Source organism: Rhinolophus ferrumequinum, chromosome 21 (genome assembly GCF_004115265.2).
Source record: "Rhinolophus ferrumequinum isolate MPI-CBG mRhiFer1 chromosome 21, mRhiFer1_v1.p, whole genome shotgun sequence".
NCBI classification, from domain to species: domain Eukaryota; kingdom Metazoa; phylum Chordata; class Mammalia; order Chiroptera; family Rhinolophidae; genus Rhinolophus; species Rhinolophus ferrumequinum.
Window position 1 is genome coordinate 29632228 of NC_046304.1, and position 144179 is coordinate 29776406.

Consider the following 144179-nt stretch of genomic DNA (forward strand, 5'->3'; position numbering starts at 1 on the left):
CTCATTCTCTCTCCTACTTGCACTTGCAGTCAGAAGTCGTTAACTCGAAATAGACCAGCCAGGCGGAAGGAGGCCTTGGGAAAATCTGCTTTAGAGCCTTACCTTATGTCCTAGGAGAGGTCTCAGGTCCTCGTGCCGTGTGTGCCAGGCCAAATGAGTACACCCGATCAAATGTGTCAGCCCCTGTGAAAGTCAGGAAGATTTGTTGATTTCAAGGACCTAGATCTTTTAAAATCACGAGTGTTTTCTGAATCCCATTTGGGGGCTGTGTGTTGAGTACGTGTGGCATCAGTCAGCCTGTGACAGAAGGGCAGGATGAGCTTAGGCGAGTTACTTATCACCTTTGAGCCTCAGTTTCTATCTGCAAAAGGGGTATAGCACCTCCCTCATAGTGCAGCCATAAGGTTTAAATAATATACCAGAAGTGCCTGGCTTATGCATTTCTGGCACACGATTGGCACTAGATAAATGTTAGCTTCTTTCCCATATGTCCAAGCTCTTAAAATGGTGGTTATAGCCCACCTGCAGAAAATGCTCATACAGAAGCAACCTGAAGGAACAGTGTAGGAGCACGCTTAAAAATATATCTTGGGCATTTTACAGCTTTTAAAAATGGTCCTGGATCAAACTATGGCCAAGGTTAAACTGAGGCATGTGGTCACCCCAGGTTTCCCAATGATTTTTTGTCTTTTGTAACAAATGCTCTTTAAATAATCAGTATTTCCTGAGACAGAGGCTGAGCCCTACATGGAGAAAAGGTGGAAAAGGAGGAAGCTGGGCAGTTGTCCTTTTGGGCCCAGGTGGGAACCTGCACATTCCACTTAGTTAACTGGACACCTTTAGTTAACTGGACCCACTCTGGACAGCAATTTGGTCACCATCTGTCGTTACATGAGCATGTCTCTTGGGAGACTCACCCACCAGACCAACGCTTAGTGGCTTATTGGGGTCCCCTCATCACACATTCATTCAGCAAATGTTTATTAGGTATCAGGTATGTCCCAGGGACTGTTCTAGGCACTGGGGATGCTATAATGAAAAAAAGGAAAAACCTGCCTGTTGCTCAGGCCAGGTAATTCCCGCTACATGCCCTTCATCTGGATTTGAGGCCTCGGTGAGTTTCTGCTGCTCTGTGGTGGGCACCACCCAGAGGCCTGTGGCCAGTGAACGTGACGATGTGTGCAGACACATAGGAAGCGATGGTGATGTAGCTTGCTTTTCACCGGGGGTGCCTTACTTCATGCAATAGATTTGCATCTGCGGGGCTGGGTTCCTATTCCCTGTCTGAAATCAGCTTTTGCTTCAGAGAGCCCTGAAGAAGCTCATTGTGTAAAGGAACTTTGTGTTGAGCTCTGCCCTCCAATGTGTAATCCTCTAGAAGGAATGATACACCCTCTCCTTCAGCAGCACATCTGTCAAGTGTGTCAGGTTCCTTTGAAGCAGGATTTTCTGAGCCTGCCAGGCAAGGGAAGATGAATAAGAGACACCTGTGTAGGCTGAGGTGCTGTCCTTGTTGGCAGTGTGTGGGCTACCTACAGCCCCTCCATCACTCACACCAATCTTGGGGTGTGCCATACACATGTTACTGGCTGGGGGTACAATACTGAATAAGTGAGTCTCTGCCTTCCAGGCTCCTATAGTCTCTTGGGGAGAAGGACTTGGGAACAAATTAGCAATTTTACAATGCAACATAACCTCTGTGTTTGTATTGGATTGTGTTATTGAAGGAGGGAATGATTAACTCTGCCCAGGGGAGTCAGAGGCCTTCCCTGCAGAGGTAATTTCAGTTGATCCTTCAAGGGTAAGTGAGGAATTACTAGGGAGACAGGAAGTGAGGGGGCAGAGGGTAAGAGACAGGGTAGGGGAAAGAGCATTCCAGGCACAGGAAACTGCCCAGGCCCTTGCATGTGACAGGAGAAAGCGTGGCAGGTTTCAGGAGCACTACGGGTACACTTGGGAAAATGTCTGGAAGGGGAGATAACAGTCACAGCTAACATCGGCTGAGTGCCTGCTAAGGACCTGTTATACACAATATATGTGTATCAACAACTCATTAATTATCTGGGGGAGCAAGGCAGGTGATCTTGTATGCGTGTGAATTTCTCCGCAGCAAACTCGGAATCCTAGATGGGCTTCTTTGTCCCAGTATTTCTGGGCTTCCTTTTCCTTTCTTTCTACCCCTCATAATGACACGACACCATAGAACTCTCATGGAAGGCACATATTTCATGGCTCATCGGAGCTAATTCCTAGGATACCGTATTAAAATTGAAAGAATGAATGATCAAGTACATTCTAAATGGTGTTGGATTGATCATCCATCAGAGGGAGTTATTACCCTTGGCTTTTATCATAGCTTATCAAGATGTGAGGATTTATAGAGACCCTCATCCAGGTGTCCCATTCATTTGACAAACAACGAGCCCCTCCTACATGCCAGATGCTGTTCCAGGTGTCGGGAACAAAACAGATGCAAGTCCCTGCCTCGTGGGACTGACATTCTCCTTGCGGGGGAAACAGACTAAACAACATGTGTAAGTGAAACATATAGTATGTTAGTTGGTGATAAGTGCTACAGAGGAAAATCCATCGGGAAAGAAGCAGGGGGAGAGAGTGGATATGCCCTCAAAAATAGGCCACTTGGGGAAGGCCTTGTAGAGAAGGGGAAGTTGAGTCAAGACCTGAGAAGAGGCCCTGATACCTGCTGGGAAAGGCATTCCAGAAGACTGACAGTAAGTGCAAAGGCCTGGGAGCGAGTGGGAGCGTGCCCAGTGCAGGAGCGGGCTGTGGCTGGAGTATTAGCAGCAAGCAGAGAGCAGTCTTGGCCACAAGTACTGAGACTCTCTCCTTTGACCATACTTGAGTCAGGTTCCAGAGTTTTCTTTCCGACTTATCTCTGACGTTGGGCTCTGTCCTTGGCCTGTTTCGTCCAGGTTTAGCAAAAATCCCACTGAGTCAGCTTAGCAAAAATCCCCGACCCTTGATAGCTAATGAAATTCCTCATTCCCACTGGTGACATCATCTCTCCCTGGCCTGGCTTCGGGAAGAATACCCCAGCCCTGATGTTTCCTCTTGGTATTTTTCCATCCACTGCCTCCTCTCTGCTCCTTGGCTAGGAATCCCCGTTTGTCCTTGTTGTATTCAGAGTGGGGTTCCATCTCTTCCCCCTACTCCCAAACCCCAATGCAGTCGCTCCCCTGAATCAAGTCTGCCAAGTCTGTCACGAATAATTTTCTCTTTAACAGGAATACACAGGGCCTTGCAAGCCACTGTGAGTCCACAGGCACGTGGGTGGGGTTGTTACTAGTGATGAAATTCCTAGTGGAATCGCCCATCCCTGGGTTTTAGAAAGATCCCTGCCTCTGGATTCTGAGCACCTAGGGTAGTCCATTTCTGGCTCCTACATACCTGTAAGGACACGGGCACGTCCCTGCGTCTCAGTTTGTTTATTCTTTAAAATGCAGATGACAGTAATAGAGCCATCAGCCTCAGAGGGCAGTGAAACACTGTAAAAACTGTTACCTTAATAATGAGCACCAATCTTAAAGGTAAAAAGTGGGCCTGTGTTTCCCCAAGCAGCTTGTGTGATCTAATTGTTCCGGGGTGGCGAGACCTGCAGCTCAGGAACTGGGAAGGAGCTGAAGTCACTCTGGTTGGCCTTCTTCCCCTGCCCATCCCAGCTCTGCCCCTCCCTGCATGTCCTTTGCCCCTTTAAATGAAAACTTCTTTGTTCAGTGCCGTCTCTCTCTTCTGCCCACTGATTTAACGTGTTCATGGGGAGGCCTCGGTAGTAGAAATAGTATCCTATATCTGGCCCAGATAAACCCCATCTTTTTCACTTACTACCTTTAGGAGCTTGAGCCAGTGAAGAGATAAAAGGTGAGCTCTTCACAGATCTGTTTTGGGGGTGATGACCTGGCAACTCGTGGAGAGGAGCCAGGGACTTGGCTGTGCAGAGGCTTGATTTCCTCCTTTTGAGAGAGGATTATGATGCCTGCCTCCAGGGTCCACAGTGAGATTATTTGCATAAAGTGTCCAGCACAGAAACTGAAAATCAGTAGGTGCTGAATTCCACTCCCAACTATTCTTCTTCATCTGAAGAATGTGAAATAGACTTGGGTAGAAATTAGGGCAAAGGGATACAGGCAGATTGCCTTTTCATTTAGCTCCTCTCGTCCCCTGTGAGTGACAGGTGGCCGTGTTCCTATCTGAGGCTCTTCCTCAAGCCCATGGGCCTTGCCCTACCACCTATGCCTCCCCCTGGCCTTCATCATACTCATCTTCCCTGGGGAACTTGAAAGCCTTGTCTACTCACCCCCTGAAATCTCCTCGCATCCCTGGCCTGTCTGACATCGCTGCCTCCTGGTTTCTTTCACGCATGTCTGGACTCTCTGCCTTCTTTCCTGGCATCTTGGGAATGAAAATAAAAGGGTTCCATGGAAAGTAACTTCACGGGGGATCTTATCATAAATTCCTAACTGGGTAGGTCATGGGGGGTAGTCACGCCCCGGCCTATAACTTCTTTAGTGAAAGGTTTTAAGCCAGCCCTGTTCATTGTTTCAGTGCCTCTAGGTTAACACACTTTTGAAATCAGCGTAACTGCCCACAAGAGAGCACAGAATCTTGTTACCTATCCTGCAGTCCAGTTCCCGCTTTGCTTTCTCCAGTCTTCCTTATGTCCCCTCCTTAATATCAGAAGCATAAAATAAACTGCAAAGCTAGTATTCTCTGGAGCATTTGAGCTCTTGCTCCCCAGCATAGGTTATCGATTTGGCTGAAATAAACTCATAAAAATTCTCTATAGGTTTGGATGTTTCTTATGTCAACAACCTCCTGCTCTCATCCTTAAAGTTGGTTTTCCGGCATCCTCCTCAGCCCTGTTACTTTCGCTCTCTCTCTGCACTCATCCTTGGTCGTCTCACTGACGCCCATCGTGAGGGTCTCAAGCCCCAAACTCTCTCCTGTCTTCTAAATCTTTAAACCTATTTTCCTACTGACTATTTCCACATAAATTCCCATACTCATCTCAAAGTCAGTATTTTCAAAGCTAAAATAAATCATCTTTCCTCCCAAGCCTGATTCTCCTATATTTCCCGTGTAAGCCAAAACTATGATTATCCACACAATCACCTAAGCCAGAAACCTGGGAGTCATTCCAGACTCCTCCCTCCCTCACATCTGTCCCCCACATTCCGTCAGTCCCCAAGTCTCATACTCTCGGCTCTGCTCTCTCCAACTCCTCACCTTCTCCATAGGTAGGCACTGTCTTAGCTGGGGACCTTATCCAGTCTCAGTTAGTTTCCTGTGGCAGCTCCCAACAGGGCTCTCTGCCACCTGTACCCCTCCTTCAGTTTCATGCATCTTTAATAGTGGGGAAGGAAAAAACTTGACCCTCAGGGGTTTTACTGCTGGTCTAGTAATCACAGACATGAGACAGACTCGCCAGAGAAAACAACCAAAAATAATACATGCAAAAATAATACAGGGAATGTGATGGAGGAGCCCTTTCTCAACCCTGCATACACGAGAGAGTCGGAGACCCCACATGTGCAAGAGGTTCCGAGACAGAAAGACATCCTGAGCTAGGGATGTGGTCAGGTGCCTTGGGGGCTTCAAAGTGTCATCATGACAGGATGATAAGAAGAGCACGTGTTTAGTAAATGGAAGTTTGCCCTGCCCTACAGATACGTCAAAAGAGGTTATCTCTGAGAATCTCTTATTATGGACAAGGTCCCTAATTCAAGTGACTCCAAGAAGTTAAGGGAGGGTCAGAGATTTCTCTTGAGCCCAGAGCTAACGTTGCCTTTAGCTCAGAACAATCCTCATACCACAGAGGCACATCTTGGCGGAACTTTTTCTGAAAACCACCCCCCCCCCCACACACACACACACAAAATCTAATCTCTATTTCTACCAGAGTGCTCTTTCTAAAATGAGAATCTGATCTGATTCTCTGAAGTAGTTTGCCTTCTCCTTCAGGATAAGTCCAGTACTGGATGTGGCACCTACTTACCTTGATTCATCTCCTGCCACTCCATACGCACCCTCCAGAAAATAAAAATGCTTGCCACTGCTTGCCTTTGCACATCCCATACCCTCTTCCTAGAATGCCGTCCTTTCCCCCACCCTCACCTTTATCATCCACATTGAAAGCTCCTATCCTTTAAGTCCAAGTTCAAGCACTACCTTCCCCTGAAAGTCTTTTCTGACCCCACAGGGTTTAGAAAGGGCGCCTCCATCACATGCTCCAAAGGCATTCCACGATGATAGTCATTAATCGCACTGTACTGTACTCATCTGTTTCATACAACACACCTCACAGTAAAGGAAGTTTCTAATCTTTGTACTCCTAACCCTGAAGAAATTCTTGACACACAGGAGCTACTTGAAACATGCTATTGAATAAGTGAATGAATGAACGACTAAATGGTCAATGGCATTGAAGGGAGCATTTGTTGAAAGAACATCAGTGGTACTGAGAAGACAAGAAACTGGGAGGCCAGGCTGTAGGATGAGCCGTCAGCATCGTACTGAAGTCTTCGACAATAACAGCAAAGAGAGGCAAAGTCTTAAGCCAGGCTTAACCCCAGACGACTCTCCATTTGCCACCCCAAATCTATCGGGGCCACCTCTCCCTTTCATCTGGCAAAGCTCAGCCTGAGCAAAACAAAATAAGGAAGGTTAAAAAAAAAATTTAAATTAGTGCAATGCTGAATTGAAACGATTGACACTTCTACAGTCCTTTAGATTATCTGCTCTTTGAGGTTCTGCATTGCCCCTCAGCATGGATAATCAAGGACTGACCCCATCTCTTCCAGAGGACACTGTTTTCTGAAGCATCAGAGAAAATTGATAACAGCTTATGGGGTGAAAGCTGCGTCAAACCAACTAAATCAAACAGAAGGCATCCTGGAGGATCAGAAAGACCACCAACTTCAGAAGGTCTAAGGTCCCAGCCAGCTAGGTGGGTCACTACGCTCCTTTCAGCTTTAATTGAAGGGCAGCAGAGGGCCCTGGACCGTAGGGACCCACAGACTCAGGAATTCTGACAACGTTCTAATAACATCTCCCAGCTTAAGACATTCTGCTTTGGAAATTTTCCAAGTGCCTTCATGGCTCGCAGCCTGCCTTCTTTTTCAGTTTTCGTAGGAGGTCATTTGGTGGTAAATGTTCTAATTCCTATGTTACAGTTGGAGAAAGTGAACCTCCTAGAAGGTAAATAATAACCCCAAATCGCACAGTGAATTGGAGGTCAAGCCAGGACCTGTACCCGGGCAAAGATAACTTCTGAAAGGCCACTTCACTAAGTCTTCTATAAAGCATCATCTGCTCTTTATTTAAGTCTGGGGGAAAATTAAATTTGGAAAAAAAGAATACAAGTGTAATTAAAGGATCTGGCAAGAGAATATAAAACCCGGAGGGAACAACTCATTCCTTTGTGCCTTTTTTTCTTTTTTTTTTTTAGCTGCTTGAACACACACATGATTTTTCTTATTTCTTATTCCCAAATGTTCTTTTCTTTTTAAAGTCAAATCTTAAAGTGCTGAAGCCCAAACCCTTCATCCCCTGACTTCTTTGGGGCCTGACCTTCCCTTGATTTACTCTGCCAGGGCTGACCAAGCAACTCAACCTTATTCTTTTAATTTTGTAAAACTTTTTGTCGTGGAAAATTTCATACGTATACGAAAGTCCACAGTAACTCAACTCTAAATCAAATAATGCAAAACAAAAAACCTAGGCCTAAGGGGCTTAAACATATTTCCGTCCCAGGAAATCACTGGCCTGGTCTTCTTTAACTGAACTGAAGTAGGATGAACTCAAGGCTCACGGAAAATATCTGCATCCAGCTTTTCGTCCTAACTGTGGGGCTTTTGGAAAGTCACTCTGAGGAGTGGTTTCTTCACTAGTAAAGTAGGAATAATCAAACCGACCCCACAGAATGGCCATGGCAGTGTAATGAGCAAATGCCTGGAAATATGCTGTGTAAGTTCTCAAATGCTCTTACCACGTGAAGAACTATTAATACTGTCTCACAAGGCCCTGGGAGCATCGCCACGCACACGTGGTTGACGTGCTCAGGAATGCAGACAGAGGGCGCTCTGCCCTTCCCAACCCTCCGTTCAGACCTGTTCCTGACCTGTTCCCCTCACACCGTTTTGCTTTCACACTCTAGACGACCGACCTTGTTTGCTCCTTTTCCTCCTTACTTCAAGGACACCTTGTCTATCCCTCTTGTCTTCCCATCTTTACCTGGGCTCCTCCAGTCCTGTGTTCCACCCAGGCTACCCCAAAGCAGGCCGTCTTTGTTTAGAAAGGCGCTCCTCCAAGTGGTACCTGAGATCCTGTTATTCCAGCAAAATCTTAATTGGCAGCACCGCCACCGCCCTGTCAGGACGAAGGCGGGAAGCAGCGTAGGCTTAGGAAAGAGGACAGGGCAAGAAGACCCCTCCCAACAGACTCAGCTTCTCTCGTATGGATCAAGGAGGCACCCGCTCTTTTTAGAAGGTGGGGGAACAAGAGGAAATCCATGACCGCCCTCACGGAGCTTATATTCCAGAGGGAAAGCTAACTATATACGAGTAGATGTACAAATAATAAGGAAAATAGATGATATTTCAAATTGTGAAGGAAATAATGCAGAGTTAGGAATTAGCAAGAGACTGGAGGAAGTGGTGGCTAATTAAGACAGGGCGCTCAAGGTCACGAGTTGTGCCCCCACGATCGCCACCGCATGGTGAACAAGGAAGCTAAGAGCCCCCCACTTGCCACTGGCAGCCACCCCATACCCTGAGGGCAGCTAGTCATAGGATGAAGCCATCACTGTAGATAACAGACCAGAAAAAGGAAAATAAAATGGAGTCCTTGGTGCTGGGCTTAGGCCACTGTATCATTGAATCCCGAAGTCCACTAACTCCGGACCTTCTAGTTAGCAGAGACAATAACTTGTTCAGGCCATTTTGACTTGCGTTTTCAATGCCCAGCAACCAAAGGCATCGTAACTGACACATGCTTCCTGTGGGTTATAATCCCCACCCCAGGCAGCTTATCCACCCAGCCACACACAAGTCCTCCCATGAGGATTCTGACAAACCTAAGTTGCTCCATCTTACATTTCCAGGGATGCCATTCTCCCGATGAGGCACTTCTTAATGTGCCTGACATATGAATGATACTTGACAAATGTCTGTTGAACTGCACTGAGTGAAGAAGCAGAGCACTGCTTAAAAGGAGAAAAGATGCAGCAAGCCCTGCTCTCCCAAAAGGACCAGGACATTCCAAAATAAAACTTCGCAGCCCTTTCTAGGTCACGGAAAGCTTTCACATACCTTATACCATTTAACTTTGTACTACCTCAGGGACCATCATTATCTTCATTTTATGGATGAAGAAATAGAGAATGAGAAAGGTCAAGTCAGGGGCACAGGAATTAGGTGATACGCAAAGGAATGCAATGGAAAAGAGGGGACTCCACCCAGGTGTGCCAGGAGAACATTATTTCCAACTCCGCTCGTTTCAGAGTAAGTTCACAGACCTCTCAGGTGGGCTTAGGATGTGCAAACCCTGGGCTTGGGAGAAGCTGGGATGCATAAGACACAAACCATGCCATCAAGGAATTTGCAATCTACCAGGGACCCAGGCATAAAAACAACTATCCACAGAGGATGTGATTTCTCTTTTGGGTTCCAGAAAGGCATCCTTGTTTTGTTATTTTTCTGTAACTTGACTTACTCTCTATAAAATTCTCCATTCCCCACCACCTCCCACTGAATTCTTAGTCAAACCAATTCCAGGTTGTCTCGGTCAATTCCGTGTTTTCTTCTTTTCCTTCTCGGGCCTTCCTAGGACCTGTATCTGACTTGTAAGCATCATGCGCAGAGTGGGCATTAGAGGTGGGGGAGGCACTGAACACCCACCCGGGTGTTGCCCATCACCATTGTGCTGGCCTCTGCCTGACCCTCCAGGTTGTGGTTACCTGTCCATCTGCTTTATCGTGATGCAGACACAGTCAGGATCCCCTGCTGGCTGACTCATGGTCCTTCGTGGGGACAAGGGAGAAGTTTGGAGTTCTCCCACACTGCTTCGGAGCCTAGGAAACTGCGAGTGGCTGCTTCAGACCCTCTCTGCTCTCAGCCTCTCGTGTAACAACCTCTACCTTCTGCTCTCCGGCCACAGGGATATAAGGAACACCTGCAGGCTGCATGGGTCCCAGACGAGATTCAGGATAGGGTTCCTCTACTCTTGGCTATTCGTGCTCATCTGGGGGCACCATCATCCCACCCCCTTTAAAGCTGACTCTGGGGAGGAGGGCCCCTTCTCGCTATACTCACCATCGGCTTTCTTGCTTTCACGCCAACCCTCTAATGTTTTTCTTCTTGGGAGACGGAAGTGGGCAGAGGGGAGCCTAGCTCAGCAAGCATTTTGTTAAATCTTTACAGCTTACACCTGGACTAGGATGTTGCTTTTTAAGACCCAATAATTTGGCAATGGTGTTCTTGTTTTGTAAGTCCCACGTGGACTTCAGACCTTTTATCTAGCGGCCTGTATGCAGCAAGGTCTCAAAAGGATAAAAGAAGATTTGGAAGGAAAACAGCCCGATGTAGTGTTTGGATGACACACCAGAACCAATGAGAGTATAAAGCAGCATCTTCTCCCTCTAGGAACGTAACGTGATGCAGAAAGCAGGACAGGGTCAGCCTATCCGCATCATCAGGGACCTCATCACACACTTAGTTCACGCTTCAGATGACTCTGTGGGTGGTGTAGACTCTTGCACAGGAGAGGCGATCTCTCTCTTCTAGTGTTTGGTACCTTCTGAGATTAAATGATAATAGGACCTTAGGTTTGCCTAACTTGTTGCAGTTTACTAAACATGCTACATCCCGTAGTACATTGCGTCATCACATCTCCCTGAGGAGGGCAGGTATTATCATCCCCATTTTACAAATGAGGAAATCAAAGTTCAGAGTGGTTCAGACTTGGCCCAAGGAAACGAGACAATGACAACAATCTCCAGAATTTACAGTCTTTTTTTTCCCCAAATTCTTTGTGAGGGGGTATACTCAAAGGTGTAGGGTAGAGACATGGTCAGATTTGCATTGAGAAGAAACATTCTGGTAAGAAAGGGGAGGATAGATTGGAGGGACGTGAGGCTGGAGAAAGATACACTGGTTAGGAAATGATTGCAATCGTTCAGGTGTGAGATGATGAGGGCCTACCTTTAAATTGGAGCTTCAGGAATGTAGTAATCAGAGAGAGATTACAGAAGGTCTGTTTACAGCATGCGTCTGAACCACCTGGAGAGCTTGTTAAAACACAGATTGCTGGGTCCTACCCCCAAAGATGCTGATTCTGGACAACTGGGGTGGGCTTTGAGTGTTGTGTTTTTTTATTTCTAATTGGTTTCCAGCTGTTGCTGCTGGTGGTAGTGACCTGGAGACCTTACTCTGAGAACCGCCCCTCCGCAGGACTTGGCCAATAGGATAGAGGAAGACAGCGAAGTTTATGGACTTTATGCAGGTTCCTGCTATGGCTGTCAGGGTACACCTGGACATAAAAGAGGCTTGGTAGGGACAAAATGGGGTGGATTCAGTTTGGGATGTATTGAGTTTGAGGTCCCTTGGGAGCCCCCAAGAGGAGGTATCTCATGGGTAGTTGGATACATATATAAATCTGGCACTCTGGAAGGAGATTGAACTATAATTCGGGATTTGGACGTCATCAGAATAGAGTTGGAAGTGTAAGCCCTAGGCGTCAGTAAGATTGCCCAGAGAGACGATGGGGAAAGACAAGGGCAGGTTCCTGTAGCTGAAGTTATATTTTGATCCAAATCGTCAGTGCTCAAGAAAAATAGATTGGCATGAATTTTCACTTGTCCTTTTTCAACGGGATGCTTTTTGTTTGGTCACAGTGGCCCAGGCTTAGGTCACAGTTTCGTAGGGCTTTAAAAATCCTCCTGAAGATTCTAATCAAAGGTTACCTTTGCTTCATCACTGACAGGACAGATATTAAAGAAAACCTTTTATTTTATGAATTTGACCGTTAATAAAATAGTTTTGGCCAAGCAGCAGAACCCGCATAAGCTTCAGCCTCTTCAAATAGGAAACTGGGACACTCATACCTCTCGCAGAGTTTCTGGGAAACTGGGGATAATGTACGTTAGGTGAAGCCCCTGGCTGACACAGAGGAGCATCTCAATAAGGGTGATTATTGCTGTGAGACCACCTTCCAGGTCAGGTGGCTTCACTAACTAAACCTACCCGATAGGGGCCAAGAGAAGATTCACTTTACATGGAATTCCACCCAACGCAGACCGTGACTTAGTGAACAACAGAAATAATCATATCAGTATTACAGCAATTTTAGGATTCAGAGGGGAAAAAACAATGCTGTAGAGCAATGTGTTGTCCATCGTTTCAATGTATTTTCATCACCATTGAAGGGGAAGGAAAGTAGCCTTCCTATGTCCTAGGCAGGCTGGATATATTATTTCACTTAATTATCTTTAGATAAGGCCCCGGTGAATGGCTCTAAGTATTTCTTAGCAAGAGGAAGAGTTGCTGGGTCCCTGCGGTCCCAACAAATGCCACGGCTGAGGCAATCAAAAGCGGGGTCATTGCAGGTGGTTTCTTGTCATGTATTCAGAGCGGCAGATGGCTGGACGCGACTGACGGGCAGCCAGGCTTATGTGGACAAGCACAGCTTTTCTTCTCGTCATTTAAACCATTCTCTCTATCACCCTCTCCCGTTCTCGTTTTTCACTGGGAGCCCCAGCACTTCCTTTGATTTGCCCGCTGTTTTCCCCAGTCAAAACGCTTCTGCACCTGAGAGAGTCGTCCTCACATTACCTTTAATCTGAAAATCAATTTCAGCATCTAAACCAGAGCGCCTTATCTAGTCCAGCTGCTTTGATTCGATGTGGTCTGGAAAGAAGTAAAATTGAATTTGTGGGGCTTGGCTGACATCTCTCCTAAGTCCTCCTGTGCTCTTCTTTCCAGAGAATTCTCACCTCTCCAAGGTCCTGGTGTGCTAATGAAACAGATACTCTTTTTTGTTGTTGTTGTTTCTGCTGGGCACAGAATGAGGCCAAATGCATTTCCTAATGGTTTGTTTTCCAGCTGGGCTGAACAGAATCGAAGCCACAAACCACCAACGAGGGCCCAAGCCATCTAAAAGAACAGAAGAAGCCATTGCAAATGCCAGAGAAATAGAGTAAAAGAAAATTGGAGGCCAGCGGGATTCTCTGTAGTTATTTTATTAAGGGGTAGGAGATCATTTTTATATACATGTAAATGTACATCATTAACAAACTATGTTATAGTAAGTTATTTAACAACTAGCAATGCTAATGATGATTTGTTAACAAAATAAAAGCATATATATATATCTCCCCTCATCTAACCAATCCCTTACTCCTTCCCTCCTTCCTAACCCCTATCACTCTGCCACCAAGAACTTCTACTCAGGGATTAGCAAACTCATTGATATCCTCAAACACTTTTCTGAGTACTTCCTACACCTCCCTGCCTTAGTTGAAACCCAAGGTAACCATGTGCCCCCGTACTCTCCCACAGCTCGGGGTTGGATGGTAGGATAACAGTTCTTGTTCACCATTGCTACTTCCAGACAATTATTCCCCTACCCTCTTATGAAAACAAACTAACCCCAATGCACACAACAGCAGCAAACCCAGCTCCTTTGAAGCGCATGCTAGCCTACATCACCTCCCTCTCCCCTTCCTGAGTTGTCACTTTCCCTCGTTCACTGGAGACTTTAGGCCCCCATTCACGGTCACTGTCTCTTGCAATCCGTGCCATGGAGCTTAATAATTTCTACCTGCAGGTAAGTTGCTCACCCAACGCCTTGAGCATTGACTCACTGACCTTCTCAACTGTACCTCAACCTACATGCCCATGATTCCACCTCCAAATACCCGAGCCCCTCCCCAAGTCATGATTTTGCAATTCTGATTTTTAGACCACATCTTATCTTACGAGGCATCCTTCAGCCTCGTGGAGGCCTCCAGTCCATTAGTCCAACTGTTTCTTTTTCTTTTGTTCATCTGCCCTCTCTTGGCATCACTTACATATGTGACTTATATTTCATGACTTATCCATATCATCACTCCCGACACCATCTTTAACTATTTTACCCTTCTCTCCTTTCATCACACGTGTCTTACATGCCGAACATGTTCTGTACCAGCACCTCCAGGAATGGCTATAGAAAGCCACAAAACGCAGCAAACTGTGGTCACTTTAAATGAATCACTCACTTCAAATGGGGACGTCTTGATGCCAGGAGGCCTGCTCGATCTCTCTGGTCAACTAATCTCCTATTCTCTCTGGAAACATTTTCACACTTTTTTTTTTTCACTCTGTAAATGTCCCATTCTTTCCTCTTACCAGTTACTTTACGGTTAAAATAAAAGAAGTAAAAGCCATCATATGAAAATGCTACTGTCTTTCCTTGACCAAGTCAGTAAATCTGCTGTGTCTGCATCAGTCTTTCCTTCCATTATTAGTTCAATGGAGCAAGTGTCCCCCGTCCTCTGAAGGACCAGTCTTAGTGTGCACCTGATTTTCTCTCAGAGGCAGTGTTGCTTCTCTATTACATGTAATCACTTGCCCCCTTCTTAACTGGATTAATCCCATCCATGCACCGACATGGTGCGAGAGCTCCCATCTTAAAAACTTTACAAACTGGCAAAACTACTGATGAGCCCTCATCCTTCTAGAGCTCCATCCCATTCTCTTTGCTCCTCAAGCTAGCTTAGGACCAATTGTCTGTCTCCACTTCTCACTTTCTTTCCTCCCCTTTCCCTCCTGGACCCATGCTCATCTAGTTCCTCCCCTCATCACTCCAAAATGGCTCCTCTCAAAGCGCCCAATGATTTCTCTGTCCTCATCCTGCTCTGATTGCTTCTGGGGGTGGAGGGTGAGGGGGGTTGGGGGGTGTGCAGCAGAGCACAGCATCCCTGACCTCAGAATTGACTGTGATCAAAGCAGAGCTCTTCTTGGCTTCCTCTTTCCCTGGTTTTCTCTATTAAACTTCTGGCTGCTTTGCCATTTTGCTTGCATCATGCAGACACCAACCTTCTTTAATTGCTTTCCACAAAGATCGCCATTATTTTCATCAATGCTTTTAGGCATGGAGTTCTCGACTATTCCAAGTAAAGTCAGTCTCCTCGGGCAGACTTGGGCCGCTTTTCTTCCTTATGGCCTGTGTCTCCCAGTAGGCAGAACCCCTCCAGTACTGCACTGGAGCTGGGCCGGAGATCCTCTATTCCCAGAGTGACTCCCCTGCTCTATGAGTGCGTACTGGGAGGAGGTGTGGACCTTCCCCCCAAGTCTTCTCAGGTTGCTCCTCCCACCATCGAGTCTCTGCTCTCCAAGTGAGCTGGTGTGTGGCCAGCAAGTGCCCCCATATCCTTGACTTCCTGGAGTACAGCTCCCGCCCTACACGTGGGGGCTAGCTGAGGGAAGGGAGACCTGGTCTTATTGGTGTGCCTCTCGGGAATAGAACTTCTGCAAAATGGGGCTGAGGACTGAGAAACAGTAGCATCTCGATCATCTGAAGTCAGGCTGCAGCCCCAGATTCGGGAGGAAGAGCCTTGGCTGCTCGTGCCCTGGGTACAACGTCCATAGCAAGGAGCTGGCGTGAGGAGTGACAGAGCAGAGCGTGGTTCAAACGCCACAGACTTCTCCTGTTCTTATTGAGATTTCGTAGATTTTCTTGAATGTTCCTCCTTTGCTGTATACCCTTTGGGCACTTTCCAGAGACATTAAATGATGGCTATTTAAAATAATTTTCTCAGGTAAATTGTTATTTTGCTGGGGAGAAAGTCTTCCAAGCTTGTTACTCCATCGTTCCAGAAGCCTCACCTCTTACTTCATCGTTATGTGTTTAACCATGATGTTTCTTAGCATGTTAGCAAAGGGGTGTTAATAGTAGATCAAGATCCCGTCTAACGAGCCTGAATCCAAGTCTGTTCTGCCACTTGTTAGCAATGTTACTTAGAACAAGTTGTTAAACGACTGGTGGCTACCTCAGCAGATTGTGAGGAGGATAAACTAGCTAGTCCATGGAAACATGCCTCCCTACCAGGATATTTGGCTCAGAGTTAGGTGGCCACTAAGTGATAGCTCTCAAGCTCATCTTGTTAACCTGTGCATGGGGACAGATGCCACAAGGGGGCACCAAGAGCAAGTTGTAGTGACGAAGCAATCAAGGGATTCAGTTATGTCATCCCCACAGTTTCATTTGTGGGCCAACCAGAAGTGGGTATTTTTCCAGACAACAGAACATGGAAGTTGACGGCACTTCCTAGGCATTAGCAGGTCATTTTGTCAAATGGAATCTTAGCTATGCAACGGAAGTATGCAGTGAAGAGGAATGTCTCATTCAATTTAAAAGCCCTGTTCCCATGTGCCAGGTAGTGTTCTAGGAGGTAGGAGGATGCAAAGGTTCCCTTAAGGAACGATCAGATATAAAAGGTTGGTATTTATGCATTGAGTGCTCGTCATGCACGGAGGATACTAAAGAGCATAAGCCATCATCCTGTTCCTTTCATTCTGATTAAAGAGAGTCCCAGAGGCTCAGCTGAGGATTTGACCTTTGTCAGAGGATGATAAAGAGTCAACAGATATTCTGGAGCAGGAAGGAGGTAACTCAATGAAGAAGACACTTAACATGATTTATTTGAGTGGAGCGCTGGAAAGAAGAGTGGCAAAGCCAGGGATGCCCCAGGCAATAGACCAGGGAGAAGCCAAGCTTCGTTAAAGCAAAACCTCTTCATCAAACTAAATTTTAAGAGAAACCCCAAGAGTTACAAGAAATAAAAAGGAGGCTATCGTTCTGGCTGAAACAGGAGTTTGGAATCTGAGTTTCCACCTACTGGGCCTCTTTCTCACCTTCTCAGATCCCCCAAATGGAAGATCGGCGAGCTTTTAACAGCCAAATCAAATGTTGGAAGAACCTTGGGCATGTCTCCGTGTACACAATTTGAAAACCACTGCAATGGTCCAAACAGTCAAGGGAATGGGTGAAAACTGTGAAGATGGAGAAAATGGGGTGGAAGGATGACCCAGCATCTTACACGTGCTGCCCTTGCTCTGTCATAGCTGCGTCCTGTGCACTTTGCCTCCTGCCTCCTGGCACTATTTCTCCTGCTTTTTCTTCATATTCTGCCCATTGCCTCACACTAGGTTCAGGGTCTGGGCTCAGTCTTTGGCATTAATCTTGGTTCTTGTCCTTGGTTATAATTCATATTTGCCTCTCAGTTCCAAGAGGCAACCCAGCTTGATTCAGCCTGACCCAGCCTGACCCAGCCCCATAGACGGGAGTCCTAGAATGGACCTGGGAGGCCACGATTTCTGCCAGGATTTTCTAGCTCCTGTGAAAATTAGGAAATACAAAGGAAGAGGATCAAGCAACTGATTATATTTAGAGGCAGAACTAATAAAGGAAGGGAAAAAAAGAAGAAGGGTTATTGATAAGCTAATATTTATTAAGTGGCATCTATGTAGCTGGCACATTCCCAGGATGTTACATGCCCATGCTATAAACATCTTAGTTATATATATATATATATTTGTATAATATACATTTTATATGTCATTTATGTTTATATAAATATATGGGAGGCAGAAGGGAATAGGATACGTTGAAATGCCACAAAGCGCACTGTTTTTGATGAGATTCAGCCATTTTTCCTGAACAAATGCTTCTCAGGTTGTTGCAAGACTTTAGGTAATTTCCAGAGTTGTGAAAATATTGATTCTGATTACTTTTTGGCAGTGTTCTCATTGCTTTTATGGACGAGTGGATTTTTTCAGAAGCCTCCACTCTGCCATTGTGGGAACTGGAGCCCTGGGTCGCAGTACTCCCTCAGCCACGGCATTCTCTGTGTTCCTCACTCATGCTTGGCTGGTAGTCCTCAGAACCCTGAGTCTTGTCACCAACTGTTGGCGGCTCCTGCTTGTATGTGATTGTGTATAAGTAGGTTTAAGACTTTCCATCTTCACTCATTGAATTTCATTTTCTTCATTTTTATTGTTCCAAGATATCAAATATTTTTGAACCCTGGCATCAGTAGATATGCTTTTTTGTTGTTTTTATTTTTAAGTCCTAGACAACATTACTGGCCTGAGTCAGCGCAGAACAGCCTTGGATGCTCCTCTGGGTGTCCCCTCCAATGGGATATTTACTCCATTAACCAGTTTTGGAATAAACTTTATTTCCCAACTGTGTCGCTAGCATTCCAAAATTGACCAGTGAAATGACTTTTTCTAAAAAGGAAAGTTGGTTCATTTGACATGATTTATTCATAGTGAGCTTTCCCAACTCTTATTATTCACTATTTTTTCTTTTTTTACTGTTCAGACATCATTTATGTCTAAAGAATGTTCTACTTCGTGAAGGATCAGGGATCCATCATCGCCCCTTTTTGAAAATGGAAGCAACATTGGTCTATCCTCAAATTTCTAGCCCCTTTTTCAACTCTCCATACACTTCTCAAGGAACTATAGCAATTGTGTGAGAAATAATTTGAAACCTTAGCAATCTTGTCCCTGAGGAAGAAGGGCCAGGAACAGCCTAGGCTGGGGGAAACCAGCTTAGCTGCAGAAGCTGGTTCCAGTATGCACAGCTGGCAGGTAGCTGTAGGTGTGGAGTGGGAAATCTTCAATAGCAGATTTGCAAACTGTACTCAGAGGGCCATGGTGTGGTTCCAGGCTATTATGTTGTTATTGTTTTTCAATTTACATGACAGCTCCTAGTCAATAGTGGGCAGAGGGAGAGAATCCAATATTCCCTGTTCCCTAGGAGAGGGGGCCATGAGAATAATATGGGACCAAAAAGCCCAGCTAAGCTGACAGAAAGTCAGCACTGGAACCTCAGACACAGTCTCCAGGGCAGGAGTCACCCTTCTGTGAATCGGGCCAGCTGTGTGGGCACCGGGGACGACAGCCCTGTTAGCACACCGCTGACATGTTTTCTGCCTGTCTCGGGATTGGCTGAAGGTGGAGTATGGCACATCCGTGATTCCAGCTGTGAGGAGGCAGGAGCTACAGAGCAACACCGCCTTCGAGAGTTTGCACAGTACAGTGGAAATAAAGGCTCGGGGCGGCTCAACAGACTGGTCAAATCTCTTGGAAAGTTATTGAATACTTTGAGTTTCTCACTTACAAAATAAAGATAATGATATCTCTCTTGGAGGACGGGCATGAAAGAAAGAGATGTGCATTAAGCACGGAACACACCTTGGGCCCAATAAACCACTTTGGGGAACGTCAGTGTGTGTCCGTTTCTGCCTCAGAGCAATTTTCCACCTTGACGGGCAGATGGCGCCGGTGAGCAGCGCCGCCCTTTCCAAAGGCTTTTCTTTCCACCCTGTGAGCACTAGGTAATTATCCTCCTCTCTGTCAATGCTCAGGCTGGCATTTACATCCAGTACTGCACACAGACTTTGTGGTTTTGATCCATCTGCTCCATGGAGAACTGTGAAACTCAGAAATACCTACTTCTAGCCAGACACCCATTTCTCCAACAGGATTTGTCAGTTGATAAGCCTTTGTGATGTAACCAGGCACTTGGGCCGTCAAAGGAAGGCAAACATTTAATTAGGAATTTTTTTTTCTTTTTGTACGCTCATATGTTAGAGAAACGGAAGTGTGCAGAGATTCAAAGTTCAGACCGCGTGGGCAAATGATTGGATCTTTCTGAACCTCCCTTTCTTCCTCTGCAAAATGGTTGTAATAATAGTAGCTGCTTCATAAGATCGTTGCAACGATAAATGCCTGTAGGACACTCGGCATAAAACCAGGCACCTAGTAAGCTCTGGCTAAGTAGAAGCAATTACGATCCTCAAGGGCATGAGCTTGGAAGTTGGAAGGACGTAGATTTGACTCCTAGGTCAAACATTGCGTGACCTTGATTAAGTCGTGGAAACTCTGAGCTCCCCTTGCCTTGAAAGTTCCAAGATGATTATGAAAATTACAGAGGTGTTCACATAATACCTTTTACTTTTTATTTGTATCATGACTCACTTCAGATAGGATTGGAGTGTACCCACTCACAACAAAAACGAGTCCAATGACTTTCTTTTTAAAGCAGGTCATAAAATCAGGGTGAAGGAAAAGCGAGGATAGGGGGGAAAATGAGGAAAAACAAGAGATACAGTTAGGATCGTAGGTGATCACATCACAAGAGTCTGTGTAATTGCTAGTGATGGGTCATAAATTTGGCTTTGAGCCTCTTAGCATCCAAGGCAATAAAGAAAGGAACTATGTTAGTGAAATGATTTGGAGTGCCAGTGAAAATGCAGAGGAGTTCTGAAGAAGAAACCCAGCTGTTCCTGGATCTGAGACTGTATGCAGCAAATGCTGAATACACAATAGATGTATAAATGTCAGTGTCCTCGTCTCCAAGCACAGAGGAAACAGTCTAGGAGTAAATGCAACATGAAGAGGTAAGTTCTGAGCTGAATAAAAGTGGATAAGAATGTACCAGGTGGCTGGGGGGCTGGAGAAGGGAAGGAGTCCGTCCAGAGGGAGAGTGTGACCGTGTCTGGATCATCCCCACCCTTTGGCAGCACGGCATCTTTAAAGCAGGGACTGATGTAGTTTGCATGGGGTGGAGATGAAGCTCCCCTCTGTGCAAAAGCCACAGAGACTTGTAGTCTGAGGAGCCTGGAAGGAGAGGTGGCTTGAGGACTTTGTCCACACATCTGCTTTGGTTTAGAGTCTTCTTCCTCCTGCACATCTGGTGTTTAATGACGATCCTCAGAGGGAAGTGAGTTGTCTTTTTTTGAGTGTGTTTTCTTTTGGTCTGTTTTCCTGAGGACTCAAGCCTACGGCTCTTGAAGGAAGACAATGGTCAGAATGGATGGTTACAGGGAATGTTACTTTTTTCTCCAGGTCTTCTCAGCCATCACAGCCAGTGCTGGAGGAGTTTTTGACATCACGGATGGAGGAAGTATGTGTAGGATGGAAAGACCCACCTGTAGCATTGTTCAGGCACTGTGTTCTCATTCCTTTCTCTTCTTACACCACTGGACTCTCTGACCTTTCTCCTTCTTCATTTTTCCAACACATTTTCTCTCTCTCTCTTTCTCTGTCTCTGTCTCTGTCTCTCTCTGTCTCTCTCTTTCTCTCTCTCTCTTCCTCCACCCCCACCCCCATCCCCTTGGGACTTTGTCCTAAATAAACTTATGTGCAAAGATAGCACTTTGTTGGCTTTGCTGCTTCGAGGTGTTTGTGCCCAGGAGGTTGAAAACGAGCTAATTAGTGCTTACAATTAGGTTTGGATTCCTGAACACACACTTGGTATTCGTGCTTTGCTCTCAGTGACAATTGAGTAGTCACTCCATTTCAGGCCTTAAATACCTTCTGGGCTGTTTGGTCACTGCAGCGCAGCGTAGTAGCAATAGCGTATCATCTCTGCAACCATCTGTTTTCTAAGAATGCTGTCCAGGACCAGTTCTTGGTATGGTTCTGATTGTCGTCTCTGCACCCTCTGTGTGACGTTTGTGACAGAGTCCACATTTTAGTCAGTTCTGTCCAGGCCTGGTGGAAGGGGCACAGGATGGGAGAATCAACACATCAGGCTTCCCCGAGTGATTGTCACAGACAAATTTGGTGGTTTTGGATACGTCACTTCTGTTTTCTGGTCCTTGATTTTCCCATCTGTAAAAAAAAAGAAAAAAATTTGTATTTTTAAAATAATTTTTTATACGTGGATTTTTCTACAGAAAGCATCCATGGCTGTCATTGTTGTCTCAAAAGGGTTTGTAACCGACAAAGGTTAAGAATCCTTGGACTTGTTGAGTTATAAATTCTTGTACTCCACCTTAGAGCAATTCTGTTTCTGTGCTTCTTGGAATGTCATACATCAACTGTTCAAGTAAGTTCTTACTGTCTGCCTCCTGTGTATCAGGTCCTTTGATATGGTCCAAGGATGTACAAATAAATAAGATGGTTTCCAAGGAGACCCCTCTCCCATGGGGGAGACAGACCTACAAACAAAGGATGATGATACGATGTCTGAAGTATAATGATGGAGATATACACAGGGCATTTGAGGAACACGGAACGCCTGCAATTGTTGCCAACTTTTGCTCCTCACCTCCAGAGGGGACATGAACTGGGTGGGGGGGGGAAGGGGATGGATTTTAAGGGCTCCCTTTCAGGTTTGCAAAGTGGAGGACATGTTGCCATCCAGTAATTCTGAAGGCCACAGGCTCCCACTGACCCTGTCCCTCCCAACACCCGCCACACAGAGTCTCTCTCTTTGTGCTGCCAGCAAGAGTGGTGATCTTAAGTGGAAATGGGCCTCCTCCTTCCTGGATGTAACCCTACTGTGTGTTCCTCAGACCTCCTCGTTCTGTACAGGAAGCCTCATACCCTGTGGGAGCCCCAGGATCCCACCAGCGCCTCTTCTGCCCTTACTGGGCTCTCTTGCGCCCCTTTCATGCCCGGCACTCCAGGAGTGTGACCCTTAGAGATGATGATGAATGCGTTACCACACGGGCATGTTATTCTTGCTCAGGTGTAGACCTGAGTAGGTACCAGTGATCTCACAGCTCTGCAAGAAACCCTATGAAGTGGGAAATCTATTTTTAAATAAAAGAAGAACAGGGATATTTATATTAGCACATGGCAGGCCTGCGGGGCAGATGCTGCAGGAGGCCTGGGTTCCAGTCCCCGTTCCCTTACTTACCAGCTGGATCCAAGCCTTTCCACCTTGTTGGTACCCCTAGTGCCAGCTACCATCACCTCTGCCCTCAACCATTCCACTTAACTTTCACATATGCCTCACTATAATTCATTCTCCATATGGCAGCCCGAGGGATCTTTTAAAAATGTAAATCAGAACATGCCACTTCTCTGCTAACACTTTCCATATATTTTCATTGAACTTATAATAAAATCCAAACTCCTCACCAAGTCCTGTAACACCTTCTGTGATCTGGCATCTGCCTACTCTCTAGCTCTATCCTGGACCCCTCTCCTCCTCAATAAGCTCACTGACCTTCTGTCTCTGCATTACAGTAATGTCAGTGCTGCCTCAGGGCCTTTGCACTTGCTGTTTTTGTTGACTGACTGCTCTTTGCCCATCTTGGCATGGCTTCTTCCTCTTACGATTCAGATCTCAGCTTAAAAGGCCTGTGTGTGTGTGTGTGTGTGTGTGTGTGTGTGTGTGTGTGTGGTCTTCCTGGAGGATCTCATCTAAAGATTCCCCACCCTACCCTCATCACAGCCTTTTTACTCTGCTTTCTTTTACTCTCCTATGGTGTTTATTATAATCTGAAATTATCTTGTTTATTGTCCTCTCCGCTGCCCCGCTAATGAGCCTTGTCTGTCCCATTCACTGTTGTACTCCCTGCATCTAGAATAGGGAATGATCCACAATAGATAATCAAATATTTGTTGACTGACTGAATGAGTAATGATGATAAAGCCATGTAATATATTTCAGCCCACAATCCCCGGCTACAAGTCTGATGACCCTTAGAAACCTCTCTGAGGTAGACATTACTATTAGAGCCACTTTACAGTTGAGGAAATGAAAAGTCAGATGAGTTCAACAATTTGCCTAAAATCAAAACTGTGGCCTGGAAGTGTACCCCCTTTGAGATACCAATAAAGATTTGAGGGAGAGAGGCAAGGGAAAGAAGTTCTCTCCATTCTTCCAAATTTTAAATGCTGCCAAAAAGTTACCCATCCACTGGAGAATGAAACAATATGCTACCTACCTGGTCCAGCCCAAAGCAAAGTCTGTGGCCAGGACTCAGCCCAGTGGGTGACAGATAGACTCTTATTCTCATGTACCTTTCCGTGTCTGATTCATTCTGAGCGCACCCACTGCATTCATCATTCATTTATTTATACATCGATTCATCACACATGTACGGTTAACAGCCAGGTGCTATCACAGGTACAAGGCAGCTCCAGGCAAGAGCCCCTGATTTATGCTGACAGTCCATCCCTGGTCTCCCCTAGATGTGCATGGACCCTAATCGGGTCTGTTTGTCAAATTCTAATTCTCTTGACTAAATAAGACAATGCATATCAAGTGCTCGTTAGCCAGCGTTCTGGCATGGAGACGGCACGCCAGGAATGTTAGTGATGATGGTGATATTAGAACCTAGACCTTCTTTCCCAGCAAGGTGGCCTAGAAGGGGAGAAAGATAAACTATTAGTGCCCCTGACATTCTTCCCCCTTCCAGAGCCATCCTATTAAAATATTCAGCACATATGACTCCCATTGCCTTTTCCTAGGTCCACAGCCTGTACAAGCAACTGAAAGTAATAAGCATAATTTAAATGCTGTGTCTTTCCTAATTAAAATCTATCCAGAAGGGGATGCCAGAGTTACTTTAGTCCATGTGGCAGAGGAAGTTCCATTATATTAATTCAGGCTTCTAAACAGAGTCCAGGGGTGTGTGTGTGTATGTGTGTGTGTGTGTGTGTGTGTGTAATGTAAGTTTGGGGGGGTGCCCCCAAAAATGCACAGTTGGCCCTGAACAGGTTGTAGGGTATGAATTTTCAAAGGGAGCTGTTGATGGAGCCACTGAAAATTGCTTCCTGAGGTGCCTCAGGCTGGCGAATAACCCTGGCGTCTGTCTTGGCCCTTTTAGGTGGTTCCGAAGAAACCCACTGGAATGGCTTTTCCATGAGGGGATGCTGTCCCAGCCCCCTCCGCGGAGGCTCCACATGCTTGGCGGCTCTCCTTGGAAACACTGGTTGCCAGAGCAGCTGTGTCAGCCCGGCTTCCCCAGGAAAGATGGGAAAGCAAGCAGGGAGCCCTCTAGTCACCCAGGGGCCTCTTTCCAGGGGACCACTCCCCAAGAAAACCACACAGGAAACCAAGTCCAGATAGAGAAAAGACAGTGGAAAAACAAGGAGGAAAAGAAGGCAGGAAAACCAAGACACACAAGTTGGTTTAAAAGGTTTAAGAGACATTCTCTCTGAGGGTAGGTTTGCTTTTCAAGGGCCGGAGTTTGTCTCTGTGTGGGCGGACAGTTGGCTGAACTAGGAAGACAGTTTAGGACACACTTTTCATTTTCAGAGGATCACCTGGCCCTGAGCCCTCACTGTAACTGCTAATATTTTTGAAACACATCTGACTGTATTTTCTCTTACTGATAAATCCGTTTCTTTCCCAGCAGCCTGTCAGGCACTGGGCAGGCAAAGAGGAGAGTCATGGAGTAGTGAGAAGGAAGATAGGATCTTAAGGGAACTTGATTCACACCCAGAAGGAAAGGGGAGGAAAAGCATTTACAGGTCAGAGAAGGGGGCTCAGAAGAGAGAAGACAGGGCAAATGGTGTGAGATGCGGGTGTTTCTGCTCCCCAAACCAAGGTCCATCCCAGGGTTGTTGGGGTGGGAGAGGACGAGAGATGTCTAACAAGGGTTTAGGAACACCCAGATAGGGAACTAGGGGAACTTACCCCTGGGAAATGCAAATGTTTTAGACAGCCATTGGTGGGGCCAGTACACATCCAGCAAGGCTGCAGGGCAGGGGGAGGAAGTGCTAAGGAAGGTGTTCAGGTGAGGGGCCGGAGGTCTGACTGGCAGAGACTTGCAGACTCCAGCCTGATGTAGTGAACACATTTGAGAGTTCCTGGGTCCCCAGGGTGGTACAGAGGCTGAAAGAAATGAAGGACCAAAACAGGTCCAGGTGGTAGGGATTGGGGACTCACCTCTGGAGGCCAAGTTGGGGACCACACCCAAACTCCAAAGGACAAAATAGAATTCCCTTTCCAGGACGATACCCAGGAACCAGAGCAAACTGTCAGCTTGTGGAACCAAGACGACCCCCACTACCACAGGACTTGTGAGTTCCTCCTCTGCACAGATGCAATCTGGGGAAAGAGAAGAAGATGGAGAGATATCTTGGGCGAAACTGCCTTGGACAATTGTATTTTGAATTGATTGAATTCTTCACCCAAAGAAATCAAGGTGAATGAAAGAGCCTGTTTTAAATTGGAAAAGAAGAAATTACTTTTAATTGGCCAATTAAGTTTTCTGGAGACTCAAAGATGAAATCAATTATGGATACCTTTCAGAGCTACATTTTTTTCCCCCACAAAGTGAATTGCAGTGTAAAAAGTTTGACGTCTGTATTATAATGACCTGAGACATCTGCAAGTAGATTTAGAGCATATAAGTCATTTTTCTACACATTATCTCTTTTGAACGCCACATCAAAATAGAGTAGATGTTCTTATTCCAACTTTACAGATGCAGACAACGGAGGGTTAGGGATGGTAGGAGGACTTGTTCAACAATTTAGAAGAGGGCCTCTTCCAAGTCCATTTTAATACAAGCTGCTGAGTTTCAGTCTAACATAGTGGTTCTTAATCCGGGCTATTTCTGGAGACAATTTTAGTTGTCCCAGCTGGGGGTGGGGTGGGGGTGCTGCTGGCATCTGGTGGGTACAGGCCAGGGGTGTTGTTAAACATCCTACAATGCATAGGAAGCTATGACAATTAAGTTCGTGAACTTGTTGCAATAATATTGCTCACCTTTTTTTTTATATCAGAGGGATTATTCATTATGAACTTGTACCAACTGGACAAACACTGAACCATGTTTACTATTTGGAAGTGCTGAAAAAGCTGCATGAAAAAGTTACATAAAAACGACCTGAACTTTTCACCAACAATTCATGGCTCTGGTATCACGACAATGCACCAGCTCACACGGCACTGTCTGTGAGGGAGTTTTAGGCAGTGAACAAATAACTGTATTGGAACACCCTCCCTACTCACCTGATCTGGCCCCCAGTGACTTCTTTCTTTACCTGAAGATAAAGGAAATATTGAAAGGAAGACATTTTGATGACATTTAAGACATCAAGTGTAATACAACAGCTCTGATGGCCATTCCAGAAAAAGAGCTCCAAAATTGCTTTGAAGGGTGGACTAGGCGCTGGCATCGGTGTATAGCTTCCCAAGGGAAGTACCTCAAAGGTGACCATAGTGAGTGATATTCAGCAATGAGGCATTATGTAGAACTTTTTATAGGATGAGTTCACGAACTTAATTGTCTGACTTCATAGGACAGCCCTCACAGCAAAGAATTATGCAGCCCAATATGTCGTAGACCGAGGTGAAAACACCTTTTGACAAATTATAGGAAATTCCTGGGGAGGAAATTATAGCTCTTCTTTCACACTTGTAAAAATATACAAGAACCCAGAACCAAGCTGATTACAATTTAATAAGGAAGAGAACTGGTCAACCTTAACTTGCCAAAGAGATAGTCTTATAACAGCCTTGTTTCAAAAATGCTGTGGGGTGATGAGTGAGTCCAAGGTCGTGCCCGAGGCGTGAGAGGAAACTGTGCTCACCCTGGGCAGCGGGGCACCCAGGGGTACTCAGAGCGGATAGTTTATAACCTCCTTTCCTCTGTACAACACAATTATTTTCATTGACAATCATAAATTAAAACAAATAGTAACAGCCAGAAGGCCATGTTTTTCTTCTATTGAACACTATATACAAAATCTTGTTAGTAACGAAAATTAAAAGAGTGAAAAGGGGAAAAAATAATACAGTAATACTTTTTAATTATATTAATGTATTTTCTTTTAAAAAGAAAAACAATGAACCCTTGCATGTTGGTCTGTTGGGATAATAAGCAATAGTACAGATTCTATGTTCGTGCCTTAACTTCTGTAAATCTGCCAACGACCTTGTCCAGTTTGGTATCCTTCGCCTATTCATGTTCAGTCGACAATGTAGCCAGACTTGTTAAGCTTTCTTCACTCATCCTTGATCGAAGAATTTGTTTCTTAATTTTAATTTTGTAATTTTCATGCAAAGCCACAGGTTTACAAATAGGAATTTTAATATCTACGGAGGGCAAGTTTGGCAGAGATACATAAAATATTCCATTTCTCAATAAATTCCAGAAATTGCAATACTGCCCATGTCTGTTTCTCTTCAGGATCTATTGTAGCTGCTTTCCAAAGTCTTCACTTGAAAATGTCTATTGAAATACTTGCAGCAGAAAATCCATTGTATTTCTATTGCATTGGCAAAAACTTTATAAATTTATCTCCCTCTGCAAAAACAGAGAAAACGGCTGAATAACGGAGAACATTGATAATGCCATTTCAGAAGTTCCTTCAGAGTGTGTCCCCTTCTTGCCTAAACCCAGGGCTCATCCATCCTGCTGCCAGGCCCTTGGAATGTGTCTGTCCATGGATGCTTCCTGGAGGAGGTGTCATTGTTTAGGGGAAGGATCTATGTGGGAAGGCAGGTTGCATTGCATCAGCCTTCCAAGATTAGGTCTTTTCTTTGTTTTTTTAATCCTTGTAAAAAGAACATGAAAATACAAAAACACATTAAAGAATACAGATCACATTGTTAGGATTAGTTTCGGTTGCCATCCAAAACGTGCCTCCAAGATGTTGACATCTTTGTGGAGGGCGTACGTTGTAGACATATGTGTCTAAACCACACTGTAGGAAGTTAGCCATTACAGGGAGGAACAGATGGAGAGCTTGTGTCGGAAATGGGGTGAGGTTAGGAGGAGGGAGTGACTGCTTCCAACCAGCGGACTGGAGAAGATTTCATGGGAAAAGTAACATTTCACTTTGTCTTGAAGAATGGGTAGGATTGAGGTCCTTAAAGACTACGCTTAGGCTTAGAAGACCATGGACTGGGGATGAGGCTCTTTCGGCCTCTGTTTCTCCATTCGCAAAACAAAAATCGGAGCATCTTTCCACTTTGGGTCCACATGGAAAATAGCAAAAGAGGAGGTAGGGTGCTCTACGAAGCAGCACGGTAGGGGTGCTGAAATTGTATTTAGCTGTGTGGGACATTCAGCGAATCATTTTCCTTCTCTAGACCCCAGTGTTCTCATCTGACAAATCAAAGGGTTTACCAGCTAAAGTATCTGCAAGGTGTCCTCTGATGCAAACGTTATTGTGTGATCCTAAAAGTGTCTTGGGGTGGGTTTCTGAGAATGGGGATTGGGCTTCCTGCTCCCACAGACACTTCAGTGAAAGGGGATCAAGGCAACTGTGGTGTTTACAAGGTCAGAGTCAGGGGGCCAGGAAATCAGGGCTTTTCCTATCTCATCCACCTGCCTGGGGCCTTGAATCTCCGTCCCCACTTCCCCTATAGTCATTCCTCCCTCCCCCCTCACCACCACCACATACAAGAGAGGAAAGAAGGAAGGGAGAAAGAGAGGGAGCAGGAGAGGAGAGAGAGACACAGAGAGAGAGAGAGACAGACAGAAAGAGAGAAATGAGCGTGACCAACTCAGTGCACAAATAGCTCAGATCTAAGCTTCCTACTGAGAACTGTGAGACCAAGGGAAAGTCTCATCTCTTTTCTGCTTACCAACCCCCCTCATCTCCTTGTTAAAATGACTTTTCCTCTATTTCTGAGATTCATCATCCTTCAAAAGCAAGAAAGGCCCTTTGGTCTTTGAAGGGTACCTTTTCATGAAGCTTTTGTGTGTATCTGCTTCTCTGTGTAGTTCTGGGGAGGTGGTGGGGGGGAGGGAAGAAGGGTGAAGGGGTTTCTGCAATGCTCCCCAGGTAGGAGGTGGCATGGTTGGAGACAGGGAGGGGAATTTCTGGCTGTCGCAGGAACCTTGTCCAAGGACATTCATTTTCTGGCCTTCTCAGCTATGAATAGAAAAGTCAGGAAGAGGAGAAAAAGGTTATAGGTGGGGAAGATTCATTTTAGGAAAGGTAGTACTATCTTTGATGAAATCAGTTAGGCCCTGGCTTCTCCCTCACAAATCACAATCTTCCGTCTCTGAGGTGGTGGGTAGAGAAGCACTGGGGTGCAGGCTGGGGAGTTGGCACCCTGTCAGAGGCATTTATTGCTTGAAATTTATTCAGAACTCATGAGGAATAGCTGAGGAAGTTGGGGTATGTCCACAGGGCATTGAGGAGACACAGGGGACGGGCTGGGGTCAGCAAATGTCCCTTAGGGAATGTAGGGCTGTCAAACAGACTCAGCAGCACAGCCCCCATCTCTTCCTCCCTGAACTTGGACAAGGCTTGCCTCAGTTTCCTTATTTATTCTACCCTGAGTACCTCACAGGGTTGCTAAGAGGGCTCACATGATAAACAGAGGAGGAATGTTCACCAGGGCCCCGGCGTTCAGACGTGTCGTGGAAGGGAACCATTTTCCTCCTGTGAGGGCATCCTCCTCATGTGAGAAGCTCATAAGGAGACCCTCCGTTTTCTTTCCTTCCTCTCACCCCCTTCTCAAGTCCCAGGAGGCTGCCAAGAGAAAGGGCAGAATTGACTACTGTCGTCGGACCTTGTGACTCACGCTGGAAGCCCATCATATCTACTCCCCAAGAGGACCGCACCATTCCCAGTCGGCTGGGGACTGCAGGTTCATGCCGAAGGTCATAGCTCCAACTCCTTACCTCCTGATACAGAGTTCTCAGTAGTGGCTTCAGAATTTCTAGATAGAAGTGGCATAGGGGCTACACTCTATTTGGGGAGTTGGAGTGTAGCTAGAGGACCTTGAAGCCATGTTAGTAAAACAAACATCCCATCCAGAAGGAAAAGGAATGGGGTTTGGAAAGCTGCTGACACATTTCTTACCCTTGTCATCGATGGCATGGGCCTGTGCCTGGGTCTACAGGTGGTTAGCAGGCGCAGATATATCACTGGGGAGACCGAGGCAGGCCTGAAGGCAGAGAAGCCATAGGAGAACCCAGAACTTCTCATCTCTGTGGGAACAGGGGATTCTCTCACGCTGCAAATTTCAGCTTTTCAGTACCATTCAGTACATTCTTAAAATAAAGGTCTCCAAAATCCCAGCATCAGAGGCAACGCAGTTGGCTTACAATTGATAATGCTTCATGAATTTTATGTTTATAAAAATCAATCTCAGAAACACATTTGGCTCATGGAGTGCGTCACGCTCTCCCCCCGGTTACTCATCCATTAAGACTGATGTGTCGCCAAAACATAGCAGTGTTTCTTGAATCAAAGTATTTGCAGAATAAAAATGCATCCACTGAAATACACCACACATGGTCTGACTCTGGTAAAACAGCACTGGTGAAATCAAGTCAAGTAATATTAATATTTATTAATAGTTACTATTATTTTAAGAAAATATTTGTTGAATTCCTCTTATACTCTGGGCATCGATTTAAGTGTTTTTACGTGCGTGTTCTTACTGAATTCTAATGACAACACTATAAGGAGAGTATTGTTATGCTCATTTTACAGATAAAACCCAGGATGATTTGGTGATATTTCTCTGGTCACACAGATGGTGAGTAATAGAGCTGGGATCCAAGTCCAGGTTTGCTTGTGCCAGGCTCTCCCTTCTCACCACATGAATTGCCTTTTGCTTTTGCTGAGCACCTAATTTATATAGGAAGCCATGCAGTGGAGTGGTTTAACACCAACTCTGGAATCAGGCTTTGTGCCTGGGTTTAAATTCTGCTTCCTTCATTTCCATGGGCCTGTTTCTTCATCTGCAAAACAGGGATACTAATAGTATTTATTTCATAGCATTAAGAATTAAATGAGATATGGCAGGTACAGGGTTTAGGACTCAGTAACTGTTAGCTTTTCCTTTTATTTCCAGGCATTGTGCCAGGCTTTGCAGGATGAAAAGAAATCAGAGAGATGAGGCTTTGGACTTAAGTCCTCACTGACTCAAAGCCCAAAGAGGCAGAGGAAACACACTACCTTCTTCACTCAGGTCTTTTTCCTCCAAAAGGTTCTTTTGATTTATTACCAAGAAGCCATCTCCCGACCACAAAGGCAAAATTTCAATAATTCTCACCCAGTTCCTGACTAAAGATACCCAAAGACTTCTAAGCCAATGATTCTCAAAGAAAGAATTGAATTCAGATGCTTTGAAGAAAGGAGCTTGATGGTTGGGCTCGTTTTTTGTTTTAAATATATCCTGTTTCCCTGAAAATAAGACCTAGCTGGACCATCAGCTCTAATGCGTCTTTTGGAGCAAAAATTAATATAAGACCCAGTCTTATATATTATAGTAAATATATTACTTACACTATAGTAAAATAAGACCGGGTCTTATATTAATTTTTGTTCCAAAAGGCGCATTAGAGCTGGTGGTCCGGCTAAGTCTTATTTTCAGGGAAACACGGTACACGGAGGAGTCATCCCACATGGACTGCCTGTGATGGGCCCTGGGGATTGATGGCTTGTGAGTGACTGGGTGTCTACAGTTCGGCTTCCTATCAGTTCCTGCCATCTTTAGAGTCCAAAGTATCTCCAGGCAGTCATTTCCTCTAAGAGACTAGAAGACACCAAATATAAAATCAGTTGCCCAAAGAGGATCTTAAGTTAGTCATTGCACCTGTTCTGAGAGAGGAGAAAGGTGTTTGATGATGCAAATGGAGCTGAAGCCTGACTTGTAATTGCTCAGTCTAAATTGGAAGGGGCCATCAAGTGGACGGATGCCACTCATCGGTGTACGAAGCTGTGCTCTATTAGGGATGCCGGAGTGTGAAACCACATCTGTGTGAGAGCATCACTCATTCCCGTACGACCCGCCACCTGCTCCTTCTTTGGAGAAGGATTGTGTGCTGTCGTCTTCGAAGGAACAAAGGATCTGGAATATTGAACTGGAAAAAGAGCTCCAGGCTCACATTCGCCTTCCCGGGCTCCCATGGTAGTTATTTATTGAGGGCCTGTGACAGGCCACAGCCTATGCATTTGTTATGTCAGTCGTCTTCCCCACATCCCTCAGCGGTGGAGATGATACCTGCATTTCACAGGTAAGGAGATTTAGGTTAAAAAAAAAAATGCTTAGTAGCTGCTCAAGGTCACGTACCTGCTAAGTGACAGATTTGAATCATCGAGCTGCTCACCCCAGAGCCCCCTTCTCTCATGCCAGAGATGCTGAGTTCCTTGGCTGGGGCTGGGGCCCATGCAGTGCCAGTGTTTCAAGCTCCCCAGGTGACTCTACTGGGCTGCCGGGGCTGGGAACCACCATACTACATCAGACTTCTTATAAAGCAGGGTTTTTGTTTATTCCATCTTGCATCACAGATTCCTTTGGAGGGGGGTGTGGGGGGAAGCTACAGGTCACCTCTACAAAAAAATAAATATGGTTATACACAAAAATTGCATACAATGTCAAGTAATTATGGACGTTTTGAAGCTTTTATGTGGGCCTCCCCACAACCCCCACCCCAAGGGTCATGAATTCAAATTAAGGCTGAGTCTATAAATCCTTGGCTCTAAATACTTGGCCACACATAGGAGTTAGCTGGGAGCCTTTAAACAATTCAGATTTCTGGGCCCGACCCCAGATCGACTGATTCAGCATCACCAGATCTGTGGTCCTGTAATACGTTCCTGGATGATTCTTATATATCCACCCAGAAAACAGCCTTTGGACCTGTTTTGGGGAACCGCCACTCTAAATAATGCCCTCCAGTGGATCCGAATTCATTTCTGTCACTTCTACCTATGTAATGTTAGGTAAGCCACTTCACTTCCCAAACCTTCTATTTTCTCTTTTGTAAAATGGGGATACCAATTGTTCCCATCTCATAGGGGTGATGTGGAATTACATAAAACACTCCATGGAAGTGTTTAGCACAGTGTCTGGCACATAAACATGCGCCAAATGTTTGTTTATGACAAATTATAGAGTATTATTTTATCATCTAGGTAATTAATCTCTGTAAGTGGTCTCTTGGTGATAGAACTGGGAACAGAATCGAATTTCTAGCAGACTGTCAACAAAAATACATGAAAGAAAGGAAAAAAATTCAAAGTTTATTAAACATTAAGAATAACAGACAAAGGTTTGCACTTAACAGCATAAACACCACCAATATCGTGGTACACAATTAAACTGACCTCATGTGAACTGGTACCTGTTTAACAGAAGCAATCTTTGTGGTGTTGCCAAAAGGATCATGGGAGGTTATTGTTATGTTCGTTAAGGTGCTCCAAAATGAAAGATTTTATGTCTTGACTTAAATATTTATACGCACGCATACATTCACACACACACACACACACACACACCCCTCCATACATTTGGTCCTCTGCAAAATATACTGACATCAGTTGCCAAGTCCAATTCATCAAGATCTAGGCTAAGGCTTTTTTCATTATTTTAAATGATGCTATTAATTGTAGAGAAAACCTGGAGGAGACCTTGGCCCCCACTTCGGGGGCCAAGGAGCCCTGAGCAGGAAGCTGGGGGTGAGAGCAGGTGTCTAGCACACAGAACACCTAGTGTCCAATCACCTGCAGCTTGCTGACCCCGGGTGAAATCCGGGCCTCCACACCCCTCACACAAGCAAGCAAGCAGGCCAACAGGCCTGCTCCTGGGATCACTCTGATTAACTCTGATGAAGTTTGAGTTTTCCTAAGAGGAACATTAAGGGACAATTAGATAAACTACTGGAAAAAGCGAAGCATAACTTTGTATTGTACAGAATGTCTGTTGTTAAACTTTGGGGCCATGGGGGAGGGATCCACTTAAAATTCTTCCTGACTCTTCCAAAAGTAGACCTGAGACTTTCAATATGTATGTCTGATTATTTTGAGTTCCCTCACAAAGCCGGTGAGTTGAAAGGTAGCTGTGGGGTATCTAGTGCAGCTTCCTACCCACCCAAGGCCAGACGCCCATCTGCTCTCTCCTGGAACTCCCGGGCCTTCCGCTTTAAGGGATGGTCTCGCAGATGTCTGTCTCATTTGCAGATAAAAGGCCTAGCACCATCTTGCCCAATGTGGGGTTTCAATGGCCAAAAGGTGGCACCTTTCTCAAGAGAAGGAAGTGATCACTTACAGCTCTCCCGTTCCCTACCTACCTCCTCAAAGTAGCATGAGCAGGAGATATAGGCTGATCAATTTTTGCCTTTCTTTGCAAGTCTAGTCAAAAGAAATGATGATGTGCCCTTGTCAGGAAGTCCCGGGTCGTTCATTCCAAAATCGTGTCTAAATGATGTTGGCATGATATGATTTGGATTCATTTTTAATGGCCAAGTAATTAATCTCTGAAAGATGCTTCTGATGAAAAGGTGAAAAATGACAACAGGACTCTTATAATAGCTGCAGTCTGCAGAACTCATTTGACCCTGGTTGATCCAAGTCATTTCAAGTCGGGCCACGGCCTCCCACGCCACCTAGCAGAACTGCCTTATTCATTTGTTAACTGCCCTGGACAGAGGGTGGCGCGACCAGGAGCGAGTGCTCATGTGTGTGTGGTGACAACGACCTACATATAAGGCACCTGTACAGACTCCAAAGGTTTTCCATTTTTTAAGACGAGGTAGGTTCCTGAAACCTCTCCTGGCACACAGAAGATACGTTTATTATGATCTTTTCATTTCTTCTGCAGAAAACATTTGTGATGCTCATTTGATACAAAAAACCTAATTCAAAGAACGACCACTGCTTAAATACATATATTTTTTTTTAGCTACCATTTTATACTTCAATGAATTTGGATGGTCCAGGATACAACAATCCCTTCAACACTTCTGCACTTAAATATATCATTTGTCTCTGCTTTAGTGGATTCTGCCATTTAACAATTCTGCTGCAATCAGTCTCTTTACTGATACAAAGGCCAATTCCGTGTCCACTTGTGTCTCCGACTGAATATTGCTCATTCAGCTCTGCTGGAAATTGCCAAAGGTCCTGTCTGTTTATGAGATATTTACCTGAACAATGTACTTCAACTCCAATATTCTTCCCTCTCCCACTGTAACCTGTAGCATCGGACAAAACGGATACCTAGTAGGAACATCCTACTAGTTGGGTCTCCTGAGACTATAACACTATGAAAGAAGAACTGCTGATGGGTTGACAAAGGGACCACCAGGCCATTAAAGAACTGGGTACTCTGGAGGCAGGAAACTAGAAAGTCCCATTGATGAAAAGGTATTTTTATCTGGCACAAAATGTTTCTTTGCAATAAACGCAGAATCTCTTGACATTATGCAACTTAGTGAAACAAAAGAACAATCTTTAAAGTCAAAACACCCATCAAATTATAAACCATACACATAGCACCGTTATTAATTTTATACTGCCTAAGATGCACGTGCCCACAGAGGAGAACAGAATTGTTTGGGGCGTTTGCAGTGATATTCCATTCCAGGAACTGACAATTTTGAAGTGAACATTTTTGTGGCAGACGCTTTTCCTAAAAAACACTGTATCATCCAATAAATATTTGACTAACATCCATTTTGTGCTTTTGGGTGATAACTGACTTTTTCTGAGACCTAATAGGAAACAAGAAAGCTCCTTATATGTTTTAGAGCGGGAGTCATCACAGCAAGCCTCGATACTGTCATAAAATTTTAAAGCAGAAAACATGCTGATGTGTCAGTGATGGGCTTAAAATATTAAAGACTTCAAAACCCCCAAGCACTTCTCTGTACAACAGTGGTGAATATATATCTTTGCTATATAATTTTAAAACATGGAATAGTTTTCCTTTTCTCTTTGCTATATATAATATATGTCTTCCAAAATACATTGTCAGTATTTATATCCAAAAAATACTGTACAAAAAAGAACTTCCTATAATTACTCTGTATAAACATTAAACACTTTAATAATCTCTCCTTTTGGTCTATAGTAAACATTTAAATTGATTGGATTAACCACAGTTTGTGACAACACCATCCCCTTCTGAGATACACCAGTGTCTTTTACATTCATTTTTTTTCAGAAGTCCACTTTATAAAAGCACATCCGTTCAAAAGCAAACAGAGAATAAGAAACATAAGCTCCAGAATCGTTAATTTATGAAGCATTCAAAAATGACACCACTAGGAAAACAGGTCTTACAAAACATCAACTCATTAAACTTAACTCACTGATTTTTAAAAACAGCAAGGTGTAATTCACAAAAATATATATATTACAAAAAATGGGGAAAACTGAATCTTAAGTAATTGAATTGCTTTGAATATTGAGAGGGATATGGAAAAAGTTAACTAGAAAAGTGGGGGGTGGGTATGGGAGAGGGGGAAGAACAAAACCAAACATGTCAATATCAAAAGCTGTTCCAAGTTGCATTTTTTTTTTGGCTCACACACTGATAAATTAACCCCTCTTTCTTAGACCTAGCATTTCCCTCTGCTTCCCTGTCCTGGGGATGTTCTGGGCATGCTCAAATGCATTACTGTAATTTTTGTGTTTTTTTCCAAACAGGGTGAAATTCTTAGGTAGGGAAAATATCCTACGTCCACTAGTAATACTCAGGCAGCATGCTCTAGCGTACAATAGGATTATTGCTTTAGGTACGACAGTGCAAAAACACACTCTGTGTTCTATAATAGTACTCTTACTTATCTGGGGTCGGTAGAATTAAAAGGAAACTTAGTAGATAGCGGTAAGTAAATATGGGATCTAATAAATCTAAACAGCACTTTTAATTTCAAAACGATTACCACCAGAACTGAAAATATGAGGAAAGCAACCTATAACTGAATAGAGCTGCAAGTGTAGTGCTAAGTTACTCTGTGCACCTTATTAGCATGGTAACTTACAGGTCAAACAGAAACAAGAGCTTTGTCGTTTGGAAAACTGAGACCTACTGTTTTACCAGGGCCTTTCCTAGTGAATCCAAGCAGAGGGTCCTGGATGAGTAGGTGAGAGCGAACACGAAGCCACGCTGACTGGGCAGGAGTGGGGAAGGCGGGCGGGACAGGAAAACCCGCGAGAGGGCTTCACAGTCCAGTAAAAACATGGCACCTTTCTTTTGTGGAACTGAAAGAGGGGAGAGGGCCGTCTGAAAATGGCAAGTGCAAAGGGGCGCGCGCACGCACACCAGCGACCACACACAGGAGCGCGCGCGCGCGCGCACACACACCAAAACGTGAGTCAGTTGTGTCGACGCCTCTGGGAAAGTGCTGATGTCAGGAAGGTTGGTTCGGGTGTGGCGCTGCGACAAGACAGGAAACAAACGGTCCATCCAGTCAAAAGCCAGCCCCCCGAAATGCCGTCCTACAGGGGCCCGTGCCTGGCCTCGTACTTGGCGAGGATGTTCTTGCACTTGCCCAGCTCCTTCCGCAAGTCAGCCACCTCCTGGCGGAGGGCCGAGTTCTCCTTCTCCAGGAAGGACGCCCGGATGGCGATCTGGTTCTCCTTCAGCCGCCGGGCATCGCGGGAGCGCTTGGCTGCCATGTTGTTCTTTCTGCGCCTGGCCCAGTACTTGTCATCCTGCTCATTAGTTACACAAGGAAAAAGAAACAAGATATTAGATTTCAGCAGCGCGGAGTGTCAGCCAGGGCGCTGGCAGGCCTCAGGGTTGTGCCGAGGCACCAGCCCAGGTGGCTTAACATGTGTCTCCGTACTTGGCAGTCCCTGCACATCTGAGAGAAGGGTCCGTGGGCCGTGGCTTCCTTCCTGGAGCAGGGACCAGCTTGTCACAACACGCTCCTACTCTCTTTGCCCAGAAGAGTTCTGTGCCCCAGGAGGAGAGATCAGAGTCTGAAGGAAAGCAAGTGTCTCACCGCACACCCTCGGTTATATTCCCAATTTCTGTCCCCTGTTTGCTGAACATTTTATTTTATGAACCATTTTCTTCCATGAGCACTCATCTGCCTTTTGGTATAAGTGGACACAATATTGCTGGAAGGCAACCTGGCCACATCTATCAACTATTTAAATGCACATACTATGGATCTAGCAACTCCACTTCTAAGATCTCATCCTACAGCAATCTTCATGTGTGTGCACACAGTGTTTACTGCAGCATTGTGTGCAACAGGAAAAATAATTGGGGGGGGTAACTAATTATGGGTAGGGGATTTAATAACTACATTATGATGGAGAGAATACGCTGCAGCTGGTAAAAATAACGATCCAGCTGAACCACGATAGACAGTGAGGGGGGTGGAAACAATGGCAGTCTGCAAATAAGTATGTATGGCCTCATCCCACTTTGGTTTAAAAATCCTAATATCATGCATTCATAGAAAGAGGCCCAGAAGGCTTTACATCACGCTATTAAAAGCAGTGCCTTTAGAAGGGAGATAAGAGGAGGGAGGCTAAGGAAAGAGGTAGGATCTTTCACCTTTTATTTTATATCCTTCTTAACCATTAGAATGTTATGCAATGGGCATGTAAATCTTGGTAATTAAAAAGAGATTTAAAAAAAGAAACGTCCACCTGCCACTGATCAGTATACACATATCGATGCCTAGCATTTAAATGATTTACTATAATTTCCCGTTTAACTGTTCTCTAGGCCTTAATTAGACTGAGTAATGTTTTAACTGTGGTCAACAAGAACGCAGTCGTTTCTTTCCCCCATCACTGCTCCGCCTTCCTAGGAAGACTAAGAAATACAACTCTTCTAGACCTTCCTAACTGGTATATGGTGCCACCTGGTAAATTTTGCCACCCCCCCCCCTTTTTTAGTTCAACGACTTGCGATGGCAAATGCCTCGATCTCAGCAAGCCTCATACCTGCAGTTACATGCCAGCCAGAATAAGTGGGTGAGGCCAGTTCTTAACCCTCCCACAGGATGCCAAGGGGTAGTTGGCACTGGAGGAAGTCCCATGGGTTGGGGCCAAGGCTGCAAGCCAGGCCCAAGGTCAGGGGTTTGCCCCTGGACCTGCCCATTACCCTCGGCAGACATCCGCCCGGCACAAAGAAAGTGCGAGACAGAAAGCGTGTGCAGGCACCTTCTGTCTGCCGTCCACAAGCTGGGGCTGCTATCTTATTTATAAAGCACTTTCAGCTCTCTATACATTTCATAATAATATGTAACAAAGTGAAAAGAAATGATCTTCATCATAGCTGGTACCAGAATTATTTTTAGAGAGGAGTAAGCCTGGGGCGAGTGTGCAGCGGCTGCTGGTAGGGTTTGTTGTTTGCGCTTCCAGAAGGGAGCAGGGGAGCTGGAGGAAGAGGAGAGAGGCTAGGCCAGCTGGATGAGAGAAGCTGGGAGGAGCTGGGGGAGTGCAAGACTTCACAGGGGTGAGTGGGCCCGAAGGCATATGAACAACAGTGAAGGCGGCCTCCGGTTCTGATGAGAGTTATGTCGCCCCAATTTTACCCCCTTGGTAGTGTCAGTACATCTGCCGTACTCATCAGTGTTCCTGGGAGTATGGTTTCCAAGATCATTCGAAACAGGGGCTGACTTAGGATGCATCAGAACCTGCACCCAGGAGACTAGGGGCCTGGAAGGTGACGGAGTGCATGAGAACAAGCCCCTGGGAACCTGCAGCAGCTGCGTGTGTGGTAGGGGAATGGATGGGAGCTACCACCGCAGGCCACGGACTTGGCGGTTTGTGACCAGGGAGTCAGCAGCTGGCCTCAGGGAAACAACCAACTTCTCTGTCTTTCAGAGCTCTTCTCACTTGTAAGGTCGTTTTCATTTCCCAGCCTCACCTGTCCTCAAATACAGATGAGTTAGGAAAGGTGTGGACTGGAGACCGACTGTCTCAGGTGGGAGAGGAGCTGGGAAGAGGAATGGAGCAAAAGACAGGAGGCAGGAAAGACAGAAGGACTGCCCTGGCTAGAAACACCAGCCTGCTGTCCTTTGTTATCACCAAATGCCTGGGGGGAGGGGAAAGCAGGATACTGAGTGGGGCTGATAAATTTGGCACTGTGTGCCCTTCTCCTCTACATCCCAGGGGCAGATGCCATCTGGCTGCCCAGTTACCCTCACCCAGCAAGGATCCCCTCAGTCCAGTCCCATCATCTTCCCAAGGGTCTCATGTTTGATGCCTCCCCCCGCCACCAGCCCTCTCCTGACAGGTCAACATTGCTTTGTCTCACCAGACTAGAAGTTCCCTGATGGTAGGAACAATGTCAGAACTGGCTCACCTTGGAAATCCCAGCTCCTGATACACGGCCTGCCATACACTAGCATTTGAAAAATATTTGTCAAGTGAATGACTGCACATGGAAAAGTATTAAGACATCAAAGTAATTAAACTGATTCTCGGCTAGGAAACCAGTATGCCACCCCTTAATCCTGCCTGGGGTTGCAAGTTAACGCCAATGGAAGGCTCAAGGGAGGAAGTTCAGGCAATTGTGGGGGAAGTGCATTTATGGGTGGGGGCCATTTCACATAATTGGTTTGCTCATCCAGTGGTGGGACCACAAACAGCTCTCCCGCCCACCCAGCTCAGTCCCCTCTGCAGGAAGGAGAAATATGCTACAGCTCTGTTTCTTGCTTCACGCAAGCTCATGGTCGGTGGCCTGAGGCTTCAGACACGACTGAACAAATCCAAGGACACACGGCAGGAGAATATTCCTGCCTGCTCCTCACCGGCCGTGTGAAAAGATCAGGCCTGCCCATGACAATACTAATACGCCTAATTCCAGCACAGACGGATTTCTTCTAGCCTCTTAATTGCCAAGGTTACCTGAGTTATTAAATAAGCTTGCTCTTTGTTTTGAACTTGTAAATTTGGAGACCCTGTGAAGGTCTGGCTGGAAGTCATCCTTTCAAGCTACCCTCCATTCCAAACTGCACGGACTCCCAGGTTTAGTGTAAGAGACAAGCTCTAAAAGCCACACAGAACTGGATGGTGAACAAGACACGTGAGGAAAACCGTCCGGTTGAAAGAAGATACCTAATTGCCCAGGACCTAATCCCATAGTGCCCCCTTCCCACCCCACCTTAGGCTAACCATTAATTCCCTGACTGGTTGGGATTTTCTGGTGTTTCACTATGCACTTTCCTTTTTTGATCCTCAGGATGACAGCTACTGGTTTGTCCCCCAAGAGCCCCTGGTGTGGCCCTTTGTCAGGGCCAACATAATCCAGAGAACTTTTTGTAAGCTAAAAGACTTGGGGACCAGGCTAGGCCTTGCTCTACCTAGCAGTGTTCACCTTAGTTCACCTTGCTTGCTTTTCCATATCTTCAACTGCAAAATGATAACTTGGGCTAATGAGTCTCTGAGGTCGCTTTCAGCTCTGACACTTGACAATCCTGCATCACTCAAGATAATCACAGGTATGTAGATGACAGCAGTGATTTAAATCTGCCAGGTATGTTTTCCTCCAGTGTTCTTTCTAGATATGAAAAGCAGAGCTAACTGGTCTAAATCAGTTCCGAGACAATGTCCCAAACTCCCATTTTCCCCGCCTAGGAGTGACTTTCCGCCTGAACCATATTTAGGTTTGAGAAATACAGGTCGGAAATTTAAAAACGGCGAACGATGCCTGGTTCCAGTGCCTTGAATGTATATAATCCTATCTCCGTTATCCATATGATTGGAAAGAAGCATAAACACAGAAAATTCTAGGCAATAGCTAGTCACAAGTGGTTCCAATTCGGTATTGGTGGGCATGGCATCACTTTGGAAAGAATTTCCTTTCTAACGTATCACTAAACGTGTCAGAATAATTTTCTTTTAAGTTGTATCTGACTTCCTAAGGTAAATCTATTTTCCTTCATAAATAATGGGTCCCTTCAACACAGCAGGGGACAAAAAGCAACCCGGAACTAATCTTTTGTTGAGATAGTCAAGTGATCATTGATTGAGATACACAGCGAACACTAAACATACATAACTAGTGGCAGGGAACCCACCAGCATCATTAAAAAAAATCCCACTCTCGTCATTCGAGGTTGGCAATGTGGAGGGAGGTCTTGTTTCCAGCTGTTATTCCCTGAGGCCTTCAGGGAAATGGCAGCAATTAATTGTCAATAAATCCCCAAAGGGAAGGTAACCTTGGAACCCTATGAGGTCGAGAAGCCCTTCCCAAGTAATTTTCTTTCTCTTTCCAACCTTGAAAGACCGGTTAGATTTTTATTAGACTTTCGAGGGTTTCCCTGCAGACAGTAGGGTGTTTGCTTCCTTCCTGGGCTGCAAACCACTCCAACATTTTATTGCTTCTCCTTATTTCTGCGCATTATCAAGCTATGACAGGTGTGCTTCAGAAGACACCCATAGAGGAAGCAACTGGCCTAGAATCACGTGCCAAGGAATAGGATCAGAAATCATGAGTCCTTTGCTCACAAGCGTGTGTCATCTTCCCGGGGTCACCCTTTTAACTTGCCTCTCGACCCTCCCACTCTCTGTTTGCCCAAAGCCTGATTACCAGCTCCAATTTACCTTCAGATCATCAGGGATGAAGACTTTGCGAGCTTTCTTAATCATGGGCTGCGGCTTCAGTTCTTCCTCAGAGAACTTGCGTTTGCGAGGGTCAAACATTTCCTGACCAGGGATGCTGGAGAGGGCAAGGTCTGCCGGGTCTGGCTCATACCCCACCGGGACCTGGATGGTGTCAGGATCAATGGGACTCGGTGTATTGCGGTTTGCTGGCAACAGCTGACCTGGAACAACACAGGGGTTTTAATTCACGAACACCCTAGGGAGACCCAGTAGACACTACCTGATGATGGTCCAGGATGAGCGGCAAGAGTCTTCAAGTTGACGTAGGAGGTCTGACAATTAAGTTTGCGAACTTGTTGCAACGATGTTGCTCACCTTTTTTGATATCAGAGGGATTGTTCATTATGAATTTGTACCAACTGGACAAACAGTTAACCAAGTTTACTATTTGGAAGTGCTGAAAAGGTTGTGTGAAAAAGTTAGATGACCTGAACTTTTCTCCAACAACTCATGGCTTTTGCATCACGACAATGCACCAGCTCACACGGCACTGTCGGTGAGGGAGTTTTTAGCCAGTAAACAAATAGCTGTATTGGAACACCCTCCTTATACACCTGATCTGGCCCCCAATGACTTCTTTGTTTACCTGAAGATAAAGGAAATATTGAAAGACAACTCTGATGGCCATTCCAGAAAAAGAGTTCACAAATTGCTTTGAAGGGTGGACTAGGCACTGGCGTCAGTGCATAGCTTCCCAAGGGGAGTACTTCACAGGTGACCATAGTGATATTCAGCAATGAGGTATGTAGCCCTTTTTCTAGGATGAGTTCGTCCACTTAATTGTCAGACCTCATATATCTGACCCTAACATTGTTTATCTTCTTCATCCGCATCATGATCCTGAGAACACAGCAGGCTGAGTACGATTGTACTCGTGTCAGATCAGGCACCACAAGGACCCACATACATTGGTTCGCAGACTAAATTTACAAATTCCTGCATTCATCCTTTTCTACAACACATCATGGAGGACCATCTATGTGTCAGGCACTCTGCAAGGTGCAATAGATAGAAATACATGGTTTTTACCTTGAAGGTGTTTTCCAGGTGAGTCAGGGAATCAGACCAATAACTAGCCACTGCGGAGATAGTGAAGGTGCTGGGATGGAAGTCAACCTGCTTCTAGAGTGTGGGGGAAGAGTGCATAACACAGAGGTGGGCAGGGGACATTTCCTAGAGATGACACTTGGTGTGGCTGCATCTTGAGACAAACAGTAATTAGCCAAAAAAAGGTAATGTGGGCACAAATGCAACACAGAGGGTTGCAGTTTTGAGGAACTACAAGTGGTCTTGGGCGACTGTAGCACTGAATCAGAGCACACGATGGAGCGGGAGAGGTGTAAGTGCAAGAAGTGTGGTCAGTGGGGATAGAAAAGACCTGTAGCGTCAGTGAAGAATTCTGCACGGAAGTGCTAAGCAGAGCTGAAGTTTGGAAAGAGGACCCAGGCACTGTGAGGAATGGACAGAAGGGGGCAAGACTGGACGTGGGAGGTCAGCTCCCAGGCCGGTGTGATGACCCATGCGTCCACGGAGATTAGCAGTGGGGACAGTGAGAAGGGGATAGGTTCAAGAAATATTTAAGGAATGAGAAAGGATATAATGGAGATGATCTAACTTCCAGTTGAGGCTAAACCACTGAAATGCACAAACACCCACAGAACAACAGGTTTACTGTGTTTGGCAATATGTCTCACAGGTGAACGTGAACTTAATACCAAACCACAATGTTTATGTGGAGAGTTCTTAACTTCTAGTTTCATCTGAATTTTACAATCGCTCTTTTCACACCCAGAGAATAAATGAGCGGATATGGCTCAGCTCTGTTTGGCCCATCTCCCCCTCTGCCAGGAATTGGACAATGTGTGTATACTGTAGGTGTCATTAAAACCTACCCCAGACTGAAGCATGAAGCCACTGGAGCACATTTTAGCTAAACTGTGAAACGAGGCTCATCTGTTTTCTGGAAAGCCCTGGTGGGGAGCTTGCAAAATGAATGTTCTAGGTGACCTTTCAGGTCCCCTCTCTGCTTGGAGCTCTGTCTCTGGCTTGCCAAAGAGGAAGAGATGGGCCCCCGAGGCATTGGCAGAGGACAGACATTTCTCATTAGCCAAGCTGCAGCTCGGCTCCAGCTTCTGGACACTGCTGAGTTCTGTATTGGAGGGTGTCAAGCTAGATTTGATCTTATGCCTCTTGACATGGCCTCAGAAAATGAAACGTACCTGAGCCCAATGGGGATTTTATTTTCCCTTTAGAAACTGTTTTTGAATTTAATAACAAAGCTACCCAATGACCCACTGCTACAAGCACTGCCGTCCACCTCACCTCCCCCAACACATACACTCACACAGACATATGCACCCTTCTCCTACCCTCTGGAAGCATCTCAGTATTCCCCAAATCTAATGGCTCTAAGTTACTTCAAGTTCCACTGTAATACTTCAGCATTCTGTTTATTATGCTATATTAAAATATTCTCCTTTATTGCTTTACAAATGTTAAGCTTTATACAACACACACACACACACACCCTCTACCAGACCTCATGGTCTTTCATGTTTTACCTATTTTATCCCCAGCCCTCTCCTCACCATGGTGTCTACTTCAGAATTCAGCTTCTATAAAGAATATTCCTCATTTAATGGCGGCCCTCTGGGACCCTGGGCTCTGACATTTATTCATGAACATTCTAACAATGACACTTATAATACTTCATATTTAGGCAGAACCCTCCTTGGCATTCTTTCTTCCAGTGGAAGTAGGTCAGTCCTCCTTGCGGAGTGGAGAAAACCGAGCTGGACTCCAGGTGAGCTCAACGGCTTCCCCAGTGTCAAAGAGCAAATGGCCAAGGACCTGACAAGCACAGCCAGGGCCCCGTTCTTCCCCAAACTACCCTCATGCCATCCTGTTTACCTACATTTCCTACTAAATTCATTCTGCTGGACTCATTTTTCCCCCTTTATCCCAAAATGTCAAGTGTCACTGAGTAATGGGGAGGAGGATCTTTACTATTTTGTCCTACCTCTTGTGGCTTTGCAAAATTTTTAATGTAAGAGTTTTCAATTTAAGAGCGCATCATTACATACATCTTTTTAGTTACTAAAGATGCTCACTGCAAACTTTTAACAAACGCGGAATCCTCTCCCCTGCCCCATCTTCCTGCTCTCCCCAGAGGTGGACGCCCTTAACTGCCGTGTGAACCTTCCAAACCTTGGTTGTTACACATATGTAACTTAACTTCCCATATCTCTTCAATAACTTTTTCAACATCCCATATACAACTTCCCATGTTAGTGAAAATAGAACTACTTTGTTCTTTTTAAAGAGTGAGTAGTATTTACCTAATCATTCTCCAACGGATGGATTTTTAGGTATGTGAATGTTTTTGTAGAAGAGATCCCTAAAAGTAGTACTGTTCATGCAAAATACATGTACATTTTATATTTCTAAATGTACTGCTGAACTGTCATATTTACTTACACTTGCACCAGCATTAATGAGAATGCGTTTTCTCACAATTAAATGTTAATTTTTAAAATGTTGCCCACCTGATATACACAAATAGTACTACTGTTTTAATTGGCATTTCTCTTGTCCCTAGTGAGACTGAACATCTCACATGTTTATTGGGTATTTATTTCTTTTCCTGTGTAGCACCCTCTTCATATCTTTTGCCCCCTTTTAAAATAGATTTTGTTGCTTATTCATTTCTAAGAACGCTTTAGAGACATCTATCTTATCTACGGGAAATATTTTCTCAATGCTGTTGTTTGTTTTTTAACTTATAAAACTTTGTACTATTGGCGAGAGCTTACATTGTAATGTAGTTATATCTTGAAATCTTCTCATTATGGCTTCTAACTTTCATACCTTCTCTACCCCCAAAATATATTACATACACACATATGTATACATGCAGGTTTATATACATACGTATGTCCATATATATGTATATTACTCTCTACTTTTCTCTAATACAACTAAAATTGACTCACATTTTTAGAAATTTGAGTCACCTAGAATTTATTTTTGTGTGCATATAAGCAGGGAATTTACTTAATGTTTTCCAAATGTCTGAACATAATCACATCAGTAAGGCTTTATATTTTTCCTTTTTAGAAAATTTTCTTTGGTATTCTTATATTCTTCTAGATGAATTTCAGAATACATTTACTAAGTTGTATTTAAAATTATTATTGGGGTTGTTGAATGAAGATTGCATGAAAGCCATAGGTTAACTTGGGGACAACTGATATCTTAAAAATATTGAATATACCAATAGCATACTCTCCATTTTTACTTTTTTTGGTCGTTTTCTTATACGGAGCAGTTAAGCCTTACAGTTTTCTTCAGTTTAACTTTTCACATTTTTTGCTAAATTTCCCTCTTAAATTTTTTTTTTTTTTAAGATGTAGGTGACTGTAGTGGTGCTTTTTTTTTTTAATTGGGGAAGGGGAACAGGACTTTATTGGGGAACAGTGTGTATTTCCAGGCCTTTTTTCCAGTCAAGTTGTTGTCCTTTCAGTCTTAGTTGTGGAGGACGCAGCTCAGCTCCAGGTCCAGTTGCCGTTTTCTAGTTGCAGGGGGCACAGCCCACCATCCCTTGCGGGAGTCGAACCGGCAACCTTGTGGTTGAGAGCCCGCACTCCAACCAACTGAGCCATCCAGGAGCTCAGCGGCAGCTCAGCTCAAGGTGCTGTGTTCAATCTTAGTTGCAGGGGGCGGAGCCCACCATTCCTTGCGGGACTCGAGGAGTTGAACCAGCAACCTTGTGGTTCAGAGCCCACTGGCCCATTTGGGAATCGAACCGGCAGCCTTCGGCGTTAGGAGCACGGAGCTCTAACTGCCTGAGCCACCGGGCCGGCCCCCCCTCTTAAATGTTTTATACTAGTTGTCCCTAGTGTAAATTTCCTCTGTTATATTTCCTAATTGGTTGTATTGCTGGCATATATATAGGAAGCTACTGGTTTTAAAATGCTGAGTTTTTATCTAGCCACTTCACTCTTATTAGTTTTAACAGGTCTAACATTTCTAACTTTTCTCAGTTTTCTACGGAAATAATCTTACCTTCTGCCTCTAGGGACAGCTGTTGTTTCCTTTCAGTGTTTATAATTCCTACTTTTAAAAAAACCTCCCTCCATTAGCTAGGCTCTGAAAAATAATGAGGAGTAAAAGGGGTGAGACTAGAGACCCCTGCTTGTCCTGGCCTTGAATGGATAAAGCTTTTAACACTTCATACCCTTAAGTATGAAGGTTTGTTCTAGAATCCTAGTACATACAGTTTGACAAACGAAGGCAGTTTCAACCCTCCCAGCCCTATTATCCTGAATTCTTTTTTTCTTTTTAAATCAGAAATGAAGTATTAAATTTCCTCAAATGCCTTTTTAGAGACTGTTGAGATAATCATGTGATTTTCTCCTGTATCACTTAAGTCTAAGCTTGGTATTTCTCTAAGGCTTTCTTTGAAAGATCCGGGTTGGACAAGTTCAATACCATGATGCAGACTCTAAAATAAAGTTTACTGGCCTCTAAACACATCTTGATGAAAGTCACTTCCAGGAGGGCCAAGGAGGATTTCTGGAGGAAAGGGTGGAACAAAGGATTTAAATCTGGAAAGAGATTAGAAGTTACCTTCAAGTTGGCCTCCACTTTTGTCACAGGTTAGGCAAAACTAAATCTCCAAATATACTGTATAATTGAAGAGAGGATGTTTCTTATTCTCATATATTTAACAAGAATTTAGCATCTCATGTTCAATTAGCTGATTAGCTAAACGTCATCAATGAATGAGAACAGCAGCAATCTGTGTCCTGTGTCCTTATCTCCTCTCAAGTCTATGGTGTATTTAATTTATGGCTGCATCAAGACTAATGGCAGCACCTCCAACCTTTCTGATGTGCTCCTCAGGCAGTTAAATAAACAAAGCATTACATTTGCAGCAGTAATATCAGGACAGATACCATTAGCTACCTGGTGAACATTATTTTCTATAAAGGAAGGCTGAGAAGAACAGAAATGAACTGGTTTTGGCCAGAGTGTTAGAAGTGATGGGTGAAATTCCTTCTTATTCAAAATTCGATCCCAGATCTTTGTCCAAGACCTTTCTTTCCTCCTCAAAACCAGTTTGCTTGACATGACCTCCTGAATTCCAGATGGTCATAATTTGAGTTTGCAATGCACCATTTACCCTCTTTGCACCCACTGCTTTTAGAAGAAAACCCGTCTTCAGGGGCCACGGATGACTTCACTACAAAACACCCATTTCTAAGAATTCTTTATGTTACAGGGAGCCAATTAACTTAGAAGATAGTAGGTACCTTATAGGGTCAATAAAGAGTGCTCACCATGTGTATAGAGATTAAATAAAAATCTTACAAGTACCTCCTAAAGATACATATGGGCTTTCTGGACTCTGAGGCTGATTAGCTAACTCTGTTCCTATGTCAGGAACGCATTATCCTGTCCAACAAACACTCTGCAAAGGCAGCATGGCCGACATTCTCATCTATACGGATCCTGTTCCATGTGGCTTTGCAGTTCCAGACAGTCTGTTTGCCTGCCCCTTGAATCTGGGCTGGCCTTGTGACTTGCATTGGCATGTGGCAGATATAAGTGTCTGCGCTGAGGATGGGCCCACAGGGGTTTGGCACGTTCCCGCTGCTTCTCCCAGCACTTCTGTTTGTCCTCATAAACATGTTCAGTCTAGCCTACTGGCGGGCTGCAGGGCACGTGGACTGGCCCGTCTGGGTCAGCCTAAATCACCTGCTCCCGAGAAGTGTGAGCCCAGCCAAGATCAGCAGAGCCACTTGATGGACCCATAGCAATTTCAGATGAGTTAACAGCAAACCCTTATTCATGCGTGTGTGACTGTTTGATAAACTTCATGGCAATGGATCACTGACCTACAAGCTGAGCTACTGTGTATAAGGAGAGGCTCATGCAATAACTAACACCACTGCAAGATTTTTAAATGTACAGGGTAATTTAAGGTTAAGCTGTGAAGTGAGTCAGACTTGGGTTTGAAATCTGACTCTGCCCCCTGTATTTTATAAACTTGGTGTTTGTGAATAAAGGAGCAGAAAGAAATACCACCCATTTCTTAATAAGGTCTGTTTTAAAGGAACAGGGACTATCAGTGATTTCTTTTTTTTTTTTAATCTACCTCTCTGAGTTTCAGTTTCTTCAGCTACAAATGGAGACTACTAAGCCTGCCTCACAGGGTTGCGTGAGAAAGCAATGAGATAATGTATGTAAAAATAAAGTGCTTAGCATAACACACGGTACTTGGAAAGTACTCAATAAAAGGTCTATATGTAGACACAAACACAAAATATAGATGCTATGATCACAGACACTTAAAAAAAATGAACTGGACGATGCCCCTTTATCCAAGCCAGCAGATCCTTCCCATGATCTACTCCATGTCCCCCTCACTTCTCTCCTCCTTCCATTTGTGTCCCTGCAATGCACTCCTCCCACAGTCACCAAAAGGGATTCTAAGCCTGCAAGCCTAGGCAGGACACTCCCCCATATTAAAACCCTCGAAAGGCTTACCGTTGCCATATACGATAATATTCAAGGCTCCTCTTACTCAAAAAGCCTTCTTTCTGCTCCTCACATACCCCAGCACGACCCCACCTAGGCCTGTGTACTTTTTAGTCCCTCTACCTAGAACTTTCTTCCCCTGCTCTCCACCTGCCTGGTCCTTTTGCATCACCCAGACACCAGCTCAAATGCCATCTCCTCTAATCCTCAGATTTCCTTCTACCCCAACGCCCTGCCTATCAGAACACCCCGTTTCATTTCTTTTACAATATTTATTTCCACCCAAAATTATCTTTCGTATTTGTTGGATGTTTGTGGTCCACCTCCCTCCACGCACACGTAAGCTCCACGGGACAAGGAACTTGTCTGATTGGCTGTGGCCTCTCCAGCTTCTAGATGGAGCGTGAATGGAGGGGACACTCAGTACAAACTATTGAGTAATCGGAAACAAACACTCCTAGATCCCAACAAGGACAGTTAGGGGGCACAGGGACTATTTTTTCTTTTTATTTATCATGTTTTGCAAATTGTATATAACGAGTATCTTTTACTTTCAAGATCAAAAGAAAAAAACATTATTTAAAAAAATGGAAATTGTTTCATTTTGCACATAATACTCTCAAGGGGCCCTGTTAAATGTTGCTGAGAGAAGACACAGAAAGGAAGAAGAGGAGAAAAAGGAGACGAGAGAGAGAGAAATGGGGTGGAGGAAGAAAAGGAAGTGGAAGAGGGATTAAGAAACTAAAGAAGGACTGAGATCCAAGATGGCAGATTAGGTAAATGCTGAGACTACTGCATCCCAGGATCCCACCAAAATTACAAATAAATTGTAGAACAATCAACCAGGATTCACCTGAACAGTAGCCAAACAGAACTATAACTAAGGATATAAAGAAGAGGCCACATCGAGACTGGTAGGCGGGGCGGAGATGCAAAACGGGCTGACCCCAAACCCAGAGAGGGAGGTTGGATGCTGGGAGGGTCACCTTGGTGGCAGAGGTCCGCCCTGAAGATGGAGGGACCGCCAGACCCACGCCGGGCTCCCCAGCCTGGGGGTCCTGTCTAGGAAGAGGAGTTCCCATGGCATCTGACAGTGAAACTCAGTGAGGACTGTGTCTGCCCTCCCCCGTGGGGTGGAAGGTGGCCGGAAACCCAGATGTCCTCTTGGAGAAACAACACATGGCCTTGCTTGCTGGCTGGCACTCACCTGGTCTCTGGGGGAAGGAGTGGCAGCTCGGGAGGCCCACGGATGTGCGGGAAAAGACTGAACTGAGTGCCTTTTGTACAGGAACTGGAGGGATCGGAGCCGTTGTCCTCGTGTGGAGCCTGCACATGTGCAACTTGCGGGGGAGGAATCTTTTCAGGGTTAAGCCCTCCCCCAAAGGGCCAAGTCTGGGACTACATTGGTCTGGTGGAATCTGCACGTGCGCATTGCCTTGGTGATGCCCTGGGTTCCTGCCCTCTGCACAGCTGGTGCCACAGGCTGCAGATTAAAGTGGGCAGAGTGCTATTGGTGGCCCAGGAAACATTTGCTGGAGGGTGGTAACTCAAGACCTGTGCTGAAGCAGTGACGGGCAGTGGTGTGGCAGGCCTGAGACAGACGGTAGCTGGCTGTAGTGTTCTCGGGGCATTTTTGTGGGTTGGTCCTGGGCCCAGCACCAGTGCGGGAGCTGAGTCTGCACTGAATTTGTAGAAATCACCAACCACACCCCTTAGCTCCCTGGAACCCTGCCCCTCCCACCTAAAGCTGCATTGCCAGGGGCACTGTGGGCACCTGGGCAGCTGGCCCTGTCCCCATAAGCCATGGAACAGGTTTTTTTTTTAACAGCAGTGGACAATCTGCAACAGTCTGGGGAGACTGCGGTGGTGGATAGTGAACCAAAAACTGCACTGCAGTCCCTTGGGGGCAGCGCTCGAGACTTTGTGAGCCTGAGGTGGTGGCGGGCTGCAGTGTTCTCAGGGCACTGGGCATGGTGGTCACAGGCGGAGCACTGACGTAAGAACTGAATCTGCATTAACGTTGTAAAAACCACAGGGCACCGTCTCATGATTCCCTTGAACTCAACCCTGCTCAGCTAGTGCTGCATCACACTAGTGCTGACTCAACATCAGGTCAACCAGCCTTGCAGGGGCACCTCAGGAGGCTCTTTCAATGGCTGGGTCTTATGGGCAGCTGGTGGGTGGCAATAGACCTAGGGGACCCTGGGCCTTCTGTCAAGCTGCCTCAGCAACACTATTGGTGGCAGCCACCTCAGTTCACAGCAAAGCCACCCCAACATGTCTCTGGGTCCAGCACAGGCAGCAGCCAATCACGTACAGCTTTGAGGTTCCTACCAGGGAGCTGCAGGCTGGTAACAGGCAAGGCTGAAACTGCCCTGTACGGGAACCCCGCCCAAGAGACACCAGAAACAAACCACCCAGAAGCCAGCTTCAGACCACACCAGAGCACTAACTGTTTAGCCCCACAGCGGCACATGCAAAGGGGGGGGGGGTCTCAACAGGCACAAGAGCCCACAGGGGCAAAGCCTCCACTGAGGGCATAGCAAATCCTCACAGTCAGCCTGGGAATCAATCCCACCCACTTACATGCCAAAAGCAATCAAGGCTCAACTACAACAGGACACATACAACACACCAGGGACACTCCTGGAACACATGCACAGGAGATGGGAGACCGCACAATTTGACTACACAGGGCACCTACTACATAAGGCCACCCAGCAATGACCAAGAGACACAGGAGATCTACCTCATACGAGGTCTGACAATTAAGTTCGTGAACTCATCCTAGAAAAAGTGCTACATACCTCATTGGTGAATATCACTATGGTCACTTTCGAAGTACTCCCCCTGGGAAGCTATGCACTGACACCAGTGCCTAGTCTACTCTTCTAAGCAATTTTGGAACTCTTTTTCTGGAATGTCCATCAGAGCTGTCGTCATATTACCCTTGATGTCCTGAATATCATCAAAATGTCTTCCTTTCAATATTTCCTTTATCTTCGGGTAAAGAAAGAAGTAATTGGGGGCCAGATCAGGTGAGTAAAGAGGGTGTTCTAATACAGTCATTTGTTTGCTGGCTAAAAACTCCCTCACAGACAGTGCCATGTGAGCTGGTACATTGTTGTGATGCAAAAGCCATGAATTGTTTGGAGAAAAGTTCAGGTCATCATGCAGCCTTTTCAGAACTTGAAATAGTAAACTTGGTTAACTGTTTATCTAGTTGGTACAAATTCATAATGAATAATCTCTCTGATATCAAAAAAAGGTTAGCAACATTGTTGCAACAGGTTTGGGAACTTAATTATCTGACCTGGTATACAGAAGCAAACACAGAGCAGCAGCTGGAATGAGGAAACAAATAAAAAAAAAAAAAAAGTCCCAAATAAAAGAACAGTAGAAACCTCCAGAAATGGAACTAAATGAAATAGAGGCAACTAACCTATCAGAGACAGAGTTTAAAATGCTGATTATAAGAATGCTTAAGGAACTAGTGAGAATTTCAACAGAGATAGCAAGCATAAAGAAGGTCATAGAAACCATAAAAAAGAACCAGTCAGAAATAAACAATACAATTACTGAAATGAAGAATACACTAGAAGGAATCACTAGCAGATTAGATGAAACAGAAGACCAAATCAGCAATTTAGAAGACCAAGTAGCAGAATACACGTAATCGGAACAACGGAAAGAAAATAGAATATAAAACAATGAAAACAGTTTAAAGGACCTGTGGGACAGCATCAAGTGCAACAACATTTGTATCATAGGAGTACCAGAAGAAGAGAGGGGGCAAGGTATTGAGAACTTATTTGAAGAAATAATGATGGAAAATTTCCCTAACCTGGTGAAGGAAATAGACACACAAGTCCAGGAAGCACAGAGAGTCCCAAACAAGATGAACCCAAACAGGCTCACACAAAGAAACATCATAGTAAAAAATGGCAAAGGTTAAAGACAAAGAGAGAATCATAACAGCAGCAAGAGAAAGGCAACTAGTTACTTACAGGGAACTCCAATAAGACTGACAGCTGATTTTTCTACAAAAACTTGGCAAGTCAGAAGGGAGTTGCAGGAAACATTCAATGTGATGAAAAATAAGGGCCTACAACCAACACTGCTGTACCCAGCCAGGCTATCATTTAAAATTGAAGGAGCGATAAAGAGCTTCCCAGATAAGCAAAAGCTGAAGGAATTCATTACCACCATGCCAGTATTACAAGAAATGTTAAAAAAGACTTCTTTAAGCAGAAGAAAGGAGAAAACAAACAAACTGAAGACCAAAATAATGAACAACAAAATGGCAATAACTATGTACCTATCAATAATCACTTTAAATGTAAATGGATTAAATGCTCCAGTCAAAAGCCACAGGGTAGCTGAGTGGATAAGAAAACAAAACCCATGCATCTGCTGTCTACAAGAGACCAATCTCAGATTGAAAGACACACACAGACTGAAAGTAAAGGGATGGAAAAAGATATTTCATGCAAATGGAAATGAGAAAAAATCAGAAGCAGCAATACTTATATCAGACAAAATAGACTTTAAAACGAAGACTATAATAAAAGACAAAGAAAGACATTACATACTAATAAAGGGATCAATCCAACAAGAGGACATAACCCTAGTAAACATCTAGGCACCCAACACAGGAGCACCTAAATATATAAAACAAATATTGATAGACATAAAGGCAGAGATTGATAGTAACACAATCATAGTAGGGGACTTTAATACCCCACTGACACCAATGGACAGATCCTCAAGACAGAAAATCAATACTAAAACAGCAGCCTTAAATGACACGAGACCAGATAGATTTAATAGATATTTTTAGAGCATTTCACCCTAAAGTAGCAGAATATACATTCTTTTCAAGTGCATATAGAATATGTTCCAAGACAGGCCTCATTGCTAGGCCACAAAACAAGTCTCAATACATTTAAGAAGACTGAAATTATATCAATCTTCTGAGAAAGAAATTATATGTCTTCAGAGAAGACAGAGAAGTGTTTTCTCTGACCACAGTGCTGTGAAATTAGAAATCAATTACAAGAAAAAACTGAAAACACACAAACACATGGAGACTGAATAACATGCTACTAAATAATGAAGGGGTCAACAATGAAATCAAGGAAGAAATCAAAAGATACCCTGAGACAAACGAAAATAAAAACACAACAACCCAAAATCTGTGGGACACAGTGATAGCAGTCCTAAGAGGAAAGTTCATAGCGATGCATACAAGAAAAATCTCAAATCGACAGTCTATCTTTCTACCTAAGAGAACTGGAAAAAGAACAGCAAAATAAGCCCAAAGTAAGTACAAGGAAGGAAATAATAAAGATCAAAGCGGAAATAAACAAAATAGAAACCCAAAAAGCAATATAAAAGATAAATGAAACCAAGAGCTTTTTTTAAAAAATGATAAAAAAAAATTGACAAAGCTTTAACCAGATTCAGCAAGAAAAAAAGAGACAAGATCCAAATAAATAAAATCAGAAATGAAAGAGAAGTGACCACAGACACAACAGAAATACAAAAAAAAAAAAAAAAAAAAAAGTTTAAAATACTATGAGCAACTGTACGCCAGCAAATTAGACAATCTGGAAGAAAAAGATAAATTCCTAGAAGCATACAATCTTCCAAGGCTGAATCAAGAAGAAACAGAAAATCTGAACAGACCAGTTACTACCAATGAAATTGAATCAGTAATCAACAAGCTCCCAACAAACAAAAGTCCTTGACCAGATGGCTTCACAGGTGAATTTTACCAAACATTCAAAAAAGAATTAACAACTATTCTCCTCAAACTATTCCAAAAAATCCAGGAGGGAAGTCTCCTAAGCTCATTTTATGAGGCAACCATTACCCTGATTCCTAAACCAGACAAAGACATTACAAAAAGAAAACTATAGGCAGATGCAAAAGTCCTCAACAAAATATTAGCAAACTGAATTCAGCACTACATTCAAAAGATCACATACCACGATCAAGTGGGATTCATTCCTGGTATGCAAGGCTGGCTCAATAACTACAAATCAATTATCATGATACATCACATAAACAAACTGAAAAATAAAAATCATATGGTCATATCAATAGATACAGAAAAAGCATTTGACAAAATCCAGCATCCATTTATGATAAAAACTCTCAGCAAAGTGAGAATAGAGGGAACATATCTCAACATAATATATGGCCATATATGGCCATATAATAATGGCCATATAATAATAGGCCATATATGACAAACCCACAGCTACCTCATAATCAATGAGGAAAAGCTAAAAGCATTCCCCTTAAGATCAGAAACAAGACAAATGCCCACTTTCACCATATTTATTCAACATAGTTCTGAAAGTTCTAGCCACAGCAATCAGACAAGAGAAAGAAATAAAAGCCATCCAAATTGGAAAGGAGGAAGTAAAATTGTCATTATTTGCAGATGACACAATACTGTATAGAGAACCCCAAAGATTCCACCAAAAAGCTATCAGATCTGATAATGAATTTAGTAAAGTAGCAATTAATATTCAGAAACTGGTTGTATTTTTATATACCAATGACAAACTATCAGAAAGAGAAATTAAGAAAACAATCCCATTTACAATTGCATCAAAAAATAGAATACTTAAGAATAAATTTAACCAAGGAAGTAAAAGATCTGTACTCAGAAAATTATAAGACATTGAAGAGAGAAACTAAAGAAGATACACATAAACGGAAATATATACTATGCTCATGGATAGAAAGAATTAATATAGTTAAAATGTCCATACTACCCAAAGCAATATATAGATTCAACACAATCCCTATCAAAATACCAATGGCATTTTTTTCACAAAACTAGAACCAACAATCCTAAAACTTATATGGAACTATAAAAGACCTTGAATAGCCACAGCAATCCTGAGAAGAACAAAGTGGGAGGTATAATGCTACCTGATATCAAATTATACTACAAAGCTACAGTAATCAAAACAGCATGGTACAGGCATAAAAACAGACACATAGATCAATGGATTAGAATAGAGAGCCCAGAAATAAATCCATGCCTATATGGTCATTTCATCTATGACAAAGGAAGCAAGAATTTACATTGGGGTAAAGACAGTCTATTTAATAAATGGTGCTGGGGGTGGCTGGTTAGCTCAGTTGGTTAGAGCATGGTGCTGATAACAAACACCAAGATTGCTGGTTTGATCCTCGCATGGGCCACTGTGAGCTGCGCCCTCCTTTAAAAAAAAAATAAAAAGGTGCTGGGCAAACTGGACAGATACATACAGAAAAAAAAAGTGAAACTGGATCACCTTTTTGCACTATATACAAGAATAAAGTCAAAATGGATTAAATACTTAAATGTAAGACCTGAAACCATGAAACTCCTAGAAAGAAAATATAGGAAGTAAATTCGTAGACATTACCCTTAGTAATATTTTTACTGATATATCCCCTGGGGCAAGGGAAACAAAAGAAAAAAACAAACAAATGGGACTACATGAAACTAAAAAAATGTTTCACATCTAAGGAAACCATCAACAAAACGAAAAGATGGGCCAGCCTGGGGTGGCTTAGGTGGTTGGAGTGCAGTGCTCGTAACACCGAGGTCGCTGGTTCGATTCCCACATGGGCCAGTGAGCTGCACTCTCTACAGCTAAGATTGTGAACAAGGGCTCTCCCTGGAGCTGGGCTGCCGTGAGCTGCTGTGTGCTGTCATGAGTGTGAGTGGCTGGCAGCCCCAGCCAGAGCTGCCGTGAGCTGCTGTGAGCGGCTGACCGACGACTGGCGACCGACTGCCTCAGTCAGGGGGAGCACAAGGCTCCCAATACCAGCATGGGCCAGGGAGCTGTATCCTACACAACTAGACTGAGAAACAACGGCTTGAACCGGAGTGGGAAGGGGGAGGCAGAAGAAGGGGGGAAAAGACATCCTACTGAATGGGAGAAGATATTTGCTAATGACTTATGTGATAAAGGGTTAATATCTGAAATTTGTATATAAAAAAAACCTCATACAACTCAACACCAAAAAAACAAACCCAATTAAAAAATGGGCAGAAGACATGAAGAGACATTTCTCCAAAGAGGGGATATACAGATGGCCAATAGACATATGAAAAGATGCTAAACATCACTGATCATTGGAGAAGTAAAAATAAAAAGCACAATGAGATACCACCTCACTCCGGTCAGAATGGCTATCATCAATAAATCAATAAACAGCAAGTGCTGGTGAGGATGTGGAGAAAAGGGAACCCCTGTGCACTGTTGGGGGGATTGCAGATTGGTGCAGCCACTATGGAAATCAGCATGGAGGTAACTGAAAAAAATTAAAAATAGAACTACCTTATGACCGAGCAATTCCACTCCTGGGTATTTATCCAAAGAAATCCAAGATACTAATTCTAAAAAAATATAAGCACCCCTATGTTTACTGCAGTGCTAGTCACAATAGCCAAGATATGGAAACAACCGAAATGCCCATTAACAGATGACTGGATAAAGAAACTGTGGCACGTTTATCCAATGGACTATTACTTGGCCATGAAAAAGAATGAAATCTTACCATTTGCAACAATATAGATGGACCTAAAGAATATTACGCTAAGTGAAATAAGTCAGATAGAGAAAGACAAATACCATATGATCCCACTTATATGTGGAATCTAAAGAACAGAATAAATGAGCAAACAAAACAGAAATAGACTCAGAGATACAGAGAAAAAAACTGATGGCTGCTGGATTGGAAGGGGGTTGGGGGATGGGGGAGAAGGTGAAGGGATTAGAAAGTGCAAATTGGTAGTCACAAGATAGTCACGGGAATGTGAATATAATCAATAATGTTGTACAGATTATATAGGGTGCCAGGTGGGTACTGGACTTATTGGGGGAATCACTTCATAGATTTGTGCAGATGCCCAACACTGCACTGTACACCTGAAGCTGATGCAGAATGTGAATGTCCACTATAATTACATATATACGTGTGTGTATCTATATATGGTCACAGAATGTAAAGTACAGCACAGGGAACAGAGTCAATGGTATTGTAACAGCTATGTATGACGTCAGAGGGGTAGCAGACTGGGAGGGGGGTTATCTCTTTGTGAGGGGTGCAAATGTCTAATCATTATGTTATCTCGTACACCTGAAACTAATTAAAAAAACAAAACAAAACTGATGCTCAAAAAAAGAAAAAGAAACTAAAGAAGGACTGCCAGGAATCTCCTCCCTCCTAAAGAGGCCGAGTCTCGGGCTAGAAGCTCTTTAAAGACGCCTGCGAGTGAGATGTAGTGTTGACAGCAGTCCTGGCCCTGTGGTCAGCACTTGCATTGTCAGATGCAGATGTGCACTTGGCACTGGCCGCCATTCAGGAGGACTGAGGTCATGGAGGAGGGGACGGAGGGGAAATAAGGGAGAGAGGAAAAGGAAATGGGGTGGCTGGCTGCCCGTAACTTCCTGGGGGTTCTTATCTATGACAAGAGGCTATTTCTGCCTCTTTCGGGGACCTTCTGCTGCCAGGAACATGTTGGTGTAGAGAGGAGGGACCTGCAGAATTCTCCCTTTTCTTTCTCTCCCGCCCGTTTGAGGGAAAACTGACGTGGATAGAAAGAGCATGGGCTGTGGATTAAGTGGACTTAAGACTGAACTCCACCCGGCTTTCTTCTCAGCTTTCTAGCTGCGTGACTTTATGCTGGTGGTTTCACCTCTCTGACCTCCTCCATAAACTGTGGGACAGAGCATCCCTCTTGTAAGTTGGGCTGATGGTTCTGTGCAATGGGGCACATTAGGCTCCTAGCCCAGGTCTGGACGCGGGGCTCTCGCTCGGGCAGCACCAAGTCCACTGCTTTCCCTTGGGGCCTCTGCACGACCAAGAACTTGGGTCTTCGAGTCAGAAGGCCTGCGAGTCGCTGTTGCATCTACTAGCTGGGCTACCTGGGGCAAATTATTTGTCATTTCCCAGTTTGTCTGAAACTACTTGTATTCCTTTGTGTGGAAAAAGGAGAGTGCTAATGCGACCTGCATACAGCTGTGGTGAGGACTAACTGAGGTCACACATCGGCAGGGCCTGGTGGACAGCAAGGGCTCCATGCAGTTATCCATGGATACTGACTAGAAGTGATTGTTCAGTGGGCTGGGGAGACTTTACTTCATTCCCCCTCTGGGGAGAAGGTAACAGACAGACCCCCTCCCTAAGGTTTACACATAACGAATTGAGCTGGCTTGATGCTTTACCCATGTTTCTGTTGACAGCTTATTACTGTGGAGAGAGTGGTTGGAAAAAAGCTGCTTAGATCAAAGTGATCTTTACGGTGGGCCTTTCGTTATATTTGTTCTGCAAAAAAGGACAGCACTCACTGGGTACCTTGTCTGAATCTGGCACAATGTGGGGGAGGGGGGAGAGAGAGGGAGCAGGAGGGAGAGCGAGGGAGAGAGAAGGAGAGGGAGGGAGAGAGAGGGAGGGGGAGGGGGAGAAAGGGAGAGGGAGAGGAAGGGAGGGGCAGGGAGAGTGACGGAGGGAGAGGGAGGGAGAGGGCAGTTGGAACTCTGTTCTGAGGCCCTGCTCCGGCCTTCGCCTTTGCCCTCTGCTTTGACCTGTCCTGTGAGACAGCACGGTTCATCTGAAAGTGCAGACAGACGTGGACTCCTCGTGGCTTTGCTCCTAACTAGCTCTGTGGCCCAGGGCCTGTCACTCCACCGCTCTGTCTTGTTCCCTCATTAGTCAAGTGGGGGAAATAAGGCTCACCCCATGGGGCTGGATGTCATGGGCAGTAGGTGGGAGGGCGCACCGATGGGTGTGGGGTTGGCACTTCCCTCTTGCCTGCTCCTCCAGCTCCCACTGTCCTCTAGCTGCAGCCCAAGCAAAACCCGTGTGACCCCATGTCCAGGACAAGCCCTTTGCCCTGGGATTGCACACTAGTACCCAAAATGGCCCAGACTTGACTCGGCAGCTCCTGACTTGGCAGGAGCTGGGACTGGATTAACAAGGCCTCTCATTCCTACGGTGTTTATCATCACGCTTCTCGCCAAGCGTGTCAGCAAGAAACCTACCTCCTTGAACTGACTGAGTGGTGAGACCAGAGGAGTTCATAAGCACAGACTGTTAGAGTCAGTTAAGTGCGGGTAGAACACGAGTTCCAGCAGGCGGTCAGGGCACATGCAGGCCCACTGGCCTTCTCACCACTGCCCGAGACACAGCACCCTCTCCCGCTATGCCCTGGGCTGCGAGCCTCTCCCCATCGCTGTCACAGCACCTCCAGCTGCAGAGAAGCAACGGACTGGCCAGAAAAGAAGTCACAGTGCCCAAGACTATGGCCGGCATGAGGGATATTTCAGATCTTGCAACACTGGTCCCCTGAGGCTGGGTACAGAGGGTCATGAGCGGGAAAGAAGAGGCACTGTCCTTCACACACACACACACACACACACACACACACACACACACACGTCTCTGCTCCCACTCCATCCCAAGGTGATGGAAAGACAGAGGGAGAGGAGCAGGCCTCCTGGTTTCCTCTGTGTGCAGGGAATGCATGGTGGGGTGAAGACCTGGAAAGTGGAAGGTTACGTCCCACTCAACTGCCCAAAGCAAAGTCTTCAAATTGCTTTGTGCTTTGTCTGTCCTTCTGAAAGTCTGGAGGCCTAATCCCTCCCGAGGCTGCCATGGTGACGGTGGGTGAAATAACAGATGGCCATTTCAAGCCTCCCTGACACTCCACATACTGGGCGACAAGCACTGAGGGACATTTGGAGAGGAAAAAGCGGAGACTAAAGTCCAGTGTGTGTTCGCCTCAGCCCCTCTTCAGAGCCCCCTATTCCGTGCATGATGGTGACACAGTCAGTACCACAGAGGAGCAGTGACACAGAGGCATCTGCTTTCGTTACACGCTGCATCTGGACCTAGGCCGACGAGGTGCTGTGCATCGACCGCCTCACTCTGCCCTCCGACAACCCTGAGCAGTAGGCAGGGCCAATGGGCACATTTTACCGTTGGAGAAATTGAGCCGCTAAGCAAGTTACCTGGGTACCCCTCGGATGGGGCTTCCTTCTTGTGGAGCAGGGAAATAAGCTCCCCCCGTACCTAGAGTCTATTTTCAGAAGCTCTTTCCATTTTTAATGACAACGGCACCACTTGCATCAGCACCGCACAGGCCCCTGGGGGTCTCTTTAATTGTCTGACTTGGTGAAAATGTGCAGGCCTAGTCATTTGAAAGCTGCAGTTTTCAAAGTGCTGCTATGGCGAGTTATTAAACTGACTATTCTCCTTTGGGCCACGTTCATTTTTCTGTGTGGATTTAGAGGAGAGAGTAAAGCAGGAGACTAGATAAGTGACACGCTCCCTCCCGATGTCCACCGTGAACCCAGGACCCAACTGCAAACAAACAGCCCACACTCTCCCTGAACAACACCCTTCCTCCTCTCCCCAACCTCCCAAACCAAGCCAAACAAACATAGGAAGAAAAACAGGATTGTTTTAAAGCCCGGGCTTCCGGATGAACATGAATAGCATTCAGGTGTGTCAGTGGTTCGGCGGCTTCTCAAGGAGATCCACAAAAATTCTTTCCTGTGAGTGTCTCCAAGTTGCGCACCCATAAGTAAACATGCTTTTCCAAAGCCGACTTGCCTTGGCTCCTGGCGCGTGTTCTCTGTCATCCTTTCACGCAGTTCACAGAGACGTAGTCCTCCCTGGCTCTGGACGCTGCTGCTGGTCACCGCCTCCAGTCTCGCTGTCCTCTCTGTGCCAATGTGTTTAAGCCAAACTCATCCTCCAACCTCCCAAGGACCATCAGCCTCTCCTCCAGGTCACCCCATGCCTGGGAACTATTTCTCTATTCTGCCAGGCTTGAAGCATTAACAACACACCTCTCGTGCAGGAGGGAGAAATGAGCCATGGATCAGAATCCCAACACCCCATCAGCCATGGGAACCCTGGGGACATTCCCTGGATTCAGTCTGACCACCAAGTACACAATGGGATGAAAACCTGGGGTGATAGCAAAGGCTCAGGCTAGCTCTAGCAATACATTTTTCTGCAAGTTCAGCGGAGGTTTTCCTTTGTGGTTCAGATCCTTGCATAGGACAACTGCAGACCATTGCACTCAGGACTTGGACAATCGCAGTAGCTTTCTAACTGGTCTCTCTGCCCGCCTGCAATCCTGTCGGCCAACATAGCCACCAGGTTACTCTGACTAGAACATCTCTACCATGATCAAAGGTAGCCGATGGCTTACCATCGCCTCCTAGTCCAAACTCTTTAGCAGTCAAGAACCTCCATTCTCACGCATGTTGCTCCCATCCTGTATTCTCTGCTCAAGCCAAGCTGGCATTGTTTCCTGGACATTCTTACTTCACCTTCTCTCAACGTCTACCAGTCCTCCCATCCAACAAGGTCTGAGACAAGCCCTCTTCCTCCTGACTGTCCCAGTGTTGGTGACAACTGCTAACGTCCCTCGCATTTACTATCTCTATCATACTGCACACAGCATATGCCAGCCTAGACCTTCTATCAGATTACTCATCTCTTACAACTTTTAAGCAATTATTGAGTCTCAAACTGGACCAGAAGTCTTTTTCAGGCAAAGGTCTTATGAATGCCTCCCACAGAATATGGTTAACAAAAGTTCTTAATTAAAACATTTATTTCCTTAGCATTTATGGAGTACGTACTATCAACTAGGCTTTAAGAATATATAAAATAAAACCCAACTACTGGGAGCATACAGCCTGGAGGTGGAAACAGGTAAGCAAGCAGATAACTTGAATACAGGTGCTAAGAGCTAAGAGAGAGCTTTGCCCAGAGAACCAAAGGTTGGAGTTCACAGGTTGATCACTAATCCAGATCCCTGAAGGGTGTTCAGGGTCACCAAGAAATGTTTCTCAGAGGAAATGGGCATCTTGGTGGATTCTTGAGATTGGCCAGACAGGTCAAAGGGAAGAGGGAATCAAGGTAGAGAGAAGGCATGTGAAGGCATGCAGATGTGAGTGACTTCACGGGCCAGTCAAGGAACTGAAAATAGTTGGCATAGTTACAGCTCAGGGAACAAGAAAAGGGCTTGTAAGAGTTGAAAGCAGACAAAGAGGGGCCTTAGATGTTCAGAGCTTATCACCAAGGGAACGGGAAGCCGCTGATGAAACAGTACTGTGGTAAGTAACCACGCAGAGGAAGGAGCAGAGGGGAGACTGGACATGGTGAGCGTTTACTCCCCGTCACTGGCAGAGGACTGCGTAGATTCAAGAGTTATTAAGGAGGTGGGTTCGGTATGAGTTTTGGCCAACTTGGTACAGGGGAAAGAGAAGGAGAGAGTAAGATAAACTTACAGGTTTCTATCTTGGACAGCTAGAAAAGAGGTAGGAACATTCGATGAAATAGGGACTACAGTGGAGTGAGCACATGTGGAGGAACAGGCAGTGTCTGAGTGTGGATCCATCGAGTCTGAGGTACCTCTGGACTCCAGATCAAGAGGCTGGAGCGTGTAGATCTCAGCTTTATACACGCGTCTAGGCGTCAGATGAGCAATGCTAACTAGGGATACAGATTTAATAACCTTGAGATTCCCCCAGGAGAGAATACAGAGCAAGAAGAAAACCAGAGAAAAGGCCCTGGGAGACAACTGACGTTTTAGGGAGAGGTAGAAGAACACTCCATGAAGGGGCACTTCAGAGAGACCAGACTGGTAGGAGGCACACTAGTTCTTGGCCAAGCTGGTGCCATAGGGTTGACCAAAGAAATGGTTCCCCTAATTGTACTGTTAATCCCTCGTGGGTAGTCATTGCGCCTCCTCATTAAGGAGCTGTATTATTACCTCCATTAAACAAATGAGGAACAATATGAAGAGACAGATTAAGTAACTTGCTCAAAGTCAAATTGTTGGAAGAGTACACTCCAATTAGGGCTCACTCCAAAGCCCTAACTTTCTTCCTACTCGTCCACCGGCCCCCACACATGTCCACCAACAAAACTAATGCCAACGGCCAGTGTCCAACAACTTCCTGCAAGCACCACTCACCTGGACCCCCCACGTGGCGGGAGTCTGGGGTTCTTACATGCTTCTTGGGATGTCGGGTATATACTTTCCATTCTCTGTGGGAGAATTTTCGTGAGGGGTGTTTGCAAGGGCACCTTGATATGTTGAGCAACCCAGCCTAATAGAGGTATTTCCCTCTGCTGTTTATTGCACCAATACCTGAAGTTCCCACCAATACCTGAAGTTCCCACCAATACCTGAAGTTCCCACGACATCGTTTTCTTCCTTTCTTTTTTAATTCTTGGTTTGGCGAGTGTATGTTTTGGGGGGCAGGGGCCACAGAGGTGGGGAGGATATCTACAGGGGTGAGATGCCTGTAGAAAGACCCTCGGTCGCTTGCAATCCGAGATGTCTATACCATAAGCTGTGTGAATAACATCGAATAGGGACATTCTCTCATTATTATAGTTAATGATCATTCTGAACGGTTACTAAATAAGTGTTGCTAGGCAATTGGAGCTGCCTGGGAGGGTTTATACTAAGTCAGGGATATGGATCCTGGGGGGAAAAAATCAACTTAATTCCATGAAGTCAGCTGGTAACTAAACAAAATGGATTTTGTGCCCCCAGTGTCTCATTTGGGGTGAGGTGAGCAAGATTGCAGCCTCGGCAGCCGCTGCTGGGTACTTGAGTTTCATGTAATTATTCATTTTACGAGGCTAGTTATTGCCCAACTGGCATATACCTCTGTGATGAGGTATCACGGGAGGAATCACATTATAAAGAAGTGACAGTTCGGTCATCAGTCATTTAGGCAGAGAGAAAGGAAAGGCTATAGAGCAACATATGTAGTTTACAGCAATCTATAACCTGAATTAATATTCAGTGAGCATAATCTGATTTTTACAGTTAGATGCAAGCCGAGGCTTGGGAAAAGGCCTATATGGTAAATTTAAGTCCTGTATAGGTGAAAAATTGCCAAATAGCCACTGAGTTAGACAAGGAATAAAAATGGAGAGGTTTCTTAAAAGCTAGATCTTATGATGCCACCACATTGGTGAAGGAAAAAGTGTGTGTGGGGGACATGCAGGGACATTTTCACACATATTTATAAGCCTTCAGTAAGTCACCCTATACTCACTCATACAGTTCCCTAACCTACACTAGAATAATATTCTAGACCAGACAATTTCTTAGAAATGTGTCGTTTTGGAAAAATTGAAATTTTCCAGCTTGCACTACGATTAGCCAAGCTACACCCATCTGGCTCCTGCCTAACGTCATATACGAAGAAATCTGCCTGGGACAAAAATCTGCTTTTCTATTTCCCAGGCACGAGGTGAGGTCTGTGTGCCTCTTGGGTAAACAGAAGCCAGACACGAAGTCCCTGTCAAACACTAGTGCAGGTTCTCAGCTTTGCAGCACGCTTTGTCCTTTGGCTTCTCAAGCCAGGGCCCACCAGGACGCTGCATGAGAAGGGAAATCCCCCCACAGTCGCACCCTTGTTGGGGGACCAAGAATAGCCCAATACCTCGCAAATCCTTTGCCATTCCAATGTATTCACCAACGCCCTGTCCCAGTCAGCTCAGATTTCCTAACACAAAACTCCTTAACGGAAGGCAGTGCTTACCTAATCGGGGGAGCGAGTTCTTTGGTTGGTTGGTAAGGAGACCAACTGTAAAGATAAGCCAGGCAAATGATAGCTGGGACGGGGCAGGAGTCAGTTTCCTCAAACGGGAAAAGAAAGATAATGTGTTAGATGAAGACAAATGGTCTTCAGGCTGGTGGGGGCTTGGGGTGATGAAGGCATCACCTGGCTTGCTGATGCCACCGAGTTAGGGACACTGTGCTTGGCAGCAGCTTGGTGGACAGAGACATAAATAAGAGGATGGCAAGGTATGGCCTCAAAGTAAAGGATGAAAGAAATGAAGGTCGGTGAATTGTTTCTGAAACAGTCTGTGGAGGTCGACTACCAGAATAACTCCTTAAGACAGATAATTCTTAGAACAGGTTTTCTGGAGAAGAAATGTCCATTTTTTTATCTCTCTCTCTCTCAAACTGTTGAGGCTAACTAAGCAAGGGAAAGGAGACACTTTTAATTCCCAAAGCTGGCAAGCTGTGTACCAGCCTGGGGACTTTTCATACTGAAATAAGAGAATGCAGTATTGACTTTCAATATCCACAAACTCTACCGGCTTTTAATGGAGTATGAGGCCACACCAAGAGGAATTAAATAATTCTTTCTTAAATGCCTATAAAAAAGAAATGGATTATGACTCAATAATTCCAGAAAAGTGAGAAAGGTACGAAACCGTACCTACGTGTTCCCTCTCTGGCTCTTGTAGCTTTAACCTGGCACTATTTTAATAAATACAGATTCATTCAATGTGTACCTCAGTCTAAATAAAGGTCTCCCGTTGAACAGGAACTGCCGAGGAAATGGGCGGTTCTATTTCTCCCAAAAGAGCACATGAAGGGAAGTCTTGCTGTTTGCATCTGAAAGGACACGACCAAAGCAACATCCTTCAGGAGTGCCATCTCCTAAGTTCAGCCCTCTTTCTCTCCACCCTGGTTAGGGACCAGATCCACCTGTGGTGCTTGAAGACACAGGTGCTCAGTTCCCCTTCCATGTCAGTCAGAAGCTCTGAAAAATGGGACCCAGGCTCTGTATTTTTGTCTTGCTTTGTTTCTCCTTGGGTTTTTGTTTGTTTAATGAAAGAGGAAATAGCCTTCTGACACCCTTCTAGTGCGGGTGTGAACTAGTACACTTCTTTTAGAGCCTATACACTTTGATCCAGCAATTCCATATCGAGGAATTTAAACTGTAGATATGCCATACAAATACACAAAGAATGGCATCTAGGAATGAAAACAAGCTAAAGGTAGTTGTTAATTAAATTATGGCATATTCAAACAAGCTGGTAGATACATATGTACTAATATGGAAAGATATCCAAAAGATATGAAGTAACAAAGGTAAGTTGCGTAATGCCATGTGGAGTATATATTCATATATTTCCATATTCCCATACACACTACATATACTAGATGACCATTGTAAAATAAAAGTCAGAACTATACATTTTTATAAATATATTTACAAACACAAAGAAACTGTCTGGAAGAGTATCCAAGAAACTGTTGATAGTTAAATCTAGGAGTGGAATATAGGAACGCAAGCTGTACACTTGTACAATTCTGATTTTATTTTACAGTGATCATATTTTACGATTGTGATTAGTTCTGGTGACTCTCACGTGAGGCCCAGGCTGAGCTTGTAAGGAAACCCACCACCCACACAGGAGGGGAGTATTCACGTCATGCTATACCTGTAAGTTGCCAGAAGGTGGCATATCCGAGGAACTCACCCAGCTCTTCAGCCCAAATTTGTCACAAACAATTTTTCATTGACCCGTCTTTTTGCTACTGTAGGGCTATTTTATTTATGCCCAAAGCATTCTTTGCTGCTGACTCCATAAAGGAATTACATACATTAATTCCACATGCATTTTTTTTTTCCATAGAAATCCATGGGTCATTCAATATATTCAGATACAACACTGGGGAGATGTTTTCCTCAAAGGAGTTGGCAGTGCTGCTCAGACCTTCCCCTCCTCCTCCCGCAGTTTCCCTGATGTCTTTGCTCAGGTTTACTCATCTCCTTATCTTGTTCCAGAGTCAATTCCACAAAGGCAGGTGGCTATCAGCCATGTGGGGCATTTGTCCTTCTGAATCTGTCCACACCTTTGGCCCAGAACAGGCTGTGTGACGAGTGCCATGAGTTTTCCTGCCCTCCCACTAACACTGATTTTCTGGATGTGGGTCTGTTGCCACAGCAACTGTCAAATCAAATCAACTATGCTGCCTCTAACCTTCCAACATCTTCTTTCAACATACCACGTTCCAGACACACGACTTAGCTGCCCCAGGTCCCGCCGTGCAGCCGTTTCCTTTATTAGGGGTAGGAGGGAGTTAGTCACTTTGTGGATTAACCATCATACACATTCTTTTCAGTCTCCTTTTTGTCCCTATTTTTAAATTCCAGTCCCATGTCCCTTAACACTATAATGTGAATTATTTCCCGTGCATATTTAATGGAAATGAACTCCTAATCAGTCAAGGAAAAACTCAATGAGCCATTTAAATGTATCCTTCCTACTGATAATTTTTGCTCATTCATCAAGACACAATTCACAGGTCTTCTCTGATCTTCCCTCTACATCTCATTCAGAGCTGACCATCCTTGCCTTACTGGTTCTACCCTGCACATACCCTAGAACACACCATTCGCAATGATTTATCTCTCTCTTTGTAATTCGTCAACTTCTCAAGTTCAAGGGATGACCTCTTCCTTATTTCTGAATTCCCAACACCTACGTAGTTCAGTGCCTGGTAAAGAGTTGGCTCTCAGTTAATGTCTGGTAAGAAAAGGGAATAAATACGCTCCAAAACACACGTCTGCTTGCTTGTGGTTCTCCATTAATTTCTATTATGTTATTAAGCAACAAGGATAATGAAGAGATGGCTATGTATTAGTCTTGAACAATCCAAGTAACACATATACAAACCCTTTCTAAAGGGAGACCACAGGAGGTCTGTTCCCTGAGTCTTTCATACCACCCTCTTTTTTTGTTCTTGTTTTTCAGATCCAAGAAGTACATCGACAGGGAGGCTTCTCCATCTGGGGAGACGCAATGAAGCCCTGAAGAAGGAAGCCGTAACATTCCTTGAGTCCTCACCAGGCATCCTGACATCTGGTCCACACTCAAGGAAAAGAGGCCACATCCTCACATGGAGATCTATTTTTTGCATTCCGAACTGCTGATGCTTCACTCCTACAACTTGCCTCACACACAGGAAGGGGGAGGGAATTAATATTTACCAAGTGCCGGCTGCACGCCCTGGGCTGCTTCACATCCAGAGCTCTCAAGAAGGTATTTCTCCCGTGTTTTGAATCTGCAAGGAGCTCTCACCAAGCACATCTCTGCAAAGCACCTGGAGGGGAACGCTGACGCGCCCCAGTCATCCAACTGATGGCCCAATGCGGAGCCGAGGCCCAGCCTGCTCATGGGATCACCGTGCTTCTTTAGTGGGGCTTCTCAGGATGGCTGAAGAGGCAAGTCTGTGCGTGAAAGGCTGCGATTCTCTTGGCTGTACAGGTCTCCCTATGGCGCTGGGGCACATGGGCAAAGCGTGGGCATCTGGAGAATGAATCCTGTTGTCTTTGACTTACGTGGACTGTGCGATGGGCTTAGTGCAGTGGCACTAAGACCCCTCCAGACTGTCCCTAAATCTTCCCGGACTGTGGTGTTTAGTATTTCACAGTGTCTCACTTTAAAGATAATGTCGGAAGGCATTGTGGATTTGAGAGTCACACAAAACCACAGAATTCATTTTTAAATTAAATCCTTCGTGAGTTAAAAGAGTAAAGCCTGTGTTCTGAAAACCAGCCTCTCTGTCCTTTGAAAATCAGACTCCCCAGGAGCTGGCCGAGGATACCTTCGGGCCGGAGGGCACAGGCGCGCATTTGGATCGGCCTGATTTTAGCTACTCACTTTTGTCCCCACACCTAGGTTCCCGGTACATACACACCACTGTGCTGAACCATCGGCTCCGGTGTCCTGAGGTTCCAGGTTCTACCACCTTCCCCAAGGCAGAGGGGAGGGGCTCAGCCCACGGATTCTGGTGCCAGACTGTGGCTGCACAGTCCAGCCCGGGTGCCTCCTAACTGTGTTCTCTTCGGCACGTAACTCAGTTCTCTGGCCGCATTGGTAAAAGGACAGTGATACTGGCACCCCCCTAGTACTAATAATACTAGTAGCCAGAGGTTGTTTTAGAGTTTTCATGAGATAATACATGCAAACGACTTAGCCCAGAGCCCAGACTGTAGGAATCACTGAGGAAGGATTAGCTAGTATCACTGTGCTGTTTCTTTTCCACCCATCCCATCTGATGGAAGCTCTGTTTTCAGGAAGAAAGTTGGTTCACACTGTTGATTGCCCGCTTCTCAGGATTTTACCAGCGAGCAGAGGAAGTGCACACTGGTACCCGGCTATTGCTCAGTCCACCACCACACGGAACGGTCACTGCCCCGGCACCCCCCTCCCCCGCAGTCCCTGGGGTGACCCAGTGTCACAGCACACTCCTGAGGTCGTCCGGCGGCACCACGCCCTTCTTTGAATGTCAGCTTTGTGTATTTGTCTGTTTTCCTTTGGCATGGAGGAGAGATCACTCTGGAGCTGCGGCTCTAGGGTTAAGGACTACTCCTTTTACATTCCAAGGAAAACATCCAGAAAATCGGTGCCAAAGAGCCGCCTGCCCGCCTTCTGACAAAGTACAACCAAAGGGAATTCAACACTCTAATGAATGAGGCTGGCCTTGTTTTCTAACGAGACTAAAAACAGGCTGATTTATGAATACAATGGATGCAAGATGCTAGGAATTCAGACCTGAGAAAACAGACTTGAAAGTATTTCAGTTCAGCCTGATGAGTTAACTCATTTCTCTCTCTTAAAAGTTCCCCCAAGACCCCCAACGTGACCTATAATGTGTCAATTCATAGATGGATGTATAGATAAATTTATATAGGAATATATATGGTAAATACGTCAAATTGTTGATGGTGTGTGATAGAAAGAAGGGTGCTTCCTAGGTATTATTTTTGTTTTATATTTTAAATCTTCTCCAAATAATTTTTCAAATGTCTCTGTTGTTTGAATATATTTCTGCACTGTTCTATCCAGAGACCTTTGCTCTCTCACCCTGGGAGGAAGGAATGTTCTTTTCCCCCAAAAGAATCCTTAATTAAGACACAGGAAACGGAACAGCAGCAGCACGTGTGCGAAGGTCAAGCACCTCTGGGTGTTGCCACAAGGCTCACAGTGTATTCACTGGTGGGTACAGAGTGTGGAGGGGGCTTAGAATGAATGCTGCCCATGGAGTATTGAGGACAATCACAAATCCAGGAAGCAGCCTGTTCAACTCTTGTCCTGCGGCTGTGGGGGCAGCGAGGCAAAAGGGCAGCTTCCGCCAGCAGCACACGCCTCAGTGCTGGGCTGCAACGGCTCATGGGGTGGGCCCTGCAAGCCCCTCTCCTCTCCAGCAGGACCGTGTCTGTGTTAGGCAACCCCTGGCCGGTATGGGCCGAAGCGCCATTCCATACACCAATCAAATCCTACACTCAGGGAAGTCACACCCTAACATGCCACACAGACCAGCATCCTTCTGCCTTTCACCAGAGAAAGAAAAGCTGGTGTTTCTTAAAAATCTACATCCCTCTGCATTCTTCCCATCCCCCACCCAACATGGAACTTTCTACTCTCTCAGTTAAAGTCCCGCTTAAGAATATGTTAGATGAGTTTTAAGAACTCTTCCAGGTGCTCTTGGAACATGCAGACTGCAGCTACTGACTTACAATTGTCTCTGTCATTGAGGCATGTGTGTGTGTCAATATCCACCTGTATTTCTAAGCCACTAACTCTTGTCTGAAAACACTCTTCCTCCTTGACTATTAAATAACACATCAGAAAACGGAAGCATGTTCACCTATAAGAGCAGCTCAGTGAAGCCTCAGCGGAGCCGTGGATCTGTCACTACATCAGCGGGGGGGTGTCTGCACTTGGCCTCCTCTAAGGCCATCCTGCCCCCAAGGAGCTCATCCTATCATCACGAGCCTGTGCAAAGACTTGCCGGGTTGAACGAAGTTCTGCCAGCACCACTGAAGATTTTAAAGTGGGCACAAGCACTCTTGTAAAACCATGCATAATGAAAGTAATGTCTTTGTTATTTCATTCACTCAACAAATGTTGACTGAGTACCAACTCTGGTGTGAGGCACGTGCGTGGTGCTGGCTATTAAAACCTAGACTCTGGGGGTGGGGGGGAGGGTGAGGGGATTGGAGGGCAGTCGGTGACCACAGGATGGCCACGGGGTTTGAAAATTAATCTGGGGAACGTAATTTGGTGGTTACCAGAGCGTAAGGGGGTTGGGGGGTGGGGGATGAGGGTGAGGGGGATCAAATGTATGGTAATGGAAGGGGAGCTGACTCTGGGTGGTGATCACACAGTGTGATTTATGGATGATGTGATACAGAATTGCACAACTGAAATCTATGTAATTCTACTAACAATTGTCACCCCAATAAATTAAAAATAAATTAAAAAAAAAAAAATAACCTAGACTCTGCCTCTGAGAACCATCCAAGTCAAGTGCAGAGAGTCAACGGGCACCTACCACGAGGACACAGAAGTGCTCTGGGAGTCAGGAAGACGGGTTTCACAGACCTTCACCAGTTTGATGCAAGATGAAAAAAACCCTGCGGGATTAAAGCACTCACACTGGCATGAGGATAGGTCAAACTCAGGTCCAACCACTTAACCTACTGTTTTCAAAATAGGTCAGATAATAGTCAATTTGGAGTGACAACTGTCCTGTCATTAGAAGACACTGAGAAATGCAGTGTGCATTGCTTCAATTAATTATAAAATGAAATTGCATTCTCTGAACTCTTCCCCAAGTGAGCGCAGGGGCACAAGCCTTGAGGTGTTGCCCTGCTGGCAAATGGCCAGCAGCCAGGGCTTACACATTTGCTGCGGCTGAGACACCACATAGATAACCCACAGTGGAGAGCTGACACCTGATGCTGACAACCATCTACCAGAGCTTCTGTCCATCAAAAAAGAAAATGCGACTAAAAAGAACTGATCTCGCTTCTAAGGGGGAGGGGAAGCAAGTTCCAAATAAATTTCTGAACTTCAACCCTTTCTCAATACTTTCAAGAGACCTCTTTGAAATAGCAGGGCCACTTTTATCCCTCCAATAACCTTATGTAACCTCACCTGGAATGACTAATATGATTGCAACAGTATTAGTCTGTGAAGTAGCACTCCTTCCAGCTCCCCACTGAGCTTATGTCTCTACCAGCCATGTAAGAACTTGGCATTATTTTTAAAGCTAATTATCAGCAGGTTTTTGAGACAGGTGGAATGGGTTTCTGTCACCTTCCTTCTGTAGAGTAAGCAAAAGCTTCACCAGGTGACCAGCAGGAGACTGCATCCTGGTCCCTGAAGTTCTGGGCAGACTCTACAATGTGTGTGTGTCGAGGGCGGGGGCCGAGGGTGGGGGGTGCTGTGAGGGAAGCTTTCCCATTGGTGGCGTGTCCTAAGAAACAGCAGCCTGGCATATGCACCTTGCTGGAAATGTTTCTTTAAATCTAGATTAGTCGCTGCTTGGCTGGATGGTACTGACAGCAAAAGCAACTTTCCAAAGCAGTAAATACTGGATTCAGAATAAGGCTTGGCAACTGGAAAAATCCCCTCTGGAATTTATGCATTGGTGTGATGGGGAAGGAAGAGTTTATTTTGTCGTTTGTTACAAGAGGGGCCTATTTCATTGAGAAAAGAGAAGTCAGTGTTATTCCAATAAATCTTTGTTTTCTAACCATTCTGACCTTTCCTAAGGAGGATTTAAAATTCCAAAAGTCAACTTTATTTCTAAACCCAAGTCAGGCTTCAGGCAGCCGCCTATAAGAACAGAGTATGAGGGGATACTCAAAGAAGTAAATCATACCCTCTTTTTTCTCCCAATTCCTCTTTTTGAAAATAGATACTTGTTTTACTGAAGGTAAAACGACCAGCTTAGTCCCTGAGTAAAGTGAGATGGAACTGGGAGGAGAGGTGGAGAATGGAGGGTACTACGAAATTGTAAAAGAAATAAAAATAGACCAGTAAGGGAAAACTGAATGGAAGAGGTCCATTTGTTTATTTTAACAGTGTTTGCCATTCCAGGAGGCTTGCTGAAGTTCCTTCCTTCAATGGCTGGCCTCGGACCAACATTTGAAGTCTTAGATCTTTGGAAAGAAAGATTTGGACAACAAAGTTGTTTTATCTGGGAGGGTAACTAGTTGACTCAAGAGTTCCAGGACTTCGGTTTTGATGTTATTACCTTGGCCTAAGTTTCTCTTGTCCCAGGCGGTCCTGGCTATGTTTACTGATTTAGCAAGGGAAACGGGAGAACCTGGAAGGGAGGAGGCCTCTCTCCAGAGCAGGCTGCCACATTTTGCTGGATCACCTTATTACCTGGGCACCGTGAAGACGACAGAGATGGGGAAAAGTCAAACATATTTTAAAGGTCCTATCTCAACACTCACAAGAGAGAAACAACACTTCTCTAACTTACTCCCCAAATAGACACCGCCGTGGATGTTCTGCCAAGGAGGGATGTGAAAGTGTGTTCCAAAGTGAAATGTAAGCTTGGCCCAGTGCCCAGCTCTCGGCTGTATTTTGCACAGAGAGCTGCAGGCTGGCGTACCGAAGGAGCACATTTTTCTCCACGTGACTGCGCGAGCCAGGCAGCCCAAGCAGATTTCTTTGTGTTAATAAAATGTGATCTCTAGACTGTACACACCAGCAGCCCTGGGAAAACGCGAGCCAGAGAGAAGGACCCAAGGAAACCCACGGCTCTGGCTGGAAAGGGACCTCATTTGCCTGCAACCTCGGTTGTATCGAGGCGAGTCATGCCAAGCCTGGCAAATGCAAAATGACAACAGAGTCGGAGATGAAAAGACATGTCAAGGGCTTGGGTGAATGCTGCCTAAAACATAAAAATAATCCATGGAATCTCATCAAACGTGATCCTGCACGAACGTTCATTCTTCTTGGTAGGCCGTAGACCCGAGTGCCTGATATATACTTTCTCCTCAAGAGCTGCAGTAAACCTGGGATCCAAGGTACCTTCTCTGCAAAACTGAGATCACTCCAAATAAAGCAGGAGTTTGACTCCTAGGTTAAACTGTGTGTATTCCGGTCTGGTGTACGGAGTGGCAAGTATACAGATTTGTACTCCCTCACCCCACAGGGGCCTGGCAAATGCAGTCAACTTTCTATGAACCCATGCAGCCATGGGGAAGGACTCATAAGCAGCCCTAACAATCACTGTGGGAAGGCCTGGACCATGAAGAGCTTGCTTTTCCCAGCAACTCCTGCGACTCTACCACTGTGGCCTTGGCCTCAGGAGGGATCCGTTGTTCAGTACCTCAAGCCTGTCAATCTACATTTTTGGTGATGGTGGTGGCGGTGGTGGAGGGTGGTGATTCCACAAGCTGGGGAGGAAAGGGGATTAGCCACTCCTGCTCATTGGGCCTCCTTTCAACATATTAAATCCCTAATTTCTGGGACTTTCGAATTCACTATGCTGTCCACCCAACTTGGTCTTCCGAATTCGGAGTGTGTTGGGACTGAAAGGTGGCAGAGGCATAATCCCAGGACCTCAGGGAGCTTCCAAACCTCTCAGGGACTATTCTGGGGATTGCAGGATTTTATGGGCCAATGCGCAACTCCGGTTGAAGGGAGTGGAAGGTCCTAGAAGACAGTGCTCCTTGGTTCCTGTCCAGCAGCCCAGCCCCCACGCTTCCTGGCCATGGACAGGCGATCAGCCATAACCAGCTAATTATGGAGCAGCTGAGTTGAAGAACACTTCCTGGGCCCAGGTAAGCCCTCATCTTGATTAATCTGCAAACCGGTTAATCGGCCTCAGGATAATTGAAAGTTAATCTTATGCAGAGCCCAAGTGCAGTCATGGGAAACAGGAGGAAACCACAGTAGCAGAGGAAGTCAGGTCTATTATCAGTGAACTCTAGTTGATTCTTCGCAATGTCCAACCCCCCAGCCCACATCACCCCACTGCCCCACACACTCCTGGACCCACCCCTGGTCACACAGTAACCCTGATGCCGGGGACACACAGCAAGTGCTCAACCAAATGCAACGATGGTCATCCTATTGGGGAAGTTCATAGATTTAAAGTAGGGGACAGAGATCGCTGAGACATTTGGCTCGCTAGGGGAGGCATATAGGGGCAGCTGTGAAAAGCGCTGCACTCCCCCTCCAGCGTTCTTTGCAGAAAGAAAAATGTGAAGAGTTCACATACACATCACCGTGAAAGCAGATCAACACCACAGCAACATAAAGCACATTCCAAAGGTGAAGAAAAATAAACTTCAGCATGTCGGTTCTATTAGCATGGATGACGGAAAGTCATTCCCAGTGCTAAGCAGACTGGTAAATTCTCCAGTGCCTTCTTCAAGAAGGTGGCAGCACTTCCGTTTTAAATATCAAGCAACACAGAGTGTGGAGTACTGGGGGCCCAGCCTTCTGGCCCTTCCAAGGGCTGGGTTTCCAGGGGATCTACAGTCACAGGCTGCCAGGCTCTGTGGTTTGTGGTTGGAGCTGTGAGGTCCCAAGCCTGTGCTCCACGGGAATCTGATGGGGACTGTTGGAATTATAGCTTCTGTGCACCTTGCAATTTCTGTCCTGTGACCAGGATGCAGAATCAATAGACTTCCCTTCCTCCATTCTCTCTGTTAAGCGAACCAGAATAAGCCTCACTCAGAGAGCAAAACAGTACATGCCAGGGGCTTGGAAAAACACTTTTCCAGGACACTGGAAGCAGCACTGGCCTGAGTCCTTGATCTTCCGCCGAATGGAGGGACAAGAACTAAAGGATGTTCCCGACCTTCTCTTGTCAGGACAGGAAATAACTGGCACGAATATTGTCCCACCTAAGCTCATGGCAGACATCCTAATTAATCACAGAACTCTTTCCACTGAGCCCCTAGATCAAGCCTCAGTCTTTCAAGATGACATTCCGGGCACCTAGGGCCAATTGAAGCCAGCTATCTGATGAAGCCTGCTGCCAAGAGAGGTCCTACAAACCTGAATTCAGCCACGCAGAGGAGCAGCCAAAAGCACAGCTGGCCACTGCCCTTCTAGAAAAGTTGCCATCAAAAGACTGAGCTGTGGGCCTTTTTTTCTTTTTTTAAAAAATTATTTTGTCTGGCTAAAACCACTGATAAAAAAAAACATCCAACCCTTGGAGCAATGATTCCAGCCAGATAACTTGCTTTCAGGGTAACTCTGGAATGTTGAATACCAGACAGAAGCCAGTGGTTCCCATTCAGAATGAAGGCCATTTTTAAAGAAATAACTAGCTTTAATGCTGTGGCTTTTTTTTCCCCCCAAAGGTGTCAAATATCTTGCTTTGCAGATTTAGTTTTTAAACTCTGTTATCCTTCTTGAGTGGCAGAACACCAGTCTCAGCCCATATACTTGTTTACGAGCAGTATCACGGCCCCAAGAGGCTTGATATTTTTTGCACCCAAATTTGCACCAATGTTAGTCTTCCAGTTCATAATAGTCTTAGAACACAGAGTATGGAGCTAAAAATAGCAGCCACGTTTTACAGGTAAGAAAACAGGCCTTGAGAGATTCCGTGACGCGTCCAGAGACATACAACCCAACCCTGGCAAACCACTCCGGAACCTAGAGCTCTTTGTAAATGGCCTACCTTGAAATTGTTTCTCCATGTTTTCCCCACTTGCCACCTAAAACCCAATGGAAAGAATAATACTAGCCCAATTTATACTTTGATTTGAATTTTATTTGGCAAATTTTCTAACTGGCTACCTTATTTTACATTGAGACATACTTATAAGCTAGAAGGCCATAGATTGTTCCCATCTTACACATGAAGAAGTTAAAACCCAGACAGGGTGATGCTTGCTTCAGGTTATATTTCTAATTAACAGCATAGCTGGGACTATAAATGAGACCTCTCGGTGTACCTAAGGAAGCGTCGTGGGGCTTGCAAAGACTCAGCACAGCAACTCAGCAATCTGGAAGGGAGACTCCAAAGATTGAAGTCGCAGTACATTTTAGAAAGGGATCTTTAAATACCAGATTTTCACTCTGAATGAAAACTTAACTGAGTGACAACTCTGAGCAGCCACAGTCCCAGGTCCATTCACTGATTAGCTCATTTAATGTTCTTTAACCCTCATGACAATCCTGTGAAATAGGCTGCCATTGTCCAGGTGAGGCTACGAGGGGCTCAGAATTTAAGTGACGTGCCCAAGGTATCGTGGCTTCTCAGGAGACTCCACCTCCACATCCAACTTAGTGTAGTGACCAAAGGGTCCCACAGTGATGTGCTGATGCTGCTAGGACTGTTTCTCTGACTATCTTTACGAAAGCTTGTTATTTTGGCCTTGGAAATGATTTCATCCTGATCTCCATGGTTTCTGGCCACTGAGATATGCCCAGATGTATTTTAATCAGAATGGAAGGGCTGATGAAGGAGAGAGAAAACATATTTTGGTGATGTATCCACAACATGCAATCCTCTTGGGGGCAGACTAAATTCCGGGAACCAGTATCATTTCTAATATGAGGCGATGTCCCACAACCTGTTACATTAAGTGTTTAACACCATCCCGGCTTTAACACATAATGGGTATTGCTATGATTTCATATACATTTAGCTGATTTAAACTTAGGAGCATTGTACCCAGTCTTTTATAAAAGTCAGAGATATTTGACTGGATGTAAACACGCTGAGGGAGCTTTAGCTGGAATCAATCGTCCCTCTCAAGACGGAAAACATCTTGCCTCGTTTGAGGCTGATGTGCTTTGTTATCCTTAAGACAGGACTGGTGTACCTTGAAAAGCTTATTCTGCCCCACCCATAACTATAGTATACAGTGTACTATATGAAGACCCACGCCAAGAACTCCACATCTCTAATCAGTCTGAAAAACAAAGTCATATCAGGCTAATCCTAATTCGTAAATTAATCATCTTTTAAATAGTTGTGCCCTTTGTGTGAAAACTATTTTCACATTTTTCTCCCAAACAATTTACTTTTGTTTTCTCAATTTCCTCATGTTTCCACTCCATTTCAACAGAAGCGTCCGTTTTACCTATCTGGAGACCTCCCTGCTGTGTTTCCATCTTGTAGGGAGAGTTCAGAAGAAAGTGAGAGAGTCACACTAGGGGATGAGGGCGGGGGCAGAAGGCCAGGGAGTTGGCTACTATCAGAGACCCACGGTCCTGTCTCTGCCCACTCAGCAACAACTAGGAGAAATGCCAGTTCTCCACTTCGTGAAAAGGTGTCACCAAGAAGAAAAAAGAAGCAACTCCCATCACAAATTGGATAGCCTATTGGAAAGTCTTGAGAGCACTAAAGGCAACATGTGTAAGTTTCATTTCACCTTTACCCACTCAAGGTCAGAGGATGGTGGGGCAGGGGATGGAGATGAAAGACACAGCCTTGCCTGCCCCGTGGAGCATCCATCTCTTCGTGGAGCTATCCACGTGGGCAGGCCATTGCACTGTTACAGGACCACAAACAAGGTTTCGAGGTGGAGTACACCTTTTCATAGACGTCAACACACAGGATGCCTTGTCATTCATTACCCTCTCTTCCTTACAATGACTCAGAAGGTGGGGAGCAGTCCTGGGCCGTCACTGCTATAGTACAAGATGCGCTCCTACTTAAGGGTCCATGAGATGATGATGGAGGCAGAGGAAGAGAAGGAATAGTAATTGTAGAACACAAACAAAAGTGATGAAAGCTACTGTTCATATACTGAGCACGTTCTATATGCTTTACACGTATTATCCCACGGAATCCTCTGGAAGAGGTATGATCATCTCCACTTACAGGGAAGAAAACCAAGACAGAAGAGTTACAGCCAGTAAATGGCACAGCTGAGATGTACGCTGCGGCCGGGAGTGTAAGCACCACTGCATTACGCTGCCCATCCATGAGGAGAAGGGAAGAATGAGAAGAGGTTGCTCTAATAGGTGATTATTGCTTTAGTAAAATTCCACAGAGAACCGCCACCTTTGGGGATTGGTCTATGACATCCGCTGGGATGGTAGGTAAATAAACAAAAACGCTCTTTTTTAAATTCCATATGATGATGTGAACATTTAAGTTTTAAAATGTAAATTTAGTGGTGTGGCACAAATGGGAGATAGGGCAGACAGAGATAAACTGCAACAATTTGGTGGAAATACTAACCCAAATTACTGAAATGTCAAATGACAGAAATGCTCTTGCTACTCACTAATATATACTGTGATCATCGGTTTATATATACCCAGTTAAGGTCTTTAAAGCCTATTTTGTACTCAGATGAGTTAAACACGCCTCCTAAATTGTTTGTATAATTAATGTGTTTGGTAACATCTTTCTTTATAAAGAAAATAAAGGTATTAATTCAGTTGAATCAATTCAAGATCAAATGATCACGAAGTCTGAATCCATGCAATGTTAGTACTAGGCAAGCTTGCAGGTAAAAAAAAACAAAAGAAACAGACTGTAAGTCCACTGAAATGGCTTCTTTACACCTAGTTTTTGTGATATTGAAACTTCCTGTCATTCATCTTCACACTTCAAAGGAATCCAGTAACTAAATACCACTAAATGGCTTGTTACGCTTATATAAATTTCACTTATAATGCTGGAAAAAAAAACACACACAAAAAAAACTTACTTTTTTGACATGGATGTAAATATTTTAAAAATCATTCAGATGTTACTGGTCATTTGAAATATATATACGTTAGACTCTACCAGGAAAAAAGATACCCACCTTCCCTGGGAAAGCATATTAATGTAAAGAAATCAACTGCAATGAAATGAATTCTATGAATTTCTTACAAAGTCAGTTCTATAAATTTATCTTTTCTAATTCTCAGAAACTCTACCAAGGCTTTATTTCTATCTTTACATTTTATGTTATCTATTATTTCCTCTATAAATCTTTCAGTGGCCTTTGGTCTTTTAAAAGCAATATTATTTTGGCTGGATCTGAGATCTCCATCCTATTTTTTTTTTTTAAGTTTTCCCTACTAAAAGCCTCCATAATCTCCTTCAGTGATACTAAGCCCACAGCATAATGAATCCATTCTGAGGTGAATTAAATCTTCCATTCAATCCTTAGGGCAGATGGAGTCCACCTATTTGCCACTCTTCCTAGAACTCTTCATATCTGGAGTATTGAGACCTCCGTTCTGGGTAATCTGATTACTGCGTATCTGGATGATCTTGTTCATCTGGTTTACAGCATGGATTCCCATTGGTCAGGGCCTAGTGGCATCCTTCCTCAGACAAACCTGTGCTTTTCCCATTCAATTCAATTCAAGAGGCATTTATTGTGCATGAGTGGACAGCTTCGCTTAACTCTTTCCATTAAGTGCAGAAGCACTTACAGAGCAGCGGTGCGACTTCCCTTCTCTGCAGGACTGTCCATGCCTGGGTCCCACAGCAAATACATCAGTGCACACTGTTACCCAGAAGTAATTAGAAAAGAAAGCATTGCTCTTCCCCATTGAAGGAGTTTCTGCCAAAGCACTTATTTCTGCTGATCCATTTATGCAATCCCACTTTCTAAGAGAACATTTTGTCACAGATGATTTAGTGTTGTGGCTCCCTCAAGCATCTTTCTGTAGCATGCACTCATTGTTTTTAGGAATCTAGGGTCTCTCAGGCAAGATTTGAGAGGGAAAGGGGTTTAATTAGCCCGAGCCATCTCTGATTGTAAGACCCCCCAATTCCAAAGCATTCTTCCGGAATCATTCACGAAAAAAGAAAAAAAACAAAAGAAACCTCCTAGATTAAACTTCTAAAAACAAAAGTTTTAGGAACATTGTATGACAGTGGACCTGTGTAATTTTTCGGGACAGAAAATGAGACTGGATTACCACTATGAGTTGGATGGGTAGGAAGTTCAGACAGTAACGGTATTTGTTAAAGTCAGAGAAGAAGGAAAACATTTTAGGAATTTTCACATTAAGTCATGGAGTGTATATCCAGCAGAAGCCAATTTAACAGAAACAATACTGTATAGTTTTTCCCCAACAGACACTCAATCCTGCCAACACTCTAATTGTCTACTATACATAGCTGGAGGTGAAATTGCACACACTGACTGTTATTTTTTTATTTAAGTGAACCGGTTCGGGTTATGACAACTTCTCCAGCTCTCTGTATTCTTGGCTTGAGGTCAGAGCACATTTCAAGGGTACTTGAACAAGTCACTTCACGCATGTGCCATTCAGCAGCCCCTGTGGCCCCCGCCCCCCAGAGCCTGTCTCCTTCCACAAAGTCCCCCTCCTCTAGCAGCACTCCCCATACAACCCCTCCCCCCATATCCACCATATCTAAGCACGATGAGCAATTAATCCAAGTTTCGGGGAAGAAGGAAGCTACAAATACAAGGTCAGGACTCAAGAATGCAAAACTGAATAATGATTCCTTTGTCTCTCAGAGGTAAAATTAGTAAGCTGTCCAGAAACTTAGCTAAGTATTTTTAGCTTGATATTACTGCTGCAGGTAATCCTTATAAGCAAGTAGACAATTTGTATCACTGAGGCATTAATGCCTTCTCTTTCATCTTCTCACACACACCAAAAAAAAAAAAAAAAAAAAAAAAACCATACAAAACAAAAACCCACACATCCATAGAAATTGGTTCAATATACTTGTTTGCAAACCTCGTAAGCTTTATAAAATAGAAGCATTTAAAAGTGATGAATGTTAATGGGTTGGGTTTATTAAAATCTATTTTTCTACTCCTATGAGACCAGACCTGCTTTTAGACCTTTAAATTCTGAACCATTCAAATCCCTCAAATTGTTTCCTTGCCAAAGCGTGTTTCCCCCAATCACCAAAATTATGGGCTTTATAAGTGAAACCTAAACCCTGTGTTTTTGAATTACTTTCTCTAGATCATTAGAACATTGTGTTTTGAAAAGCTGTTTGATGTTCAAGGGAGAGTATTTATTTTCAAAACAATAATAATAAGGAAGTCCCGGTTTGCCAGAGGAAACTATTGTGAAGTATCTAAAAATGTTTCAGATCTAACCTTGAACCCAAGTGGAAATTTCCACATGCCACTTCCCTACTCAAAAACCTTCTATGGCTCCCCACTGCCTGCTGGATAAAGTTCAAGCTCTGTAGCTTGGCATTCATGAAGCTGCCAGCCTGGCTGGCACCTACCTCTCCAGACTCATCTCCCGGACTCCTTCACATGAATTTTCTGCATCAGCCAAATTGGATCTACACCTCGTTCCCTAAACACCCTGTGGGCATTCCTGCCTGTATAACTCTGTCACACCACTGCCCACTCACCACTCTGGCTCCTACACTTCCCATTCCAGGCCCAACAGAAGGTCCAACTCTTCTTCCAAGAAGTCTCGTCCCAGGCACTCTTGCCCTGGGCAGTGGCTGCTTCCTGTGAGGTCTGGCAGATCTCATCGGAGCCGCTCCCTTGTTTATTTATTTTTACATGTTTTACTCACTTGCACACTGCTGTTTTCAGTAGGTATGGGAGGCATCCATGTGCCCATCGTTTGGCACTGAGAACATGCTTCTCTGTCCTGTCACTCATCCTTTTGCCGAAAAAGTCTATCCTCCCGACTCAACTGACATCTCCTCGAGACCAGCAGCCAGCACTCACCCTTGTCTGTCTTCCCCGGGGTTTAGCACAAAGCAAATGCCGCTGCTATTTCTGGGGACCGTCCCCAGGGCTCCTTGCTCTGACAACTTCCTCTGTTGCTTTCTAATCTTCCTATGATTTACTAGAGAAAGGTAACTGGAATGACTTGTGGTAGAGCTCGGCCTCCTGTGCGCCAGGTGCCATGCTGGAACCTTCATACACGTTAGCTTTAGAAAGCTGACATAAACCCAACAAAGATGTGGCTGTGCAGATGAGAAAATGAAGGTTCTGAAAGATTAAGGGTTTACCCATGAAAGGACCATTTAGAGGGAGACGGAGTTATTATTCTGGAATGCTTACGTCAAGTTGTACTTGTAAGCAGGAACATGGACTGGACCAGACCTTTCTCCTCTCTTAGCACCACAGTGTCCCTTTCCGGTTTCTTTACCCCGAGGTCATCACATTGCCTACAAGTATAATGATTACTATTAAGCTTATTTTTTTAAATTGCAATAGGAACATTGATTGACTGATTTCCTAGCAGACATGTCATGGAGAAACCGTCTAATCAAGAACTTCTTGGAACTGCATTTTGTTTGTTTGATTTTTTTTTTTTCAATCTCATGACCCAGGAGGAATGAATAACGGTTACAGTTAGCAACCCAAGGTTACCTAAAAGTCAGGGGCTAAGAGGGACAGGCCAAGACCAGGCAGAGAAGCGGAGGTGACATTCAAATTCCTTGACCAGAGACCTTAATGGGCTAGAAAAGTAAAAGTACGGAGATTCCAGGGCTAAGTCCTCCGTGAGACATGAGATCAGATGGTAGTGAGCATGCTTCTCACAGCAGCTAACTGTTACTGAAATTTGCTGTGTGCCAGGTGCCGCGTCAGGTACTCTCCACGTGCACTGGCTCATATGACCTTCAACACTCCAAAGCTGCAAATGGGAAATCAGAAGCTCAGATCATTTAAATAACCTGCCTGCGATCTCGAGCAAGCAGGGCGGAGTCAGGATACCCAGGTCGGCTGGTCTGTTTGTCGGATCTCGTGCTCTAGAACATTGCTATATTGCCCACAGAGAGCTGGGTCTCCAACAGGACATTCTGATGGAAGTTGTGAAAGGTGAGCCAGCAGGAACCTATGTCCTAAGGAAATTTAAGTTTCTTCCAAAACAACGGTTTAGTGGCTTCAGGTCAAGACATTTGCTGGGGGGGGGGGGGGCGGGGGGGAGGGTACAAAATATTATAATAAATGAAAAATATTCTCAACTATTTCCATTATAGCATCAAATACAGACCCCATAGCTCCTCCTCCCTTTCTTTCACTCATATGTTCTTTTCCAATGTTTTTTTAATCTTATTACTTCTACTACTACCTTCCCTCTTCCCTTGATTTTTCACTGCTGAGACATTAAAAATGGTTCCTGGGTAAAAATGATTAGTGCTGGTTAAAAGAGAGGTTTCTGAGAAACCTAATAAATCACTGCTGCCTCTTCGTCCCCTGGCTCTGTACATTAGGATGTTACCAGGGCTTTTTCCTTACCATCTCCCCCACCCCTTCCCTTCTGCTCTACCTAGTCCTGTCTTTATACTGCTATTTTTCTAGTCTGGTAAGCACAGTGCTGAACTGGAAAGACGCTGCCAAGCTCCTTGGCAGGAGCTGGCCTACAGGAACCCTGCCCAGCACAGTGGTGCGGAGAAGACAAGGCCTCTGGGCAGACAGGCAGGAGAGAGGGCTGGTTTGGGGTCTGGCTAGAACGCTGGCGAGAGCAGGTTTCCCTGGCATATGAATTGCCCGACAGAGCTCAGCTTTCTTACGCCAGGGTCAGGGTTACAATCTCTCCCTGGCACATGCTCCAGTTCGCCTGGGAAGAGAAGCGAGGGGTGGGGGGTGGGGTGGACGGAAGCAAGCCAGCACCCCACCCAGAGTTGGGTGAGCTCCACAGGGCACAGCCACGTGCCTGAAGCATACGGTCACGCAGGCAGACGGCCAGGGCTGCCAGGGCTTGCACGAGAGCTGGGGCGGGTGTTGGGCATCGAGCGAGCGGTGCGAGGGGCTGTTCCCACACTGGCAGAACAGGAGGTGCAAACCCAGAAGGGATACTCTGGGTTCACATCAGGGAAGAGACTTGTCCTAACTCAGAACAAAGTAGGAAAGTCAAGCTGGCTACACAGAATAAGTATTGGGCATGCTGGGGGCGAAAAAAGAATGCATGTTCTATTTTTGCAGAGGGATGGGGACTGGATGAAAGAAATCCCAAATGAAGAACAGGGGTTAGGAATAGAGTCATGCTCTTCCTCACTCCCATGCCACTGACATAGCAACAACAGCTCCAGGCGTTGCGTAGCCATGTGCCACCCACCGTGCCATAGTCTGTCTTATTTAACCCTGCTAAAAGCCCACGGGAGAGGGACTATTTATAGTCTCAATTCATTTGATGGGTAAACTGAGGCTTACAGAGGTTGAGAAATTGACACAAATTACACAGCCAGCCAGTGTGGGTCCAGGATGTGAACCCAAGTCCCCGGGTCTGGAGCCTACGCTCTTAGCCACCAAGTTGCCTTGCTTTCCACACCTATCCCAAGGCCAGGAACTACTGTCCTGGTAATGTTACAACACGACAAAGCCAAGAGAACAGGGCACGCCTGTCCTCTATGGGGTGTGGTGGAGAAGATAAACTCTTACAAGGAACAGAAAAAAACAAACCAAACCAAAGCTGACTCTCTCACCTTCACGATCTCCTTGATCCTGAAGCACTTCCCAGACACGTGAGGCCGGGTGTACAGTAACTGTCAATCACGGCGCTCCCAACTTGCAGACATGTCAGTATGCTGGGTGGGGAAATATAGGAACTGCCTGCCCTTAAGGCGAGGGAGAAACTGAAGCTTCATCTCATGAGGTTGGGAAAAGCAAGAGAACGCTGCTGCCTCAGCAGGACCTCCCTTAATTCCAGACCCACGAGCACAGAACTCCCCACTGTTATTACTGAGTCCTCACGGCCCGGTTTTCCTTCCACAACAAAACCTTATCACAAAGGAAGGTCAGCAGACGCAGAACACCACTTCTGCCTTGCAAAGGGACAATGGGGTCTCCCCCACCTCTCATTCTCATGCCTCCGCCGGTGCTCCCCTTTCCCCACACACCACCACACGGAAGGGTTTCGCTTCACTCTGTAACCAGCCTTCATCCTAACCCGGTCTCAGTTCTCCACCGAGTGCAGATCTAACAGTGGTAGGACACCCCCAAGCTATTCAAAGAAAAACCACCGGAGGAGATGATTCCAACCCCGGTTTTACAAGCATGTGATTTAAAAATAACTCTGCCTTTGCTATACATGACTTTCCCTAAAGGCACTGCTGTCCTGAAAGTCACTGTTCAATTCTCAGGGCAAACAGATTCTTCTTTTCCCAGGACCCAGTGCGTGCTTCCAGGAGAGCGCTCGCAAAGAGCCCCTCTGATAGCATCTGAAATGCAAACACGGAAGCTGTCAGGATGGCTCCTGCCATCTGTGTTGGACTGGGACGTCCGGGATGCTGCCCCTCAGATGACTAAGAAGCCCGAGCAGGTGGCTGTAGCATCCAGGAACTGCCCCTCTTCTTCCTTCATTAAGATGTCAGTCCAGAAAGCTTAGTGATTCCCCCATAGCCACAGGAGGATTCCACGGATCCCTGGGTTATTTCTTCAAGGAAAAGTGTATTCCTTCAGATATTAGATTCATTTTTTGATTACATAGCTAGAAAGAGGAATAGGATGGGTGCATGAAACAGGAAAAAAGTTGGTGGCAGTTATGGTCCATAGTATGAGAACTGACAAGAACCTTGTCATCCTACGACATGTTTCGGGCATACCTAGGAATGCATACTGTGTCACGTTATGGCTTCACGTCCTTTCAACCAGACAGGTAGCACTAATGACACAATGCCCCGGACCATAACACAAAAGCTGCAAATAGCAGAAAACAAATGTTTAACAAAATGACTTTACAATTATCTCCTGAATAACCTCATGTCATCATCTTACCAAATGAAAAAGTATACAACTATGCTGTTACTAACATTATATTTCATCTTGGCAAACTAATGTCTCCTGACATTCCCGAAAGTTTGGCTACAGAGCATTCCAGAAGGTAGAAAGCATCCATGTGTGTGACGGGATCCTGAATGAGGCCCAGAGTTGGTTGTCCACATTGAAAGTCTGCATCAGTAGTTCTCAACAGGGGTGATTTTGCCCCCAGCAGACGTCTGGCAGCGACCGGATTCATTTTTACTTGTCACAGCTAAAGTGATTGTGTTAACGCTGTTCAGCTTCCGATAGAGCACAGCACAGTCCCCACAACAAAGCCTTACCTGAAACAGCAATTGTGCCAAGGTGGTGAAACCCTGATCTAGACTGAAATGATACAATTCCCAGAATACTCAAGGCTACATCTGCGCTTGTCCCTTCTGAGGACTTATTTCCTTCAAGATAAACGGTATTTCTGGTCACCACTGTGATGATAGAGAACAATCAAAAACTTTCTCCTTTTTCAGGTTCGCTTGTGACATACCATCCGTCAAATCCATATCCCCTCGAATTGTATTTTGTATTATAATCTTCATGATGATCAACAGTGTATAAACAGCAGAGAGTTATTTTATCTGCATTTGGTATTTGAAGATGACCTTGAACTTTCTATTTTTGTTAGGAGTAGCATTGAGTTTTCAATTCAGAGAAGACTGTTTTGAAGTGTGCTTCCATTATCGAAAAAGACATTTACATGAAGAGCTTATTTCTGGATCCCAGAGTTCCCCCGCCCCCCTTTGATCCTAGGGCCTTTCTTTCTTCCACAACCTAACAAGTGACACCCCCGATAACTCAGGAGTCCCCTGCTATAGACTGCAAATCTGACTGGGGCATCTCAAGTTCCCAAGACTCACTGATTCTAACGAGTTCTAACAAATGACTTTTAAGGAATCCTCAGGTCCCCAAGGCCCGATTCTCAATTCTCAGTAGAAACCAAGGTGTGGGGACCCAATATTTGCACGCCTCTTGGGAAAAAATACAGTATTTCGATTATAGTGTGTTCCCGTATTTGGCGGAGGATTGAGAAATACGTGTCCGTTGATTGTGCTAGGGTTAAAACACCCCAATCCAATAACTACTGGTCCCGAGCTCCTCATAGTTCTCTCAAGAAGGAGAAGTTATATACTGTACCTAATTCTGAAGGTATTTCAGAAGACAGGGATTGAAATAAATGATAAAAGTTGACACAGATACAGCAATGATCCTCAATACGCTTGTTAATAGAACATTAGTGCTAGTCATTTCACCCTTTCTACATATTAGCTCTAATTTTCACGATAACCCCATCAAATAGAAATTATACCATTTTACACAAAGGGAAACTGAGGCTCCCAGAGACTGTCACTTTGTGAGGTCACACAGCTCCCAAGTGGCACATCAGAATGACTGAGGGATAACTGTCCCTTTCACTGGGGCTCTGTCCCCTTCTCCTAGTTATTTTCCATTTTGAATGTTTATTTATTTTGTTGGTTGTTTGTTCCTGGCAAGAAACTGAAGACAATAGCACTATATGTTCTAAGTAGCAGGGTCTTAGGCTCACATAAAGGAGTGATTTCCCGAGTTTCTGCAGCCTTCTAGAGGTGAGCAGAGGTTAAGACTTAATTCCATTCCAGTCAGTGGCCTTGAGTTATCATTCAAAGTAGGTTTTGGAAAAGGGGCCGGCCCAGAGCGATCTGAATGGAAGAACTTTAACTCCAATATTAATATTTCAAGGCAGGGGTGTTCTCTTCCTCCTTTCATCATTTCCTTCCATTTTAATCTCCCTCTGTGTGTCACAGAAATTCTACCCAAGTCGAGGACACCGAGTTCAGGAATGATCTCTAACACAAGTGTCCCATTGTCCTGCTTTCTGGTTCTCCTGCAGCTAAGGCCCTCGGCTCGGCGACCTTCCTGACAATATATCTGGCTGAATCTTTGTTCCTGGTTACCTGGGCACATAAAATGGCCTTTCTTCCTGTTCATTTTGTACTACAGGGTGCTAAAGGCATGAAGCCAGAGCTGCCTCATCTTGTGTTTCTATCTGAGCATTTAACAGTGGGTTTTGAAGTACCGGTCATTTCAGGTGATGTTTTTGTGCAATACTTCAACACCATTTACAGCTAACCTTGTGGTCTTGAAGGCTTTGATAAAAATGGATTAAGTATGATGGACAGATGAAAACGAAAGAAAGAGATGTAAGAACAATCTGGTTTGTAGGAATACTGAAGAGAGAAATATGGGGTCTGGTGCTGAAAAAGGCTAAGCCATGCTTAATGTGAGAGCTGCTTTAAGATTCAATTTCTCAATCAGTGACAATGCAAGATGAAAAGATGAAAAAGCTATCGGCCCCATACCCCTAACTCACTTTTTTCATTCTTCTAAGAAAGAGAAAAATGAACGTAGGTAAACCACAGCCTTATAGAGAAAACATTCAGCAAGATCCTATTATCTGTGTATTTGGGGAATGTGGAAAACAGACGGATGGGATTGGATGCTGGAATTATCCAAATCATTAATTATAGGTTGGTATATCTTAAACTGAAATCCTTGGATCAGCTGTATCCTGAGACTCATCAGAATCCTTCAAATTGCTGGTTAAAGCGGCATATTCCTGGGCCCTTACCCTAGACCTGAAAAAAATCAGAATTTCTAGGGTAGGTCCATAAAATCTGCATTTAGCTGACTCTCCAGGTGATAGAGACACTCGATGAAGTGGGCCAACCACTGCTGTGGGTGAAATACAAGACTCCTCTTCTAGAGGGAGCTGAAGTCCCCCTGATTAAGATGTGTATGCCACCCCCACCCTGCCCCTGCCTTTTGCCCTCCTCCCCATCTGAAGGAAGAAACTTCTGAGAGTTTACCTGGTCTGACGGGGCTCTGCATACAGTTCGGGGACTGGATGCCAGGGTGAATGGGTGCAGAGGCCCGACTGCTGAGGTCCATGACAGAGGGGGCCGCTGAGGAAGCCGGCTGCAGCCCGGGAGGGTGAGGGCTGTGGTCATGGTGAGGGCTGGGGGGGATGCCATTTTCCGACAAAAACTCTTCCAGGTCCATGTATTCCAACTGGAAAGTATCTCCATCATAGGGAAGGGTTTTGTCCCATAAGGTGGGTCCCAAGAACGCTGACTGGGGGCCCGTCGGGCTATTACTCTCATCATCCAGCTTCTTTTCCTTGTCTTTATCTTTATTAAATGCTGCAGGAAAAGGGGAAAGTTGGACTTTTAAGAAGAAGAAGGATCGCGCTTTTTCCCCCCCACTCCTCCCAGTCACAAACACCAGGGTTTTTCTCTGGCTGCTGGCTTTGTGGATCTGGAGTTAAAAGTTCAGGCAGGACATGGCTCTCCGCCTGTTTTTTAACATCTTCCTATTTACTTTGGAAAGAAAGCACTAGTCCTTGGGACAGGGCTACCGACTGATCTAGGGTATAAACAAGAAAGCAGTCTTCAGGGCATTATTTGAGGAGACAAATAATTTAAATTGACAGTGGGAAAATATACCTGCAACTGCATAGAACTGCTGTGATTTTTAAGAAAACAGGCAATACCCAGGCACGATCTGGCATCCAGGAAATTCATTACAGTAACAATATGAAGTCATTCAGACTTGGAACGCCAGTGGGTTGGTGATTCTAATTTTGGTAAAGCAGGGACTCTCCACCCTTCTTTGAGACCATGTATTGAGCATCTCCTACGTATCTGGTTCTTTCCATGAGATAATATTCTCGAAAAATATCACAATCAGCTTTACAATGAAGAAATGGAGGCTCGGAGCCTTGAAGGATGTTGACCAATGCCTGTCACTGGCAGAGAAGAAAACAGAACTTCCCGAGCTCACATGTGTTTGCTTGTAAGCCACACTCTTATTTTACAAAAGTTCTTTTTTTCCCCAAAATATAAAGTGTTTTCTTCCTCCACTTCCCCCAACCCAATTCACAAAAATTACACAAGTATGCAACCTGTCAAAAGCACAGCTAATGGGAAAGGTGGTTCGTCTACATACCTATGATGGAGGTATGGAGCCATTTTTACCTGAAGTACTGCTCAGCCCATGAGGTCTTTAACCAGAGCTCTGAATTTTGCCAAGTCTAGTCCTCAAGCACCAGTGGAATCTGGGATTAAGGAATTTGGTTTCTGAGTTTCTTCTTCAGAGAAACACAGTCTCCACCACCCTCCATTCTAATCCTCTGCAGTCTCATCGCCAGAGAAATCTGACTTAAAACACCCACATGCAAAAGACTGCAGGCAGCACCTTCCTCCCAAGTGTTACTCCTTAAAGGAGAGTTAAGAGGGAAGCTGTGCTTTGCAGACCTGGAATCAAATCCCTCAACTCTCGCAATGCAACAGGTTGTCTGTTCCCTGCTAGAAAAGAAGGTGCGAGTAGTCCCAAGCAATCTTGCAGCCAAATGATCTCCCAAGACTTACACTTTGAGCTGCACCGTCTGCATTTGCTACGGTGACAGAGAAAGCACGAAACCGCATTGGCCCCAATGACAAATCCCTGGAGGCCCCAGCTCGGCTGAGCGCCTCCTCACACGACCCCTCCTGTGCCTCTCCGGCCAAGGTTGCCTGGGGAAGGTTTGGGACTTACCAAGAAAGGGCTCAAGCCAGAGGAGGCTCCCGCGCGGTTACACGTGAGCCTGCCCCACTCTCCCCTCCCACCAGAAAAGTGCACGGGGGAAGTGTCAGCGCTGGAGGCGTGCACGGCTTCCCGCCGAGAGACCACTCCCCCCGCCAGCCCCGGTCCTCATCCCCCTTTCTGAATTTCCCTTCACTGGAGAACAAGCATCTCCGTACACACTTCGTGAGTTCCAAATACTAATAACAGAAACAACAGTATGATCCCAATGCCCGGCCTGGGCAGTGAGACCCCCCCACTTGAGCCATCCACCCGTATGGAAGCAAGCCCTCTGGTTTCTCCTCCCCAGTCCGCGAAGCTCTGTCCTCGCGCAGCTTTCAACCTGAGGGCGGATAAGCCTCAACCTAGGAAAACACTGACCTGTCAAGTCACATCTCCCACCTGCACCGCGGGAGCGAGACCAAGGGAGGCTGGGCCGGGTCCCCAGCACTATTTTAAATGTTGCTCAGTAAGGGGGACCCCTTTTTGAGGAGGAGGGGTAGGGTCATGGGTGAGCTCCTCTATTTCATCCAAGCAGGGTCAGGGTGCCGGGGAACACGGACAGAGGGAGATGGATTCTCCAGCCGGCCAGCGGGGGTGCCCGGACAAGGAAGGGGACCCCAGGAGCGTCGTCCCTTCCCAGAGCGGGGCAGCCAGGAGGGCAGCGCTCACCGTCTTCGTGATGAAGGGGGAGCTTCAGCGGGTTCTCCAGCAAGGACCTGAGCACGCCGTAGGGAGGCGGGATAAAGGTGGGATTCAGGGGGAGCGGTCGGGACATTTTCTCGTCGCGATGCACTCAAATCTTTTTCTTAAAAAAAAAAAAAAACCGCCCCCCAAAAGGTTGCTGAGCTTTTTCCTTCGTCCTTTGCCAAAAGTACTCTCTTTCAAGGCGGTGGAGACAAGGAAAAAAATTACTTGTATCTTTATAAATACATCTGCACAAGAAAATAAAAACAAAAAACTTTCGGGTTTCCAGTGCAGACGGTCTCCGGAGAGCGCGCCAAGTGCCCGCGGGCTCCTCCGCGACGAGCAGGATGCTCTCACCTGCCTCGAACCCTCGTCTTGTAAAATGTTCAAAATTGCAAAAAAGAAAGAAAAATTATGCAGACTGCTGCAGGAGGACGGAAGACAACGCGCCACCACGGCCCCGTCCCGCCACCACCCGAGGCCGCGCGCCGTCCCACCCCACCCCCCTCCCCGCGCCAGCGGCCGCTGCTCCCCGGCGCTTGGCGGCCCCGCAGCGCCGGGCTCAGCGCATCCGGCCGCCCATGTGCCGCGGCCCTGACAAGAGTGACGTCAGGGCCCGCACCGCGCGCCGATAGGCGTGCAGAGGGCGGGGCCGCACACGGCCCCACCCGGCCGCCCCGCCCATCCCGTCCTTCCTGCTACCGTGTGTTTAGCGTCGTCGCGCGCGCGGATTTTCTGGGACCATGCAGAGCTGGCGGGCTGCAAAAGGACAAGTGTCATATCCCCTGGGCCACCGACCTGGGCTGAGAATCTGACTTGTTAAGGGTGGGAAAAGAAATGAGGAATTTATCTCAGCTTTTTCCAACCTGGGAATAACCTGAGGAGTTTTAAAAATCCAGATGCCCAGACCGCATCTCAGATCAATTCAGTCAGACCTCTGCGCTGACATCCAGGCATCATTAGTTTTTAAAGCTCCCAGGCGGTTTAAGGAGCAGCCAAGTTAGAGAACGACCGGTCTAGATCGAATTGAAGGTAAATACTCTTCTAAGTATTTCTCCTGGCCCCAGCCAAGCTTAGCACCACCTCCCCAGACTGGCTCCCACAACCAATGACAAAAAGCTACTTGGTGGAAGTTCTCACGAGATACAAAACTAGAGTGGAAAAGGGAGCGCGGGACAGAGCGCTGTGAGCTGTTTCCCACGCTGTCATGGGGGTATTAATAGGGATACACAGTTGCCTGAAATTGAATGTGGGCAGGCAAGAGACACTCACACATTAAATGGGATTTTAGGAATATGTGCTCTAGGAGAGTACGGATAACCTCCCTGTGTCAAGTTACAAGGTCTGCACGGTAATTAAAATAATTGTGTAAAGTATTCCTTAAGGGGGTCCCGGCATTCATTGCCAGAGCAGGAGCAGCACCCTCTGTCAGTTTGACCCCACCCCCACCCGCCACAGCACTGGTGGTCCCCTGAGAGCCTGAGGGCAACCCTGACCCTGGTGTGGGTGGAACCCCTTCCTAGCCTGGGGTGCGGGAGGTCGGGGAGCGATGGCATCCAGGTGTGGAGAGCTTTAAGCAAGAAGGAAAGGTTCTTCCCTTTCCTCCCCCACTTCTCCTTGCTAAGATTCAGGTAGGTAGCACGATCTGGGAAAGGGGCTGCAGGAAGCAGTGGACACAAAGAAAATGTTCTTTCAGTGAGACATAAAGGCTAAGTTCCTGGGGTGGGATATGGTGACATCTGGTGGGTTCTGCTTCCCTGGAGCCTCCCAGGAGCGAAGTGTAAGAGAGAAGGCACCAGGAGGGCCACCTGGGTGCAGGATGCCCCAGGCAGAGAAACTTCTCGAAAGTGCCTTTACCTCTCTCAGCTGCAATTTCCTCATAAAAGGAAATTGACTATGATCCAATGACCTCTACATTTTTTATTCACTTGAAAATTATGACAAAAAGGTAAGGTAAAATTCTAAGTGAGGTGGTGTTATAATGTTTCAGATTTCAGCCAAATTCCAGAAACATCAGATTTAGCTAATGCCACATACATTTACTGAATATCAACTATATGCTAGCGACTATGCTGGGACTGGGGAGAAAAAGGTGAATAAGACCATTCTAACCCTTAGAGTCTGGCATATATGTAAACATTCTGCTATAGTCTTAGAAGAGCAAAAATGAATAGATGGAGGTGACACAGGCACTCATATTAGGGGAGGGAGTCCACAGAAAGTGTCTGAGCTGGACACGGAGCTAGTGGTCTTTCACAAACTTTCCAAATCCCTCAATCCTATTATACTGTTCATCACAAAAGAAGGGACTCCCTCTCCACCATCCTTTTGAAGAGGCAGAGGCTATTTCTCTACCTTTGTTCCCCCACCTACCTATAAACCCAAAAATCTAGTGGCGTAAAACAACAGCCATTTTATGATTTCTAATCTGCAATCTGGACTAGGCTCCACTGGGATACTCAGATGGCTGGCCACTTTTTCTCTATGTAGTGTCAAGGTCTCTATATTATCACGTGGTCTCTCTAGCAGAGTCGTCAGACTTCTTACATGGCAGCTCAGGGGTGCCATGATCCAGCAATCCAAGATAAGCAGCCCCCCCCCCCGCCCCGCCCCAGTGTGAGGTGCTCATCATCATTTTGCTTTAATGTTCCACTGGTCAAAGCAAGACACTTGGCCAAGCTTTGAGTCAACGCGGCAGGGGACTACACAGGGCATGGAAGCTGGGTGGCACAGTTCATTAGAGGTACCCATAATAACAGTTAACCACAGTCATTCAGTTATTTCGTCTTCAAATAGACGCAAATAAGATCAGAGCATTTATCCATCATCACTTGGCAGAGCCAAGATCTTCTGACCTTAAGTCCAGCGTGTCATAAGATGAATATATCGTATGTCCACTTGGTCATTCATTCAATACTAGTTCAAAACAACTTGTGTAAAACTCTGAGATGCAAAGATAAATCAGACACAGAGAGATCATGTCAGATGGGAGCTTACAGACTAGGTGGGAATGTGCCACATGTAACCATAATACAATTGTGAAAGTGGTGTTCTAAGAGAAACATGGAAAGAGTACTGAAGAGGAATGGAGAATAAAGCGATTCACGTAGGGAAGGGAGCCAGCAAGGTTCCTCAAGCCAGGATGTACATGCAGCTATCAGGGATGGAGACAGGAAAAAGGAACTCCAGAAGGGAATGACATGGGTAAAGATACGGAAGAAAGAAATTGGAAGATATAATTTGTGAGCATGTTTTCATGTTTCTTAGATAAACAAATAGGAGTGGAATTGCTGTATCACTGGGTAGATGAAAGCTTTCTTTATACGAAACTGACAGTTTTCTGAAGTAGGTGACTTATCCTACATTTCCAGTGGTAACTGAGAGTTCTGGTTGCTGTGGATTCTCACCAACATTTGTTGGTGTTAATTTGTTTTACATTTAGCCATTCTAGTGGATAGTGACGTCTCATTGTTCTTTTAATTTGAACTTTCCTGATGACAGATGATATTAAGCACTTTTTCACGTACTCATTAGTCTTTTGTTTGTCTTCCTTTACAAAGTGTCTGTTCAAGTCCCTTGCCCATTTTAAAATTGGGTTAATTTTCTTTTTATTATTGAATTTTAGGAGTTCTTTATATATTTTGGATACAGGTTCTTTGTGGATGTCTGTGTTGTGGATATTCCAATCTGTGGCTTCCCCATTTATTTTCTTAACATTGTCTTTCCATGAGCAGAAGTTTTTAATTTGGCGAATATCAATTTACCAATTTATTTTTCATGATTATTACTTTCTGTGATACTTTCTGTGATACTTTCTTAGTTTCTGTGAACTAAGAAACCTTTGACCATCCCGAGTCTTGGAGATATTTTCCTCTAAAACTTTCATAGTTTAAGCTTTTCCATTTAGGTCTCTGACCCATCTCAAATTAATTTTGTGTATAACGTTGAGGTAGGGGTTGAGGTTTTTGTTTTCTTTTTCTCATGGGGATATCAGATTGTTCTAACAACAATTGTTGAAAAGACTTTCATTTCCCCTTAGAATTGCTTTGGTGCATTTATTGAAAATTATTTGACTGTATGTTTGTGGGTAACAAAAACCTTTGAACTCCTGGGAAAATGGGTGCTTTATCTCCAAGGACAGAATAATGCTAAGTTGAAGTTTCCTGGGATCTAATTCATATGAAGCAACAGAACACAGTTCATCAAAGTTCATGGCTAAAATGTATGGTTCCCTTTCAATGGCGGGTATGTTTTTTTACAAGACTTTCTCCAAAGTTGTCCACATTAACTTAAATAAGAGCCTAGAGGCAGTGGTTGCTTTTTATGTATCTGGGCAAATAATCAAGTCTATTGGATGCTTTTGATTATACCTATCAATATTTCAGTGCTCTTGTCTTAAACTGTATGTGCTTCAAAAAAATAAAAAGCCCAAAACTAAATCTCCTTGTTGGAAAAACCCAAACAAACAAATATGATAAGAACATTTGACAAGTCAGTGGAAAACCCTTCAAGTGTCTGTTCAAGGAGGGAAGGATATAGTAGAGGCACTGGAACTGTTCTAAAAATCAGAATGACCATAGCCCAAAGGCGTCTTAGATTCACCTTCTTAAAAGATGCCAGCACAGCCCTACTCTGCCCTGAAGCTCTAGCCGTCAGCCTTCTGCCCAGCCAGTGGTTTCCACCTGTCCTGTCATTTCAGGAGTCTGAGTAGGGAGGTTGGGTAAAGAGGCCTTTTCCGCAGCCCGGTGGGGCAGATGTGATGCAGCCATCTTGGCACCGGCCCTGCAGGTCTGCAGAAAGATCTGTGCAGTGTAAGCAGTGTCTGTGTTTCGGATTTCCAATGGGTGTGGAATCTTGTTGAGCACACAATGCCTGCCACTGTACCCTACCAGGGCTGGGAGCCTGGGGTGGGTGGAGGTGAGCACTGCGGTTATGAAGGGCTTTATACGCCAGCCGGCCAAACCTCTAGATGAACCTGTTTATCTTGTTGCCAGAAAGGGCACTTTATCCAAGGAATTAATTCAGAAGTGAAAGCTTCACATGGAAGTTCAGGTGGATACAGCTAACCAGTTTGTCCCTTCTCTCCTTCCTGAAACCTCCAACTCACCTAAACACTGACAAGGAAAATTACACTTAATGAGCTGAACTTCTGGAGACCGTCCAGTCTGTTTGCTTGGTGTAGAAACATGCAAACACAAAACGATAAAAAATGTTCTGGAAATACTAAGCTCTCCTCCAGAGGGTCACTCATGTAAAGGACCGTGGTTAGGCTTTCCTATCCCTTCTGTGAGTCCCGTGGTGCTCTACTAAATTTCAGTGGGAAAGACTAGGACAGATAGATGTAAAATGTAGTCAGCCAGACACGTGTGTGTTTGAAAGTCAGAGGCTTTATGTATGTATGGTAAGAAGGAAGGTGAAGGAAATTGTGTAGAAGAGAAAGAAAGAAAAGAAGAATATGTGTGGCCCAGGGAGAGAAAAAAATCAGTGCGCTGTGTTGCAATAGAATGAGCATTGGGTCTGGGGCCAGACATACCTTGGTATTTAATACTACTCCTACTAAAATAATAACAACACAAAGGAGAACAAGGCACATTTATTGTGTGCTTAACTGTGTTCTGGCACAGCGTTAAACATCCTTACTATATTGTCTCATGTACTACTTGAAACAATTTTAGGGTATGTAGCATTTTTATCTCCATTTTATAGATGAGGACAGTGAGGCCCAAAGAAATTAATGACTTGCCATGGTCTTAGGGCTAGCCAATACATGGAGAAGCTAAGAGTTAAAAATGGCTCTGTTTGACTCCAAAGCTTGTGTTCTTAACCTCCGCACAGTATAGACAAACATCCATCCTATAAACTCACTTGGCTTCCAACTGGTTCAAACTCTGCCTCTGTCCTGTGACCTTGGATGACCTCTCTGATCTCAGTTTTCTTTGTGTGGATACAAACTATTGTCTGTTTCCCAGCTGGCAGAGTTGCCAGGAGGACTAAATGAGACAACTCATCTGGAGGTGCTTGGGAAATTGTGAAGGGCTAAACGAATACGAGGGCTGGTTACTTGGCATATTTTTGCATTTTCAGGTTTCTCTGCTCCTTTGTAGAGATCCTCCTACTTGAGAGCCTGCATGTGTTTATTTAGTCCGTGGTATTAGAGGCTACTTTCCATCCAAACACACATGTCCTTTTTTCTTCTCACCCTTCTTTCCCTCTCTCCAGGGCAGCCACCATCTATTGCTCCCAGTCTCCAAAAGAAATACAAGCTTGAAGTTCAATGAAAAATCAAATATAGCAGATTCCAAACGGCCCCTCCACCAGAGTAGGGTAGGGATTGCCATTTCCTGTATCTCACTAAGAAGTGAGGAAGAGAAATTTGTGGGTTAATTATCACTTTAAATTTATTTCAAACCTAGTAAACAGAGCTGAATTAGAGGCAGGTGAGCTGTAAGGCAAGGAATCATCATGACTCAGAATCTAATCTTCAATTTGCTCAGGATCCAGGATTGATCAGGCTTAGCCAAATCAACATACATCAATCACACCTTTATAATTTCCAGGCTGTGTGATAGGCTCTTAAGTGCAAAGAAAATGTCAGACCAGATGTGATGAGAGTCCATTGTTAGACTAAACGGACAGAGGAAGACCACCAAATGGAGCTAAGGGAATACGTGCCATCATGGACCAGGTTCTTCTACGACCAATGCATCCTGCAGACCTGGGAGCATGGGACCAGTGGCCTGTCGTCATGCAGGAATGCAAGTCCAACTTCCCTCCACTCATTGTGTCTTCATTCATCCCCAGACAAAGGTTCTGATCCACAGACACTGTTATCATCCTATATGGCATTCTTGCATTGGGCGGGGTTTCATGTAAGCCATCTCATACGTGATTGGCCAAGCTTATGCCAATAAATGGGTGTCTTTGTTGGGACACTGTTAACTGGTTCAATTACTAGAGGCCAAGGCATCTGGTTTAACTCAGACACGTGGCACAAACCATGTGCAACCAGATTAGCTTGGCATGGCTTTCCTTTAGACCGGCGCGGCGCTCTGAGCATGCCAAGTATGGGTGAATTTCAAGCAATACTTAACACTTTTGATCAGCTGGGCAGTGTGTTCCCTGCCCTGTAGGAATACTCTCCATGGGTGCTTTCTGGCTGAGTGTGGAATCAGAGTGAGGCAAGTGACTTGGGTAGCTTTAATGACATCAGGCTGTGCCAGCTGGATGCACACAGCCTCCTGCGACTTCTTTCCAACAGAGTAACTGTGTGGATGTAGACATTTCCATCACAGGGAGGTGGAGCCAGGGTGAGAGAGGCAAGAGAAAGGGTCTTGCTTGGCCTGAGGTGGCTTTAGATTTTCTCACTCATGCTGACAGATGCGTTCTAGGATGCCTTTATTCCCACTCGTCATGCCTCACAGGCATCACATCTGCTGGGCTTTGCATTCCTGACTCTTTGGAGATGGCTTTTACAAGGCTCCAAGCATGCTATTCCCCATCTGCTAATGCTTTTTTTTTTGGTCAGGCTGCGTACATTAAAATTGATGAGCTTTCAGCAGGTCTGCCTTCCTGAGCTGACACCTCACTCCTCTTTTCCTCCATGCACAGAACACTGCTGGAGGGTTCCTCTGAGCCAGGTACAGTGCCGGGCACTGAGGATTAGAGCAAAGAAGAGAAGTCTGGGGTTTCTCGCAGTCAGGTGGGGGAGACAGCCACTTAACCAGATACTTTCCTCAGGGTGATACGTATAATGGAGAGGTAAAAAGGGAGTGTGAACAGGGAAGTGACTGACTGTCTGAAGGGCTTAGAGAAGTCTTCACAGGAAGCCTCAAGGAAGGTTTTGCAGATAGAGTAGGAGTAGATCAAGGAGGCTGGGAATGGGTGAGAGACTCCAGGTGCAGGGTACACAGGCACAGAATAGCACAGTCGGAACTACAGACGGCTCTGTTTTCTGGATGCCAAGTTTACTGGAGGAAGAACAGCACTGAGATTGTAATAATAACAATGGCGGTTTGCAGAGCACTGGCTGGATCAGGCCCTATGCAAAATGCTTGACATGCATCGTCCACGTCTGTCCTCAAAATAACCCTCTGTGACAGGTATTAATACTTTTTATGGATGAAAATTCTTGGTTGTGTCATAAAGCAGTCACAGGCCCTTAGGCAAATGGGCGGGCGTTTTGGAAGCCTTTTCACTGCTCTTTCACAGTCTCTTGCTTCTCTCTTTGTGTTGTATTCATTCTCTCTGCCAACTGGCCTCTTCCATATACTGGGGCATGTGACTCACAGTAGTTAAGGAGTCTCACATCTTTGACTTTCCACCACCGGAGATGGACTAACGCTCTTTCTCAGTTTTTGTTTAAAAATAATACTAATACTGATAAAAATCCCAGAAAAGGGCTCAGATGGGCCTACTTTAGGTCAGCTACCCATTTTTGGATTAATTAGCAATGGCCTGCAGATGTTAAGAACGTAACCACCCCAACTGTGACCAAATGGTTGGAGCGGAAGAAAGAGCAATTCCCAAGAGGAGGGAATCCTTGGCAGACAAAATCACACATGCCCTCTGCACTCTTCATTTTATAGATGAGGACATTCCAGCTTTGAGGCTGAATAATGTGTGGAAGTCACACCACTCGCTCAGAAGTAGCAGAAACTGGAATCCAATCTAAGTCTCTCTGAGTGGTTTTCAAACAGAGAGGATTTTGTCCCCTACCCTACGGAGGACATCTGACGATGTCTGAATATTGAACCACCACTACCTTACACTGCTCCCCTCTCTGAAGGGCCGTGACTGGCCTTTGGTGGATCCCAGGTCTCCTCCCCTCTCCCCCACATTTACAAACTGTTGGGTTATTTCAACCTCATTCTTTAGGTTCGCATTCATCCAGTTCGCATTCATCCAGTTTCCCCGTCAGAGAGTAGCTACCTTGTTTCCAGGTGCTGGGTTCAACTTTCACGAACTACATAGTATAAACGCTCACCAAAGGCAAACCAATGTCCAAAGTGAAGTCAAACCCCTTTGAGTTGAAGCATTTTATCAAAACTAAAGCTGATGGTCTAATAAAATGCTTCCAATATGTGAGGATTATATCCTGTGTGTACTAAGAACTGGTTTTTCCATGAGGAGAGATGGATTTGCAATGAGATAACCATCTTCTTTCATCTCTCCCCTTAGCTGGTTTGGCCAAGGATAACAGTGCTATCTGTGGCCATGGAAAGGTTCTCTGGGGAGGGAGTTGGTGGATTTGCCTGTGCTCTGTGTCCTTTTAGATGATGGTCAGTCAGGTGTGGCCGCAAGAGGAGACAAAGGAGAGGCTCAGAAAAACAAAGTTGATCATACCCACAGGTCCTAGAAACAGGATGCATGGCATGCCACACAGGGCCACATGGGGAAGCACCAGCATCAGTTAGGAGGCAGAAGGGGCACGAGCGAGGCAACAGCCCAGGTTAAGGCCTCTATTCGAGTTTGCAAAGGAAAGGCAAGACAGGGCAGGGTAAACCGTTTAGGATTGGCTAGTGCGACACATGTTGATGGGCTCTTAGTCATGGGGTAGTCTCTAGTTGCCTGCTCCCTGGCCCTAGGATGATTACGGTAGAACATTGTCTTCTGGGGTATTAAGGCTGGAGGAGAAATGACCCTGGACTGGCTACTCTGCCCGTCAGGCCTGCTCCCATCTGAGTCCTTTGCTATCTCTAAGAACTGCCCAGCCCTGAGAGGAGCAGTCTCTTCTCTCCCCACCGCAGCCAGAAAGGTTTTTAAGATGTCAAACCATCAGAATATACAGAAAATAAAAAGGAATAAACCATGAGTCCTGGCTAGTACAATTTTCTAACTTAGCCGAGTCAGCTTAGATGTCGCAGCCCTGCTACAGTAAATCCCAAATATCTGAGAATCTAATTCTCTTGGCAATATAAACTGAATACAATCCCTCTTTCCTCCTAGCCTCGAACGACTCAAGTCTTCCTCTTTTTATATTTCCTCCCTCCCAGAATGGTATCAATTTACCCCATCATCAAGTTACAAGCTGCAGATCTGACCCTCCTTTCTTCCTCCACTCCCAGTGTGGCTTTTTGAGAACTAAATGCAGTATTTAAAATCAAAGGGGGATCCTAACTATTTCTCAGAAATACCTGCTCCCTTCTACCCTCAGTGCCACTGCCTCTGTAAAGACTTTTTTTCAGCTCTCCCTTAGAGAATTGCAACAGCCTCCTAACTTACTGCCCTCTTTGCACTTGCTCTGTTCATTCCCACCCCAAAATAATCATCCACCAAAATTATCTTTCAAAAGTACTGATTCAATTTTGTTATTATTTTTTTTCTTGCTTATGAGCTTTCAGTGTCTCCACGCTACATCTAGAATGAAACATCACATTCTTACGCAGTGGATAACGCAACCCACTTGAGCACCAGTCTCCAGATTCATTTCCAGCTCCTGCTCAACCCTCCACCCTCCACCTGTACCCTGCCTCCACCAGCAGGAGGCAGCATTCAGGGTTGAGGTGCAGAGCTCTGCAACAAGACCCTGAGAGCTCACATCTTGGTTCTACTTTGGGCAAGTCACTTAGCTTTTTGGTGCTTCAGTGTCCTCAACTATAAGATGAGAAATGTAATTGTATCGACCTCACAGGTGAGGATTAGATGCATTAAGGCACATAAAGAACGTACACCAGTGCCTGCCACAAAGTAGGAGCTCGGTAAATGGGAGTTTTCATGCTTTCATAACTCACCCTCCCTTCCTTTCCTCATCTGTTCAATGCTTGTCTTGACCCCTGGCGCTCAGCTCAGCTGCCACTCCTCAGTAAAGGCTTCCTGATGCCCTCAGAAAATGTCCTTGACCCTCCTGTGTGCTCCTGAAACTCTTGCTTAGGTGACCATCTGTTTTGCGGGGTGGCCTGCGGGGCCTCTGGTCCCGCTCCCCACATAACAACGCAGGATATGTTGAGGCCAAAAAGGAACATCCACGGAGCCATAAATAGGGGAGTCACACCACTAAATTCTCCCTGGCGGCCGGGTGAGACACACGCAGTAGTAGCCACACGATCCACAGTCTGCCATTCACTTCTCTGCCTGCCAACGAACCAACCAACCAACCAACCAATCAACGCAGCCCCACAGTTACATCAGTAGCCAATTGGCTAACCGGTTACAGCTGATGGCCAACCAATCACAGTTGACGGTCATTCACCACCCGAGCCAGCACCGCCCCACGAGAGGCTGAGAGCCTGGAAACCGCTCTCTGGGACTCTGTCCCCACACCATCTCCCCCACTGCTCCTCGAGGGTATGGTTCTTTCCTCTTGATATTCATCACTAAACACTGTACCCTCTACGGAAAAGACAGTCAATAACCATTTGAAGGTGTAACTATACAGATTGCATGTGGGCAACACCACCATTTAGAGTCATCTGCCTGGGTCATCTAAAGGTACTGAGCAGTTTGGCTCCGCCTTGTTTTCTCTCGTTCTCTATTTCCATTCTCTAATTTAAGTTCTCACATTGCAACTCTTCTTACTTGCCTGCCTTTGAAGGAGTGAAAAATATCATTTACAGAGTTCAGTAGCTTGGTTCTTCCTCCTTTGCCTGTTAGTTTTTATCTGAATGTTGATCCTGTTTGTTATCAATGCTTCCCAGATTCTCCATTACCTCTCCAGCTGGGGTTTCTGTTTCCCTGCCGAAGCAAAACCTTGACCATTCAGCTCTCCTTCCTTGTTAGTGTCTACACACGTGGAATCAGAAAGGTTTCCCATCCAAGGAGACCTGCCACCATGGTTTTAGGCTTGGGGCTCCAGTTGCTACACGGTCCATGCTTAAATAATTACAAGTCTCTAATAACCAGTAATCTGGGTATCTCATATCATTGCCTAATATGCCTGGGTTCTTTGCTAAGAAAATGGCAGGCAGCCTATGGGATTTCCTTTTTTTATTATTTAAAAAAAAATTCTTGCAATATTGGGCCATTTCAGTCTTGAAACACAGAAGCTACACTCCATTGTTCTTTATCAGGAGCAGTCAAACTTTACCAAAATTTAGGGGAGTTCAGTAAGATGTAGATTCCTGGGTCTGCTGCTCAAGATGCCCATTCTGCAGTCTGGGGTAGGGTCGAAGAGTCTGCCTTCTTAACCGTTTGTATAGTTCTCTAGGGCTGCCCTAACAAATCACCACAAATGTGGTGGCTTAAAACAGCAGAAATGTATTCGCTCACAGTTCTGGAGGACTGAAGACCAAGATGAAGACATCACTGGCATGGCCACAGAAGGCTCTCGGCAGACTCCTTTCCTTGCCCCTCCCAGTTTCCAGTGGCTCCAGGCTTTCCTTGGCCTGTGGCTGCATCACTTTAGTCTCTGCCTGTCCTTTTTTCTGTCTGTGGGTCTTAAATATCCCTCTTCTTTACCTTAGAAGGACAGTAGTCATTGGATGTAGAACCCATCCTAAACGCAGGATTTCATCTGGAGATGCTTAATTTCATCTGCCAAGATCCCATTTCCAAATGAGGTCACATTCACCAGTACCGGGGATTAGGACTTGGATATATCTTTTTGGGGGACAAACTTTAACCCACTAGAGAGGTTATTCTGATTTATGGGGTTCTGGGATCATCTGCCCTAGATTCTGGATTGGTTTTAGAACTAATCTTGACACTAGTTTTCGAGATATCTAGACATTTCTACAGTAAGATACAAGTAAGTAGAAAGAAAAAAAGAAAAGAAGGAAGGAAGGAAGGAAGGAAGGAAGGAAGGAAGAAAGGAAGGAAGGAAGAAAGGAAGGAAGGAAGGAAGGAAAAAAGGAAGAAAGGAAGGAAGGAAGAAAAAGAAAAAAAAAAGAGAATGATCTCTACCCCGGCAGAACACATCTTCCTTCCCACATTGCTATGGGAGGTAGGGGGCGGGGGTGGGAGCAGGACTGGCTTTATTCCTCTGCTGAGATTGTGCACCTCACGACCCCTTACCCCCACCCTGCCTCTGAATGCCTAATCTTTTACCTTCCAGCCACAAAAATGAGACTCTAGAAGCTAAGTTCTAGGCTCACACATTGCCTCTTTACCAAATGCAGAGCCTACTGCTTGAAACATAAATATTAAAGGCATGAATGAATGAAGGAACACACAAAAGAGTGGAAGTATTTCCTCTTCTTTCAACTCATTCGGAGTTTGTGTACTGAACCTTGAAAAAAAAAAATCAACTCTTCCTGGTGATAATCCTTTCCTGGGCTTCTCCTCCCTAAAGCTTATCAGCATAATTTTACCATCCAGATAAGAGTCCTCCTTTTTCTCTTCCTGTGTGTTAGTCACCTTCCCCATCTGGCTGTTTCAAACCACAGAAGTTTTTGAAACCAAGGATGTACAAATAATACCTGCTTTTTCTGCAAAAGCATGAGTGTCTTAATTTCGTGTCTGCAATCTGCCTTCTCTATAAACCTCGTCTCATTTACCATATGTTCCTTTCCTGCACACCTAATCCTCCAACTACTGGTTACAAATCCTTTAGCTGGTGCCCCTTTCTTAGGCAAGACACATTTTACCTTTCATACATTCCTCAGTCCCTTCCCCTCTATAGTTCCAGGTCCTAGAACCTTTCCAGAAGCTGCGACCCTCTTTGACATTGGGTTCAGAGCCAATCACATTGGGTTCTATCCCAAAGCTCTGTCTTCCCCTTCTAACTCCATTCTCAGATATTAAATATCCTGAGAGCAAAGTCTGGCCCACCTCTTACTGGTGTCCACCTCTGCCATCCTTGTACCCCTGCTATTCATGCTCCCCTCGGTGAGTCCACTCCACATGGCAACGTGGATGACTCTCACCGATACAATGTAGATGGGGCCAAAGAGATCAGAACCAAAAGAGTCCGTACTGTATACAAAGCTTCTGTGGGTTTAGACGCTGTCACTCTGGGGTAGGGCAGGGAGGGCTGACAAATGTTCAACAGTTGGCTCTCCAAAAAAGAAACTCATGATTTGTAGTACTGGCTGATTTCCCTGGTGTAAATACTCCTTTCTTGGCCTATGTGATGTTACTTACTACGGAGTTGGGAAAAGCTGTGCTGTAGCAAAACGTCATGTGGAATTTCTGCTAGACAAATAACAATAGATGTAAATAACCTCAAGAGCATAAATAATAATAAAATGTAGTTGAATATTAGGAAGTGGTAAGTTTTGAATATTTATTACCTTTTTCTGTGTGCCTAATGATCTTTTCAGCACGTTTCTCACATACATATTTAAAAGCCCCAACAGCTAGTGTCACCTAAGAGTACAGGATTAAAATGACTTCCTATGTCCAAGTACACTCTTGATTTCCACCATCCTGAACCCTCCTATTCTAGTCTATGTTTATTTAGCTTTCCAACAAATATTTAGTGAGCTATGTTCTAGGCACTTTTTTGACAGTTCTATTGAGATATAACTGACATACAATCAGCTATACATGATTAAGAATGCTATCTGATAAGATTTCACATCTGTATACACCCATAAAAGCATCACCACAACACAGCCAGCAACACATTTCCTCACATCCGTTTGTGACCCCTCCCTCCTGCCCTTCCCTGCCCTCCTCCGTCTCCAGGTCACACTGATCAGCTTTCTGTCACTATACTTCTGCTTGCATTTTCTAGAAATGCATACCTTTACTTCTCAGGTAACTTATTTAACTGTAAGTTTATATAGATAGGTTTTTAATAGTGGCTCTGTTTAATGACCAGCTCGTAAATTCCTGAAAATTTGATCATCCTCTCTCACAAGCCTCTAGGAGCCAGCTTCAGTGTGAGAGAGGGTAGACAGTGAATGGAACGAGACGTGAGAGAGGAGGTCTGGGCTTGGAGTAATGCTTTGTTTCGTGACCTGGATGCTGGTTAAACAGCCATCTCCACGTTGTTAAAATATATTGAGTTGAATACTTACAATAGGTGGACTTTTCTAAATACATGTTATACTTCAATCAAATTCACCCCCCAAAGGCATTAGGATTAAGAAAAGGGAGGGGTTGGATCACTTTTCTTCCCTGTTTAAAATCTTTGTCTGGCGCTCTGTTGCGTATCAGTTAAAATCTAAGCTCCTTACCACAGCTTTGCAGCCCTGCCAGGCAGATTCTGGCCCCTGATTATATTTGCAGGTTCACTTACTCAAGTCTCCATTCCTCAATCCTGCTAAGTTCTCGCCTAGGGGCTTTACACTGCTGCTCCCTCTGCCTGGAGCCCTTCCTGCCACTTTCCCTGCAGCTCCTACCTCCTCCCTAAAGGCCTTCTCTAAAGTCCAGCTACTCTTTGTCTCAAATTTTTTAAAAAAATTCTTATCTTTTCCTTTTTCTAAAAGTCTTATTTGTGTCTTTCTTAATACTTTTAACACTGTGTAATTGCTTATTTGTTTGTTTATGGCCTGTGCCCCCACTCCTTGAAGTGTAAGTTACATGAGGCCAGCCATCACACGTATCTTGTTGATCAGTGGGACGCAGGTATAATGTCAGGCACCCAGAAGGAGCTCGATAAATAGTGAGTGACTGAAGAAGCTAACCCTGGCTTCCTTAGGGGAATGCAGGGGAGCTGTGGCCCAGGGGACGTGTGTGGATATGAGGAATGGAAGCAGGGAAGTCAGCCTAATATGCTGATTGTGAAGTACTTCGGGCCCTTCCTACACTAGCTGCAGGTGTTGCACCCTTCTTCCCACAAGAGTCTGAATGTTAACTTTAGAGATCTAGCTCAACTCCAGCACCCCACCACTTTCAGGGGAGGACACTGAGCCCAGAGGGCCCAAGGTCATGAGAACTGCCTTTCCTCGCTCTCAGTCCAGAGCTCACACCTCTTTATCACATTGTCAGAAGCCTAGGATAAGAGAGCGGGTGTGGGGGGTGGAGAAGGAGCATGAGTTTTTAAAACACACAGATGTGGAAGAGAATCTGGCTTTATAACTGCCTCATTCAGCATCCTTGGACAAACAGCCAAACGCTGGAGACTCAGCTTTCTCTTCAATAAAATGGGGCTCATAATGACTCTTTTACAGGGATCTTGTGAGGGATGAAGAAAACAATATATGGGAAGTACCCATCTTATTCTTGGTGTTTAGTAGAAAGCCCGCTGGTTGCCTTTTCCTCCCTGTAGTGGCAGCTGGTGGGCATTGGGCAAGATGAGGCCACTCCTCACTGCTCCACAGATTTCCTAACCATGGCTCTGACCAATGCCAATTTAATCAATGCCCTGGCAGTGAGTTGCCATTCACAGGCCTTAGCCATCTAAGAAAAGAGCTGGTAGCACCACAATGATGTGTGCACACATCAAGTTTCTGCCACTGAATGTCTAATGAATCCATTCCTGTAGGCACTCTGAGAAGAGACAATTAAGATACAGATTGGACAAAGAGCTATCTATGCCAAGTTTAAGGTGTGAAATCAATAATGCCCCCCTTTTGCAAAGAATTGGAACCTTTGTATTGTAAAAAAAATATAGCGAGACATCTCCTGACATACATTTCTAGTGATGCTATTCTCTTAAAGCCTTTTCTAATGACAGGTATTTAGTTTCCCATTAAAACTCAGTCACTGATCTAAGGGCTTCCGGGCATTAAAATGAGGTGCTGAGTGAAGCGGGCGTAGGGGTAGGGCACTGATATAATTTTCGTAACATTTTGTACCAAACACTGTGCTAGGTGTTAGCCTCCCTAATGGACAGGCACGCTCATCTTCGTATTAAGAACTTCAGATTTAAGTGTGAAAGGAAATACATCAGTTAGGTAGGATCTCTATTATAAAGAGACCCCAAAAGCTGTGGGGTTCCAACAGGTTAGGAGTCTCCTTCTCACATCACTGTCCATAAGTAGGCAGCCTAGGATTAGTAGGTGGCCCTGTGTCCTCAAGACAAGGCTTCCATTTCTGAATCCAAGATGGCTGCTCTCTCGGCTGTCCTGGTGTCACATTCTGGACAGCAAAGTCAGGAAAAGGCATGATCCACTAGTACCACACACCATTTCTGCTCACATCCCTAAACAGGAAGGATTTAAATAATAGAGAAGTTTAATTTCTTGATTATTAAGTAATAGAGAAAATTAAACTTCTCTATTATTTAACTATTAAATAATTATTAAAGTACTGTTATTATTTAATAATTAAATAATAGAGAAGTTTTATTTCTCTCACACAACAGTCTGGGGGTAAGCAGTCCAAGGGCCTCCACAGGGACAGGAAACATATTTCTTGTTATCTCACCGTCCTCCAGAGTCTGCCATCTACTCCATGGTAGAAGGGAGCTCACCACCACGTGGGTCCACGTGCCAGCCCACAGAACTAGGGGAAAAGGAGGAGGAAAGGGCAATCCTTTTCTTCCCAAGGGCACAAGCTAAACAGTGTTCACATCACTTCTGCTCACACCCTATTGGCCAGATTTGGTCACATGGCCAAAACTGGCTGCAAGAGAAGCTAGGAAACGTGCCTAGCTAAAGCTGGGTAATTCTGTTAGTAGAGGAAGAGGAAATAAATGGCCTTTGGTAGTAAACAACCCTCTCTGTCATAAGAAACCATTGCAGGGATTTGCGTAAGGCAGCGACACAATTTGACTAATTTATCAGAATTGATTGTGGATGCTAGAGGAAAGTAGCTGTGGGAGGGTATGGACAAAATTGGGTGCAGAGAGACCAGCTGAGAGATAGAGGGTGCTAAAAAAATGTATACACATTTTAGAAAAGAAAAAAAAACATATTAAAATTGTAATAGTATATACCATAACAAAAGATGAATACAAGCCATGTGCATACAATTTTTTTGACACCCCAGTATTTTGAAATACACTTTCAAAAACCCTCAGCAGGATTTTCTGAAAGGTTGGATATGAAGTGTGACAAAGAAAGAGTATTTGAGGATCTTTGGATGAATGGCTTCTTCAAATTACTCAGGATTCAGCTCAAACACTGAGGCTATCTTTGATCCACTGTGTTGTGGCAATCCTGCTATCACGTCATCCTGGTTTTTCTTCCTAAAATATATCTCTATCTGAAATGATCTTGCTTAGTTTTCCATTTGCTTTATTATTATCTGCCTCCTCTCACTAAAACGTATGCTCCCTGCAGTGGAAACTTTGTCCATCCTGTTCATTACTCTACTGGCATCTAGAACAGTGCCTGGCACACAGTAATATTAAGAGTGGTAGCCAACACTTATTTAATATTTGTTGAATGGATGAATAAGTTAAGACAGACAGTTGGTGTCTCTGGAGATAACAGATTAAAAAGAAAAATTAAATGATATAATAAGAAAAGGTAATGATGGAAGCCAGAAATATATACACTGAAGGGTCTACACTGTTCTTAAAAATTAATTACTGACCAATGCTGTCACATAATCTTTGTGAAATTGTTATTCTAAAGTCCCCTAGCAGAAGAGTCAGGTTACTTTAAAAGAGAAATAATCAGGCTGATCTCAAATCTCCCTTCAGCCCAATAATAAATAATAACAACAACAACAAAACAGTCCCCAGAGACTTAGGGAAAAGGGCATGACTCAAGAATTCCCAAAACAATCAAGTTGTCATTCAACTTTGAAGAACTCTGGGACTATAACACCCATGTATCCCTTTTGGAATGAAAAGATATCCTCACGGCCCCTGAGCATGATTAGAATAAATTGTTTATGCAATGGGTGATGCTGAAGTATATAAGGATCATTGGTGAGCACTGAAATATATTAAACAGAAAATAAAAGGAATTTTAAAAAATAATTATGGCTATAAAACATAAAGCAAGTGTTATGATTCTTGAAGAAAAGCTACAGAATGTAAAATAATAATAGCATATTGACTTGGCAGCTTTAACAGATATGAAATCAACAGCGGTTTAAACAAGATAGAAGTTGATTGCTCCCTCTCATGGTGGTCTGATGGCCAATAGTCTAAGACTGATGTAGACTCAATAATATTAGGAACCCAGGTCTTCCCTCTCTTGTTACTCCCCATACCCTACAGGGGGCCCCGTTGTCTTGTTGGAGGTGGTTCACCACATGTCCACCGGGTCCATATTCCAGCAGCCAGGAAGATTAAAAGAGGAGAAGTTGCACTCATCTCTTCTGCTCACCTCCAATTAGATGGCCACTGAGCAGCAAGGGAGGCTAGGAAATGTAATCTCTAGGTGGTAGTACATGTCCACCTAAAATTTCTCTTATTAGAGGAGAAGTGGAGAGAAGACGTGGGTAGGAAAGGGAGAAACCATCGGTCTTTTCCATGCTACTTCAGGGGTTGTTGTGAGGATAAAATGAAACGTCAGGACACATGCTTAATACTTACACCTGCAACACAGTAAGTATCCAGTGATTATTAGATACTCTTTTTTAAATGAAAAAAGTTGTATTTTTCTTATAAAAATGATATATGTAGATTATAAAATATTCAAACAGTATAAAAGAACACACAGAAAAGTAAAGGCCTACCTTCAGAGTAACCCCTGCTAATCCTGTGTCCATAATTAATCATTTACCAAGTGTTTCTTTGAGTCCCAATATGGAGTTACTTTTATAAATGTTTCAACACTTAAAAAGAATATGCATTCTCTATTTATAGGGTAATATGTAATTGTTGGTGTGTATACATGTTATTTCAACCATATTAGTTATGTTTTATATTTTCATGTCCTTCCTTCCTTCCTTCCTTCCTTCCTTCCTTCCTTCCTTCCTTCCTTCCTTCCTTCCTTCCTTCCTTCCTTCCTTCCTTCCTTCCTTCCTTCCTTCCTTCCTTCCTTCCTTCCTTCCTTCCTTCCTTCCTTCCTTCTTCTACTTTTCTGGACACTCAGGTTGATACAAGAATTGAAGTTGCCCCAATCAAGCTCCAGACTATAACAGGTTAATTTTTATTTTTAAGGGCTCAGTTTTCTCCTTCCCCTCTCTCACAACAGCTAAGGTACAGTTTACAGTCACCTGCTTTGTACTCACTAATCTTAAGTTCTCTAAGAATATGAGATCTTGTAAATACTACATATCACCTTTGAATCCACTTCCCCTGCATTGAAAAAGATTGGGCCAAATTGTAGCAGCAACTTGATTCAAAAGGGTTTGAGTTTTCACTTGATTTCAAGTGAAGCTCTCCATTCACAGCTACTGTGGTTCAGAGGGCGTGTAAGGGCTTCTTTGGGTTCCTCTGAGAATGGCACAGATACACATTTTGTGTTTCATCTGTAGAGAAGCAGCCACTTCAGAGCTGATGTCCCTGCTGGCCAACAGGCAAATCAGAGCTTTCCAAATTTAGTCTAATTCCTTTTGAATTCCTCTAAGAGGAAACTCTAAAGAAAAAGTAAATTCTTGCGTATTGGCAGCTATTTTTTCCCCCCTAATAATAATGGTGATGCCAGGACCACGTGAGGTGCCTATTATGTGCCGAGCACTTGACATGCATCAGCTTTCCCTGACCCTCACAGCAACCTGCCCTGTGGGTGTACCGTCCGCCACAGTGCAGATGAGAGTTCTAAAGCTCAGAAGGTGAGGTACGCACTTAGGCCAGTTGTGGCAGGAGGCAGCTGGGGGGTGAGCCAGCTCCGTTAGAATCCAAAATGCCTGCTTATGTCTTGGTTCCAAGAGCTGGACTTCTGGAGGAAACAGGAAATTCTTTGTTTTCCTATGTTTTGAGTAATGTTTTCTCTTTTTCTCTCTTGGATGCTCTTCACTGCAGTCCAAAATGAGAACTAATTCCACATGCAGCTATGGAGATGCAAGTCGGAAGGAGTGGAAGGCTGGAACTTGTGTAATTTACAGTTCAGCAAACAAATACAATTTCCTTATATAAACCCTCCAGGAAGGTTGATGGTATCAAACCTCTTGTGTTTTAGTGCTGTAATTCTAGAATGTACCTACCCAGTGATTTAACAAAGAATGCTGATACCAAATATTGCTCTGCATCTATTGCAAATGCCATACAAAGTTTTGTAGTTGTTTAGTACCTTAGCTCTGTAGAGAAACATTATACCTGGTCTCACAAATGATAACTACATTTAGAACGGCAAAATAGGTAAAATTTTATGAATTACTTAGATATTTGTTTTTTACAACCAACTAAAACTCTTAATATGTAACTTCGGAGAAAAAGAGTTGTGCCTCTTGATGGCAGCTATAGTTCCATTAATGTGAGCTGTACTTGCAATACAAAGTGTTTTAGTATCATTGAATAAAAGAACCTAGGAATGGTTTGATGGGAAGGAGGAAATGGTTTGGACCAAACACAAAGCTCAGAACTAGTGGTGTATGGCATATACCTGTAGAACTTTCCACAAATTCAAGCACTTCTCTATATTCACTGATTCAAAACTTTGAGAAGTGGAGCCATAGGCATATGTATTTTACAAATCTCACAGGTGATTTAGACGTGCATCCCTGGAAAGAACTGCTAGCTAGAGAATGCCTTCCCTTGGATGGTATACTAAGTAGCAAAGACAACATACTTTCCTTTCCTTGTAGTGTTTCCACTACAAACAATACTTCTTCCCTTTCCTCACTCTAGGAAAAAAAAATAAAAGAACTGGACAATGAAATAAACATGTGCAGATGTTCAAAGATGGAAGATCTGGACCATCTCATTCTCAGAGAAATGTACCTTCATTATCTGTTGTGAATGCAGGGGGGTTTAATGGCAAGTTTTTGAGAAGAATAAATGTAGTTTTTACTAACAAAGCCCAACAAAGAAACAAGAATACTTTCTTTTCATCCAATCATATGATGAATGGATGGAGGAAACATTAGAAAGCATGGAGTCCAGCTGCTTCATTTTACATTTGGAGAAACAACCCTAAGTGGGGTAGTGACTTCTTTTCATGTCACACAACTTTCCCCATGGTACAAACTATGCAATTCAATGGCCAACCTAGGAATGCAAACCAAGCTCTCAATTCTTTTTTGGAACCTTGCCTTACTGAAATTTGAAAGACACAGAAACAGCTGTTCAACCATGTCCAGAATTGAGGTTCTAGTCTTCAATACAGACCCAATGATTCAGCCAAGAAGTGTTAAAGGAGGAGAGAGAGAAGCAGCCTGAAACAGATTCTTTAGCAAAGTTGCTCATCTGTACAAAGAGTGAAATAAACCAAAGCTACCTTTACATTTGCCTTCCTGTCATCAACCTAAATTGTTATTTGAGGACAGATATTTAAGAGTAGACTTAGCCTGAGCTTCATGGCATGCTGTTTTTCTGGATTTATACTCAGGTGGGTACTATTCCAACCTCAATCTCTCTCCCTTCCCCAGCCCCTACACACACACACACACACACACACACACACACACACACACACACACACACCTAAACAAAAGCCTTGGAGAAGTAGAGTGAAGATCTGATTTTTATATAATCCTCCATATTATTAATGTCTTGTTGGATATTACAGGCTGAACTGTGTCCCCCTTGACAATGTCATATTATGAAGTCCTGGCCCCCAGTTCCTCAGAATGTGACTGTATTTGGAAACAGAGTCTGTAAAACGCTAATTTAGTTAAAACAAGGTCATTAGGGTGGTCCTCAATCCTATCTGAAAGGTGTCCTGATAAGAAGAGGAAATGAAGACACACACGACACAGAGAGGAAAGACCGTGTGAAGACACAGAGAGAAGGTGGGCATCTACAAGCCACGGAGAGAGGCCTCAGAGGAAACCAACCCTGTCAACGTCTGGATCTCAGACTTCCAGCCTCCAGAACTGTTAAGAAACAAATTTCTGTTGTTTAAGCCACCCAGTCGTACCGTCCAGTGGTATTTTGTTATGGCAGTCCTGGAAAACAATTACATTGCATTGGATCATTTGCTTCTGCTGGCAAATAACAGAAAACCCAACTGCAGTGACTGAAGTAACAGATGGGATGTGTTTGGTTCAAACAACTGAAATGTCCAGGGGTAGGGCAGGCTGCAAGTGCAGTCTGAGCAGGGTGTGGCCTCCTCTGTTCCTCCTTGTTTATCAGGTGTGTGGTTGGATTGGCTGCCCTCAAGGTCAGAAAGATGGCATCAATAGTTACACATGCTTCTTCACCCCTATCCAAGGAGAAAGAATGGCATCAGGTAACCATTGAAACAAGTCCAGGTTTCCTCTGATTGAACTAGTCATTGTTGCGCTAATAATAACAAGAGTAACAACAGCAAGTATTCATCGAGCATTCTATAAGTGCCAGACATTTTAAGTGCCTTTGCTGAATTAACTTTTTTAATCCTCATAAGCAGACAATGGAACTACCCTGATTTGTTAATTCAATTAAGGACAACCCCTGACGTTGAGGGGAGGTAAGCCCCTCCCCGTCCTCCCCCACCCCCGAAAGCATAAGGTCATTATACAACATGCACAATAGATATGAGAAAAACAGCCACAGTAGGAACTACATCCATGTCTCTGCAAAATTATAACTGCACCCCACTTCGGTTTTCCTTAATGATCTAGCTTAATACAGGCAAAAAGCAAGGTCATTCTGCTTTCATTGTCCATATTACCTAAATTACCATTTTCCTAAATGTCCTTTTGAATGTCACAGTATTGTTTTCTCCTTTCAGGTAGATGCCAGCAGAAACCAAGTTGGGAAGCATATAAGTTTCTGGAATCTGCTTCCAAACACATGACCAGTCTTCCTCTGGAGTTTGGCCTCTGGGGTCAAACTCCGGGCCTCTTTGATTCTGTTGCTGTTCTGACATTTACAGAGAGGTATGGAAAGCTCTTGGCTTGTTCTGGCTTGTGTGTAGTTGCCTTCTTTGTTGCCGCTGACTTACGGTTAAGAAAGGCACAATCAGAGACAGGCATTTGGTGCCACTTTAGGTTGTCTCACTCCTATCTTCCTACCCTCACCTTGTACATGCTTGGTGGTTCCCTGTAAGGATTAAATGCATCGATCTGATAGTTTCCATTTTTCAAACTTGAATTCAATTAGAATTTTATCATGAGTCACAAAAAAACAGAAACGCTGTGTTATGATTTATGGCATTCTAATAAATCAAGTGTTAATCTCATCTGGCTTCATTGAGCCGAAATAATGTGCTACTTACTGCCTGAATGCTAAATATTTAAATGCCCCCTTGGTACAAATTAATACATCTTTTTCGGAAAATAATTTACAATGTTTTATCAAAAGTTATACAATATTTGCATCTTTTATATAGCAATCCCACTCCTGGGGTTTATTTAAAAGTGAAGGGGAAAAAGCATTTTTCACAACTATGTTCATTAAAGACTGGCTTAGACTAACATAAATGGAAACAATACACATTCCAACTATATGCACTGCTGAGACAATTATAGTAAAGAAGTCTTTTAGGGAAATATTATGTAACTGCTAGTAGTTCCCTTTGTTTGGAACCCTTTCCCACCCCCTCGGCCTTACTTTTCTGCCAGCTGACTCCCACTTAGCCTTCCAGACTCAGGGTACCTACCCCTGCACTTGGCTGCCCACCTCCTCTTCACTTATATAACACCTGGGCACACCTCTATTAAAGGGTTTGTAGCCCACAGTATTGTAAGCCATTGATTTTGCTTGTCTGTCTTCCCCACTGGATTGCAACTCATTGAGGCAGAGCCTGTCATTTGTGCAACAAGTTAAAAATCAGGAGGGCAGGGTCAAGAAATAAAATTATTCCTAATACATAAAACTCGGGCTTCAGTTATTTCAGAGCTGCCTTCAGCTCCACGTACTGCCCCACCCCGCCCCATCAGCACAACCAGCATCCCAGAAGTCTTGCGGAAAGTGAGAAATCTGCTTACAATCCTTCTAGGGGGAGTGTCTTTGTGGAAGAAGTCGGTGGAAGATTAGAAATGGGGCCTGTGGAATATTCCTGCAAAATTCCATCAACCATTAACCTTCTCGTCTATTTCCTTTCACAAGTTGGTTTTCAAGTCTGAGTTACCCTATATATAAATGGGGACTGCAAATGATTGGTGTGGTTCACACGGAAACGGATCGCGCGTTCCCTTCTTTCAGGCAGCATTGCTTGAAAATGCATGAGAGTGGACTCTGCCCGGTGTCAGGGATTTGAGGTCCTTTCCTCCCCCTTCATTTCTAGCCCGGCTCCTGGATGCTCCTCTGTGCAGGGTTCCCTTTTGCCCGCCCGACTTCTGCGCGGAGCGCTTCGGAGAGAGGAGAACCGACAAATCCTCGCAGGCGCCAGGCTCGTGGACCGGGCCCGCCCTCACCCGCTCCCGCTCCCGGCACCGTCACGTTGGCTGCTGAGCGCATCCCGACTGCGCCCTAGCGAAGAGGCGCCCGGGGTAGCTAAGGGGAGCGGGTCACGTGAGAGGAGGAGTCTGACCTACTTTCCCCAGCCGCAGGCGCATGCGTACTCTCCATCTGAGCGCCACCAGGGAGACTCACGTGGAATCGCACGTGCGGGGTCTTCCAGTCCCCAGCACCTGAAGGGGCGCGCTCAGGTCCGCACTGCGCAGAGTGGCGGCCTGGGGCGGCGGGACCCGCGTGGGCTGAGGGGGTGAGGGGGGCAGCCGCTGCAGCCGCCCTCCTTAACTGGACCGACGGCTCGCTCCGCGAGTCCCTCAGTCATCACCCCACTAACCCGCAGCTTTGGAGAGCTGCTTTGGCGCCTCACAGGACTTCCCACGAATCCATCGAATTTAACATTCATGAATTCAAAAATTTAAACAAAGTTACTCTACATATGCCCTTTGAATCAGCAGCTCCGCGACTCGAAATTTAGTCTACAGATGGGCTCCCACTGCTGTGAAATGTCGCCCTAGAAGGCCAAGCATTACATCACTGACATCGCAAACGATGGGACACACTCTAAATGTCCAACAATAGATCCAGTCAAATACATAGAAACATAAATTACGATAGAGCTATATTTGGAATTCTCTGCAGTTAAAAAAAATGGACAGCTCTGTAGTCACTGATATGGAGAGATCTCCAAGATACACTGTGATCTAAAATAAAGTTGTAAACATTTTGTAGGGTATCTGATAGACATATCCCATTTGGGAGACCATCTCAGGGAAGATGTAGATGCCTGATCACTGCACTGTACACCTGAAGCTGAACAATAATGAATGCCAACTATAATATATATGTATATATAGGTATGTATACATTTACAAGAGGCAGAGTACAGCATTGGGAGTGGAGAGAGTGGAAATGGGATGGCTCGGTGCGATGTCAGAGAGATAGTGGATGGGGGGCGGGGGGTCCACAATGTGAGGGATATAAATGATAAACGTCTAAGTAAAAAAAAAACCAAAAAAACAAAACAAACAAACAAACAAACAAAACCTCATAGATACAGACAATAGTTTAGTGGTTACCAGAGTAAGGGGGGTGGGGGATGGGAGATGAGGGTAAGGGGGATCAAATATATGGTGATGGAAGGAGAAGTGACTCTGGGTGGTGAACACACAATGTAATTTATAGATGATGTGATACAGAATTGTACACCTGAAATCTATGTAATTTTACTAACAATTGTCACCCCAATAAATTTAAAAAATAAATAAATAAATAAATAAAATGCAACAGAATAGTGCGTACGGGGTGCTAACACGTAGCATATATATGTATGTATACATACACATACATATTTGTAAGTGTATAGAATGGTGCTAGAAACGTGTACAAGAAACGTAAAAGAAGGTATATTGGATGACTGAGGGGTCAGAGGAAGTACACTTAAACACTTGGGGAACTTTTAAATTTTGTACCCTGTATGATTATTTTTTAAAAATTTAAAAACAAAGAGTTACCGTGTTTCCCCAAAAATAAGACCTAGCTGGACCACCAACTCTAATGCGTCTTTTGGAGCAAAAATTAATATAAGATCCAGTTTTATTTTAATATAAGACCGGGTCTTATATAATATAATATACTATAATACCCAGTCTTACATAATATAATATAAGACCGGGTCTTATATTAATTTGTGCTCCAAAGGACACATTAGAGCTGGTTGTCCGGCTAGGTCTTACTTTCGGGGAAACATGATATTTAGCACTTACTCTGTACTAGGCACCAGGTTTTATATAAATCATTTCCTTCTAAAAAGTTTGTCACGTACCGTATCTGCCACATTTCCTATTCTGTTCAGCTTGTATTTTACGATTTCAAGTTTTCTGATAAACTCTGTTAAGAAAACAATTCACTCCCAAAGCAACAAGTCTTCTACATCTTTAAGATTGTCTCCAAGTCCTATCTCTTAAGGGAAGGACTCTCAGCAACAAACATTTGTGTGATAAAGCATACAAAGCAATTTTGTCATGAGTCACAAACAACAGAAATGCTGTATTATGATTTATGGCATTCTAATAAATCAAGTGTTAATCTCATCTGTCTTCACTGATCTGTGATAACCGTTACTCTCCCAATTACTCTGAATTTGTAATGCAGCGATTATTGTCATCCTGGTTCTTATATGCATACCAGTTATAATACATTTGGTTGCAGATAACAGGAAATCCAACTCTAAGTTGCTTGAACAACAAGCTCTTTTAACAGAACCAGAATAGGACAGACTTCAGGGACAGTTTGACTCAGCAGTTAAGCAGGACCTGGTTTCGTTCCATTCTTCTGCTATGCCTTCCACGATGTCAGCTTCATCTAAAGCTTTGGGCAGGTCTCACTTAATGAAATAAACATTTTTTTTTCCCTAGGCAGCATGCAAACACCTTCCCCATACTCACTGGCCTGAGTTGGGGCCAGGGCCCACACCAAAGCAGGAGATGGGATTGGGCTGGTTCACTTGGGTTAATCCATTAGCCTGTGTGCTTTGAGGGGAACCAGAGAAAACAAATGGATGTGGCGGAAGCAATCATGGTGCCCCTCACATCACTTCTATTACTTCTGTTGCTATTATTTCCCCCCTTTCCAGGTGAGGATTGGGTGATAGATCCTGGCTTGCCCCAAATTATGCAGACAGTGTATCTGCTTTTCCCCCTTCACTGTACACTCTCCCAGTGAGTGAGTGAGAGCATCAACATATCTGGGGGAAATAATCTGTCTCCACTACTAGAAAAACAACTTGAGTTATGAGGAGAGATCAAGGGATGTCATTTTGGCAGAACCATATGAAGAAAGTATACAAACACCACATTCATGTGTTATTTCTTCCTGTACCCATCCAATAAGTATTAGACTCCTACTATATGTGGAAGCCCAAGGGCTCTTGGAGAAAAATGGAAGACATTCACGACCAAGACCCTGAACTCAAAGGGAGTATAGTCAAGGTAGGCAGACAAGACAGACACTTGGAAAACATTAAGAGCATGCAATTAAGAGCCTAAGTGGATGACAATGTAGCATGGCAGATAGTCACAGCAGAGGGAGACCACATGGATGGAGATTGGTTGAAGAAGATAAATACAAGAGGGTCTTGAAGGATTGCTCAGAGTAGGTCAGATAAATAGGGGAGAAGGGGGGCTGTATAGATGGTCGGACACTATATAAGCAAAGAAGTGGACATAGAAATGCATCTAGTATTCTCAAGATTAAAGACCATACTTATTGGCATGGCGGGGGGTGGGGGAGTGTTGTGTTAGAGAGGAGTGAGAGGTGATGCTGGAAATGTAAGAAACAAGGTTCCCCAGATTTTTATCCCCTGTGGATATAGATGCAGAGTAATTATTTAAATAGCACTGGCTCCTGTTCCCATCTGCACATCATTCTAAGTCTCATCTAGTTATATCAGAGAGCACCCAAGTGTCTTTCAATCTTTCACATGTGCTCACAGGTCAGCCAGGAAATTACAGTCACCCACAGCATCTACTATGCTCTTTCTGTCCTGCTCTGATCCTCCTCCTATCAACATTCTCTAGGATGCAGGATGAAAGATGTCCCACCACCACTTGACTGGTTATATGGGAAAAAGGGGGAGGAGTCAAGAATGATTCCAAATATGGGCGCCCTGTGTGTGGCATGCTATGTCATCACGGTACTCGCTACACACAGAGTGTGCCTGAAACTGGCATGTTCACACAATAAGGGAAAGGATATCCTCTAGCACATTGGGTGTCATATATTCAACAACTACCACTTCAAGATCAAGGTGTATACTCAAGGGCATGATCCGGACTAAAGTGAGGCAAATGAAGCTGCCAGGGTACAAAATTTAAGGAGGCGCTCATTCTTAGGAGCTTGCAAGGGCAACTTTTATAGGAATGGTATGCTTCTGTCTTTGTCTTGTGGGCTGGACAGGCCGAAACTAGAAACCTAAAAGTGTCCATCTGAGACTTTAAGACTCACAGCATATCAAAGAAGTCTTAATAGTTGCCAACGATAGATGTTGATTTTGACTCACACCCATATATTATTTGCCTGTGTTTTTTTCTGTCTTTCTTTTAAAAGTCTTTCTTACCCATAATTTTTTTCCTTCAGCCCAAATCATACTCTAGACTTCAAATTATTAACTAGGTGTGAGAATTTACATGGATATGTAAGCTGTCTATTCATCTGATAATAATTAAATAAACATTTATTAAGGGTAGACCGGGGAAGCATTAGTTGTTGGGATGATGAAGAAAAAAAAAAATCAATGAAAAACTTGCTTTCCAGAAATCCCAGCCTATTAGGCGAGACAGTCTACAAGGAGGAAACAAGGGCAATTTTTGTAAACAAATAAGGGCAATGGGCAAGTGTAAATTCGTCAGGGTGGGGACACAAGACAGTGAGTGGCTCTCTCTATCAGTTGGCAGTAGGTGGGAGGTGGAAGAAGGTCAATAGAGGGCTTCATGCAGGATGTGACACCTGAGCTGGGTTGTCAGAGCTGAGGCCCCCCCGCTATAAGCCAGGCATGCTGGTAAGCAGTTGGGGTAGGGAAAGGAGGCGTATTTAAATCTCAGATATTAAAAAACTCACTCTTCTTGCAAGGATAGGCCTGCAAACAGAAAATTGCCAACGTCCTGCAAAGTGGTCAGCAGAGGTTTCTACCCAGTGCTACGATGGGACAGGAGAAAGGGGCAGGTGCCTGATGTGTGGGAATGAGGAGACAAGTTTAGCTATCATGACAAAGCCACCCATTCCCCGGGTATAGAGATCTTAAAGATTACTGGGTAGGACTGAGCATATTTGCATAAGCAGCTAAATTTTAAAAGGGCTGGAAACTCCCTTTTGCTTTCTGTTTTGATGTTCAATATTGTTTGAAAATTTCTGATGATTGAGATGGTATTGACTGAAACGAGTAGGCAGAAAAAAGATTCCAAAATGTCACAATGATGGAGAGGCGGTGTGGTTGTTGACCTTGACTGTCAAACTGAGGATGAAGCCTGTGTTTGAGGCTGGGCTGTCTTATCACCAAGTGAATCTGAGCAGGGAATGACCATAACATTGGGAGCCCATAGACGAGCATAACACTGGAAGAAGCAGCTTTATTTTCCCTTCCCCCATATTTTCCTTGGGAAACGCCACTGGTAAAGAGTCTTTTGGGATTATTAATAAGTTACAGGCCTCCTTCTTTGGCAATGCACTCGCAATGCAAGAGCTTGTTTTCTGACAATCAAGTTACTGGTGTGTACCAGTCAGGATAGGCTAGCATGCGTCCCAACAACAAACAAACCCAACCCCAGTGGCTCGAGGGAGTAAAGATTTGTTTCTTGCTCATACTCCATATCCATTGCAGTTTGGCAGGGACTCTGTTCCATCTTGTCATTGTTCTTAGTTGGGGACCAAGCTAGGAGGAGGAGCCATTATCTGAAACGTAGCTGGTCTCCTTGGCAGAGTGAAAATAGAGCTCTGGGGGGGGAGGGGGTCCTCCAGCAACAATTAAGTGCTCCAGCCTGGAGGTGACACGCATTGCTTCCACTTACAACCTGGTGGCCAGAATTCGTCATGGCCCCACACAACTGCAAGTGCTTGAGGGAGTGTAATTCTGCCCAATGCCAGGAAGATAAGGGAGCTAGGATGTTCGTGAACAGTTTTTGACAACTACTGCCCATGTGGCATCCTTTTCCTCAAGCTGGCTCCCCACACCCAGACTCCAATGGGCAAACTGAAATACCAGGAATGATACTGAAGACAGGAGTAATAGTAACAAATAATATCTATTGGGTGCTTGCTATTCTATTAGCATAGAACTGGACACCAGTGTAAGCACGTTCCCTGTAATAACTTATTTAATTTTCCCAACAATCTAGAATCACGATGAAGGTAATCTTAGGGCAAGGAAGAACAGTCTGTCAGCATGACTGGAACTTTCCAGTCATATGGATTTTATTATTAAGAGAAAAAGGAACTTATTTTATAAATCAGGCTCATGAAGTGGGACATATTGATTTCACATATCTATCCACTTTCACTTTGTTAAGGATGGATGCGGCGTAACAAAACCAGGGAAGTGTACATTCAAGTGCATGAATGAATGAACTAGAACATTGTTTCTTGTGCGGCATGGTCCACAATAATGATAGTTACTTTATCAGTTCACGCACAGGATTTTATCACAGGCCTTCCTCACCCCAAGCAACCACAGGCTTCCCAAGGGAAACAGGGACTAGAATGTCTTCCTCCACACTGGTTCAGGAATCATCCCCAGAAGGACAGTGGCAAGAGTGCTCACTGGAACATAGTGTTTGCAGAAGTCTCTCCGAGAGACACATGGAAAAGGTGTGTGTGTGTGTGTGTGTGTGTGTGTGTGAGAGAGAGAGAGAGAGAGTGAGAGAGAGAGAGAGAGAGAGAGAGAGAGAGAGAGAGAGAGAGAGAAACGCATCCCTAAGTGTGCTTTTCTTTTCATGTCTGCACATTTTACCCGCTATAGTCTGAATGTTTGTGTCCCTGCAAAATTCATATGTTGAAATCCTACCCTCTAAGGTGGTGGTATTAGGAGGTGGGCCTTTGGGAGGTGCTTAGGTCATGAGGGTGGAATTTTTGTGAATGGGATTAATGCCCTTATGGAAAAGACTCCAGAGAGTCCCCTAGCTCCCTCCATCATGTTGAGGTCATGTTGGGCTATGAACAGGAAGGGTGCCCTCACCAGAAGGTGACCATGCTGTCGCCTTGATCTTGGCCTTTCCGGTCTCCAGAACTGCGAGCATTACTTTCTGTGGATTATAAGCTACCCAGTCTGTGATATTTTGTTATAGCAGCCCGAACAAACTAAGACATTGCCCAACTACAGCTATTTTCACAGCCCCCAAAGGGAGTGACGTGCCAAATATTTCAGAGAAATTGCCACTGATTTGGGACAAGTTTTAGGAATTGCACACAAAAGTAGTGAAATAGCTAACATGTGAGCGCTTACTGTGTGCCAGGCACAGGGCTAACTAGTCTACATGCGTTACGCTGTTCATCTTCAAAAGAACCCTATGAAGTGAGTATATTATCCACTCAAGTTGACAAGGATAAATTGAGGCACAGAGAAGTTACACCGCTGGTTACCAGAACCAAGGTCTTTCTGTCACCAGAGCCCACGCTTAGGAGCGGTGCACCGTCCTTCTCTCTCCACCCTTCCTTTTGCCCGCCTGAGTCCAGCACCGTGTTCTAGCCCTGACCCACTTTTAAAACTCATTGTCCTCTACACACTTACACTTCCTGCTGCTGGCTCTTTGGCTGTTTTCTGAACACCTCTATGTGGATTCCCCCAACTTTCCACTCGGGGCTCATTCTGTCCTCTGTGCCTGGTTGGGATGTAGAGATGAGTAAGATACCATTCGTGCCCTTAAGTATCTTGCAGCAGGGTAACAAGATAGACACATGAACAGCTAATTTAGATGCAAAGCAGGGTAGAACTAAAAGCTTTACAAGAGGAAGCATCGGCAGCAACTCAGACGTACTGAGAGCCATCAAAGTTGACAGAGAGATGACAGCTTTGATCCAGGGCCAATGCTGAGTGCTGAGAATACAGGGATTAATAAAGGAGAGACCCTGCCCTTAAGCAGCCTCACAACTTGTAAGACCTGGGTTCTTGGCATCTGCACACACAGCTGACCCTGTCCCTGGGCAGATGTCAGGAGCTTCTTGTTGGTGATGACCCTGTGCTGCCCTCAACCTTTTTCAATTTGGGGCAGTCAGTGATGTTCATGTTATGGGACCAGAAATTCAGGTGGGGAGGACTTCTCAGTGACCATCTTATTTTCAAACTTTGTCCTGTAAGGCCATTGAAGGTTCCAAGGGGCTCTCGCAGGGCCAGCTGGAGATGAGGAAATGGGGGAAAGAGAAACTAAACAAGAACAATTAAGCCATATTCCCTTTAATTTCAACCAGGACAGCTCTGTTTTTATTTGTTTTCATTTTCATGTAAGATTTCACTTAAACAAAGGGTTATGTAGCTGGAAAATATTTGGAAGGCACTGATTTAAATTTACAGAGATGAAATCTGGGAGACAAATGGCTCTTCATGACACCACTCAGAGAGATCTGAGGGGAGAGCCTGGGCTGCTGCACTTTCCAGCATGCCAAACTGCCTCACTGTCAAGGGGGCACATCACCAGGGGGGCTCAAGGTTCTCCCTAAAGTGATAGGAGGTCCTGCGATGGGTTTACACTGGGGAGGGAGTGGAGGGGCATGGAAGAGCGATTGTTTATGGCTACTGGAGCACCTCTTCCTGCCTGCAGGTCAAAGTGATGTTAGATGAGCTTGTGGAAAGAACATGGACATATACTAGAAAAGAACCCAGAACTCTTTCGCCGATTCTGAGAAGCAGAGCTCAGTCGGGAGCTCCCGGGAGCCAGAGAGTCGAAAGGTGGCTGGCAGGAATTCAGTATGTTTTGAAAGACAGACGGCTTACGAAGTGTCCCAGAAGAAACAGAAGCCAGCAGCTTTTCCCTGGGCACCAGGAACTTGGCACCTTTTAGGAGAATGATACATCCTTCCTTCATTTGCTGAGAGTCTATTTTTTTTATTGCTGAGAAATAAAAGTCAATCACCGTTGTCCATGCCATAAAGAAGTCTACAGTCCAGTGGGGGATTTAAAGCATGTATGTTTGTAAATACAATGGAGGCTGAAAGAGAGAGGGCCATAAGAGATAAGAGAATGGGTGCCAAGTGAGCTAGACCCGTGTGGAGGAAAAATCACTCATACTTCCTGGTGCAGGGTTGCTTTGAGCTGGCACCTGTGGCGAGGGAAGCCGTCAAGAGATGAGAAAGTGTGCTCCATGCAGAGGCTATAATAGCAGGAGGCAAGACACAGAGGCAGGTCCTCATTAGGTCTGAATGTGGAGTGGGAGTGCTTTAGTCTGAAAGGTGGTTTTGAACTCTATCACTTTCTTTCCAGAACCTGAGGGAGTGTCCTCAGGTGGCCCTATTCCCTCGAATACTAAGTACATCGTAATTGACATGGGTAGCTTTGGGGAGGGCGATTTTGCTGCCTCATGAGAGGAAGCCAGGATCAGATAGAGACAGTAGAAGGTTTCCAAATGATGTAACAACTACCTCTGCTTCCATTCCTTCCTAGAGAGAGAAGCTGAGAAGATGTGTGGGGCGCAGCAACGAGTCTGGAAAGGTGCTGTGCGGATGGCATTTACCAAGAATTCTGTCCCCCCCCTAACGCCTCTAACAGCTTGGAAACCAGCCTGAAATCCCCAGGAATCACCAGCTTTCCTGAGCCAGTTTGAAAACAGTGTTTATTATTCCTTTGGCAACGCCCCAAACCAGCCGCCTGACATAACTTAGAGAGAGGGCATGAAGCATGGCAAAAGGAAGGTACAATCTTGTCCCATAAAAAGAGGGTGGAAAAGTACCAAAAGTGGAGAGTAGGAAGGAGACATTAGAGCAGACCTTGAATGATGTGGCTGGATTCTAATGTATTTCAGTTCTTCGAAAATTAAGTCATTATCAAAGAAAACTTGAGGGTAGTGAAATGCTTTTCAAGATAGCTGGTTGCCCTTGACAAAACATACATACAACAAAATAATTGCATGTCCCACTATGAATGTGTGACCAGGTGGACAAGGGTCACCAGTCAGAGAACCTCAAGCTAGAGGACCAACTGAGTAGACATCCCTTTGAGTCAATTTTTATCATTATGTTTTCCTCTTAAAAAAGAAATCATCCAAGCTAGCATGGAGTTATGAACAATATTTTCTGAAAGTTTAAAAAACAAAAATCCCTTCTCTATGCTTCTGAAAAGTTCTAACATACATTCTTCAAGGAGCCTGCCACAGAATAATATTAATTATCAAAACATTTTACTATATTATAAAGTACAAAAAGGTAATAATAAAGCATGAATCAATTTTTATAAAAATATATATGTACAGAATGAAAGATTGAAAAACAATGAAGATAGATGAACCTTTGTGCTTATTTATCTTCTGCATTGACTATATCTTGCAATTAATTAGCTGTTTGTTTTGCGTGTTTTTTTCTTTTAAATAAAGAACTAAGGCAATTCTTTGCCCAACTGTCCACTGGGAATAAGGAGTAGGTGACATTCATTCATAGGTTATGGTTTCAAGTCCCTCACCTTTATTTCTTGAGATACACAAGCATGTGTAATGCACAGAAGCAGGTGCTATCTTATGACGCAGCCCGACGGTCACAGAATGAACAGAGATGGGCAGCAACCTAGTTCTGGGCATCACGAATGCAACAATATGACTCAAGTCTACACTGGTGTTTTTGTTAGCCTGTCTCATGGTTAGATCAGTTGCACTGTACTTCAAGCGAAGGGCCTGCATTTTGTTCATGTGTGCCAAGATTGGTCAGTACTTGAAGCATCTGTCCTGAAACTGTCTATGGTCAGAGGAGGTGCTAATATGGGTCCTGGAGACTGGGCTCAAGGGGGTTGGAGTGTGAACCAGAAGAGGTCAAGGCAGGGGAAATGAGATCATAGTGGCAAAGGGGAGCCCATGATCAGAAGCCAAGGGCAAGTGTTCAGCCTGTGACACGGAAAGAAGCAAGAGCTCAGGAGATGAGGTAACCAACTGCGTCAAGAAGTGAGTTAGCCGTGACCTTGGGCAAGGGGGTGCTAGACTTGGGTCACATAAGTTGCTAGGGACTGTGTTTTCCAGGATATTGGCTGTGCAGCTTGGGGATGGCTTGGTTGATTTAAAAGCACTCAGCTGGGTGAGATGTGTGATTGATTTGTTGAAGCCAAGTACATACCTCGATATTTATCTCTATTAAATTCAATCTTGCTATATTCAGTCCATTGTTACAGCTCAATAGATATTTACGGGACCTGATTCTGTCACCCCTCTATTAATTCTTATTCCTAGCTCTGTCTGTGACCCACAGATTTGATCAGTGTATATTCCAGGTATTCACAGCAAATCCATGGAACTCCATCACCAAAGACCCCTGCTGCATCCTCCAGAGATGGCAATTCAATCATATGCCAACTCACCTACAATTTACCTTCTTGTCTGTGAGGATAAACTGAGAGACCCCCACAAAATTCTTTATTGCACAACATCCCCCCCGATTGATCAGTTTAACGACCCCAACCCAAACAGTCATGAGATGAATTTCGTAAGACTAGTTTAGTGAGCAGATTACACATAGTGGCAGCATTTTCTCCACTGGCCTGAGAAATCCCAAGGGCTCTAATCTTTTCCTGACACTAGAAATGGGAATAGTGAATTATAATATAATAGAGTGACAATAAGCTAGATTCATCTCCACAAAGGAGAAGTACACATTTCCACTCCCAAATGCTTGTATGGCTGTGAAGAGTCACTTTGCCTAAAGATAGCAGCTGACTGGATACCGAAACAGGTATCCACAAAGTAACCTGATCTTGGTACCAGATCTGGTCTGTTTCCTGGTAGTTATATATTTTTTGGGCCTAGGAACTCTTTGATCACTCCTCCAAAATTGAAGAGATATAGGAAAACCAACCTATGACAAACACCCATTCATTTAACAAATTCATTTATTTATTTGAAAAAAATACTTCTTTGTATCTACTTTCTGCTGACAGTGTTCTGGATACTGGGATGTAGCAAAAAATGAGATAAAGTCTCTGTCTTCATAGAGCTTACATTAGTGGGAAAGGTAGATAATAAATAAGCAAGCAAATAAAAAATGGAATTTCAGATAGCTGTAAATGCCATGAAAAAAATAATGCAGGATTTGGGAAGAGAGTCTTTGGTGCATGGCTGATGAATAATTAATCATTTTTAATATATTCATTTATAATACGGATTTCCTTTCTTGTGGCCAATGCCATAATACATATATTTAACATATTCATTTATAATATGGGCTTCCTTTCTTGTGGCCAACGCTTGTGTCCTCACTTCTGGGCTTCAGTTTTTAGTTACAGAGGGTAAGAAAGCTACACTGAAATACATGTTAGTTTGGAAAGGAAGGAACTCCTACAAGAGGAGAAGGATAGTAGGATGTGGTAGGTTATAGCACTGAAACCTCAGTAGACCCAATAATGGAATGGTAAGAAAGAAAATGCATAAGTAAGAACATTACATAACTATGGTTCAGCAAGAAAATACAAACCTAATTTTAGATGACATCTTAGACAAATGATCTGATGTGTCCCCTCCCTCCTCTTTATCTCCCAACTTGGAGTGAAAAGGTATGAAGATAACAAGTGGGCAGTTCTGGCCTCTTTTGACGTGACCCTCACTCTGTGTGGGCTGCTGAGTCCACCCAATGTTGGGTATATTACTTGAGAAACAAAGTATTGGACACATGCTCACTCATGCCAGCATATTTTCATCATTTCATTTATGTCCTGGGTAGTGCATATTGCTAATATGGCAATTATAAAACAATAAATGAAATATTAGCTGAGTCTGACTTACCAATTTTGCTGTTTTCGAATCTGTACCAGCCTCAAAGAAGTCTGGTCTAGCTTAAAAAAAATATAGTAGCTACAAATTTTAAGCACATTGTATGTGCCTGGCACTGTCCTACAGACTCATCTCTTCTAATTCTCACAACAAAACAATTCCTAGTGTATGAGCTAAGATGGCTAACTGCTGTATCCAATAACTCCCCAAAGAAATAATGGTTTACCCAATAGAATTTAGTTTTTTCTCACACAGATAGGCTAAGGTGATTCCAGGTTGATAAAAGGGTCTGCTCCACAATCATTCAGGTAGTCAGGGTACTGGAAGTTCTGCCACACCCAGCCAGTGGGAAAGTTAAGAGGACAGAAAAGTGCACATAGGAAGTTTTTATGGGTCAGGCCCGGAAGAGAGGCACACTACTGCTGCTTATGTTTCGTTGGTTAGAAATTGGTCATATGGCCACTCCTAAAACTTCAGGAGAGGTTGAGAAATATCATCTTACTCTATATCCAGGAAGAAGGGGCAACGAGGAACTGTTATTATCCTGATTTTACATTTGAAGAAACCAAGGCTCAGAGAATTGAAATATCTTGTTCAAGAAAGTAATTATGTAAGTAAATAAGTAAGAAAGTGAGTAGGCAGGTAAGCCAGGGTCCTGGTGTGTGAGCTCGGTTACCCTGACTCTAAGGACATTCTTTTTTTCTTTTTCTTTTTTTATTTCTTTTCCCTTCTTCTTCTTCTTCTTCTTTTTTTTTTTTTTTTTTTTTGTTGTTGTTGTTCTTTTGTCTTTTTCTAAGGACGTTCAACCAATACACTACATGGCCTCTTGAAGGAAATGCAGACTGTGGCCAACCTTCCAGATTTACAAGCTGTCTCCCCTGGGTGGTACCGAGTACACAGTGCCAAATTCTGCCTCTCTCATCCCATTTTGCTATACTTTTTTGGCTAACCAACCCTCTTCTGTTGCCATAGTCTTCCTTTAGGTAAGTTAATATCTATTAGGCTGGGATCAGCTTGCCTTTTCCTTTGCTCAGGAAAAATTTCCATATTATCTTTCTGCATTGATTTTGCTCACAAACTCAGAAACCTTGGGTGCATTTCATTGTGTCTTCCACTTAGATGATTCTGCCTTGAGTCAATAAAATCACTGCAGAGAATCAGGATACTTTCTAGGGATTGTTTTTACACCTGTGCCTTCAAGACAGTCAACACTTTTTTGTTGTCATTACAAAGATGTCCTATTTGCAGCTGTTACTCCTCGGAGGTCCCTGGATACCATGGGTCTGTCTGTCAATCTTTTATCAATGTTACTGACCTCACAAGCACACTCTCATCATGGGAGGAAGCCAGTCAATGATGGCTCAGAAGATTATAATTGTTCAGTATAACATAATTGAGATTTACCATTGTACAGACCTTGCCCTGTCCATATTGTAACACGTTTCTCAATTTCTTCCCAGTTGTGTACACACACTCCCCCCACCATAAGAACCACAGCCCATGATATATAGAACGGGTACTTTCAACATAGAAAAGGCAGGTGAGCCTGACTTTTGACCCCACTTCAGAGGTGTTTGTCATCAGGGTCTCATTTGGTGACAGGGTGGTAGTGAGTGACACGGACTGGTTGATCAGTGATTGGAACCCTGCTCCCGCATGAACATGAGGCCGAGAGTTCCAGCCTCCTCATCCCAGAGAATGTTCCTCAGAACCACAAATGTCTTTTCCAGCATGAACAGAGTATGCAACTATGGACAAGGTAAAATTATAGCTCTGATTATCAAACTATATTTTGACCAGAAACCTCCTTAAAAAGAGCGGGGGGTGTGGGAGGGGAGAATGCTGGTTGTTCCTGCAGTGTAGGATTTTAAGGAATGATAAAAGCACTATCCTGAAAAGGATAAAGAAATGATTTGGGTACTTTTTAGCTATAAGCCTGCGACCCATTATAGTTCACCCCAATTCTGTGTGAGTGTTCCCATTTTCAAAGCTCCCTAAATAGTAAATAAATCGTGTTGGATAGGAAGTATAAAACTGGTTTTGTTCCTCTTGTCTAAAATTGCTAATGGGTTCCTTACTATTTAGCTATGAGGAAAAGTATGCAAAACATACAAAATGCATCCTCTATTCAGCTCTTAAGGCTGAATGTTCTTTCATATCCGCTCACATATGATCAATATCACTCTGGCCCACTAGGGCTGATGACATTCCACTTTCATCATGACCCTCTACCCTTCTTGGGAAACATCGTGAGAAACAGAATGGAGAGTTGTTTTCTATGACATGGTGATTCAAATGTTTTTAAAAGGTAAGTAGAAAAAGGCATTTGGGAGAAAAGACCTGTGTGAGCAGAAAAGTCATTCCAAGGTGAAGAGAAAACGGCTCTTTGATGCCGGGGAGCCACTGGTAGAAGTGAATGCTTTTGAGCACCAGCCTAGAAAGTGCCAGTCAGATGCTTCTCTGGACTTGAGGAGATTATCTGAAGTTTATTGGGAAAGGAAGATAATGACAACACTAGATTATATGCTCTACAAAGTCCGTGCCCATCACTGTCTGGTTCCCCACTGTGCCCCCAGTCCCAACCCAAGAGTCTGGCATGTGGCAGCTGCTAATCAAGTATTTGCTGAATACATGTTAAATGAATGAATGAAAATTTCAAGTACCAGGCTACACTTTGGGGTGGCTTGTGAAGAAGTGGTAATATTTCTGGGGAGAGAACCTTCCCCTATTTCACTGGCAGTCGGGAGGACACGCTAGGGCAACGACAGCCCCGGGGGTTAAGAAGACAGCAGAGGTGGCAAAGATGTGAAGGTCAAGGCCACTCTATGGCAAACTGAGGTTACAAAGTGACGGACTAGCAAGCCGGCGGCAAGAAGTAAATGAAGGAACCCATCCTTCCCAGGACCTTCCAGGGGAGGGCAGGGGACCAGAGAATTTAGGGCTCAATGACTTTACTAAGGATGTGAATTCAATCCAAGCCACTGTGGGCTGTTGCCTGTACCTTTAGCAGGGGTTTCACTTCTCTTTCCCTCTCTCTCATTCCCTCCCTGCTCTTTTCATGCTGAAGTGATCTGGGAGAAATGAGGGTAAGTTTATATTAAAAAAAAAAAAGAAGAAGAAGAAGAAGAAATAAAAGAAACTCCCTTCCTAAAACTTAAGCCTAATTCTGCCTTGGGGAACAAGAACCCAAAATAATTATTTTTCCACATGTTAGTCCTTAAAACAGATTAAATATGATAGAAAAGAATTCTATTTTCCTTCTATCTTGGAAAGATCCAGAGATTATTTCTCCCTACTTATGTTGTGGTTGTTCAGGAGAATTTTGTTCAAGTTATGTCTTAGAGTCTTACCTCACCTTCTTGAGGCGCGAAGGAAAATTTAATTAAGACACCTCAAATTGATTAATGAACAGAAGTGGGACCTTGTACTCCCCAATTCACTTTTCTGATAATTCCAAAGTCATTTCAGGTTGGAGGCACATTAATTTGGTTTTGTTTGTTACAAAGTTAAAATATATTCACTGCCCAATATGTAGAACCCATGAGGATAGAATTCTTTCTTTGTCACTCATTTCACATTGTCAAATTTATACAATTAAAACTGCATGTAAACAAATAATTTTCTGAATGCCTAAAGCTGGTCCTGATCCCACCAAAAATTCTCTTTGGGTAAGATTGCCTTTATTTCTACCCTTTGTTTCCAGAGATACTTCTGATGCAGGAGAGCACAGATCTGGAAGAAATCTCTCCTGGCTGAGTTCCATCAGTTCACTCACTTTGAAATGCACTTTTCGGTAATTAATGGACGTATATGTGTCTGTCTGCTGTAGAGTCTCGTTCCCCACCCGTAGGCTCGGAAACTAGAGAACCACTGGCTTCCTTTTTGTTGGCTCAGAGTAGAGAGGAAGTGGGTGTGCATGTGGTGACTTTTGTTAGATAATTGGAGATTTGAAACACACGTATTGCAGAGTGAAACTTAGAAATATTCAAGTTTGGTCCTTCACACTATGACCCAATCTCCACTCACTTAGAAGCATTAATTGCCTCAGAAAGCATTCATTGAAGGGAAACACAAAGAACTTAAAACAGAGGCAAATTCTTTTCTTTCTTTTTTTTAAAAATTCTAAATAGACTCTTGAAACTCAGAGCAGAGTCATTAGTTTTGAAATCTAAGGTCTTTCATTTTCATGGGGGAGGCAAGAGATGAGGTTGTTTGTTTTCTAAAGACTAAAATTCTGCAGGAAGCCAGGAATAGAGTTAATCTCCTTTACAGCTTTCTATGAGAGCAGATGATAGCCTGGATGAAGAGCGGTTTCACGGAAGGATAACAGCTTAGCTGCCAGTCTGTCCCAGGGATGGGTCTGGCCCTTTCCCCCTGCCCCTGAATGAGCCTGAAAGGGACGGACAACAGCAGAAAAGAACCTAGAGAGAGAGGGGAATATCCAAGAGTAGAGCGGATCTGGATCTTGCTCACTAGACAAAGCCTGAGGGAGTGGCAACATTTTAGAGAAGTCTTGTACAGCACTTTGGAAAATGGCTGTGTGGCATAAATGGGGAGAGGGCTGGAGAAAGCATCCCCCTTCCCAGCAGTCTCTTACGACACCTCCGAGGAGGTATCGAATAATAGCCAGAAGTTCCACATGACCGTTAGAGGGACACAGAGTGGCTTACCCATGAGGACCCTGGCCATCAGAATGAGGATGAGGGCCTCTGTGGACCTATCAGCTGAAGGTGAGGCAGGATGGCTTATATGGCGGCAGACACAGAAGAGGCCCAAGGCAGTGACCCGAGTTTATACGGGGTGCATTACATCTCAGCACATTCTACCAGATAAATGAGGAAAGCTGCAGTCCAGACACCCCATCCCACCAAAGCTCCTCCCAAAGTGAGATGCCACTTTGGGGGTGAGGTGAGCAGAACCCTGATTAAGTTTTAGCCTGAAGTGCCTGGAAAGAAAATCCCTTAATTAATTGACGGCATTTATCTGGATTAAATAGATTATGTTTTCTATGTCAGAGAGAATGAACGGTCTGGCTAAATATTAAATGAGTTGGAGAAAAATTTTTACAGTTACCAGTATGTTCCTCGTGTCCATGAATTTTAAAGGTCTGATAATTAATATCCACTATTTAAATTAGGGCTCCTGGTGGCGAAGGGCCTGTTCAGAAACTGTTTCATTCTATTTAATTTAGCTTTCTTTATAGGTTCTTTAACCGGGGGAATTTGCATGTGACATAGATGGTTTCGTTGTAATTCGGCCTGCAGACAGAGCAATGGACCAGAGGACCTGGAGGGTCCACCCCCAGGGCTTACTGGTTTGACCTTTGGGCACTTGGAGCGTATCTGCTGCTATGTAAGCTTTCTAAGATTAATTAATTAAACTACCCTTTCCTAATTCACTTGTTCTCCTCCATGATTTTTCTTATTATTATAGTAATATTAAAATGGGAACAAATGTAACTGTCATGTAGAACATCAGAATTTGAAGATCCACCAGAAAACAACTTGATTTTGTTCTTATTACTGCTCATGTTGGAGAGTTAATTCTTTCCCACTCCCTTGGATAAAATCCAGGGCGGGATCCGTAAAGTTTCAGGTCTCTCTGAGGTAAATATATGTGGAATCTAAAGAACAAAATAAATGAACAAAATAGAAACAGACTCATAGATACAGAGAACAAACTGATGGTTGCCAGAGGGAAGGGGGGTCGGGGAGCTGGGTCAAAAGGCGAAGGGATTAAGAAGTACAAATTGGTAGTTACAAAATAGTCATGGGGACACAAAGTACAGCATAGAGAATATAATCAATAATATGGTAATAACTATGTATGGTGCCAGGTGGGTACTAGACTAATTGGGGGCTCAGTGCATAAATTTAATGTAAACGTCCAACCACTATGCTGTACACCTAATATGAAATAATACTAATATAAAATAATATAAACTAATATAAAATAATACCGAATGTCAATTGTAACTGAAAAAAAAAATTTCTTTTTAAGTCTTCAGTCACTTTAGTCCTCAAAACATTCTCAGTCAAGTCCCAAGTCCAAACTCCATTAAAGTGAAAGCTTTCCCCACCTTCCAGCTTTGGATGTGTATTTCCATTCCTCTATCTTGCTGGCTAATGCTATTTCTGACCCTTCCAGAGTCAAAATAGGTGGAGCACAAGGGTGGGGAGAAAGTGGGAGAGGCAAGAGGGCAGAAAATGTCTTATTTGGTTTATATTGTGCATTGTCACTCTCTGGGCTCAGAGGATGTTTAAAGGGGACTTTCTCGTGAAGTGTTTTGTGGGTCCTTTGCAAAGCCGCTACTACTGAGGACGCTCCTTCTCCTACTGTGTACTGACATGGGGGGTGTCCTCCTGGACAGTCACCCAAACTCTTCCCTAGGCTGACTACTTTCAGCATCTTTCTGTTCAAGTCTTATTGTGCAGCTAACAGGCCACTGATTCTACCTGGTTCAAAAGGAGAAACAGGCTCCTTAGACATGCTTTTGGTGGAACACAATTTCTTTCCACCACAGTCCTCTGCTTTCTGCCTGAGGCTGCTTCAGATTCTCGTCCTTTCAACTCCTGAGGCATAAGTCAGATGCCACACCACTGCGTCCCCAGCTCCACGGCACTCACAACCCAGTGCTCTGAGTGGTCCCAGGAAAGCCACTTTCACATGATTTGAGAAGAAAGCTTTTTCCTTCGCCTTTCCCCCTGGGTGTACATGTGTTGTGTGGAGGAGAAACAGAGGCAGCGCAATGATGCAGCTTGTGGACCACTTTGCCTGTTAAAAAGTCTCTCATTTCCACACTCTGCTCACCTCTCCAGTTTAACCCTTGCAGATGCTTGAGAGGGTAAAGGGACAAGGATCATAACAATGATTTTCACTGCCTCCTCTGCTAGTCCTGGAAAGTGAAGGCCCTCTCACTCTGGAATATAGATGTAATTGACACCTATGGTTTTGGGTTTTCAGCCATTTTGACAGACAATTAGAAGCTGCAATGGAAATGTCATTTAAAAAAAAATAGCATACCAAATACCTAGGAATAAGCATAAGTAAAAATGTATGGTATTGATCATAGAAATTTACTGAGAAACAAAACAAGGATTTGAATAAGTTGAGAGACATTTCAAAATTCTTAGATAAGAGGACTAAACATTATAAATATGACAATAATAGCCATGTAATGAATCCTAAGTATGCACTAGCCACTATGTTAGGAACTTTTAATTTTTAGGTCTCATAATTTATAACCCACAAATTATTATCCCCATAATATTTCTGGATAGATTATAGATGGACTTCACCCAATCACTTAGTCATTCTTAACAGATATTTATTGAGTGCCCATTTTGTGTCACATTGGAGAGACACCATGAATAAGGGTACCATGACCCTGTCTTCATGGAACTTATAGTCCGGAGAAGTAAACTGAAGCTAGGATGGGTCAAGTAATTTTCCCAGGGTCACATAACTTGAATATAGCAAATAGCAGATTTGAACTCTTGCATTAGAAACCCAGGCTCCCAAGTATCAGGATATAGAAAATAAGCATTCCCCAAATAACTTGTAGGTTGAACATGATCTCAGTGGGATATTAAATTGTGGGGGAAGCTTGTCAAATTGATTCTGGATTTCATCTGAAAGAATAACCATGAAGACACAGTGAAGAAAATGTAGGGGAAAAAATAAAATGGTGAACCATCACATATCAAAACAAATTACCCAACTAACTTAATTTTTAGCTAAGATGCAAAAAGCAAAAGGGGAATAAGTGAAACAGAATAGAGAGCTCTGGAAGAGTGAATACATTAAATGCCTCATGAAAGAAAATTTACAAACAGGGAAGGAAATATAAAAAAGTAATACTGAGGTAATTGCATCTATTTGAAAAATTCAAAGATTCTTATTTTACACTTCCCAGCAGATGAATTTCATGTGGATTAAATGTTTTTTTTAAAAAAATTTAGAAACAAGAAGAACGCATTGGCAGATAGTAAACTAAGCAATGACAGACAAGGGCTTAAAGCATAAAAGTAGCAAGAGAGGTTATCAAAAAGTAGGTTGTTATATTTGACTACATAAAAATGCAAGTAGCCTGTCACCAATGCCAAAAACAAAACTAAAAGATGTATGACAAACTGGAAAACCCATGTGCAAACAAACAAAATGAAGAGCTGATAGTCTTAACTTAAAAAGAAAAATATCTAATTATATAGACACTAACACCGATACGCAAATGTGCAAAAGGAAACACCTAAATAGACATGATTGAAATGAATGATGCTCAAGGTTGGGGGTGGGGTGAGATTTCGGCCCATATCCCTCTCATGAGAATCAAATAGTGACAAATTTCATGGGGGACATTTCACAAGAAGTATCCTAAAACCTTTAACATAGGCACTTTTTTGAATATAGAAATACTATTTCTAAGAATCTAAAGAGATATCTGATCCCAAACTTATATTTAAACATGGTTACTTCTCACACATTACTTAAAACGGTGATCAACTAGAAACAGTAGGGAACTTTCAAATAATGATGATTTATGCCTAATCTATGATAGAGAGTATGTAGCCATTAAAAAAAAATCTTGGTTTAAAATAATATTCAATGTCAGAAGCAATGGTAATAATACTAGATTAAGTGGAAAAGAGCTGGATACAAATTGATGCGTGATGTGTGATAGCAATTTTACTACATACACATCTGTTTATGGTTTGCATGTGTGTATCTTCACAAAAAATACTAAAGAAAACATACATAATGTATACAATGTCTATATATTTTAAGTGGAGGAAAATCTACCTATCCAGAATTAATCTTTTTCTTCTTCATCTTTCTAGTTTTATGATTTTGTAACCTTTTAAATAGGAAAAAAAAATCTACCTATCAAGAATTAATGTTTTTCTTCTTTATCTTTCTAATTTTAAGATTTTGTAATCTGATGAAAATATTATAAATTGGCACAAGTGAAATCATAATCTTATTTTTGGCATTTGTTATTTCTCTTTGAACCCTATCAAACGAAGTAATACAGGCCTTTCGGATGGCAACTTGCCAACATCACAGATCAGGATTTTAATGAATTCCCGCCTTCTGAGGCCTAATTTAAGCCCAATTTAAAGTAAACAAAACAAACATATTACTCTATAAAGGAGAATGAGCACTTCTTTGTTGTGCAGACTTTGAATTTGAATCTCTTTATGAAATGAAAAATAGAGCAAAAAATGAGCTTAATAAGCTAGACTTTTCCTCTGCTCATGCTTTTCTCATTAAGGTTTAATAACATAAAATGCCCTTAGAAAATTTAGATTCATTCAGTTTGTCAGTGATTCAGTTTTCTTCTCTCTAAATGTTGAGAACAAGGGAATATTCTAAATGCAGGAGGTCAGCATGCTTGAGAGATAATCCGTGATTCATCAAGGACCTCAATCCTTTTCATCTTACTTCTTTTCCCTCCCACTAAACACACACGTGCACACACACATGAACACCCATGTGTGCACACACACGTGCACATACACCCTACCTTGTTTTTTGGAACTACCCACCACTGGGGGCACTAGACCTTTATATTTAGCCTGTCTGTTGATGATGCGCTGATTCCCACAGGATGAAAAGTCTACGAGTGACCCCAAGATGGGAATCCTCTCGGGAAAAGAGAATAACTGGTGGGATGGAGAGTGATGGTCTCAGCAAGCCGAAGCTGTTTTTCAACCCATGACGTGATCTGCAGGGCAACAGTAATGTGATGTGCATTGTCTGTCTCAGTTCAGTTGGGCTGCTATAACAAAAATAACCATAAACTAGGTGGCTTATAAACACCACACATTTATGTCACGGTCTGGAGCCTGAGACGTCCAAGATCATGGCAAAGGCAGATTTAGTGTCTGGTGCGGACCTGCTTCCTCATAGACGGCTGTCACTTCACAGGGTGGAAGGAGCTAGGGAGCTCTGTGGAGAGTCTCTTTGATAAGAGCACAGATCCCTTCATGAGGGCTCCACCCTGGGGACCTGGGGACCTGGGGACACCTCCCAAAGGCCCCACCTCCTAATGCTATTACACTGGGAGTTAGGATTTCAACAAATGAATTTTGTGCGGGGACACAAATATTCAGTCTGCAGCACTGTCCAAAGCATGAGCTGCAGTTGTGACATAGTATGGAGTAGTTCCGTAGCATTGATTAGGTCCCAGGCTGCTCACTCTTTGCTCAAAACAAGAAATTTTGTGCCTTTTGTCCTCTTCCTCTACTTCAGGCCCAGTGTTCTCAATTTGTGGTCACCCTTCTACATCTCGTTCCACTCGTAAATAAACTGTGTGTGTGTGTGTGGGGAGAGAGAGAGAGAGAGAGAGAGAGAGAGAGAGAGAGAGAGAGATGACAGGATGCTAAACAGGATGTTTTCTATTGTTTTGGATGTGTGACTAATGCACCAAAGCTGAGGATAAGAGGTGGTAAGCGACCCATATTCTAAAGAGAGGCATGATACACACTCACAGAAGATTTACTAAAACAAAGGAAAATGAGACCAGTGATATCGCCACTAACAGCCCATACAAAGCAGCAAGAAATCAATTTGAAATAAAATTATTTAAAAGGAATTTGTAGGAGTAGAGAGTGAGGTCTTTGCTTTTTCTACTCCTCGTCTACTTCAGGCCCAATAAAGGGGCTCCCTACGTGAAAAGCTCACGCCTGTGAGAAAGGAAACAGAAGTCCTATTCCCTGGTTAAATGCCTGCTGAGGTGGACACTAGGTAAGCGCCCCAACATCCAGTGAGGCTAGAAGATTCTAAGGAGAACCTGAGGCATGTCCACAGGCATTTGGGATGTACGTGCATGTAGTGATTGGTGACGACTTCCCTCCAGAAGAAGTCTGAGGAGAGGAGGCTGGGCTGCTGGGATGGCACTGCCTGAAGAGGGTCAGCAGCTTCCCCCACATGGAGGGGAAAGCATGGGTGAGCTTCACACATGGAGAATCGCTGGCCTTGACTCACGTTGAGGGAACCCTGCCCAAAAGGATGGCTTATTAGGATGCAAGGACCTCAGAAGGAAGAGACTGTAGGGTAAACGACTTTGGGAAATTGCAGGAGGAGAGGTGGAGAATCCTTGCATCATTCTGAAGCTTCTACAATATTATAGTAAGGATTTCTAAGGAACTCATAAATACACCTCTAGGAGAGGGCTGGAATTTAGATGCCTGACATGACAGAGGTCATTGACAGGACACCAGGATAATCACAGCAGTGGTCAAGTAAGACATTTGGCTCTTTTTCCGTAAAACTTTCCTTTCCATGACTTGACCCTTTTGAAGTCAACAGCAAGGTTGGGAGGAAAGGAAAAAACAGTGAAAGAATCAACCTTTTCCCGTTGCCCGACTGCTCGTCTCCAAACTACAATTAGGCCTCTACTAGGAAGAGGGAAGAAGTTTTAAGTGGGATCTCAAACTGAAGTTCTGATCTAGACTGACTATATTTTTTAATATGTGCAAGTGATCAGAAGAGAGGCTATGGGGTCTGTCTGTTGCAGCATTGTACGACTGGGAAGGGGGAAGACCGAAAGAAATGCACAGCCAATGTCTCTTGGTTACTAAGTCCCACTCACTTAAGAAGCCACTTACACACATATACACAGATACACACAAATAATACGCATGTGATAATCACAGCAGGGGAGTGTTTTTAAAAGACATCATAGTATAAAACTTTTACAACTTGCTTTTCTCACTAATCAGTATATAGTCTATGAGTGTATAGAACTGCCTTGTACTTTTTAATAGATTTATAGTATGCTATGTAATGCATGCACAAGTGTTTAATTAGCCATTCCTTTACAGAGAGGACATTTGGTAGCTTCCAATTTTACACTGTTAGAAATAATGCTACAGTATATTTCTTTTTACCCACGTGCCAATATTTCTGTACAAGACATTCATATAAGTGATATACATATTTTAAAGTTTGATAAATATTGACAAGTTGTCCTCCATAAAATTTGCATCAATTTATCTTCCCACCAACAGTATACAAGAGCTCTGGTCTCCTCACACCCTTGCCTAGAAAGTATACAAATACTTTTTAATTTGAAAGATTAAAAACCTCGCTCATTGTTATTTTGTTGTTAAGATTTTCTAACGTAGTGAGGTGGGCATCTTCAAATAAGTTTTTAAAATTTTCTTTTAACATAAATTGTCTATTTGTCTTGCTCACTTTTCTATTGGATAATTTATCTTTCTATTGATCTGTGCTAGTGTTGTTTGTCTGTTTCTGTCTCTCTCTCTCTCTCTCTACACACACACACACACACACACAGAGTGTCTATCTGCCTGTCTACATACCTGGGGTGCCAAAAAAATGTATGCTTTTTACGAGATGG

At 44.3% G+C, this 144179-nt stretch overlaps 1 protein-coding gene across 2 annotated transcripts; it reads right to left on the minus strand.

Moving 5' to 3' along the window:
* Window positions 1-33737: 33737 nt before the first annotated feature.
* HLF (HLF transcription factor, PAR bZIP family member) lies at window positions 33738-94776 on the minus strand. Of its 2 annotated transcripts, none has more exons than XM_033090233.1 (4): window positions 94214-94686; window positions 91789-92121; window positions 43035-43255; window positions 33738-38177 (listed from the first exon to the last, which is right to left on the minus strand). In XM_033090233.1, the coding sequence occupies exons 1-4, from the start codon at window positions 94317-94319 to the stop codon at window positions 37959-37961; spliced, it is 879 nt and encodes a 292-aa protein (XP_032946124.1). In that variant the 5' UTR covers window positions 94320-94686; the 3' UTR covers window positions 33738-37958. The 2 variants fall into 2 exon arrangements, with proteins under 2 accessions (XP_032946124.1, XP_032946125.1); XM_033090234.1 differs by having other exon boundaries at window positions 35309-38174; window positions 94214-94776.
* Between the last annotated feature and the right edge of the window lie 49403 nt (window positions 94777-144179).

Coding starts and splice junctions, on each gene's coding strand:
- HLF (XM_033090233.1), bottom strand. CDS start 94,319: ATGTCCCGACCGCTCCCCCTGAATCCCACCTTTATCCCGCCTCCCTAC. Junction 92,122..94,213: donor CCCCCTTCATCACGAAGACG/GTGAGCGCTGCC, acceptor CTTTTCCTGCAG/CATTTAATAAAGATAAAGAC. Junction 38,178..43,034: donor TCATCCCTGATGATCTGAAG/GTAAATTGGAGC, acceptor GTAACTAATGAG/CAGGATGACAAGTACTGGGC.